The 115,356-nt window shown below is 36.1% G+C and overlaps 5 protein-coding genes across 9 annotated transcripts; 1 reads left to right on the top strand and 4 right to left on the bottom strand.

The window, feature by feature from the left end:
* The first annotated feature begins 10,390 nt into the window (after positions 1 to 10,390).
* mapk8ip3 (mitogen-activated protein kinase 8 interacting protein 3) lies at positions 10,391 to 65,512 on the top strand. Of its 3 annotated transcripts, XM_059348253.1 has the most exons (33): positions 10,391 to 11,383; positions 23,560 to 23,680; positions 24,892 to 24,962; positions 25,784 to 25,875; positions 30,274 to 30,421; positions 33,020 to 33,251; positions 33,741 to 33,843; positions 34,672 to 34,790; positions 36,285 to 36,296; positions 37,546 to 37,563; positions 42,364 to 42,421; positions 42,643 to 42,795; positions 43,924 to 43,981; positions 44,220 to 44,371; positions 46,562 to 46,618; positions 47,048 to 47,218; positions 47,876 to 48,035; positions 48,704 to 48,772; positions 49,441 to 49,533; positions 49,920 to 50,075; positions 51,033 to 51,198; positions 52,393 to 52,593; positions 53,603 to 53,786; positions 54,580 to 54,699; positions 55,628 to 55,708; positions 55,825 to 55,892; positions 56,013 to 56,161; positions 57,076 to 57,247; positions 57,971 to 58,084; positions 59,595 to 59,633; positions 60,614 to 60,778; positions 61,646 to 61,792; positions 63,652 to 65,512. In XM_059348253.1, exons 1-33 carry the CDS (start codon positions 11,078 to 11,080, stop codon positions 63,813 to 63,815), a joined length of 4,119 nt encoding a protein of 1,372 aa, XP_059204236.1. In that variant the 5' UTR covers positions 10,391 to 11,077; the 3' UTR covers positions 63,816 to 65,512. The 3 variants fall into 3 exon arrangements, with proteins under 3 accessions (XP_059204236.1, XP_059204234.1, XP_059204235.1); XM_059348251.1 differs by lacking the exon at positions 48,704 to 48,772 and having other exon boundaries at positions 30,274 to 30,433; positions 33,023 to 33,251; positions 47,909 to 48,035; XM_059348252.1 differs by lacking the exons at positions 37,546 to 37,563; positions 48,704 to 48,772 and having other exon boundaries at positions 30,274 to 30,433; positions 33,023 to 33,251; positions 47,909 to 48,035.
* A 1,237-nt stretch (positions 65,513 to 66,749) lies between these two features.
* Positions 66,750 to 75,923, bottom strand: nme3 (NME/NM23 nucleoside diphosphate kinase 3). Its single transcript, XM_059348247.1, has 5 exons — positions 75,798 to 75,923; positions 72,787 to 72,917; positions 71,988 to 72,089; positions 71,649 to 71,761; positions 66,750 to 67,828 (listed from the first exon to the last, which is right to left on the bottom strand). Exons 1-5 carry the CDS (start codon positions 75,841 to 75,843, stop codon positions 67,711 to 67,713), a joined length of 510 nt encoding a protein of 169 aa, XP_059204230.1. The 5' UTR covers positions 75,844 to 75,923; the 3' UTR covers positions 66,750 to 67,710.
* A 1,264-nt stretch (positions 75,924 to 77,187) lies between these two features.
* mrps34 (mitochondrial ribosomal protein S34) lies at positions 77,188 to 85,300 on the bottom strand. The gene is made up of 4 exons (XM_059348244.1): positions 85,117 to 85,300; positions 80,287 to 80,667; positions 78,912 to 78,954; positions 77,188 to 77,639 (listed from the first exon to the last, which is right to left on the bottom strand). Exons 2-4 carry the CDS (start codon positions 80,602 to 80,604, stop codon positions 77,341 to 77,343), a joined length of 660 nt encoding a protein of 219 aa, XP_059204227.1. The 5' UTR covers positions 80,605 to 80,667; positions 85,117 to 85,300; the 3' UTR covers positions 77,188 to 77,340.
* A 3,943-nt stretch (positions 85,301 to 89,243) lies between these two features.
* Positions 89,244 to 100,174, bottom strand: spsb3a (splA/ryanodine receptor domain and SOCS box containing 3a). 3 transcript variants are annotated; one of them, XM_059348239.1, is made up of 7 exons: positions 99,992 to 100,174; positions 97,731 to 97,922; positions 96,658 to 96,838; positions 95,343 to 95,530; positions 94,106 to 94,208; positions 93,889 to 94,014; positions 89,244 to 90,041 (listed from the first exon to the last, which is right to left on the bottom strand). In XM_059348239.1, exons 2-7 carry the CDS (start codon positions 97,836 to 97,838, stop codon positions 89,650 to 89,652), a joined length of 1,098 nt encoding a protein of 365 aa, XP_059204222.1. In that variant the 5' UTR covers positions 97,839 to 97,922; positions 99,992 to 100,174; the 3' UTR covers positions 89,244 to 89,649. The 3 variants fall into 3 exon arrangements, with proteins under 3 accessions (XP_059204222.1, XP_059204221.1, XP_059204220.1); XM_059348238.1 differs by having other exon boundaries at positions 99,988 to 100,174; XM_059348237.1 differs by having other exon boundaries at positions 97,731 to 97,925; positions 99,988 to 100,174.
* Positions 100,175 to 102,541: 2,367 nt separating this feature from the next.
* atp6v0ca (ATPase H+ transporting V0 subunit ca) lies at positions 102,542 to 111,388 on the bottom strand. The gene is made up of 3 exons (XM_059348248.1): positions 111,155 to 111,388; positions 106,090 to 106,273; positions 102,542 to 103,719 (listed from the first exon to the last, which is right to left on the bottom strand). The coding sequence occupies exons 1-3, from the start codon at positions 111,219 to 111,221 to the stop codon at positions 103,515 to 103,517; spliced, it is 456 nt and encodes a 151-aa protein (XP_059204231.1). The 5' UTR covers positions 111,222 to 111,388; the 3' UTR covers positions 102,542 to 103,514.
* Between the last annotated feature and the right edge of the window lie 3,968 nt (positions 111,389 to 115,356).

A 115,356-nucleotide genomic window follows, 5' to 3' on the forward strand; every position in this document is an offset into this window, starting at 1 on the left:
TCTCCAACATGGCTGTGTTAATGAAGTATGTTTGTTCCTAATTTTGGGTGTTATAAAGAATCTAATTAAGTTTTTCCAGCAATATAATCTCCAAACCCGTGATGATGTCGTTGACTGCTGTGTTTTCCAGATATGTAACCATTCGTCGTCAGAGATATTCACATCCCTCTCTCTGCCACTTCAGTTTAATATATAATGTTGTGTTCCCCCTGGCCTCCATTAAATGTCTGTATATTATAGAGATTATTCTGAATTTCTTTGGATTGTAGGTTTCAGTTACAGTTCCGATTATTGATATTTTACAGTTTTTAATTTATTTGCAAGCATTTCATCGTTTTGTAGCTTAGAAGTATGATACTTTTAGCATGCATTTCCTAAAAAGGGCCAGAGACAGCAGAAGGGCTGCAACTAACGAGTATTTTCTTGATTAATTGGTTAGGTTTTTGCTCTTTAATATGTCAGAAAATGGAGGGGAAAAAGATTGATCAACTTTCCTAAAAGCTTAAGATGACATCCTCACAGCTTTTTATTTTGTCCACAACTCAAATGTATTTAGTGTTTTGTCATAGAGGAGTAAAGAAATCAGAAAATATTTATATTTAGGAAGCTGGAAAGGGAGAATTTGGACCTTTTTCCCCCCTAAATTACTCAAAGTGATTTACTGATTATCAACATAGATGACAACTAATCGATTAGTCTTTGCTGCTAGCTAGTTAGCTGGCAGGACGAGTTCTGTACAAACTATTTAACCAGTTCAGAACAAGGTTATTATAGTTAACGAAAACTAACGAAATAACGAAAACTAGAATTGAAAAAACATTTTCGTTAACTGAAATAAAAATAAAAACTAGAGTTTTTAAAAAAACGATAACTAACTGAAACTGTATCTCGTGGTTACAAAACTAACTAAAACTAACTAAAATTATAGTGAAAATGTCCTTAGTTTTCGTTTTTGTCAACTTTTTTCATTCATATTTCAGTATTTCTATTTGAACATGCAACACATGGTGAATATGTTTACTGAGACTGGGATGTTTACACTAGAACCAAAATTCAAAACAGTTAATAACCTTATTGGGGCTGAGATGGATAAACCAAAGGAAATAAAGGCAAAATGTATTATTACCTCTTTGAATCAACACATAGCCCATTACAAAAAAACTAAAACTAATAAAAACTAAACTAAAACTAAGCATTTTCAAAAACTAAAAACTAAACTAAAACTAGCAAACTCACTCTAAAAACTAACTAAAACTAACTGAATTTGAAAACAAAAATTCACAACGAAATTAAAACTAAAACTAATGAAAAATCCCAAACTATTCTAACCTTGGTTCAGAAAGGGCTGTCACTTGTACATGTCGGCCATGAAATTAAAATTTTTCACTCGGCATCCTGTTGTGCACAAAACTGAGGAGAAGAATGACTTGTCATTGGTGAAGAATGAGCTCTGGACGATTACAACCAGCTTCTTGAGTCACCAAAATCTCCTTCACATGCAACTGTAAGAGAGTGTTTAAATTACAGTAGCGGTAACTTTTGCTTCTTCTTCCACTGGTTAAAAAAAGGTTGTGTAGTTGCTTTATAAATAAAAAGAAACGCAGGAAGAAGCAGATCCTGTAAGATAATAATTCATACATTCTAAGACCACTGGCTGTTTTATTTATGTTTCACAACACAAATAACACGGGTTTAATCAAGTTCATGTAAGTTTACATCTGCTTTTTCCATTTTTGGTGCAATACCAAGCAGTCATGGGCCTAAAACCTCAAACCGCTGGTTGGTTTCAAAGAGACCACCCACCTTCTGCTGTGAAGAAAACTGATGAATGGTGTGAATTGAAATGTACATATTGTCAGTATTTCACTGCCACCTGCTGAGTGAAATAAGAACAGCTGGACTTTATGTTTCTCTGACTATTAGATGTTGAACTTTAATGCTACTGGGCGGCAATTTAAAGAGAACCACATGTGAGTGTTGTCAAGAACTTTTTCATTTTATTAGTGCTGCTGGAAATACTGTTAAATTCTGAGGTTTGGTTTGTTTGGCTTTGGAGCTGCGGTTCCTTTATCTACAGTTTTATGCTCCATTGAACTGTTTTTGTCTCCATTGTTAATCTTTTCTACAGTGAACAATAACCCAAGCTACACTTGTCTGACTGAAAGAAGGTTCAAGTGAAAGATGTTTGCGCTCAGCCCCTTTTTTTTTTTGTCACTGTCTGGAAGTGATTTAGATATACACTACTGGTCAAAAGTTTTAGAACACACCAACTTTTCCAGAATTTAATTGAAAATGATGCAGTTTAATGTCTCAGTGTACTCTGAAATTAATGCACATTTGCAACATTTAAAATTCTTTATTGAGCATGATAGTGTTTTGAAAGTAAAAAAAAACATTTTATGTTGGACTAAAGGACAAAAAAAGACACAAAATGACCAAAAAAAGACACAAAATGACATAAAAGACACCAAAAGACACAAAATGACTAAAAAAAGACACAAAATGACTTACAAAGACATGAAAATAATTTAAAAATGGACAAAATAGCCCAAGACTCCATAGAGTTAAGTTGTTAACCCACTCCTTTTTTTTTTTTTTTTCCTACCGTACTTGCATAATTCTGAAATGTACATTATTTTCCAGTTTTGGTTAAGCTTACCTTTTTTTATTTACCTCTGGCAGTTCACCACTTACCTTTGGACCCTTTCAAGCTGTTCATTTGACTTGAACTGCTTGAATTTCAATAAAAAACTGGAAAAATTGGGATGTTCTAAAACTTTTGACCGGTAGTGTATATGGTATGGTGCCCTCTCTGTAGGGTCTCTCTTATGTTATTAAAGCATTGGTCTTGAAGAGTGTAAATTCTTACAAGATGATATTATTAATCTTGTACAAAGAACTTACATCTACATTGGGCAAGGAATAAATGCAACACAATCCCATGGGCAGACAAAAGAAAAATCCTTTTTCGGGATTACATGTGTATGCTTGTATATTAAAAAGCATCCAGTCATGTCTTTTGGTTTGTTTTAACATGAAAATTGTTTTAAAAAAAACAACAAAAAAATCAAATGCCAGCTGGTCATGGTTCTCCCTCCTTATGCTACTCTTAATTATGTCCGTAAGAAATTCAATTCAATTCAATTCAAACAACTTAATTTATCCCAAATAGGGCAATTCAGTTTGCAGTCTCCAGTCAGACAGCGCACGAGACAAAGCAAAAACAAAACAACAAACAAAACAAACAAACAATTAGAAGACAGAATAACCAAAAAAAAAACCCACAGAAGACGTATAAATGACCAAAAAAGACACAAAATGACCAAAAAAAGACACAAAATAACTAAAACAGACATAAAAAAGACACATAAATGATACAAATGACAAAAAAAGACACAAAATGACAAAAAAAAGACACAAAATAACTAAAAAAGACATAACAACATACACAAAATTACCTAAAAAGACACAAAAAAGACACAAATGACCAAAAAAGACACGTAAAGACATGAAAAGGATTCAAAAACAAACAAACAAAACAAAAGCAGGACAGCACATAAACCAAACAATTCCCTCTATCAGTGGCAACAAATCAGTGTGAGGGTAGCAGCAATATCCAGTCCCCAATGGACCACAGAGCAAACAATCTCAGGACAAAATGAGGGGAAGAGTAATAAATAAATAAATAAATGACTAATTACTGCTATCGGTAGCATTTAGCAGCTTGATAGCTGAGGGAATAAAAGAACTGGCGTATCTATTTTGTCACTTTGTTCATCTCTTTTGCAGATTCAAGTGCATTTACAGGAAGTACGTGATAAAAGTCTGACTGGAAATCTGAATTCTCATCTTTCCTTGTCATGTGAAGAAAATGTAGAGCTAAGTTTCTTTTTTGATCATATTTTAAATTGACTCCAAGTGGCAAAATTTAGAGATTTTAAAGGGAGACACGACAGGTGAATAGAGTTTTTTTTAGATTTATAGATGTCACCATGAGATTTCCCCAATTTATCATAAGATAAGACAATATTCTTTTGGGTTACAAGTTTTCTGAAATGTTATTTTTGTCTTTTAGACATGACAATGAGGTGTTATCTCATTAAATATGAGCTAATTTGCATATATTTCCAGGACATACACCTGAACATTGGAGAAAGCAAATGTCAATGCTATTTTTTTTATATTGTTTTTTTACAGAAGAAAATTGGGATATCTCATTACATAAATCAAAAGCAATACAAAATACATTTTCTTCATGTTTTCAGGAACAAAATGGTACACATACAGGGTATGAATGATAAATAGCCAAACCCCTCTGGAAAAACCTTCAGAATATAGTGTATAGTTTGGTGTAAGTGAAGCTGAAGTTGTGATTTGTGAGCAGCCTTTAAAGATTGCATACATCATTTTTTTTTTTAACTTTGTTTATTAAGTTTTTTCACAATAAAACACAGACAGACAGGAACACTCAGAACAGAATCCCCACCCCAGAAAGCGAAAACAAATAAACAAATATATAGATAGATAAACAACAATAATAATAATGATTAATAGATGACTCAATCTAAGACAATATAAGTTCAGTATGTTGTAAAAGAGGACATCTATAAGCATAAAAAGGAGAGAATTTTACAGAAAAACAAAACAAAAAAAAACAAGCAAAAAACATTAGAGAAGTACAGTACATACTGAAGAGTATTTAAGCGGGTTGTCATCTTAGCACAATGAAATCTGTGGTTGTCCCAATTAACTTGAGTCATGCAGCTCTGATTTCTTTTCTGAGTTTTAGAACACCCCAATTTTTCCAGTTTTTTATTGAAATTCAAGCAGTTCAAGTCAAATGAACAGCTAGAAAGGGTACAAAGGTAAGTGGTGAACTGCCAGAGGTAAATAAAAAAAGGTAAGCTTAACCAAAACTGAAAAATAATGTACATTTCAGAATTATACAAGTAGGCCTTTTTCAGGGAACAAGAAATGGGTTAACAACTTAACTCTATGGAGTCTTGGGCTATTTTGTCCATTTTTGAATTCTTTTCATGTCTTTGTAAGTCATTTTGTGTCTTTTTTGGTAATTTTGTGAATTTTTTAAGTCATTTTGTGTCTTTTGTGTCTGTTTTTTGTCATTTTGTGTCTTTTTTTTGGTCATTTTGTGTCTTTTTTTTGGTCATTTTGTGTCTTTTTTTTTGTCCTTTAGTCCAACATAAAATGTGATTTTGAATCTTTTTTTTACTTTCAAAACACTATCATGCTCAATAAAGAATGTTAAATGTTGCAAATGTGCATTAATTTCAGAGTACACTGAGACATTAAACTGCATCATTTTCAATTAAATTCTGGAAAAGTTGGTGTGTTCTAAAACTTTTGACCAGTAGTGTATTTCAGAAAAGGTTGCCAAATCTAATTAGAATTTGCCAGCTGAACCTCTAAGTGTGTGTTTTATTTTTTCCAATTTCATATAATATAAAGTACTTCTGATCCAAAGTGTGTGGCATGGAGGGATGGCATCTTTCTATTTCAGAAGGATTAGGCGGCGGGCTAAGATTGCATACATTCTTAATGGAATTTTCATATTTTGAAGACAAAATATTGAATAATTCATAGCAACACCAATATAGAACATGTAGCGCTTTATTCATGGTACTATACGTTGCAATAGAACACTAACTTTTAGTGAATTTAGAAGAAATCTACAAAATATAGTAGAATATATGGTAACACTTTACAATAACCATCTAAGTGATGTTTATAGATGGTTTATAAACCAATTATTATTAACCATTTACAAAATTCTATACATATTTAATCTTTAAATGTTTTCAAGCAATTTCTTAAAGGCATAAGAATAACTTTGAAATCATTTACATACTTAATATGGTGTTAAAAATGTTATAACGAGTGTAAAGCTATTAATAAACTAATAATTATGTTTGTTTATGGTAAAGTAATCTATTTGGCATTTATAAATTATAGTTCAACATTATTACATTTTCTATTCACCATTCTAAATGGCCTATATACGGTTTATAAATGATGATTAAACATTAATAAACTATCTGTTTACCATTTATAAATGGTCTATTTACCATCTATAAATGATGGTTATTGTAAAGTGTTACCGAATATATACCTAAATGTTTGTTTGCGATGTTTTCTTTATACTATTATGAAAGAATACATGTTGTGGGAGAAAAATAGCCCAAAACCACAAAATTGACCAGTGCATGAAAAAAAGCACCTCACCATACCTCTCACCTTAATTTGGCCGAACTGTTTTTCTATTTCTTCATGCATTAATTTTTCTGTGTGGAGCTGCTGGTTTGCTTAATATTGATCCAAGCTACCCTTTATTTTAATGGTCACTCACTAAGGAAGGCACTTAATGCTGATTTGGAAATGTAAACATAACCTATTGAAAAAGTATTTACGTAAGTAAACGTTTAAGTATTTTATTTTCTATTTATTTATTTTATTATGCAGATCATAATTCACAATATTCCTGATAGCTTTATTGTAGTTAGGAAAAGATAATATCAGTAAGTTAAATAATCATTTAACTTACTTAAATCAATAATCATTGTGTAATGATTATTATTATTTATTTATTTATGTTTCACAACACAAATCGGGTTTAATCAAGTTCATGACTGCTTGGTATTGCACCAAAAATGAAAAAAGCAGATGTAAACTTACATGAACTTGATTAAATCCGATTTGTGTTGTGAAACATAAATAAATAAATAATAATCATCATTTATTTATTTATTTTATTATGCAGATCATAATTCACAATATTCCTGATAACTTTATTGTAGTTAGGAAAAGATAATATCAGTAAGTTAAATAATCATTTTAAGGCACTTGGCACGTTTTTTCAACCTAATGATGGTTGCTTTCTTATTGCATCACCAAACTGAGTAATTTTCCAAGAAAAGAGCTTTTTCCTTTGTGGTACAAACCAACATGTGTTCATACAAATCAAATCAAATCAAACTTTATTTATATAGCGCTTTTCATACATATAAATGCAACTCAAAGTGCTTTACAACCCTGATTTAAACAAGGTTGGGACACATCTAAAATATAATAAAAACAGAATGCAAATATTTGCAAATCATTTTTGACCTAAATTCAGTCAAATACTGTACCATGCCAGATATATAATGTCAAAATTGATCTTTTTCATGCATAGGGAACACAACTTTATATATATATATCTATATCTATATATATCTATCTATCTATATATATATATATATATATATATATTATATGTAGTATGTAGTATATAATATGCATATTACATACTACATATTATATTATAATTCTGTAACTTATACTAAGATACTCCTTTTTGCACTGCTCAGACAATTTGAAGTTAAAATGGTTTAAATAAAGATACGTTTATTCTGTTAATTCATTCTGTTCTTTTTAAATGCCCAGCAAATTTTCAATGGAAAAATATATAGTAATAAGGTTTTATATGACCCAAACTCCAAAAATGCTTTCTCTTTCCTGGATCGTCAAAACATTTGTATTTCATTGTTAGAGAGTGCATTGTCATTATTATTAAATTCTAGCAGCAGGTAATTCTGCGGATGTTGGTCAAGTAGGTTATGAAGGTTGACACAACTTCCTGTTTCAACTTTCAAAATAAAACTAGTGCCAAGCGTGACTAGCGAAGTACAGAAGACTGCTGTTAAAGGCTTTAATGTCACATTCTCAGTAGTGTTAATTAGAGTTAATTAGTTAATTAGGCCTTAGAATGACAATCAATGTAAGTAAATCAATTAATGTGAAAAGTAAGTTAAAATGTAATACATTTCTTGGTGTCTAAACAAGCATTTCTTAGATTGCACCAGGGGGGATTTTTAAATCCTAAGTACGTCTGTGACATTGGAGATGTTAACGTCCATTATGATTTGAGAGACACTTTGCACAATTATGCAGGAAGCACAGTAGCTGACCCGCATTAATTATTCAAATCTCCAGACACAGTAACAGGATAAGTCAGGCTCTAATGTTAATGTTCAAAAGATCACACATACACAGTCCAGGTTCATATAGTCAGTGGTGGAATGTTACTCAGTACATTTACTCAAGTACTGTACTTGAATATGTACATATGTAACTTTATTCTTCACTTCATTTTAGAGGTAAATATTGAACTTTTTACTCCACTACATTCAGCTGCTTGCTTTAGTTACTTTTCAGGTCCAGATTTAACATGAAAAATACAAATATCAGTTTAAAATGGTCGTGTATGTTTATAAATTAAACCCCATAAATTGATATTAAGTGTAAAGGTGTGTGTGTGTGTGTGTGTGTGTGTGTATGTAAATATATATATATATATATATATATATATATATATATATATATATATATATATATATGGGATATTTTGTCCATTTTTGAATTCTTTTCATGTCTTTGTAAGTCATTTTGTGTCTTTTTGTGTCTTTTTTAGTCATTTTGTGTCTTTTGGTGTCTTTTTTGTCATTTTGTGTCTTTTTTTTAGTCCTTTAGTCCAACATAAAATGTGATTTTGAATCTTTTTTTTACTTTCAAAACACTATCATGCTCAGTAAAGAATTTTAAATGTTGCAAATGTGCATTAATTTCAGTACAGTGAGACATTAAACTGCATCATTTTCAATTAAATTCTGGGAAAGTTGGTGTGTTCTAAAACTTTTGATCAGTAGTGTATGTATATATATATATATATATATATATATATATATATATATATATATATATATATATACATATATATATATAACTAAATATCTGAGTGGTGGTAACTCTGCAGTTTGGTATTAGTGCTTTTACTTAAGTAAGGGATCTGAATACTTCTTCCACCACTGCAATATATGTGTGTTTGTGTGTGTACATATGGGGTAAAAGAGAGATATTGCATCACAGAGCTCTGGTGAAAGAAATTAAGTCAGACCAGAGCTCAAGTTTTTGGCCTGTGCTGAGGATCCTTTTGTGGCAGTAGCAGTGCAAGGTATGGTGCCTTTAAATGTGCCAATGTGTGGCCAAATTCTTGTCAATGTGGCCACTCTTGGCCTGCTTCACAAGTTTGTAACACAGGCCTTCTTTTAAATGTATAGACCCCAAACCCAAACTGGGATGAACCATAGGGATGGATGGGATGAAAACGTCAGTGTTTAAAAAGTTTCAGCCAGTTAGAATTATACAACTTTTAAAATAGGACATGTAGCTCTCCTGTTGACGAGTCAACTGACCTTTTGATGTGTAAAATTGGTGTAGTGGCGCTTTTAACTGTGGGTTTGACATCAATTAAAAAGCACTCATCATTATTTAACATGATTATAATTAGGAATTTGAAAAAGTGTGGAGACCCTTATTGAACTTTCTTGCAAATCAGGGTGCGCATTCACCTTGACTCGGTTGTGAGGTGCTGAGTTGTTGCTGAGTTTGTTTTGTTTGTTTGTTTGGTTGTTGTTGTTGTTTTTCTCTCTTTTGTTTTGTTTTGTCTGGTTTTGTTTGTCAATTTACTTGTGTTATGTGGAATATGTGAAATGTGATGTATCTTTTTCTATGAGAAATGTAACTTGGTGATCATGTTCCACTGCTGTCTATAAATGTGTAAAATTCAATAAAAATATTGTGGGGGAAAAAAAAACATGATTATAATTGAAGGCAGTGGCGGTTCTACACAGGGGCCTCCAGGGGCCACTGCCCCTGTGTAGAAGCCCTTGGCCCCTGCTGTGGCCCCTGTGTTAAATTAATAATAAAATGATCAATTTATAAAAATGAACAATGGATAAATTCTAACCTTTTTTTTTTGTTCAAATAATATCTTATTGTACACAAAAGGAACCCAGAATGTGAACATTGTAAAATAGTTTAATTCTATGGAGTCTTATAGTCTATTTTGTCCATTTTTGAATCCTTTTCATGTCTTTACATGTCTTTGTAAGTCATTTTGTGTCTTTTTTGGTCATTTGTGTCTTTTTTGTGTCTTTTTTTGGTAATTTTGTGTCTGTTGTTGTGTCTTTTTTGGTCATTTTGTGTCTTTTTTGTCATTTTTATATCTTCTGTGGGTTTTTTGGGGGTTATTCTGTCTTCTCATTTGTGTCTTTTTTGGTCATTTTGTGTCTTTTTCAAGACATTCAAAGATTTTGAATGCTTAAATATCATCTTTGCCATTTTTTCATGTGCTAATGTGCCCCTCTGATTAAACACTGGCCCCTCCTTGGCCCCCACAGTAACATTGGTCTAGAACCGCCACTGATTGAAGGGTCAGAATTTGGAGCTTTATTTTGAAACCGTGACGCGTGTTTCCGGTACAGGCTTGCCTGCCTTGACGCAGTCAGTCCACTTGCTCAATGCAGACGGTGTGACGTCAGCCAGAGTCGGTCAGCTGGCTCCTCCATCTGAACAGCAGGGAGAGAGAGCCTCTCCCACAGGGAGACATCACCAGCACCGCCCGAGCGTCGGCCGCCCGCTGGAAGGGGGAACAAAACATGGAGGAAACGACGTTATAGAGGCGGATCGGGCGTCGGCGGGGAGATTATTTATTTACCTATTTATTAATTAATTTATTTCCCCTGCCAGCAATGGCCGGGGTCCATGTCTGCGGCTGCTGAGAGGCAGGTGCAATATCATCGACGAAGGCATTTATTTATCTCCCCGGCATGGGCTCAACCAGGGCCGATCCACAGGCTGGCCCACTCCGCACCCACGGCTCCCCGGATCAGATGCTCTCTGCGGGGGGAGAGCTGTAGCTGGGCCGCGTCCGGAGGCGATACAACGGGTTGGTGGTGGAGAAGGAGGGGGCCCGCTTTACATCAAAATATTACAGGCAGTAATTTCAAGGTTATGTGCAACAATCAGTCGTGGCTCAGCGAATCAGCTGCTGCAACATGAGTGTTTAGTGTTTTATTTGAGGAAAGACTGTGATTGAATGTTCCCCTTTTTCTGCTGCTGAGCGGATCCAAACCTTGTGACAGGCTCGCCTTAAAAAGAGGCCTGGGAAAAAAAAAAAAACAGTTTGAGCGCAGCAGCCTCCTCATCTGGATCCAAACAGAGGCCGGGTCCAGCTGCCAAGATGATGGAGCTGCAGATAGACGAGGTGGTCTACCAGGACGACTACGGCTCCGGATCCGTGATGTCGGAGCGGGTGTCGGGCTTGGCCAACAGCATCTACCGGGAGTTCGAGCGGCTGATCCGCAGCTATGACGAGGAGGTGGTGAAGGAGCTGATGCCTCTGGTGGTCAACGTCCTGGAGAACCTGGACGCGGTGCTGACGGAGAACCAGGAGCACGAGGTGGAGCTGGAGCTGCTGAAGGAGGACAACGAGCAGCTCATCACTCAGTACGAGCGGGAGAAAGCGCTCCGCAAGCAGGCAGAGGAGGTGAGTCACCTCCTCCTCACATATGAAGAAGGGCCTCCACCCGCAGTGGTGGAAAGTAACTAAGTACATTTACTCAAGTACTGTCCTTAAGTACAATTTTGAGGTACTTGTACTTTACTTGAGTATTTCCATTTTATGTAACTTTATACTTTTACTGCACTACATTTAGCTGAGAGCTTTAGTTACTTTTCAGATTCAACATGAAAAAAAGATTTAATATGATTGCAAATTTATAAAACATAACAGTGTGTTCAGTAGTTAACATTAGTCCTATCTGGACAACATTAAAATGCTACTTATATAAATGCATCAATACAAATAATCTTATAATATATTTAGAACATATAAAACAATCTGAGTGTGTCCACTCTGCATAACAAGTACTTTTACTTTTGATACTTTAAGTACATTTTGGTGCTGATACTTTTGTACTTTTACTTCAGTATGTTTTGAATGCAGGACTTTTACTTGTAGTGGAGTAAATTCACAGTGTTTTATTAATTTTGTTTTATCTATTTTCTCTAAATGTATACTTCTACTTCACTACATTTTGAGGCAAATATTGTACTTTTTACTCCACTACATTTAGCTGAGAGCTTTAGTTACTTTTCAGGTCAAGATTCAACCTAAAACATATTATCAATTTAAGGTGATTAGACTTTTTTTATTTTATTAAATCTTATAACAGTATATTAAGTACTTAAACGAGTCATATCGTTACAAAATTAAAACCCTGCTTGCATAAAATCATCAATACAAATAATGTAATAATATATTTAGAATATATAAAACAATCTGAGTGGGTCCATTCTGCACAACAAGTACTTTTACTTTTGATACTTTAAGTACACTTTGATGCTGATACTTTTGTACTTTTACTTAAGTAAGTTTTGAATGCAGGACTTTTACTTGTAGTGGAGTAATGTCATAGTGTTGTATTAGTACTTTTACTTAAGTACGGGATCTGAATACTTCTTCCACCACTGCCTACCCGCAGCATCACATCCAGTTTCACGCTGCTTCCTCCACAGTCACGGTGGTCTGATCTGAGAGCTTTCACCAGACATGTGACTCATGTTTAGGCCTGTGACATGAGCTTATTTATAGTATCAATGCACTGCACACACACAGCTCACATCATTTATTTATTTATTGTTGTTTGCACTTAAAAAAAACATACAATCGTTAGGAAATAACAGTACAAGAAACAGTAAAAGAAAATGCAGGAAAGATCAAAAAGCCCAAAGGGCTTATACACTGTAAACATGTTTGTAGAAATAACAGTAAAACACTGTCAAATACATCAGAAATAGGGCGTAAATAGACACTACACACTTTTAATTACCGTAAATCAAAGAATAGCACAAAACTTTTACTTTTTTCTGTCATCGACTGGAAGAAACACAGTTTTGCTGTAAAAATATAACATTTTCATGCAAAATGTATGGAGAAATACCATGATGTGTAAATGAATGACACATTAACCCTAAAAATAACAGGACAATTCAGTCTAAATTACAGTTTTTGCTGATATTTACATTTAAATTTACAGTAGAAAATCCACCCACTGTAATTTTTACGGTGAAGTTCTGGCAACCACAGCTGCCGGTATTTTACTGTAAATTAAAGAGATTATTTTTTACAGTGTACGCGACCCTCCCTCTTAAACCTATAAGTAACTATACTTTACTTAAATTACATAGCTAGATGAAAAAGAAAAAGCTTGGTCTTAAAAGTATTTAAAGAGGAACATGATTCTGTTAGATGTTTTATGTCATTCCACTGCACCTTGATAAACAAATGAGAATTTGGCAACAGAGGTCCTACAGAAAGGAATATGTCAATCATTCTTTCTTCTTGTAAGATGTGCATGATAATGAGAATTAAACTCAAAGTAACTATGAAAAAAGTTAGGTAAAGATGCAGGAAGGCAAATTACTTTAATTTTCATTAATTCATTTAAACCCTGTCCTCTGACAAGATGGTCAGAACATCTGTAACCCTATAATAATTAAACTTAAGGGAAACTTCTTATATAGTACTACACTAAAGATGCACCCAAATCAAAATTTTACTCAAGTACAAAAACAAACAAAGGATCTGAAAAAATTGAAGTTCTTTATAAAATACCCTTTTAATATAAATCTGCTTTTCAGGAACACTGCAGTGATACCATACATGTCCAGCCAAGATAGTGAGCTCAATATACAGTCAATACAATGCAGACAAAATCGTTCTTTGCAAGTTCAAGCAAATTAAGCATTAAACAGATAATTTAATTTGTAATAGTTAGTTCAAACTGTCATATACATGTATATATGTGCAGAAAAAAAGCATTTTTATTCACTATAACAACCATGCTACAATACGTCTTTTAGGGGTGTAAGGAGTTTTGCGATAATGTGTCAATTCTCAAAGATTTTTAATACGAATATAAAAACTTTATTATCCACTGAGTGGAAATTCCTCTTTGGTTTCACCATAGACATGTCTCAAAACAAACAGAATAAATAGTAAAACAATAAACGGATAATTTAATTTATAATAGTTAGTTCAAACTGTCATATAAATGTATATATGTACAGATAAAAGCATTTTTATTCACTATAACAACCATACTACCATAAGTATGTTAGGGGTGTAAGGACTTTTGTGATAATGTATCAATTCTCAAAAACACTATAGATTTTTAATTAATAGTTTATATGGTGGAATAGATATCTGTATTTATGTCTTGAACAAAGTGTAATGGCATGCTGCCGTAATATTTTCTCATGGAGATGATGCCAGCTGCTATTAACAGTTTACATGCAACAATTCGTAGTAGACAGATTGTACAAAAAGTAGTGCTACTGTTGTGAAAAATGCAAATCCAGATCCCACTGGTTGCATAAAATAAGTCCTCAGATTTTATGCATATGGTGGTGTGTACTTTCAAACTGAATCATAACCCCTCTATCATTATACATAGTGTATCACCATTATTATGCCCTAAATACCATTATTTATTTTCTTTGCACTTACCTCAGTTTTTGCTGTTACTTTCACAACTTCTTCTGCTACTAATTACTGTTATTACTACAACTATTACTACTGACAGTGCAAATACACCTCTACTTTACTTATACTAACAACAGTGGTGGTTCTACACAGGGGCCTCCAGGGGCCACTGCCCCTGTGAAGAAGCCTTTGGCCCCTGCTGTGGCCCCTGTGTCAAATTAATAATAAAATGATCAATTTATAACAATGAACAAAGGAACAATTCTAACCTTTTTTTGTTCAAACAATATCTCATTGTACACAAAAGGAACCCAGAATGTGTACATTGTATAATAGTTTAACTCTATGGAGTCTTATAGGGATATTTTGTCCATTTTTTAATCCTTTTCATGTCTTTACGTGTCTTTGTAAGTCATTTTGTGTCTTTTTTGGTCATTTGTGTCTTTTTTGTGTCTTTATTGGTCATTTTGTGTCTGTTGTTGTGTCTTTTTTTAGTTATGTTGTGTCTTTTTTTGTCATTTTGTGTCTGTTTTAGTTATTTTGTGTCTTTTTTTGGGTCATTTTGTGTGTCTTTTTTTTAATCATTTTTATGTCTTCTGTGGGTTTTTTTGGTCATTTGTGTCTTTTTTGTGTCTTTTTTGTGTCTTTATTGGTCATTTTGTGTCTGTTGTTGTGTCTTTTTTTTTGTCATTTTGTGCCTGTTTTAGTTATTTTGTCTCTTTTTTTTGGGTCATTTTGTGTCTTTTTTTATCATTTTTATGTCTTCTGTGGGGTTTTTGGGGTAATTTTGTGTCTTTTTTTATCATTTTTATGTCTTCTGTGGGTTTTTTTTGGTTATTCTGTCTTCTCATTGTGTGTCTTTTTTGGTCATTTTGTATCTTTTTTGGTCATTTTGTGTCTTTTTCAAGACATTCAAAGATTTTGAATGCTTAAATATCATCTTTGCCATTTTTTCATGTGCTAATGTGGCCCTCTGATTCTACACTGGCCCCTCCTTGGCCCCCACAGTAAAATTGGTCTAGAACCGCCACTGACTAACAATTAACAACAATTACAAATACAAGACAAATGTCAATAAGTAAGAGAAAATAATTTAGTTTCAGCGTTTTTCTATCATACCTATCATAAGTGTCCATGCAGCACAGTTGCAGTCTGTATGTATGCAAATCCCTATGCAAACACCCAATGAGCATGGTAGCATAGCCGCAGTACATTGTAAAAAATGACCGTAAAATGATAAATAGTTTAATTCAGTTTCAGTAACAATGAAACACTGTAAATGTATATATCAGCCCAAACAGTATTTTTACAGTTAAAATAAATACATAAATACATTACTCCACTGTAAAATACACTGGCAATATACTGTAGGCTAATATATAAGCCATCACTGTAATTTTTGCTTTTATTTTTTGTAAAAAATACTTGTTCTTACTGTTGTTTTAAACGCCATATATCTAACAAAAATATACTGTAATAAATCTTTAATTTATGCGGCATTAATAAAGTATTTTCTTGTCAATTGTGTGGCAAAACAGCATTTCTTTTAATGGAAAAACGTTTTATTTATACGGTAAAATATGGAATAAAATGGCAATCTTAAACATGAAATCAACAGTGCTAATATCATTTTACCGTAATATTAGAACAAGTTGCACCGCATTTATTACGGTAAAGTTCTGGCAACCACAGCTGCCGTTTTTTTACCGTAAAAACTACATTTTTTTTTACAGTATATGGTGATAAAGGGACAGTCAGCACATCTTTGACAGAAGAAGCATGTGAGCAGGACTCTCGGTGGGCGTTTACACTTGAAAACAGAGCAAGAACAGGGACACAAACAATAAAAGTGGACATCAATATGGAGCTATTACATTACCGGCCAAGCTCCGCCTCCAGCAGATCTCCCCCCTCTCTCTGACCAGTGTAACAGCAGCCGTGGGATCCAGCAGGCGTCATAAAGCAACTTTAATCCTCCTCCCATCCAAAGAGGCCTCAGCATATCACTGGCAGCCCTGCTAGTATCAGCTTAGCTCAGCTTTTAGTCTTTTATCATCTACTCTTCCTGCTCATTTCCTCCCTGTGGTGGAGATCTAGTTTGTTTTCACTTAAAGCTGTTAATTGAGAGTATTTACTGTTACATTAACATGTCAGTGTCAGCATATTTAAGCTTCTTTATAGTAAAAGATGTGGTTGTTTTGTAAGGATTAACACTTAAAAACAGGTAACAGTAGCAGCTGAGCCCACTGAGACTATTGTTTTAATTAATAGAAGCCGACAGGTTCAAACATGTCTTTTGTTTTTTTAACATTGATACCAAAACCGAAACCAAAAGTGTCTGTATTAGGGGTTTTCTGATATAAGATAAGATATTCCTTTATTCATCCCCATGTGGGAAATTTGAGGGAAATCCTGCATTAAATGAAAACATCCTAAAGCATTGATATTTATTGAAAAAATTGACCTAAACAAGTTCAAACGAACTGGTCATTTTGTGTCTTTTTTGACCATTTTGTGGTCAATTTGTGTCTTATTTGGTCATTTTGTTTCTTTTTTGGGTGATCTGAACTGTGCTTGTGAGATTCTGTTCAGTGAGCGAGGGTCGCGGACAACATGCATGGGGGTTGAGAACTACTGCTTTAACGTATAGCACTCCTGTATTGATTACAGTTGGCTCTTAAAAGTTATGTACTTACTTGGTTCCTGTGGTCTAAGGCTAGTATCACCAGGTTGAATGCACTAAGTGTAAGTCGCTTTGGACAAAAGCATCAGCTAAATCAGCTATTCTCAACCTTGGGGTTGGGACCCCAATTGGGGTCGCAAGATCATTTCTGGGGGTCGCCAAATCATTTTGGAAGTCAGCTCTGTCTCCACTGTGTTAAAGTGTTCATGTGTTTTAGTCTTTTTGGTCACTGAATGTATTTTTTTTTGGTCATTTTGTGTGTTTTTTGGTCATTTTGTGTCTTTTTTGTGCCTTTTTTTGATCATTTTGTGGTCAATTTGTGACTTTTTTGGTCATTTTGTTTCTTTTTTTGGTCATTTGTGTCTTTTTTTTTTGTCATTTTGTGTCTTTTTTTGGTCATTTTGTGTATTTTTTGGTCATTTTGTGTCTTTTTTTGATCACTTTGTGTCTTTTTTGGTCATTTTGTTTCCTTTTTTAGGTCATTTTGTTTCTTTTTTTGGGTAATCTGAACTGTGCGTGTGAGATTCTGTTCAGTGAGCGGGGGTCGAGGACAACATGCATGTTAAATTTGGGGTCGCGACTCAAAAAGGTTGAGAACTACTGAGCTAAATGACATGTAATGTAATGTAATGTAATGTAATGCAACCAACACTCAGGTACTAAGAGAGGCAGTGGACCATATCATCAGAAACAGGCCTCTAACTTGAGTCTGACAGTTATCGAATAATGTTCAGCAAGATGCAGAACAACTTAGCTTGAGTCTGTAGATCTCTACAGTGAGAGACAGCACGACGGGCAGTTCTTCTGCCATTACTGTTTTGAATTCACTCACTGCTGCCGTTGCTCATCGTACACAGACTGCTGCTGCTCTGTTACACGGTACGACCGTCTGAATGGACGCCAATGTTATGATGCTGCAGAATCAGTCTGAATGTCCTACGGCGAAATGCCGGCAAAGCTTGATGCAGCACTTTTGTGTAAACGCAGTATGACAAGAGCTTTAGTCTCTTTGGGTCTGCGTGTTGTACAATGTTTCCTCTGATTTTGCAGAGAATCTGACCAGACACCCAAGGACAGACATTAAGATTAAATATATATAGAAAAAGCCAATGTTCTTGCTGATGGTTTTGATTGCTTATGTAGGTCTTATAGAGGCATCAGTTTAAACTGAGACACTGAAACGTTTCATAACTAGTTCAATTCAATTCAGTTCAACTTTATTTATAGAGCGCATTTCATGCACAAGGCAGACTCAACGTGCTTCACAATGGATATACATAATTACAGTTAAAAAACAAAACAAAACAGAAAACAAGCAAATACAAACAATTAGAAAAAATCAATTACAAATTAATTGAAGAGTGCAGGTAGACAAGCTATGCCATATTCACCACATACACACTTACTTACTCACACATGTGCACCCACTCCCACAACCACACGTACACATTTCAACCGAATGCTGTTGAAAAAAGATTGGTTTTTAATCTGTTTTTAAAAATGGCTGCTGATTTGGCATGTTTTAGTTAAAAAACTATTTGCAGTTGCTTTAACATAAAGTGTCTTTGGCTGTCTCTGTTTTCTCTGTCTCATGTTTGCAGCAAGTGAGAGAAGTCAATTTACATCTTCAGCTCAAATTATGTGATAAAAATTGTGAGTGGAACAAATAAACAGCCAGTGTCTGGCTATAATGGGGGATGGGACGGCGTGCGAGGGGCGGGGAGTTATAGGAAATCAATAGAACACAGAGCTCAGTGAGGCAGCCTGGCACTGTAACCTGATTTGTGCTTATGAGGAACAGAGACAGAACAACAAATGCAGAGAGAGAAAGAGAGAAAGAGAAAGAGACGGAGGTTTAGAAAAAGCTGCAGCATGATCGAGTAAACGCTCAGGCCGGATCGGACGGAGGCGAAGGCTGATACAAAGAACGGGCCGTGAGAGAGAAAACAATAACACACCCTCTCGCAAGACACTGGGAGCAACGAGCAAAAAGCGGCTCAGATTACAAGGTTATTAGGCTCAAGCTAATGGTAAACAAAGCCACAGCTCCCTGTCTGCTCGTGTAGCCGCCGCCAAGATATCCAGGATTACAGTTTCTGAAGTGAGGTTAACAAACTCGGCCATTTTGTAGCATCTCTGTTGCTTTCTGTCTTGTTGTGAGGCTGCTGGGACTCATCCATCACTTTGTTTCACCAACACTCCTCAAAGAATGACGACAGCAAAACATTGATCATTTCCGCCTCTGACCGTGCTTAACATTGATACCAAAACCGAAACCAAAAGTGTCTGTATTAGGGGTTTTCTGATATAAGATAAGATATTCCTTTATTCTTTCCCATGTGAGAAATTCGAGGGAAATCCTGCATTGAATGAAAACATCCTAAAGCATTGATATTTATTGAAAAAATTGATCTAAACAAGTTCAAACGAAATGGAACAAGCAAAGCTTGATATAACTTAATATTGCAAACATGCAAAATCGAATATCAAATAAAACAAACAAACACATCAATGGCATTCATTTCTTAAATAAAATTCAAATAAAAATCGTATGTTCCTTTATTTTATATGCGGCCTTCTTTCAATTTAAATTTAACAGTAATCTTTTTCCACAGACTAAAAATAAATGTGAGAATAATAATGGTAAACAAAGCCACAGCTCCCTGTCTGCTCGTGTAGCCGTCGCCAAGATATCCAGGATTACAGTTTCTGGAGTGAGGTTAACTAACTCGGCCATTTTGTAGCATCTCTGTTGCTTTCTGTCTTGTTGTGAGGCTGCTGGCGGGACTCATCCATCACTTTGTTTCACCAACACTCCTTAAAGAGTGACGACAGCAAAACATTGATCATCTCCGCCTCTGACCGTGCTTTTTTCACCTTCTCGCTTCATGTAATTTGCTTAAGTACATTGATCGTTGATTATTAAAGGATTGATTCAATGATTGATTTAAAGCACGTAAGGCGGATACTTAGCAAGACAATATAAATAGTAACAGCATTGGGCAAAATAGCTTATCAAGTTCTAGTTTTAATTATAACAAGCAAATAAATTTGACTTAACCAATTACAATGTTAAATACAACTCATTAGTTTCAAGACATAAAGTAATTAAGGTGTAACAAAAAGTCTCATGCAAACAAATAAAAGTAAAAATATGAACCTAAATAATCATAATAGAATAAACACATAATTAAGACTTAATTAATATACTGACGGACGGACCTGGGAGCTGATTAACTAAAATTGACTGATACGGGTTATAATCAGAGGAATATAAAGATGACTGTATTTTCTGATCTGGTAAGAGTGAAGATCCGAGCTGAAATAGAAATATTTCCTGAAATAAGAGAAACTTTAAATCTTTTTGAAATGCTTTGTCTGTAAATTCACTTATGTACAAACTGATAAAAAAACTTTAATTTGCAAAAAAAGTAAGTCAGATGGCTGTCTGAAGCTAAAAGATGTAGCAGTCTTTTATATCTGAACTAATCCATCGGACTGTCTTCTTGGCTGGCATTCTCGCAAATAAAATTTTCTAAAACTGCTATCTTGACATGTGATCCGAGAACTTTTTTCCCCAAGATTTTCTACTCATCATCATCAATCATCAAACAAACAGAGATGTGCTATGTTCAGGTGGTGCATGGTGTAAATTGTCGGAAGTGTGACCACGTTGCAGTCAAACGCACTTAGCCACGGTTTACCAGGAAACACATTAGCTTCACTCAGTCACCACGACGACCAGAGGTGTCAAGTAACGAAGTACAAATACTTTGTTACCTTACTTAAGTATACATTTTGGGTATTCATACTTTATTTGAGTAATTATTTTTCAGCTGACTTTTTACTTCTACTCCTTCCATTTTCACACAGTTATCTGTACTTTCTACTCCTCACATTTTAAAAATAGCCTTGTTACTCCTATTTCATTTCGGCTTGTTTTTCATTACGGATTTTCATCCTTTAAATCAGTAGTTCTCAACCTTTTTGAGTCGGGACCCCCAATTTAACATGCATGTTGTCCCGACCCCCGCTCACTGAACAGAATCTCACACGCACAGTTCAGATCATACAAAAAGACATGAAATGACCAAAAAAAGACACAAAATGACCAAAAAAAGACAAAATGAGCTCCTTAAAGCTCTGGAGATTAGAGAGTGGAGCATTTTTTTTTTTTTTTTTTTACATTACATGTCATTTAGCAGACGCTTTTGTCCCAAGCAACTTACAATAAGTGCATTCAACCTGATGGTACTAGACATAGACCATAGGAATCAAGTAAGTAGATAACTTTAAGAGCTAACTGTCATCGCTAAAGGAGTGCTATATGTTAAAGAAGAAAAGAAGAGAAAAGAAGAAGAGCATTTTTTTTGCAGTCTGCTGCAGGTGAAAGTGTGGGCTAGAGGAGTGCATCTGAAGGATTTTACTGCAGGATGTGTCTCTAGTCCGTAAGGGACGAGGTGCAGGATATTATGTCATGAAGCTACGCTCTGCTGCTCTGAAGGTAGAACAGCTGTGCAGCATAAAGCCATTTCAGTCAGGCCATTATAATTTAACAAGTTATCCAATATGAGCAGAAAACACCCCTGCTTCAATCTATTTAGAGAGGAGTTGTTCTTTTTGTGTGAAATTAGAGCTGCAATGATGAGCCTACTAATCATCACTATTTGGATTATCGTTTAAGTAACTAAGTAGTAAGTAATTTTTTCATGCAAAAATGGCAAAAAAAATGGAAATTGTAATTATCATCTATTTTCTGGTATTTTACATAATAGATAATAAAAAATAATCAATAGCTCTAGCCCTGTGTACTAAAATACTTACTACTAAACACTATACTAAACACAATATAAATGTATGTAGGCAGAATCTTTGATATATAAACTTGGTTTCCCATGGTTGCAAAATTACAAAAACAAAACACTATGAAGGTTATTTATTCAGCTTGATAATAGGAAGCGAAGTCACGTTTAATTGAGTGACCTTTTTTATCATTAAGTTGATTTGATGAGCCAAACAAGAAGAGTAATATTTCAGCGAGTAATATTTCAGAGACAGTAGCTGAAAGGACTAATTGGTTCATTTTGCTGCTAAAATCCACTCTTCATACGACAACAAAGTAGGAAGTGTTGATTTCTGCAATGCTGGATAAACAAAACATTGGTTGTATCATAACTGAAGGTCAACATATTGTAGCAGAATGTCTGCTGCATGTTCAGAGGATTACAGTATTAAGACTTTGTGGACTTGCTGCACTGAAAAAAGAACGTCATTGTGAACAGCTTTATATTTAAAACACACACACACACACACACACACACACACACACACACACACACACACACACACACACAGGCAGTGTGAAGGGGAAGCTCTGTGTTTGCCTGTTCCTCGGTTACTGAGTTTATGTGTGCATGGGTATTTTATAGAGCTGTTGAGAAACTCAAACCAATCTGTAAGAGGCAAAGGCTTTAAAAAATAGAGTATAAATAAATGTTTGTCATGAAAAAACTATAAGTCGATCTTTGATGCAGGGCAGAACTTGTTGAATGCATTTTGAGGAGTTTTCAGCAGGTTGTGGCAGTGCACTACAATGAATTTGATCCAATTTATTAAAGGTTGTGCACTAATGTTACAACATGGTTGATCTTAACCCTCTGTGGTACGCATTATGATGCCAGTTAGGGGAAAAAATGTTTGGAGTGGGGTTTGTTGCCTGGCAGCGCTGCACAAGTGAAAAAGAGAGGGTTTTTTTTTTCAATTTGAAAATTATTTATTTAATAGACATGTGTAAAAGATTCAGTAGCTTCAACAGGGTACAATACAAAACATTTAAAATTTAAAAACTTCCTAAAAGCAACTTTTTTAACCGGTTTCTTGTCTGGAGTAGCAATTTTTTTTTTCCAGATGGAAAAGGGCCAGGAATGACGTTTTGAGTGCTTTTTTGTGGCGTAAAATGGCAACGTTTTTTCCTTTGGAAAAGTCTGCAAAATAGGTTTTCAATATGGCCTCCTGGAGATCATGTGACAAATTAAAGCATTGCTATTGGTTCCCTATACTCTTCCCTCTTTTTTTAAAGTATTGCATCACTCAAAAAGATGCATTGTAGAAATTTGACAGGCCAAAAATGGTTAAGGTTAATTATTTTCATCTAATTTATTATTTTTATGTGATTTATTTAAATGTATATAATATTTATTGTTTTACGTATTTATCTAATTTTTTAAAGTTATGAATCTCTGATGTTAAAATCAATAGTAATTGTAATTGTTTTAAATTATCAATATTGACTATCAAAATTATTTTTGCCATAACTGAGCAGCCCCTAACCACAAGCATATTCATTTTAGTGTGCACTGTTTCCATATTACTGCAAAAATTCAATCCATATACAACAATTACAATGAAATCTAACTTGTCACTTTAAATGCAGTTTGTGAATGTATTTTCAGCTTTATTAAGGCCTAATTTTTGTTCATGTCTCTCCCTTCAGAAATTCATTGAATTTGAGGATGCGTTGGAAGCTGAGAAGAAGGACCTGCAGGTGCAGGTGGAGTTTCTGGAGCTGCAGGGGAAACAGCAGGAGCTCAAGTCAAAGAACTACTCCGACCAGAGTGAGTCTTTACTACAGGGGTGTCAAACTCAAATACACAGTGGGCCAAAATTTAAAACTTGGACAAAGTCGCGGGCCAACATTGATATTTATTGAAAAAATTGACCTAAACAAGTTCAAACGAAATGGAACAAGCAAAGCTTGATATAACTTAATATTGCAAACATGCAAAATCATATATCAAATAAAACAAAAAAACACATCAATGGCATTCATTTCTTAAATAAAATTTAAATAAAAATCGTATGTCCCTTTATTTTATATGCGGCCTTCTTTAAATTTAAATTTAACAGTAATCTTTTTCCACAGGCTAAAAATAAATGTAAGAATAAAATAACAATAATAAACCAAATGACTAATAATAATATCCTTCAATGAATGTGCAACCATTCAAGCCTTGGACTAGCAAGAAAAAGTGCATAAAGACAACTTTAATTGTTGCTCAGTTTGCTCCACACTGATCTACTGTGTTCAAGCCGAAACACCAGCAGAGCATTCTGGGATTTGTAGTATTATTTGCGCTGTATAATACCGGCGGGCCAGCTCTGGTTGTCATTTGGTATTTCCTTGCGGGCCAAATTTGGCCCACGGGCCAGAGTTTGACACCTCTGGTTTACTACAAACTCATGTTATTTGATATACTACACGTGCAGCTCGTGTGGCTGCTCTTGATGCCGTACTCAGGTCCAACTTAATTCCAACACACACCACTACGAGAAAACAAACAACATCCATTAAAAGTAATTGACATAATTGACATTCATTTGTGAACAAGAAGTCCATAACATGCCCAGTCTCATTACCTGGACACTTGTCAAAGGGAATGGATGCATTTCAGTTAATAACTCTGCAGCTCTTCAATCAAGTTTTCCTTCAGATACAGAAATATAACAAAACGTGACACTAAAGCTAAAATGGGAAGACAGAATGGGAAGTAAACACACTATTGGAGGATGTTCTATTTTTATATTGAAGTGCTTTTGTTCACTTATCAGTTCTGTAGGAATACTGGTGAACATGTTTTATTGGCCGTAATGTTTTTTCTTGATGTTCTTCTGAGATAGATGTTCTTCTCTTTAGATTATAGATAAATATTTGCATGCAAGATTGAACATTAGTTAACAAAATGACATCAGGATTGCCTCTTTGCTACAACTATCGGGGCCTCCCGGTGTCTTTGTGCTGTTAAACTCTTCTCTTTCTGTCTCCCAGTCACTCGGTTGGAGGAGCGAGAATCAGACATGAAGAAAGAGTACAACGCTCTGCACCAGCGCCACACTGAGGTATGAGCAAACCAAAGTCCCTAGACCTATATAGATAGATATATAGATATATATCTATATATATATCTATATATATATATAGATATATATATATATATATACACACTACCGGTCAAAAGTTTTAGAACACCCCAATTTTTCCATTTTTTTATTGAAATTCAAGCAGTTCAAGTCAAATGAACAGCTTGAAAGGGTACAAAGGTAAGTGGTGAACTGCCAGAGGTAAATAAAAAAGGTAAGCTTAACCAAAACTGAAAAATAATGTACATTTCAGAATTATACAAGTAGGCCTTTTTCAGGGAACAAGAAATGGGTTAACAACTTAAAGCAGTTCTGCAGCAACGGAGGTTGATCAAGCCTTGAAAGTTGCTAAGTTGCTACCAATTCCTACAGGTGTCCCAACTTTTCTTGATCACTTACAACCTACAAGTTGCTCCACATTTAAGGGAACTTCTGCAACAGAGTTGGGAAGAACTTTCTGAAGAATATTTGATTTCCATTGAGTGTGTTCAGCTGTTCTATCTGTTAAGGTGCTACTTCCATGAGTCAACAGTTTAGAATACATTTTCCTTTCTAAATTGATTCTATGATTTATTTTATAACTTCAATTGTTTATTTGTTATATGCATTAATTTCAGAGTACACTGAGACATTAAACTGCATCATTTTCAATAAAATTCTGGAAAAGTTGGAGTGTTCTAAAACTTTTGACCGGTAGTATATATATATGTATATATATATAACTTAATGTGCCGACCTCGTATGTTTCCTCGCTCTTGTTTTTTCACATCTTTTCTTTTTCTTGCCTTCGTGTGTCACAGATGATCCAGATGTATGTTGAGCACATAGAGCGGTCCAAAATGCAGCAGGCAGGAAGCAACAGCCAATCAGAAGGCCCCGGCTGTGGACGAACGTGAGTTTTAATGTTTCTGTGTGTAAAGGTTGTGCATATAGCTCATGTTTTGTTGTCTTGTTGCTGATGTTTTGTCCTTCGTGTATTTTTAAGTTTCAACATGTTTCATTGTGTTGGTGCTGGCCAACAGCTGCTACTTTTTACCCACAAAACAACGTTTGGACTTTATTTTTTAGCGTGCGGTGTTGAGCAATCTGCCAAACCATGAATCCTGAATATGTATAAGCACAAAGCAAGACAAGGATCCGGACATCTGGTGCAGCTTCTGTCGCCTCCTGCAACATGATTATATACACAGTTTCTTGAATATCTATTCAGCTACACTGACTAATCCCACAAATCTTCATCAGCTGTTAGAAACAGAGCCCTGAATCAGGCCGCTGTTTGTTCATGATGATTTTTGTTTTGTTTTAGGATAGCTGTCATCATGGTTTGCGTCATAAACTCTGATTAGGATTACAAGATGAATTAATTCTGAACAAAAACAGCAGATTATCCGGAGTGGTTTTAATAAGAATAATCTTCAGAAAGTTGCAGAATTTATTAAAAAAAAAGTTAATAATTACTGTAAAGGTATAATTTGTAACTTTGAAATGAAATGTCCAAAAACGACTAGACCTATGTCATATAAATGTTTTCAGTTGTGTACTTTCATTATCCCAAATGTTTCTAATAAACCTAGAGAAATACATAATTTTAATCGAGGTAATGCTCTGTTTCATTTGGTCTAATAGTTGTCTGTCAGAAACGGTCATAAATTGACATTTTTTCCAGTTTTAGGCCATTTTTGGTAACACTTTACAATAACCATCATTTATAGATGTAAATAGACCATTTATAAATGGTAAACAGATAGTTTATTAATGTTTAACCATCATTTATAAACCGTATATAGGCCATTTAGAATGGTGAATAGAAAATGTAATAATGTTGAACTATAATTTATAAATGCCAAATAGATTACTTTACCATAATTAAACATAATTATTAGTTTATTAATAGCTTTACACTCATAACATTTTTAACACCATATTAAGTATGTAAATGATTTCAAAATGATTCTTACGCCTTTAAGAAATTGCTTGAAAACATTTAAAGATTAAATATGTATAGAATTTTGTAAATGGTTAATAATAATTGGTTTATAAACCATCTATAAACATCACTTAGATGGTTATTGTAAAGTGTTACCGATTTTTTAAAATGCACCTCTTGGATTATGGCCATTTTTAACTATATATCTTAACTGGTGAAGGTTTTTAGTCATTGGAAGTCTCGATCTTTAGACTGAGTAAAATGTTAGCAGCAGTTCGGCCCTGAGACGTCCTGTGAGAAACAATGTTTTGAACACTGAAAGAAAAAAAAGAATCCTTACGGGGAGAATCTGACAGCAGTGTTGCTTTAACCCATTGAAGCCTGGAAAGCGGATACGTCGTTTTGTAGTATTTGTATAAGCTCTCAAATACTTTTTGAATTTCATTTCTATCTGCTACAGAGGCTGAAAAATCTATTATTTAGTAGAAGCGTTGACACTTCTGTTGAATTTCCAGAAAAACTTCAGGTTTTAGGGGCTGATTTTAAAATCGCCCAGAGGTTTTACAGGCAGTTTTAGGCCTCAATGGGTTAATGGTGGTGAAGACAACAACTCCCATGATGCCACACTCCATCTTTTGTCATCACTTTGATTGAGAGAACCCTCGCAGCAGAAAATGACATATCGTGCATTTAGTCGACTAAAAAAAGTGTGTGTGTGTTTGTGTGTCATGGCATGTTCCTGTCTCCTGTCTCTCTCTAATCATTGTCCGTCTGTCTGTCTGTCCTGCTGGCTTGCTCTCTGTTGCTGCTGTTTGCACAGTCAACGCCACACATGGAGGAAAAGGTAAATCAAACATGGTCCCACAACAACTCTCACCTCCTCCCTCTCTCGGCTCCTCCGTCTATAAACCAAGAAGTTATGATGCCCCTCCTCATATTTTTGCTCGTATAACGATAGTATTCTGTTACGCGTTTGCTTTGTTGGTCATTAATGCTTGTGAATTTATGACCATGACTGTATAATGCTGCATCCTAATAACAAATTATGAAATAAGGAATGGTTCAGAGGTCATATAAAGCAATGTAATCCATTTTTCTCCTTTTTTCTGTCTGTCCGTGTGTCTGTCTGCCTGCTTTGCTCGTCTTGTCTTGTCTTGTCTGTCTGTCTGTCTTCCAAAATGTGAAACAATAGTATTAAGTAAAGATCAAGCAGTTAATATGGAAACACATTATTATTATTAAGCAAAGGAAGAAATAGGTTTCTTTTGCACCTTTTTTTTCTGAAAAGGAAAAAACATGGTGTATTTTACATTTTGCATTACACATACAGTAGCAGTTTGAGCTGTTAGGGCTGGGCGACATGGACCAAAAGTCATATCCCGATATATTTAGGCTGAATATCGATATGCGATATATATCCTGATATTTTTATCGCAAAGTGAAAGCAAATGTTCAGTTAAAGTCAAAGCCAAATATGACATGTCACAGGTATTTTTATTGAAACCGTTTATTTAAGTGAACATAAATACTGTATAACAACAGAAGTACCTTTAAAAAAAATCAAAGCTCCATAAAGTGCACAATTAACTAGAAAAATATCTTAAATAAAAATAGCCTATCAAATTAAATTGGCCAATCTTTTTCTGAAATGAACAGATATTCATATGAGAAAAGAATAACGAACATTACAAAAGAAGTAAATATGACAAACCCTAGTAGGGGCAGCATTTATATATAAAGAAAGAAAATAAATTGAACTACAGCTATTTATGCCATATAGTCTAATTTCATATCACATTAAAAAATATATCGAGACGTATTTTTTATATCGCCCAGCCCTAGATGTGGATAAACTGATCTGCAGGCTGCACACACAGTTTCAGTTAGTTTTGTTCAGGCATCATGCAACCAAAAGACTGCATGTAGTAAATCAGCCATATAAGGAACTACTTCCTGTTATTTAGGAATATGCAACCAAAAGACTGCATGTAGTAAATCAGCCATATAAGGAACTACTTCCTGTTATTTAGGAATATCTTTCTAAAAGATTTCCACAAACTACCTGTGGTTGCCTGTATTGATGCTCCTTCTGTTTGAATGTCTTGCATCTTCAAATAAGAAAGCTTGTGAGGAAAATGCATTTGGCCTGGTGGACTGGACTGCATGCCCTCAGAGCCCTTGTTGCTTCTCATTGAGGGGCTTGTCAATTTTGCCTTTCCCCTAAAATCTCTTCCCCTGTTGTGTTCTACTTCCATATTGCTATTTTTAACATAATGAGGACAGGGGTTGGTTGCAGGCATTTGCTGTTTCAAAGTGGAGTTCCTCATGTTTTATATGTTTTTTTCTGGGTGTTCAGAAATCAGTAAAACTGTTTAATATCTGTTAACATTCTTACCAAGAGTTAAATGATGAGATTAATGCCACTCATGTCTGTACAGTAAATATGAAGCTACAACCACCAGCTGCTTAGCTTAGCTTAGCTTAGCTTAGCATGAACGCTGGAAACAGCTAGCTTGGCTTTGTCTGAAGGTTACAACCTGCCAGCACTTCTAAAGCTCAGTAATTAACACAATATCTTACATACTTTTTATATTTTCTGTGTGTAAAAGTGTAAAAGCAACAATTCTATTTTTAAGGGAGGGTTGTGTCCCAGACTTTAGGTTAGTATAAGCTAGGGCAACTTCAACCTACTGAAAACTCCTTGACATGTATTCAGCATTTTTGGTAAACCGTATTCAACATGATCCAGTCAATAACACAGCCCTTTAGAGCAGTAGTTCTCAACCTTTTTGAGTCGCGACCCCCAATTTAACATGCATGTTGCCCGCGACCCCCGCTCACTGAACACAATCTCACACGCACAGTTCAGATCACCCAAAAAAGAAACAAAATGACCAAAAAAGACACGAAATGACTAAAAAATGACTAAAAAAAGACAGAAGATGACCAAAGACAGAAGATGACCAAAATAAGACACAAATCGACCAGAAAATGATCAAAAAAAGACACAAAATGACCAAAAAAATAAACAAAATTACCAAAAAGACCGAAAATGACTAAAAAAAGACAGAAGATGACCAAAATAAGACACAAATCGACCAGAAAATGATCAAAAAAAGACACAAAATGACCAAAAAAAAGACAGTAAGACGGTAGTTATATCTTCTTATATCTTCTAAGTTGGCAAAAAAGAAAATAAGCATATTTTGGAACTCATGTTCAGGTTCTTTTTTTCCGCCTTGTATCAATGCATGCCAGGAAAAACTCCAGCCCTGGGGAAGAAAAACAGATTAAATATAATGAACGAGTACAATAATGAGTCTCACCTTCGTCCTCTCCTCTCTGTGTCTCTTCTGCCAGCAGCAAAGCGGAGCGCCCGCCGTCATTGAGCCTGTACCCCAGCGGCGAGGGCATGGTACGTGGGGGTCTCGGGGGAGTTAGGATGATGCCCGGGAAAGACATCTGGCAGGTCAACGAGCTCGGCCAGTCTACCTTCTGCTCCGCCTATCAGGTGGGACAGACAGCGGCCCTGTCCTCCTCCACGGGGGAGTGGAAGGGGGAGGGGCCGGCCTTAGCGCTGCCCGTCCTGCTAGCCACGCCCACACGGACCACACCCCCTCCCTGGCCTGCTTGTGTCACTTTTTGAGGAAACTATTTTTTTGTTTAAATCACTTAGAACTCTGCCTTTTAAAGTCAGTATTTTTTATTTTATTTAACCTTTATTTAACCAGGGAATATCCCATTGAGATTAAGAACCTCTTTTTCTTTAAGGGAGCCCTGGCCAAGAGGCAGCAAACACAGAATACAGTTACATATTTACATAACATACTGACCTTAAACACATCATGAGAAACAAGTGCATGTTATGGAATTGGCCTCAATAACTCTTAGTTTGGATTAAAAAGTGCTCAAAGAAACAAATTCAGTTAATTTCCATTCTTTCCGGCGCATATTCCAGCATAAGGTGCAGAGTAAACAAATGCCCTTTTACCCAACTCTGTAGAGCAGAAGGGATAGAAAGCAACAATTGATCTTGTGAACGAAGAGAATAAGATCCTGCATTTCTCACAGTAATTAAGCTGCAAATGTACGAAGGCAGCAGTCCCAATATTGCCTTATAAATGAAAGTATACCAATGACTCTGAGCCCTTCGAGTGGCCAGAGCAGGCCATGCTACCCGAGAGTATAATTCACAATGGTGAGTGGACATCTGACAGCTAGTAATGAACATAAAGAAGCATGATAAACGGACATTTAGCAGCAGCATTCATGTACAAAAGATCTCCGTAATCCAACACAGATAAAAATGTTGCAGTGACAAGACGTTTTTTTACATTAAAAGAAAAACACAACTTATTTCGAAAATAAAAACCCAATTTTAACCTCAGCTTCTTCACAAGATTTTCTATGTGTGGCTTGAAGCTGAGTGAATCATCAATTAAGACTCCTAAGTATTTATACATATGAACCAACTCTATTTCGCTGCCCTCAAGAGTGGACACTGGGGGAACCATTTGAGGCCATTTTTTACTGTTAGAAAATAACATAAGCTTTGTTTTATCGGCATTGAGAACCAGTTTCAAGTGAATTAATGAGTTTTGTACAGCTACAAAAGCTTTCTGCAAAGATTCAATAGCCTGAACAAGAGTTGATCCATAGCAGTAAATAACTGTGTCGTCAGCATAGAAATGCACATTTGCATCGGACACATTTAGACCCAGTATATATGTTGACTCAAGCAAGCAGGGGTCCATATTTTTCTTTTCCCATTTTCTTTATAACTGTGCAGTCGTGGAGCTTCTACCATGCGTGCTTGTGTTTTAATTTACACATGCGCATTGAGCTTAACTGTCCAAATGTCCCTTGTTTTTTTTGGTTTTGTTTTTTTAACTAGTGCTTTATTTGTGGGAGAAACAGCCCAGGTAAGAAAAAAAGGGGACAGTGTTGCTTTCTTCTGTGACTTCTCCTGGTGTTTCACTACAAAAACATGCTGAGAGTACATGCAGAGTTTAAAGGGATAGTTCAAGTAAAGATATATAAGGTCCAAAATGTGTTTTAGCCACCTAAATATATGGATATTAGTTTAAGTGTTTGTTTAAATGTTCCCCGCTTCACTTAAAAAAAACCCTAATCCTTAAAACTATCCCTTTAAAGTTTTAGGAGTTAGTCAAGTTTTGATTAGTTGTATGTAGCACATATACTGTGACAGTGACTTAAACATACTGGACAAGCTGTCCCCAAGTCCCACACTGAATTAACCCATTTAAGCCTAAAATGCCTGGAAAATATGCCTGCAAAACCTGAAGTTTTTTTAGTAATTTTTTTTGGGTGATTCTGTGTCTTTTTTGATAATTTTGTGTCTTTTTTTGGGGTAATTTTGTGTCTTTTTTTTAATAATTTTGAGTCTTTTTTTGGGTAATTCTGTGTCTTTTCTTAAATAATTTGTCTTTTTTTGGTAATTCTGTGTCTTTTTTGGTAATTTTGTGTCTTTTTTTTGTGGTAATTTTGTGTCTTTTTTTTAATAATTTTGTGTCTTTTTTTAAATAATTTTGTGTCTTTTTTTGGGTAATTTTGTGTATTTTTGGGGTAATTTTGTGTCTTTTTTGGTAATTTTGTGTCTTTTTTTGGTAATTTTGTGTCTTTTTTAATAATTTTGAGTCTTTTTTGGGGTAATTCTGTGTCTTTTCTTAAATAATTTGTCTTTTTTGGGTAATTTTGTGTCCTTTTTGGTCATTTTGTGTCTTTTTTTGGTGATGATTTCAAAGTTCTAGAAAAGTCCCATGTTGCATTGCGACACTCCCACATGTATTCTGATGCATTTCATTGGCCAAGAGACTGAAAATAGGTGGAAAAAAAACTACAAATACTACAAAACGACATATCCGCTTTCCAGGCTTTAATGGGTTAAATCAGAATTCCAAGACTTTAGCTACTATATGAAGCCTAGAAAACTAAAGGGAACTATACTACAACATATGGAGCTGTGGATTAAGTCAAAATGAGTGTATCTGGTGTCATTCTGTCAGTCACACCACCTGGCCTTCACTATGTGATGCTCATATAAAGCTGTTTGTCTCCTGCTCCCATGTCGTCGTCTGTACCCACTAAGGAGGACGGATCAGAGTCCGACTCAGTGGCGGCCACACCCAGCAGCACAGGAAGCAAGTCCAACACACCCACCTCCTCCGTCCCCTCCGCCACCGTCACCCCCATCAACGAGGGCTTCCACCCGCAATCTGAGTTTGAAGGGATGCGGGCGGGGAACCGCAGGAAAAGTGCCAAGCGGCTCAGCCGGAATATGGAGGTGCAGGTTTCTCAGGAAACCAGGAATGTCAGCATTGGTAAGAGAGAGTCACCGAATACATCCTCAGTTTGTGGTGTCTGAGTTCATGACTTTCAAACTTTCAATCAGTCAATCAATATCCTTTATTTAACCAGGTAAAATTAATTGAGATTAAAATCTCTTTTTCAAGAATGACCTGGCCAAGAAGGCAGCACCATGATAAAATAAGAACAATCAACCACAATTCTCATACACCACATTCAACATCAATTAAAGTACACACAAGATCAGGGACAAGACTATATGAAGATTGAAATGAGTACAGTTAAAAATGAAATAAATAAACTGGTGACAGATGAAAGAATAAACCCGGTCGTTATCAGAAAATAGTTTTACAAACAATTGCATTGACCAAGAGAACTATCTTCTCTGTCCTTCAGGATTCCTTTGAATTCTCCCAAGGTGACGCAGCATTTAGCTTTGTTCCCTCCTCTCAAATATTGAATGCCGGAAAGTTATTCTGTTGTGTTTGCGTCATGTTTTACAGGTATGGGAAGCAGCGACGAGTGGTCTGAGTTTCAGGAGATCATTGATTCTACCCCTGAGCTGGACATGTGTGTAGACCCCCGTGTGTACGGAGGAGGAAACAGGTACAAATACACTGTGGCTGCATTACATGTGCAGCACATAATGACAGTCCAAAGCAAAAATCATTAATTTAAATGCAAACAGTTTACATTTACATTTAGTCATTTAGCAGGTGCTTTTTTCCAAAGTGACTTACAGGAAGAAAAAAGCAAACAATCAAGGTATAGTGCAGTAACAGCCATTAGTGCAGCAATAAGTGCTAGTGACAATTCTTTAAGGAGTAGAATTATCGTGGTGCTGAAGAGCTGGGTCTTCAGGAGGTTTTTAAAGGTAGAGAGGGACGTTAGAACGTGTTTTGTTGTGTGCAGATATGTAATCAGTTGGCTCAAAAACGAAGTTTTTAATCCAAAAAACCCCCCAAATTTAAAATAAGTTGTCACTCAAACTGGCCTTTAATACTTACTATGTTTTCCCTGATTTTCTGTCCTACATATAATGTTACAATGTTCATATTAAATGTGACCCAAGTGTCAAAAATGCTGTTAACATATGTAAAAGAAATCCCTGTGAGAGAAAACTTCAGGTTTCCGAGCATTGAGAATGCTCCATTTCAATCGTTTTTTTCTGCTGCAATGTTTGTATTTGGTCATCTGCTCCAGGCACTTTGCTGCAGTGTTTACATGACATACACTAACATCAGGGAAACCTGTGATCTTGGCTGTCAATGTTCTTCATTTCTGTCAGATTTCGTATCACACTCCTGCTGAAACTGATTGTGTAGTTTTTGGTTTAGAAGCTTTTTTAGAACATACTGCTGCTGTAATTTAAGAGAATACAAGTGATTTTTCTTTTAATTGCTATTGTCTTATGATGTCTAATGTGTGTTTCAGCCCCTCCCAGGGCATCGTGAATGAGGCCTTCGGCATCAACACCGACTCTCTCTACCACGAGATCAAAGACGCCAAGTCGGACATCATTGGAGATGTAGATGCAGGCGCTGAGCTGCTAGGTATGAACAGGACTCTGACTGACAGCTCAATTAGTTTAAACACTTTCCCTCAAGGAACCGTTCACCCCAAAGTCCAAAATAAATACACAAGACAGCCGATATCTCAAACACTCTGGGACTCACACCAAAACTAAATGAATAAACAAAAGTGCATCAAGTGCAATTTGATTTTAGGGTGAACTGTCCCTTAAAAGCTTGGCAGTAAAGTACATTTTGCCACTGTCTCTTTTGGTCTATGGTAAGTATTTACTTCAAAGAAAAATGGCAGAACAGTGCTGCGTCCTTCACCTCCTCCTGAGGTGTTCATTGTTGCTCTGGAAGTGAAGCTAGACACTTCCACTCTGTGCTTACAGGCCAGTATGTGATATTACTCAGTGAAGATCCAAAGGGAGGCGGATGCATGCACTGCAAAAAAGCCAACTTGTATTTTTTGACCTAAAACAGTGATTTAATTTGGTAAAACTTGGAAATATAAATTATTGACATTTAGGGCAATAATGTAAGTTAGCACAACAAATGAAGCCAGTTGTCTGCTCAAAAACAAGTTGGTGAGTTGTTGTTACTTATATCTTTAAGTTGGGGTTCACAACAAGGGACAATAGTTCTGATAACTCTTATTTCTTTGTTGGGAAATTCGGTCATTAGCGAAAGCTAGCGGCTAACTGATGCTAGCGGCTAACTGATACTAGCGGCTAACTGACGCTAGCGGCGCTGCTTGTTACAGCTACAAGAGTAGCCATTAGCGTATCAATGCTAACTCAAAATTGTGGTCGCAACATTAGCTGAAATTTCATAGCGGTGTTACAATCGTGCCAGAGAAATTCAGAGTTGAGCAAACTCTAAAAGATATTTAGTTTAATTGTCCAACTTAAAATTTTATAGAAGTTTGTTGCCTTGAAATTTTGAGTTCACCCAACTTTTCTTTTTCTTTGCAGTGTGCGCGCGTTACACAAAGTCAGCATTTGTTTTTGCTTTGCGTTAACTGCAGGGCAGGAGCTCCATGTGTGAATGACTCTTTTTTCCTTGCATGGCTGGAAAACACCAGCAGCTCATCACTTCCTGATAAATCATGCTCTGCCTCTGCTGCTGCACCCAACCCCAGCTGCTCATTCATGCAGTGTTACATTTATTCTTCCTTTCTACTTTATTCGTTTTCTCGCTCTTTTTTTTTTTTTTTTTACAGGGCAGACGCATGTTTAATGCAGCCCATTTCAAAGACAGACCTTATTTTTTTTATTGCACTTCATGGTTATGTTTATCAGTTATCTTAGAGTCCGTCTCTGTTTTTGGGCCAACACACTTTTTCAGGGATTCTGGTGGATTTTGTTTCTCTTATTTTCTGGGTTGTTTGGGGTTTTGATTATTGTCCCTAGATTTTTATACGGCAGAAATAGTATGGGGAATTTAATCCATTTTCTTGTCCATCTGATAACTTCTCACCCGTTTCCTTTTTTTCCTCTTTTTTTTATGTGCTTCTGCTGGTGACACCCATAGGCGAGTTCTCAGGTGTGTATCTGAACGTGCATTGGTTGGTATATTTTTCTTTTACTCTCGACTTCTTCTTTACTTTCTAAACACCACATCTAAGACTAGATATTATCCAGTGTATACCCAATAAGAAAAATCAACATCACCACAATTTTTATTATTAATATATTGGTATTATTTTGCTGCTTGACGAAGCAATTGGAAATTTTGATGATACAGTAGAAGCCCAATATTCACACACATGCAGTGAAACAGTTTTTTCCTGTTTGTCCCTTTAAAGTCACAGTGAAATTACTTTTATTTTTAGCGATCGCTACAAGCTATATCAGTCAGCATACTCTAAGCTTCCAGGCAATTGTATTAAATTATAATAAATTATAATAAATTATACCTCCCAGACTTACATTTGGTTGAGAATGACCCCCTACCCAGCCTCATCTTCAAATAAGAAAAACATCATTTCACAACAGCAATATTCTCTAAAAAAAAAAAGTCTGTTTCACTGGGACTTTAAAATATACATGATGATATTTGATTATCTCGTCTCGGGTCAAAGAAACAACATGATCTCACAGGAATCCGTGAAATAGCCACGGATTTCGCTTAACTCAAAATCCGTGGAATAGCCACGGAATCGCTCAAATTTCCGTGAAACTGACACGGATTTTGCTACAATGCAGGTTAATGACAGTCATATCCCGTGGCTATTCCAACATACAAAGTGATTATGTACATTCACTGAGTGAATATTTAGAAAATAAAACATATATTTCTCGCTAGAAATGTGATCAAAATCCATTTTTATGCAGAAACAAAGTCAAAATATTAATTTTTTCACTAAAAATGAGAGAACTGTCCGCCATGTTTTTTATTCTGACCGCCGGGACCTTGAAAGTCACGAGACTTGGAACAAACCAATAGGAACAAATATCCATGGAATAGCCACGGGATATGACTGTCATTAACTTGCATTGTAGCGAAATCCGTGTCAGTTTCACGGAAATTTGAGTGATTCCGTGGCTATTTCACGGATTTCTGTGAGACCAGGCTCCAAAGAAATATTCTCTTGTTTCAGTTCGAGGGCCAAATCGCAGCTTTTGTGTTCTTTAGTCCTGCTGCTTTTCTTCAAGTCCAGATTAATAAATGCTTATCAGCATCCTCTCTTCTCTCTTCCATCCCTGTCCGTCTCTTTTTCCTCTCTGATCTGTGGCCTTTCCTCCTCCTCTCCCCTCCCTTCTTCTTCTTCTTCTTCTTCTTTTGCCTCCAGTCCGTGATGATTTCTTCGGTAAGGCGCACCTTGCCTTCGCCCATGGTCACATTTGCTTGTTATGTCATCTCCCTGGCCTCTTAGCTTTCACATCTTCTGGTTCCCTTTTTGTGTCTGTTTTTTCTGTGTGGCTTAATATTTACATTTTGTGCCACCTTTGCATATCACATATCTACTTTTTTAGATATTTGTCAATAAATTGCACCTAATTTATAGGGCATTAACCTCCTGTGACCCTGCGTCCTCATATGTGGACATTTCATTTTAGGTTTTCTGGACCTTATATTTCATTCTTCTTAACTATAACTGTGCACTCTAGAATGAGAACAACACATCAATCAGTGTAAAAATCAGATGGCAGAATCTTGGTAAAGTCAATTAACAGCTTTTACCCAGACAAAAGTGTCCAGGTACCAAAGCTGATCAGATTTTATAGCTAAAACTTTTTTAGTAGTATTTGTGCTTTAATAATGTTTGTAGTTTGATGTTCTGTGCAAGTTTGACTATTTTTAGCATTAGCAACAAGTTCCGACTCTGCTAATCAGGAAGTATTCATTTGAAAACGAATAGACTTTTACTATCATTCTTCAAATGAGAGGGTGTAAATGTAAGGAAATAAAAAGTTTTATTCACTGGTGAATTAATTGCGTTATACAGTAAAATGAACCCATTATTTTTTTTCAAAAACTAATTCCTGTTCAAAGACAATGCTTGGTTTTTGTATTTATCAGGTCCTACAAATCCAAAATATCTAGGAGAAACTAACAATACATACCAAACAAAAGCTTGGGTCTCAGGAGGTTAAAATAAAAATATGGACATTATCCCATAAGAACCCAGACCCAGTTATCCTGAAAGGAAAATTTTGGGGGATATACAACAGAAAAGTGGACCACATAAAACACATTTATGTTTTTAAAAATATACTACCCCTAAATGTCTGAAGATCTGTGATGTGACATAAATGTTACATTGAACGTTTATGGTATTTATTTTTATGATATTTCTTATTTTAAAATCATTTAAAAAACTAACATTTTCTGCTTACAGAAACACAAATTTCCCTTTTTCTATGGATCTCCACATTTATCAAAATTAATTAAAAATTAATAGTGCTGTTTAACAACAAATGATCTTTCAGATTTGTTTTTAAGTAAAAAAATAATAATACATTAATATTAATTTAAAAAAATAACCTTTCATCTCCATAACATATATCAAAATTGTGACTTTAATTTGTTCAGGAAATATGGTCAGAGCAAGTTAAATGCAATACCCTATTAATTAGTATATTAATTAACATATTATTAATAGTCACAGTAATAGTAATAAAACTGAGTGAAATGGAACTAGATTAAATAACTAGATGGATTAAAAAAGATAAAAAACAACAATAAAATAGATTTTAAAGCTATACTAATTATAATAATACCAATAATAATAATAAAATAGTTAAATAAAAGCTCGACTTAACACTAGGTAAATTACATGGTCGCCCATAAAGTTGGAATAAAATATTTTTTAGCTTTTTCCATGACTTGATTGTGACAATGTGATTTATTCTTGACAGATAAAGTATGTAGCAGTGTATATATCTTCTCAAAACTTGATTAATCAATCTCTTCCAAACATATCACAATGAAAATGAAACCACAATTAACAGAAAATTGTGTCTGAAAACAAATTTATTCCAACTCTATGGGCGACCATGTGGATTAAAAAGGCAAAAAACACAAAGACAAATACAATTGACAAGGGGAAAAAATATTCTACACATGTTCTATAGGACAGAAATATAAAATATAAAAATAAATTGATGCCTTTTATGCTAGAAACTTAAAATTGTGTACCATGAGGATCTTAGATTTCAAAGGCAGGTGCAATCGTGTGATAAGGAAATGTAAAAATTGGAAATGTAAAAATACTTACAGAATGTGAAAGTTGATTAAATATAAAGATTTTTTTAATATCACTTTGTCTATTAAAAGAACGCCCAGGACTGTATCCAATAAATGGCTGAAACTAAAAGGTTTATTCGCATCAAACTTCATATAGGGTGGGTCGGGCCCCCCCGGTTGGGAATCACTGCTTTAGAGCAGTAGTTCTCAACCTTTTTGAGTCGCGACCCCCAATTTAACATGCATGTTGTCCGCGACCCCCACTCACTGAACACAATCTCACACGCACAGTTCAGATCATACAAAAAAGAAACAAAATGACCACAAAAAGACACAAATTGACCAAAAAAGACACAAAATGACAAAAAAAAGACACAGAATGACCAAAAAAAAAAAAACACAAAATGACAAAAAAAGACACAAAGTGATCAAAAAAAGACACAAATGACCAAAAAAGACACAAAATGACCAAAAAAAGACACAAAATGACAAAAAAGACACAAAATGACAAAAAAAGGCACAAATTGACCACAAAAAGATTTTAAAAAAGACACAAAATGACCAAAAAAAGACACAAAATGACTAAAAAATGACAAAAAAAGACACAAAATGACAAAAAAAGGCACAAATTGACCACAAAAAGATAAAAAAAGACACAAAATGACCAAAAAAAGACACAAAATGACTAAAAAAAGACACAAAATGACCAAAAAAGGCACAAATTGACCACAAAATGATTTAAAAAAGACACAAAATGACAAAAAAAGACACAAAATGACCAATAAAGGCACAAATTGACCACAAAAAGATTTAAAAAAGACACAAAATGACAAAAAAGACACAAAATGACCAAAAAAGACACAAAATGACTTAAAAAAGACACAAAATGACCAAAAAAGGCACAAATTGACCACAAAATGATTTAAAAAAAGACACAAAATGACCAAAAAATGACAAAGAAAGACACTAAATGACCAATAAAGGCACAAATTGACCACAAAAAGATTTAAAAAAGACACAAAATGACCAAAAAAAAGACACAAAATGACCAAAAAAGACACAAAATGACTTAAAAAAGACACAAAATGACTAAAAAAAGACACAAAATGACAAAAAAATGACCAAAAAAGGCACAAATTGACCACAAAATGATTTAAAAAAGACACAAAATGACAAAAAAAAGACACAAAATGACCAATAAAGGCACAAATTGACCACAAAAAGATTTAAAAAAGACACAAAATGACAAAAAAAAGACACAAAATGACAAAAAAAGACACAAAATGACTTAAAAAAGACACAAAATGACCAAAAAAGGCACAAATTGACCACAAAATGACCAAAAAAAGACACAAAATGACTATAAAAAGACACAAAATGACCAAAAAAGACACAAATTGACCAAAAAAAGGAAACAAGTCCCTAAGGTTGAGAATAGCTGCTTTAGAGGACCAAATTAAGAGATTCATTTTAAGAAGTGGTGATTGGCTTAGTTTGTTATCTCGAGCATTGTAGCTGCAAATCTGCCAGTCTGAGCTGCTTTAAGCTGACACAAGTTGAACCCAGAAAGATGTGCACTTATTTTTCTGCTTCTATAAAGTTCATGTTGTGATAAGTGACAGCAGAGTTTTTAATCCAGTGTCAGACCAACACAAACCATCCCTAGTGTTTGTTACTGACCCCTGCTGGTACATAAGAACCTCCTGGCTTTTGTTCTTGGTTTGTTTGTTATCATGTCCAAATTTTTCCTCTGTGTTGAAATTCCTGCTTAAAGTCTGTGTGCTTGGCTTCTGTTGCACAGTGCTTGCTGCTTGCACGTATGATTTTCAGTTTATGTCTGGCAATAATTAAGATAATTAAGATTTTATAACTGTTATAGTTACAGGACCAACCCTGGATTGTGAATTTGTGTGCACTCATGGAGCTGGATACAGTTTTGATCAAATGACATGTTATATTTTGAGGAGGAGAATTGTTGTGGTTATACTTCCAAAATGTTCCCACAAGTTGGTGACTAACTAAAAGTTAAAATGTTGGTAAAAATAATGCTCCGACTTCTCGAGTCAACTATCGTTTAATCAACTTGAGTTTCATGAGTGCTTCCTCATTGTTTTCCCTATATTTAACATCGAACCCTTCTTTTCAAACTGATTTAGCTTCTTTATTAAGTTGAGTGCTAAAATGCGATAATCTGTGCATTACATTTTTGTTTCATTTCATTATTAAACTTTCATTTACCCTGGCTATTTTGAAAGGCTGTGTTGCCTCAGAAACTTACTCAACCCTCTATGGTACGCATTATGATGGAGTTAGGAAAAAAAATGCTTGGAGTGTTTTTTTTGTCTTAAAATAGACTAAATAAACATAATTTGATGTGTAAAAGATTCAGTAGCTTCAACAGGGTACAATACATAACATTTCAAATTTAAAAACATTATAAAAGCCAGTTTCTTGTCTGAATGTTGCCTGTGGGAAACATTGTAACATTGAACCAAAGACCCATTGAAATTTCTTGAACAGTCTAGGTGTATGAAACTATCAAAAATGAAGGTTTACTCACTTATCAGTAGGAATGTATTTTTTCTAGCTGGAAAAGGGCCAGGAAATGACGTTTTGAGTGATTTTTTTGTGGCGCGAAATGGGAAAGCTGTTTCCTTGGGAAAAATCTGCAAAATAGGGTTTCAATATGGCCTCCTGGAGGTCATGTGACAAATTAAAGCATTGCTATTGGTTCCCTATACTCTTCCCTCTTTTTTAAAGTATTGCATCACTCAAAAAGATGCATTGTAGAAATTTGACAGGCCAAAAATGGGAATGTTGCCTGAGGGCAACACCGTACCATAGAGGGTTAACAATTTTATAAATCAATCAATGGTTTTTCTGATGATTTATAACGGAGATGTGAATGTGACTGTTTCAGGAATGGGTAAGGAGGTGGAGAACCTGCTGACAGAGAACAAACAGCTCCTCGAGACCAAGTAAGAGACACGGAGAAGATTTTTATGTGTCTTTCATCTTTATACACCTTCCATCCTTTCTCATGTATCTTTTACCGACTGAAAGATTTGTTTCATGGTCTAAAAATATCGTTAAATGTGACATTTTTAACAATCAAGTTCACTATTGTTCTTTGTGTGCGTGTGTAAACATGAAAGCCCTGAGCTGTTTGATATCTTATTTTCTGCTCTTAACTCGACAGAAATGCTCTCAACATTGTGAAAAATGACCTAATTGCCAAAGTGGACGAGCTGTCGGGGGAGCAGGAGGTGCTGCGGGAGGAGCTGGAGGCCTTGAGGCAGTCCAAGAACAAGGTGGACGCCAGAGTCAAAGAGCTGGAGGAAGAACTCAGGAGGTGAAAATAACACGTGGGATGAGTTCAGGAAGAAAACAATAGAGCTTCTTCAAAAATCTGTAATGTAATGAGAAATACATTAGCAAACCCGACAGACAAACATAAACAGATCAGATGCAAAAACAGCATCAGTTAGAAGACAATAACATCTATCCATCAACATAACGGCTTTAACCTTAGTGACCCTACATTAGTCACTTAAACGTCCTGGCAACAGACACAGAGGAAGAGTAACGTAATAGTATTAATATGTATATAATATACATATGTATATTAATATGTATATAGTATATATATATATAAGTATATAAAAGTATATATATGATATTCTAATTTATTGAGATGCACCTGTACAGTGCTTAACTTCTGTACCAGTTCCTGACTGCCACCTACTGCAGGTACTACATTGACTATGGAGAAGTACTTCATACAGCCCCACTTAAAAAAACCTGAACTATCCTTTAAGGCAGTAGTTCTCAACCTTTTTGAGTCGCGACCCCCAATTTAACATGCATGTTGTCCGCAACCCCCGCTCACTGAACACAATCTCACACGCACAGTTAAGATCACCCAAAATAGAAACAAAATGACCACAAAAAGACACAAAATGACTAAAAAAAGACACAAAATGACCAAAAAAAGACATTAAATGACAAAAAAAGACACAAAATGACCAAAAAAGACACAAAATGACCAAAAAAAGACACAAATTGACCAAAAAAGACACAAAATGAACAAAAAAAGAAAGAAATTACCAAAAAAGACACAAAATGACCAAAAAAAGACACAAAATGACACAAAATGACAAAAAAAAGACAAAAAAAGGCACAAATTGACCACAAAATGATTAAAAAAAGACACAAAATGACCAAAAAAAGACTTTTCACTTTAACACAGTGGAGACAGAGCTGACTTCCAAAATGATTTGGCGACCCCCAGAAATCATCTCGCGACTCCAACTGGGGTCCCGACCCCAAGGTTGAGAATAGTTGCTTTAAGTCACCAACTTCACATACAAAAGGGTCCCTCAGTGACTCCCAGTCTTAGTGGACTTTTGGCTGTCCAGAAGTTCACAGAAGCAGTTAGAAATAAAGTTTGTGTAACGCTGTTTTTGCTTTTGTGCTGCAGGTTAAGAGCAGAGGCTCTCGGCGCGTCTCGGGACTCGAAGGATGAAGGAGGTGATGATGTAAGTAGGATGGAGACATCACTGTTGTCTTCTTTATTATATGAGAATGTCACTGTAGAAAAGAGTTCACTGCTCATATTTAAGCAGCTGTTGACAGATTTACATATTTTGGGTTGTTTGGTTTTGTGGAAACAGATAAAATAAAATAGAATTACATTTTACAGCATGAATACAAAGAAGTAAGTAGATAAAAGTTGAACTGGATTAATAAATGGGACTACCTGGCTTGTGTGCCCAGTTTTCATCACCCATGCAGGACGGCGACATGACGATGACGCAGCGGCGGCGGTTCACCCGGGTGGAGATGGCGCGGGTGCTGATGGAGAGGAATCAGTACAAAGAGAGACTGATGGAGCTGCAGGAGGCCGTACGGTGGACGGAGATGATCAGGTAGACCAAAGGAAGCTTTAAACTACAGATTAAGATTCATAATGTTGCCGGTTTGCAGCCGAGTGCGAAGCGGTTGGGATGAGAGTCAGCACCTCCAAGTCTGAGGACATGGTTCTCTGCCGGAAAACGGTGGACTGCTAGTCTAGACGGATTTCATAAAAAAGGCCTTCTATAAGAAGTGAGGAGCATTTATGGGTACAAGTCAGGAACCGGCCTACCTTACAGATCTCAAGGGTGCTGAGTCCAAAAAAAAAAGGTTCCCACGCGAAATTTTGAGTTTTTGACCTTCTAATTTGTATCAAATGGCCACCAAATTGCCCATCTTGCTCAGTCATTGGACCATTTCCCCTTAGTTTTTTTGTAAGTAGACAATCAAAGATGAGGAAATTAAGTTTCTGGATCTATAGTCTAGGGTCAGAGCAAGAATATAGTGGAGGCTCAGTGTCTTTTTTATGTATATACTGTGATATTGATTGAATATTTATGTCGGCCTTAAAAAATGACACAAATAATGCTTAATTTCACCTTAAAAGTTGATATTATGCATATATATATATATATATATATATGCATAAAAAAAGACACTGAGCCTCCACTATATCCTTGCTCTGACCCTAGACTATAGATCCAGAAACTTAATTTCCTCATCTTTGATTTTCTACTTACAAAAACTTGGGGGAAATGGTCCAACGACTGTGCAAGATGGGTAATTTGGCCGCCAATTTGATATGCAAATTAGAAGGTCAAAAACTCAAAATTTCACTTGGGAACCATTTTTTTTTTGGATTCAGCACCCTTGAAATAAGTAAAGTAGGCCGGTTCCCGACTTGTACCCATAAATGCTCCTCACTTTCACTTTTTGGACAATTCCGTCTAGACTATGCCCCCTCTGGGTGGAGAGAGGTGCTGCCTCAAGCGAAGGAGTTCCAGTATCTCTATCTTGTTTACGAGTGAGGGTAGAACGGAGCGTGAGATGGACAGGCGGTTTGGTGCAGCGTCAGCAGTGATGCGGGCGTTGTACCGGACCGTCGTGGTGAAGAAGGAGCTGAGCCTGAAGGCAAAGCTCTCGATTTACCGCTCCATCTACGTTCCAACCCTCACCTACGGTCATGAGCTTTGGGTAGTGACCGAAAGAACAAGATCGCGGATACAAGCGGCTGAAATGAGCTTCCTCCGTAGGGTGGGGTCGCAAGATGATTTCTGGGGGTGGCCAAATCATTTTGGAAGTCAGCTCTGTCTCCACTGTGTTAAAGTGTTCATGTGTTAATGTGTTTTAGTCTTTTTGGTCACTTAATGTCTTTTTTTGGTCATTTTGTGGGGGGTTTTTTAGTCATTTTGTCTTTTTTTGATCATTTTGTGGTCAATTTGTGTCTTTTTTTGGTCAATTTGTTACCTTTTTTGGTAATTTTGTTTCTTTTTTTAGTCATTTTGTCTTTTTTTGATCATTTTGTGGTCAATTTGTGTCTTTTTTTGGTCAATTTGTTACCTTTTTTGGTAATTTTGTTTCTTTTTTTAGTCATTTTGTGTCTTTTTTGGTAATTTTGTTTCTTTTTTTAGTCATTTTGTGTCTTTTTTGGTAATTTTGTTTCTTTTTTTAGTCATTTTGTGTCTTTTTTGGTAATTTTGTTTCTTTTTGGGATCATTTTGTGTCTTTTTTTTGGTCATTTGTGTCTTTTGGTCATTTTGTTTCCTTTTTTTGGAATTTTGTTTCTTTTTTGGGTGATCTGAACTGTGCGTGTGAGATTGTGTTCAGTGAGTGGGGGTCGCGGACAACATGCATGTTAAATTGGGGGTCGCGACTCAAAAAGGTTGAGAACTACTGCTCTAAAGGAGCCAGTTGAGGTGGTTTGGGCATCTGGTAAGGATCCTCCCGGGCGCCTCCTGTTAGAGGAGTTCTGGGCACGTCCAACTGGTAGGAGGCCCCGGGGAAGACCCAGAACACGGTGGAGGGATTATATCTCTCTCCTGGCCTGGGAACGCCTCGGGGTCCCCCAGGAGGAGCTGGACGTTGTGGCTGGGGAGAGGGACGTCTGGAATGCCCTGCTTAGCCTGCTGCCCCCGCGACCCGGCCCCGGATAAGCGGAGGAAAATGGATGGATGGATGGATGGATGTTGCCTTTAGTCACACAGTGTCCTCATTTTTTTGTTTCTGTTTCTTTTCCTTTGACTCTCACCTCTGTTTCCTCTCAGGGCGTCCAGGGAGAGTCCGCAAATCCAAGAGAAAAAGAAGTCCACCATCTGGCAATTGTGAGATTCTGCATTTCACAACATGATTTACAATAAGAATGATTAAATGATGATCAAAAACATTAGAAATTATGTTTCGAGTGGTAAACATGTCAATTCCTGTTTGTATTCAAAAAATGTTTAAATTAAGGCAGGAGATTTATAACTTAAGGGGGTTAATGCTAATGTTTGAAACTCAGAAAGTCAGAACTAATCTCAAATACAGATGTGTGTCAGTTTTGGGTGTAAAATTATGGATTAATGGACTAAATGATGAAATAAAGTTAGTTTTCAAGAAGACTAAAAATAATCTAAAATTATCAAGGGTTACAATGAAATTTGATTGAATTTGATTTTTCAGTTTAAGCTATTTTTGTTGTTTTTTGTAACCGAAATAAAGCATTCATTCATTCATTCATTCATGTAAAACCTCTCCTTCTCTTTCTCCAGCTTCGCTCGTCTCTTCAGCACGTCGTCCAGCCCGCCGCCCGTCAAGCGGCCGTACTACAGCGTCAACATCCACTACAAGTCGCCCTCGCCGGCTGGTTTCTCTCAGCGACGCAGCCACACCATGTGCCAGATCTCCACCTCCAACCGCACGCTGGAGTTCTTCCCCGAAGAGTGAGCAGCCACCAGCTACAAACCGCCACTAAACCTCCATCTTTGATCGCTTCTCACTCTGCTTTTGGTCTGAACGCCTGGTTGCTTGCTCGCTTTGTGGCAGCTTGGAGAGTAGAAAGCTTCCAGCACGTTCTCCAGTATTTAACCTGGAGATGTGAAGTGTGTTTGAATAACACACACTTCACATTTGGGATTAGTTGGTAATTCCATTCATGCGTGATTAAATAGATCAATAATCCACTTAAGGCCGTGGTTTATGGTCATTTTAGTATCACAGTTAATTATTGAATTACTAACATAAATAAACTTTCTATGATATTCTAATTTATTGAGATGCTCCCGTAAGCACATCAGGCCACAGACACGTCTCTCACACAAATTCATACTCAGCATATTTTAAATCTTTTCAGAATCTCCAGTTGGGTTTGATGAGCACATTGCTTGGCTTAGTTTAACTTGTGATGGCAACAGCTGCTGTTGCTTCATTTTCTTCCTCTCCTCTTCCTCTTCCTCTTCCTCTCTCTCCTCTCTGTTCTGCTGCTGGCTGGCCAGGCTGCTAACGCTTCGCTCTTTTCTCTTCTCTTCTCTTCTCTTCTCTTCTCTTCTCTTCTCTTCTCTTCTCTTCTCTTCTCTTCTCTTCCCTCCTGTTGCTTTCAGACTGGCCAGTAACGGTGTTGCGTCTCTCCTCAGTGACTCGGCACTGTTGGCCCGCCGAGAGCAGCGGCGTGAACAGTACCGGCAGGTCCGTGAGCACATGCGCCGCGATGACGGCATCATGCAGGCGTGCGGCTGGAGCGTGCCGTCTCGCTTCAAACAGGTACACACACAGCCCCGCCCTCACATGGTCACGAATCACAAGTATACATTTATCACACAAATAATAATAAGTGCTGCAGGACAATAAGTGCACATTATTGTCTATCTATTGTCTTACCTTTTCAGTGGATTGTTCATATACAGTGTGTGTATTTATTCACATACAGTGTGTGTATTTATTAATTTATTAATCCTGCTGTATGTCACACAAAATGTGACATACAGCAGGATTATTTTTTGGATATAATTTCCCAAGCTCTAACTTGTTGACTCCTGAGTCCATTAACAGTTTGATAACTTCACTGTTTTGGTCTTTATATGGCATTTATTGACAATAGGAATATTAACACCGGTAAGAATATCCCGGCACTTTCTCCAAAGTCAAGTTGACATACTTTTCTAATTGAGTTGGACCTGGATTTTCAATTTAGCATTTTGTAGTTGAGAGTTATTATAAAAACCTCAGTAATCATTTGTCCTACTGACATAGGATAATATGTTAAAATAACAAACAAGCAAAATCACATTTTACAGTGTAGTAGATCGTCTCAGTCTTGGATTCAAACATGATTTCATAGCATGGAAGTGTGCTTTAAATTGTCTGTCAGACCCTGTGCAGCTCAAAGAGTGTGTTGGTAGGCAGGTGGCTCTAACTCTGGTCTCCCACAGCCCGGAGGTCCGGCGGACACGGCTCAGGACAGCCCACTGAAGAGACAACAGGCAAGTGAGACCCTCAGAGTCCTTCTAACCTTCCTCAGTACATTTACAGATAATCAAGATAATCAATCTTCTGTACACTGTAAACAATTGATATGACACACACACACACACACACACAAACAAAAACACAAACCTTATGATTGCTCTTCCTTAAAGGAAATCTCCACTATGAATACGTAAATAAGTGATATCATATGTGGAAAAATTATATAGTTCCAGTGAAAACTGTTGCAGACTATCACTATATGGTGCTGCAGCAAAGAATTATCAAATCTTAGTGGCTCATAGTGGTTTTAACATTGAGTACAAATAAACATATATATATATAACAGTGGTGACTACTTTGTATTCCTGCCATCCAATCAGGACGCTTCCAGTGCAGCGACAGTGGGATTTAATAGCAGAATATTCCGTTTTAAAGATCATATTTTGGTGCCACAATCAAAGAGTGGGTTCTAGCAATCAGCAGAAAGAAATCCTTCATAGATAAGGCACAGATACAGATATACCCTGTGACAGCACTCCCTATAGAGGTGTTATGTTTTGAGTAAGTGGTGTGTGACATTTGGAAAGCTACTGTTCATTTTTAAAGCACAAACACATTCTCATCAGTAGTCAGGAACATTTGATGTGCTTTGTTAGAACCAGATCATTTACCAGTCTGTCCTCTCACCTCCTGATTTTAGACCACCACTAACGACAAAGAGGACAACCGCATGAAGAATGTGCCCGTCCCGGTGTACTGTCGTCCTTTGGTAGAAAAGGACCCCAACAGGAAGGTGAGGAGTCCAGTAGAAGATAGTTTTCTGGGATATGAACCACCATGACGCTACTCAAAAATGTGTTTAACTTGTTGTTAGTTCTCTTGAATCTTTGAACTTAACTGTGCGGAGTAATATATATGCAGAGTGTGACGCTAAAAGGTTTTCACATCCTTCTGGGGAATTTTATTCTGGTGCTCACCAGAAAAAATAAAATCTGAATCTAGTGCGTTTGAAAGGAATGTTTTCTTTTAAAAAATCACCAGAATACAACACTTATAATAGCCAAAAACTGTAAAAAACAGCATTAGTCATTCAAATTCATTCATCGGGAATTAAGTGAAAAAATGGCACGAGTCACGAGTCAGTTTTTTAATTATGCGTGTGTGTGTGCATGTTTGTAGCTGTGGTGTGCAGCTGGCGTGGACCTGACGGGATGGAGGGCCAGCAGCCAGGAGTCGCTACCGGCCAAAGCGCCATCAGGCGGCAGCGACCCTCTGCACGCTGAAGAGAACGGAGGAGGCAAGAAGAGCAGCCACAGCTCCCCAGAGAAGAGGAAGGTAGACTGAAACGTTCACCTTTTGGAGATATTTTGCTTCTCTAGGGCAGTAGCTCTCAACCTTTTTGAGTCGTGACCCCAAATTTAACATGCATGTTGTCTGTCTCACACGCACAGTTCAGATCACCCAAAAAAGAAACAAAATTACCTAAAAAGGAAACAAAATGACCAAAAAAGACACAAAATGACAAAAAAAGACAAAATGACCAAAAAGTCACAAATTGACCACAAAATGATAAAAAAAAAAAGGCCAAATTGACCACAAAATGAACAAAAAAAGACACAAGATTACCAAAAAAAGACACAAAATGACAAAAAAAGACACAAAATGACCAAAGAAAAGACACAAATTGACCGAAAAAGACACAAAATGACAAAAAAAGACAAAATGACCCAAAAATGATCAAAAAAAGAGCCAAAAAAGGCCAAAAAAGACACAAATTGACCACAAAATGAACAAAAAAAGACAAGATTACCAAAAAAGACACAAAATGACAAAAAAAGACACAAAATGACCAAAGAAAAGACACAAAATGACTAAAAAAAGAAACAAAATTACCAAAAAAGACACAAATTGACCACAAAATGATCAAAAAAAGACACAAAATGACCTAAAAAGACACAAAATTACCAAAAAAGACACAAAATTACCAAAAAGACTAAACACATGAACACTTTAACACAGTGGAGACAGAGCTGACTTCCAAAATGACCCCCAGAAATCATCTTGCGACCCCAATTGGGGTCCCGACCCCAAGGTTGAGAATAGCTGGTCTAGGGTAGTTCAAAACATGCATCTATGACAGACGACATCACAAACACAACTAGAACTCAATCATAGACGTGTAAGAATCATATTCACAAGGGATAGGTTGAATAAGTTTGCATGGAGATAAAACACCTGAACCACACCTGCTCCTCTCTCCCTCCTCCCTCCTCCCTCCTCCCCTCCTCCCAGTCGAAGGAGCTCCAGGAAACCGACACCATGAGCAGCCGGGTGTGGATCCTCACCAGCACCCACTCTGCCAGCAAGGTGGTCATCATCGACGCCAACCAGCCGGGCTCACTGGTCGACCAGTTCAACGTCTGCAACGCCCACGTGCTCTGCATATCCAGTGTGCCAGGTGGGACAGGAAATCTTTTGTTCTTTTGGTATTTTTGCTTTATTTAAAGTGATAGATAGAAAGGGGGAGACAGAGGGGAGGACATGCGGCCGGATTCGAACCCGGGTCCGCTGCAGGAAGGACTCAGTCTTAATGGTACGCGCTCTACCAGTGTGAGCCACCAGGACGCCCCAGGAAATCGTTCTTATCCCCCCACACTCACATTTTTGTATGAGGACTTTGTAAAGTAAATTGCAACAGTTGTATCTGGGTAAACTCATCTGATTTTGTTTTTTAATTCAAAAAAGTGTTTGTACCAGCATCTTTTTTTCTGCTGAGGACAGACACTGCCAAGATTTTGTTACTTGTAGCGGCCACTTAACTGTATAAATTCATTGCATGAATTATAATGAAATTATCATCATTCATTTTTTACTGTTTTTAACTTAAATTATTATTGCCGAACTGGCCCTAATTGGCCGTTACATTACTGTTGAATCAAAAAGGAAAGTCATATTAACCCATAACACACCCATGGTGACACCTGTGTAACAAACACTTTAAATCTTCTAGAATCTTCCATATTCAGCTTTATGCTTCACATTAACTCATTAAAACCCTAAGCGACACATACTCAACACCCTGGTGTGGTGGTCATGTGACTTTGACAAGAAGTGACTTCTCCAAAATGTGGCTGTGACTGGAAACAGAAATGTGAAAAAGTAGCTTATTTCAAAAAGCGTATTTTTTGTTACGAGGCTAAGTTTAAACTCATTTAACATTTTTAATCCATTAATAGGATGTCCTGTATTGCATTTAACTTGATCTCACCATATTTCCTGAACAAATTAAAGTCACAATTTTGGCATATGTTATGGCAAATGGTTATTTGTTTTTATTTATTATTGATTAATAATTTTTTTTTTTTATGTTGTGGAGATGCAAAGAAAAAGGCAAATGTGTGTCTCTGTAAGCAGAAAATGTGTCTAGTTTTTTATTTTAAATAAGAAATAGTATACCATAAATGCCCATTGTATCATATGGAGTCGTATGTCACATCACAGATCTTTGATATTTACGGGTACTTTTTTTTTTTTTATACATCATAAATGTGTTCTATGTGGTCCACTTGGTCTGTGGTATATCCCTCATAATTGTCCTTCAACGATAAATAGGTCTGGGTTCTTATGGGTTAATTAGTGTGTTTGTGTGCAGCTGCCAGCGAGAGCGACTACCCAGCAGGAGAGATCGTGTTGGATCCAGGTGACGGAGGAGCGGGGGGCGGCGGCGAGGACACTGGCAGCGTGGAGGGCATGTTGGCAGGTATCACTCTTGTTGGCTGCGCCACCAACTGCAGCGTTGCACAAAGCAACTGCTCCTCACGCACTGACACGCCCATAATGGACAAAGGACAAGGTGGGCTCATCCTCAACACTTTCTTTTTTTTTTTTTTTTATCACATAAAGTAGCGAGGAGATTTCAGTGGCAGTGCGCTGCAACATATTTAATTTAGTTTATTTTTATCTCATTTTTTTTCTTTAATAGTGGTAATAGTTATTTATTTTTAACATATATTTTTATTTGATATTTTTTGTATAATTTATTTAAATGCATACATTTAGACATTTTTTTATTTATCTTTTTTTTCATTTTTTTTTTTATATTTAATATTTTATTTATACACAGTCGCCCATAAAGTTTCTTTCCATTAAATGGTTTTGACAATGTGATTTATTATTGACAGATAAAGTAAAGTATATCTGCTCGAAAGTTTATTTATCAATCTCTGTTTATAAAACATGAAAATAAAATTAACATTAACAGAGGATTGTGTCTGAAAACAAAATTATTCCAACTTTATGGGCGACCATGTATTTGGTATTTTTATATAATTAATTTAAATGCACACATTTACTATTATTATTATTATTATTATTATTGCTTTTTGTACTTTTTTCCAATTTGTTTTTTGTTGAATTATTATAATATATATATATATATATATATATAATTATTCTTATTATTTATTTATATAATTATTCTTATTATTTTATATATATGTAATTATTCTTATTATTTTAAATATATATATATATATATAAAATTTAAAATAATGAGAATAATTATACATATATATATAATTATTCTTATTATTTTAAATATATATATATATATATATATATAATTATTCTTATTATTTTAAATATATATATATATATATATATATATATATATATATATATTATATATATATAATAGTATATATAATAGTAATATATATAGTGCATGTTTCCAAATTTAGTGAGTAATTGTGGTAAATAATCGTTATTTCAATACTGACCAAAATAATCAGCTCTAAAGCAGCCCTATCAGAAAAATCTCCAGCTCATCTTTGTGTATATATTTTAATGGTGTTGTGCTTCAGCCCCCACTGCTCCCCCCATGAACGGGAGGATCCACCCCGCCCAGTCGGCCGAGGAGGCCACCGAGGCCACTGAGGTCACCGAGTCAGCAGCCAGCCAGGCGGGGCTGAGGTCTGGACCTCCAGGACCCTTTACTGAGCACGTGTTCACCGACCCCCAGCCCCGCCCAGCGGACACCTCCGACAGGTAGAAAACCATAAAAAACTATCAGGAATGTCATGAAAAAATGTATTCATACATCTGAGAACTTTAGTTCATTTTTTTCATTCATTCATTTTTCATTTTTCATTTTATTAATTCTTCTTTTCGAACCGAAAAAAAAAAAAAAACATAAACTACAACAGCGTAAGCTAGATGCATATACATATTCATACACATACTCACATAGACACCATTAAACAGATGTACATAAACATATAAACATTTACACACATACAGTATATATAACCCTATACATATACATGCATCTGCCCCGTTTAAGTAATAAGATAGAAATAAGAACCAGTTAACTTAATATTCAATATGCATTTCCTTATATCATTTTGGTTCGAAAAAAAAGGGAGTAGGCTGAAGTATAAAATACTTATCTAGGCCTCTCCCCTGATACTCAACACTTCAAAAATAAGAAATTGTATCTCTATATATAGCCACTTAATGTCAAATAAATATGTATTATTATTATTATTATTATTATAATTATTTTCTTATTAGTTAACCATAGTATATCAAACAACTTAGATCTGAGAATTTCTGTTACTCCCGCAAAGAAAACAAACGAACAAAAAAAACAACAACAAACAAATCACTGAAGGCAATTACAAGAATGTCCTCATCCAGCTTGCGAGCTGTACTTTTTTAGCATATCATTTTTCATTTCATCGCTGCAGTTATTCCATATAGTTAAACTCCACAAGGCTGCAGTGAAACATGTTTCCTCTTTGAACTGGAAAAGATGTGTGAATGTTGTGTGTCCACACAGGAGCGCAGGTCAATCCAAAGAGGAAACTTCTCAGCCTGCAGAGTCGGAGGACGGAGGTGAAGAGACCAAGAACTACACCAGCGTGGCCCCCACTATGTGGCTCGGGGCCCAGAACGGCTGGTAAGTCAACACACAGTATCCAAAAACACATATTACAATCAATTCTTTATAGTCAGGCGGCTTAGGACCAGATTTGAGAAGAAAGGGGACACGTCGGACAAAAGCACCACATTTTTTCCACATGCTCTCTATCACTATAGGTTTCAATTTTTGGTAGGAGCCACTTCATCAAGATGGCCGATCGGAGATGGCAGCCATATAAAATCTATGAGAACCAGTATATCTTCTAAGCCACTTAGAAGGTCAATCTTAGTGTCAAAATCTACATTTTCTGGGTCAAAGAATAATTTAAAGCTACTGAGAATATCACTAGATGATCAAATAGATATGTTCATTTTGGCCATGTATTTATATAATTATTAGATTCCAAACATTTTCAGCTCAGGATTCTCTGCTGCAGCACTTGAAGCGAGTTGCCTACCAGTCTGGGTGAAAATTAACATATCTATTTGATCAAATAATCATCTAGTGATATTCTCAACAGCTTTAAATAATTCCTTGACCCAGAAAATGTAGATTTTGACACCAAGATTGACCTTCTGAATGGCTTGGAAGATGTATTGGTTCTCATAGACTTTATATGGGTGCCATCGCGGATCGGCCATCTTGATGAAGTGGCTCCTACCAAAAATTGAAACCTATGGTGATAGAGAGCACGTGGAAAAAAATTGGTGCTTTTGTCCAGCGTGTCCCCTTTATTTAGCTAAGCCGCCGGACTAATACCCTTAAGCTTGTATTTTTACTGTTACCACCATACTTTTGGAAGAAAAGATCAGTCATGCTGGATAGGAAGATTCTCTTTGGTTCTTTCCTCAAAAGAGCAAAAAGAGAGAGCTCTATCTTCCATCCACATGTAAATATCATGACATGCTTCTTCTATGCAGTTTGGTTTTTGCTCTGGAGTATCTTGCCTCTGTTCTTCCTCAAGGCTTTATGTCCACTCGGCTGTTGGAAACTGGAAGAAGTGCCTCCACTCCATCAAACTCAAAGACTCTGTGCTCAGTCTGGTGTAAGTGCTGCTGGCAGCTACACGCTCTTATTGTTTGTCTAGAAATGTTTGCAGCAGACTTCTAGTTCTGTGAGTTTCCGTCACTGCAGCAGTCTCTGTCTCTTCTCTAATTGCAGACACGTGAAAGGTCGTGTGCTGGTTGCCCTCGCCGACGGGACCCTCGCTATATTCCATAGATCAGAGGGTAAGATTTTAAATATTACACCAATCAGACACCAATCCTAGTTTGTTCCAGGAGCTAAGGAGCTCAGTTCAGGCTGAAATCAGTAAAACTCAAACTTTTTGTGTGTGTTTTTGTCAACAGATGGTCAGTGGGATCTGTCCAACTACCACCTGATGGACCTCGGTCGGCCCCATCACTCCATCCGCTGCATGGCCGTGGTCCATGATAAGGTCTGGTGCGGCTACAAGAACAAGATCCACGTCATCCAGCCCAAAAGCATGCAGATCGAGGTGAGTCATGGATCCACCGGTGCACCATGCTGCTGCAAAACCAGTCCAACGACAATAGTCTAGACGGAATTGTCCAAAAAGTGAAAGTGAGGAGCATTTATGGGTACAAGTCGGGAACCGGCCTACTTTACTTATTTCAAGGGTGCTGAATCAAAAAAAAATGGTTCCCAAGTGAAATTTTGAGTTTTTGACCTTCTTATTTGCATATCAAAATGGCGGCCGTTGGTCGTTGGACCATTTTCCCCAAGTTTTTTTGTAAGTAGGCAATCAAAGATGAGGAAATAATGTTTCTGGATCTATAGTCTAGGGTCAAAGCAAGGATATAGTGGAGGCTCAGTGCCTTTTTTATGTATATATATATATATATATATATATATATATATATATATATATATATGCAAAATACCAACTTTAAGGTGAAATTAAGCATTATTTGTGTCACTTTTTAAGGCTGACATAAAAATTCAATCAATATCACTTTTAAATGTTCCAGTTGGTATTTTGCATATATATATATATATACATAAAGACACTGAGCCTCCACTATATCCTTGCTCTGACCCTAGACTATAGATCCAGAAACTTAATTTCCTCATCTTGATTGCCTACTTACAAAAAAACTAAGGGGAAATGGTCCAATGACTGAGCAAGATGGGCAATTTGGTGGCCATTTGATACAAATTAGAAGGTCAAAAACTCACAATTTCGTTTGGGAACCATTTTTTTTGGACTCAGCACCCTTGAGATCTGTAAGGTAGGCCGGTTCCCGACTTGTACCCATAAATGCTCCTCACTTCTTATAGAAGGCCTTTTTTCTGAAATCCGTCTAGACTACAAGCTTCTGTCTCTCTGACGCCTTGGTCGGTGTAATAAAACTGTGACTCATTCCTCCACTCTCTCACTCCGCTCTGTAGAAGTCCTTTGACGCCCACCCTCGCAGGGAGAGTCAGGTGCGGCAGCTAGCGTGGATCGGTGATGGTGTTTGGGTGTCGATCCGGCTCGACTCCACCCTGCGGCTCTACCACGCGCACACACACCAACACCTCCAGGACGTGGACATCGAGCCCTACGTCAGCAAGATGCTGGGTGAGAAACAAGGATATCATAGTTTTGGATTTTTCATTAGTTTTAGTTTTAATTTCGTTGTGAATTTTTGTCTTCAAATTCAGTTAGTTTCAGTTAGTTTTTAGAGTGAATTTTCTAGTTTTAGTTTAGTTTTTAGTTTTTGAAAATGCTTAGTTTTAGTTTAGTTTTTATTAGTTTTAGTTTTTCTTGTAATGGGCTATGTGTTGGGTGGCAGATTCAAAGAGGTCATAATAAATTTGCCTTTATTTCCTTTGGTTTATCATCTCAGCCCCAATAAGGTTATTAACTCTTACAGTTCTGGGTGTTTTGAATTTTGGTTCTAGTGTAAACATCCCAGTCTCAGTAAACATATTCACCATGTGTTGCATGTTCCAATAGAAACACTGAATTATGAATGAAAAAAGTTGACAAAGACGAAAACTAAGGACATTTTCACTATAATTTTAGTTAGTTTTAGTTAGTTTTGTAACCACACAATACAGTTTCAGTTAGTTATGTTTTTTTTAAAAACTCTAGTTTTTATTTTTATTTCAGTTAACGAAAATGTTTTTTCAATTCTAGTTTTCGTTATTTCGTTAGTTTTCGTTAACTACAATAACCTTGGTGAGAAATAATGGCTTGGGACATGAATGATGCTGGTGTTTCTACTTATATTCCCTCTGACTTGCAGCCTGTTGAGCCTCAAGTTGTTTTACAGTTGTTGACTCTGTTTAATATCTACAGGTACTGGCAAGCTGGGCTTCTCTTTTGTGCGAATCACAGCACTTCTGATTGGTGGGAATCGTCTCTGGGTAGGAACTGGAAACGGCGTGATCATCTCGATCCCTCTGACAGAGAGTGAGTTTCATTTATACAGCAGAACAACGAGTGACTAACAACTAAACGCCTGTTTCAGATAAAAATCCAAATACTCCAAACATTGCCTGTCTGATTGATTGATTGATTGATTGATTGATTGATTGATTGATTGATTGATTGATTGATTGATTGATTGATTGATTGATTGATTGATTGATTGTCTTTATTTCGAACATGCAAGCAATAAAGGAAAGGAAAAAAAATAAAAATAAAAAACAGACACTTTCTACATGCTCGAAAGGGGGTAGGAGGAAGTAAAAAAACAGATCAATTTGACTTGGATAGTTAGTATTATGTTATTAACATGTCAGTATGATAAAAAGCTATATTAATGCATATATATATATGAAATAATGAACAATTGTGTGTATATAGATATATATATCGAAATACATATATATATGAATAATCAATATAGTCACGACTCACATACAAATATTATAAACAATTATATATGTATATTATAACATTATAAATACCTATACATGTATATTGTAAATTACTGTATATATAAATATGTCTAATAGTAGAAGCAAAGAGAAAACATTTTCCTGTCTGATAAAACCACAAAATTTCAATCCACATTTGAGAAAGTTTTCCAATCCTGAAAGTCATAACAATTTGGAACTTTCTTGAAATAAATATATTTTGAGCAAGTTTCTCAATATTTGTAGATACTAAGTCATTCATAATTTTTATGACTTACAGGGTCTTTACAGGAAATGTTTACCTTTTTTACTGATGGAAAAGGGTTTCCATACAAGACACATAAGCCATAACTGTACATTTTCAAATATATACAGTACAGGCCGAAAGTTTGGACACACACCTTCTCATTCAATGTTTTTCCTTTATTTTCATGACTATTTACATTGTAGATTCATCAAAACTATGAATGAACACATATGGAATTATGTACTTAACAAAAAAGTGTGAAATAACTGAGAACATGTCTTATATTTTAGATTCCTCAAAGTAACCACCCTTTGCTTACTAGAATATAAGACATGTTTTCAGTTATTTCACACTTTTTTGTTAAGTACATAATTCCACATGTGTTCATTAATAGTTTTGATGAATCTACAATGTAAATAGTCATGAAAATAAAGGAAACACATTGAATGAGAAGGTGTGTCCAAACTTTTGGCCTGTACTGTATATATTATGGTAGGTATGAAACAGTAGTTTCACAATCAAATGTTATCAAATTGTGTCATTGGGTAACCTGAACTGACCTAAAAAGTGTCTTTTTACAGCATTTATACTTATATTATACAGCAGATCTGTTTATCTGTGTTCTTCTATAGCGTTCTCCTCTTTGCCCCATGAATTCCTTCATCTTTCTTTCCACCGTCTTTGATTTCCTGCCTCCCCTCAGTGCTTTCAGACAGTTTTGGTCATAACTGTTACTGTTACTGTCCTCTTTCTCCTCTCCTATCCTCCTCCCTTCTCCTCCTTCCTCCTCCTCCTCCTCCTCCGCCTCCTGTAGCGGTGGTCCTTCACCGGGGACAGCTCCTTGGTTTGAGGGGTAAGTGGGAGCGCTCCCTCCCTCCTGCTGTTATGATCTTCCTTTTCTTGCCTTCACCTGGTCAAACCTCCATGTCCCCTGAAACAGAGTCATGTCTGCAGAGTAAAGCTGTGTCTTTATGCTTACTGAGGACCTGAACGTCCCTGAATATTAGTCACTCAGCTAGTCTTTTATCTGCCAGCATTTGTTTATTGTTTGTTTATTGTTTATTGTTTATTGAATGGATCCCCATTAGCTGACGCCTTGGCGACTGCTAGTCTTCCTGGGGTCCCTAAAAAGACATAGAAAATGACAAACAACATAAACAAAAACAGTACATACAAGAAAAACAATAACAAACTCAATTAATACATACATGCAATACTGTTAAAAAATTCTACATTCGTATTTACCCGACAAATGTTGCAAAAATCATTAATTCAGATGTCTATAGTGTCCATATCAGCTGTATACACTTATAATTTATCATTTCATTAGAGAACATTTAAAAGGAAGAATCATCCGGCTACAGATATAGCAGAGAAAAATAAATAAAATAAGAAAACAAAATAAATCGCAACATATTAGTAATCATTCATTTGGTGGGCGGCATCAAGTGTGTCTTAAGTAATTTTTTAGTTTAGTTTTTTAGTTGAAGTATTCTGTGTGCAATGTTCACTTTTTACTGTTTATCAGTGCTTTCACTCATTGGTTGCTTTGCATGTTATTTATCATTGGGCTTTACTGCATCAATGACTAAAAGATGTTTGTGTGCACCAGATCCATTGCATGCAAGGGATGTGTTTCTAGCAGTCTCAAGTATATGTTTTTTTTTTAAATAGTCTAAAATCATCATTTTCAGTTGATCTGAGGAAATGGGTGGATTTTGTGGGTGTTTTTTTCTTTCTTTTTTTTGCCCGTGTCATGCTGTCTACCACTTGATTTGCCAGAAAATGTTCCTCGTTGGTTAGTTTCTCACTTCCTGGTTCTTCATTCTGCAGCCAATAAGGTGTCACCCACGTCGTCGGGCGGAGTGATCCACGTGTACGGTGACGACGGCTCTGAGAAGAGCACCGGCAGCTTCATCCCCTACTGCTCCATGGCACAGGCCCAGCTCTGTTTCCATGGACACCGCGACGCTGTCAAGTTCTTCGTCTCTGTACCCGGTAGGAACCAAGCCCGTCTCTACCCATCTGTGTCTGTACCTGACTACATTCCCTAATACAGCTATTCTCAACCTTGGGGTCGGGAACCCAATTGGGGTTGCGAGATGATTTCTGGGGGTCGCCAAATCATTTTGGAAGTCAGCTCTGTCTCCACTGTGTTAAAGTGTTCATGTGTTTTAGTGTTTTTGGTAATTTTGTGTCTTTTTTGGTAATATTGTGTCTTTTTTTGGTCAATTTGTGTCTTTTTTTGTCATTTTGTGTCTTTTTTTAGTCATTTTGGTGTCTTTTTTTGGTCATTTTGTGTCTTTTTTTATCATTTTGTGGTCAATTTGTGCCTTTTTTGGTCATTTTGTGTCTTTTTTTAGTCATTTTGTGTCTTTTTTAATCATTTTGTGGTCAATTTGTGCATTTTTTGTTCATTTTTTGTTCATTTTGTGTCTTTTTTTGGTCATTTTGTGTCTTTTTTGGTCATTTTGTGTCTTTTTTTTGGTCATTTTGTGTCTTTTTTTGTCATTTTGTGTCTTTTTTTGGTCATTTTGTGTCTTTTTTGGTTAACTTGTGTCTTTTCTTGGCCATTTTGTGTCTTTTTTTGGTCATTTTGTGTCTTTTTTGGTCATTTTGTGTCTTTTTTGCTCATTTTGTGGTCAATTTCTGTCTTTTTTGCTCAATTTGTTTCCTTTTTTTGTTCATTTTGTTTCTTTTTTTGGGTGATCTGAACTGGGTGTGTGAGATTCTGTTGAGTGAGCGGGGGTCGCGGACAACATGCATGTTAAATTGAGGGTCGCGACTCAAAAAGGTTGAGAACTACTGCCCTAGTCTTTAACCTGTGTCTGTCTGTCTGTCTGTGTGTCTGTGTGTGTGTGACAGGCAACGTCCTGGCCACCCTAAACGGTAGCGTGCTGGACAGCCCATCAGAGGGTCAGGGGTCAACAGCGCCCCAAGAGACGGAGGCCCAGAGTGTTCACAACGTGTTGGTGCTGAGTGGAGGAGAAGGATACATCGACTTCCGTATCGGTGAGCAGTCACACCTGACGCCATACCTGTGCTCATTTTGTCAGCTTTTCTTTCTTTTTTTAAGTCCTGTGTTAAATGTACTTGTTAGTTTTGATTGTGTCAACCTCATCCTGTTTTAGGTTATAGTTGAGTAAAAGTAATCGATGAAAACTATTGACACTTGAGTCTTTTGTAGCCCTCAGATTATATTGACCATTCCAGGAAATGTTGTCTAGCCATGTAATCTATAATATTTAATATCTTTTGTCAACAAAAATAAATAGGGAAGTTTTTTATCAAGCTACATTTTACTCATCTTTCCCGTCACAGTGTTTAATGCCATTGGTACGACAACAATCATCATTTCGTCTTAATCATGGAAAAAAAGGTTGTTGAGTAACATTTTTAGTCTTAATCTTATTTTAATGAAATTAACACTGTGCCAACACACAAACAAATATTAGCTGTTATAGATAATATTTTCCACAATTGTTTGTAATTTCTTCCTTTTTTATACCACATTATAGGTGTGAATGTTCACTGACCTCCAGTGTTTACAGTTTATTATATTTATTTACAGTTCTCCACTGTGACCACTAGAGGGCAGTGAACACTCGAATTAAATACAGTCAGGCCAATTATAATATCCATAGCCAAAACACCAAAACAGAACTTCCAGTAAAATTTGCTGATGTTGTTAATGACTTGAATACTAAACAGTTAGTAATCTACAGGAGCATCTCAACACATTAGAATATGATGGAAAAGTCTATTTCCAGTAGTTCAAGTCAAATAGCCCCAACCAAGTATTGAGTCATATAGATGGATATACTATTCAGAGGCCAACATTTCCATATTAAACATACTTTTTAAAATTGGTCTTTGTAATATTCTTTTTTTTTGACACACAGAATTTAAGGTCTTAATTAAATGTAAGCCATTATCATTATAATTAGAATAAATTAAATTAATTTAGACATGAAATGTTTCATTCTCTGTGTAATTAATCTATATAATGTGTTATTTCCACTTTTTGAATTGAATTACTGACATAAATGAACTTTTCTATGATATTCTAATTCAGAGGTGTCAAACTCTGGCCCGTGGGCCAAATTTGGCCCGCAGTATAATTATATTTGGCCCTCGAGGAAATACCAAAATATAATACTACAAATCCCAGAATGCTCTGCTGGTGTTCTGGCTTGAACACAGTAGATCAGTGTGGAGCAAACTGAGCAACAATTAAAGTTGTCTTTATGCACTTTTTCTTGCTAGTCCAAGGCTTGAATGGTTGCACATTCATTGAAGGATATTATTATTAGTCATTTGGTTTATTATTGTTATTTTATTCTTACATTTATTTTTAGCCTGTGGAAAAAGATTACCGTTAAATATAAATTTAAAGAAGGCCGCATATAAAATAAAGGGACATACGATTTTTATTTAAATTTTATTTAAGAAATGAATGCCATTGATGTGTTTTTTTGTTTTATTTGATATTCGATTTTGCATGTTTGCAATATTAAGTTATATCAAGCTTTGCTTGTTCCATTTCGTTTGAACTTGTTTAGGTCAATTTTTACAATAAATATCAATGTTGGCCCGCGTCTTTGTCCAAGTTTTAAATTTATTTATTTATTATAGTGTATTTGAGTTTGACACCCCTGCTTTAATTTATTGAGATGCAGCTGTAAGTCTCATTCTTGTAACATTAGCCAAATTCTATGCAAATGTAATCAACCCTTTTCAGCTGATGTTTAATACAAATGCAGTGCCTGTATGTTGAAATGTCAGTTTAGAAAAAAAACTAAATAGACTTCCATAGTGTGTGTATGTGTTCATTTGATTCTTAAAGTTCTCTGTTGACGTGTGTTCCTCAGGAGACGGAGAGGATGATGAGACGGAGGAAGGGGACAGCAGCGGTGGAGGTGTTGGTGGTGGTGTTGTTGGTGTTGCTGGTGGAACTTCGCAGATAAAACCTGCTTTGTGCAAAGCCGAGCGGAGTCACATCATCGTCTGGCAGGTGTCTTACATACCTGAGTGACACCTGGATCTGCTTTAACACCCACCCCCACCTCACCTCCTGAAAGAAACCTCCTCCTGCCCCCAGAAAGCTTCCAGCCACCCGAACCGTGTAATTACCCCCGGTCATGTAAAAGTCCCCCCCTTTGGCTCTAAAAACGACCCTCCAAGCCGTGTATTGTACCTTGTAACTATTATATTCCCTCCTGCCCCGTCACCTTGTAACTTTAATGCCTTGTAAGTACCTCCTCTGATCTAGTAATCTGCCTGCCACCCTGTTTCTGCCCCACCAGGGCATTGTAACTATCTTCATGAGCCTTGTAACCCAGCATCATAACTACCTCCCTCCTCTGTATCGATCTTATATTCACCCTGTAAGCACACTGTATCTTCTCCTATATTTACCTCAATTGTCCTGCATCTGCCCCAGAGTTACTCCTCCTCCTCCTCTTCTTCCTCCACTTAGTTTGTCATCTGTAAAGCCTCCACCTCATCTTAAAGCAGAGCCCCAACATGCATTATTAATTGTACCGACAACAAAAAAGAACAGCAGGTACAGAAATGTGAATGGCAGCACTGACTTGCACTTCCACCAACAGAAATCTGTCTGATTTTTCAAACAGCAAAAACAGAAATCATTAATGCCATGATGTGTTTAAATGGAGTTAATGGATGCAGGTGTTTACAGAGCGACACAGTCTCAGTTGACAGTGTGTGTGAGTGGAAACAAACCCGGTGAGACGGCATTCAGAAGTCTTGTTTTGGCTTTAAAGGGATAGTTTGGGTTTTTAAAGTGTTGTTGTATTAAGTGCTTATCCATAAGAATATGTATGCTTTATATCAGTAGTTCTCAACCTTTTTGAGTGGCGACCCCCAATTTAACATGCATGTTGTCTGCTCATTGAACAGAATCTCACAGGTCAGATCAGACAAACTCAGTTGACACGACGAATTTTGGACAAATAATGAAGCAGACAACAATTAAAACATCTCTCTGTCTGTGCATTTACTTATATTTTTATATATTTGATTGTTACCTTTAATCTAAGTCCTTTGCTATCAGTTAAAAGGTCCATTCTGACCTCCTGAGTGTGTAACAGTCAGCGTCAAGCCAGAGACTCCTTGGAAAGTAATAACTTGATACTTTGGGATTTGTCAGAAAAAAAGACACAAAATTACCCAAAAAAGAATCAAATTGACCACAAAATGACCAAAAAATTACATAAAATTAAGCAAAAACGGACTCAAATTGACCACAAAATGACAAAAAAATTACCACAGAAAGAATGACACACAAATGACTGAAAAAGATTCAAAATTACCAAAAAAACACACAGTGGAGACAGAGCTGACTTCCAAAATGATTCGGCGACCCCCAGAAATCATCTCGAGACCCCAATCGGGGTCGGGACCCCAAGGTTGAGAACAGCTGCTTTATACAACCCCACTTAAAAAAAAAATCTGGACTATCACTTTAAGATTGTAGTGGACAGCAAATGAGTTAGGGTCACATTTTATGACAACAAATGGAAAGTCAAAGTTACGGCATGTCAAATTCAGCACAGGAAGTCTGGGCTTTTTTTCTAGCTGTTACCTAAAATATTTTGCATCCAATCTTGCAGTTACGTTCGTTCAAAGAGTCTCGATTAACGATGTTTGCTCAGTTTCTATCCTGTGCGATAACAGACCCCCAACTGACAGGAAATATATATATATATATATAATAAGAGTCATGTTAGAGTCGCGTGAACAAGGTTATCCCACCAGTGGAAGGGGGTTGTGCTTAATGTGTCGAGGGTTCAGTCCGAGACTCATTTGTGTCATCTGACTGGCTGTTGATCAGACGGTTCGTTGTAAAGCAGGTGAACAGTGGTGTGATGTCATTACGTGTACAGGGATTATTGTAAATCTCCAGACACACTGAAGCCCATCCTCTTTGTTCAGTATGGAAATTCATGCATTGATCTCTCTGTGTGGATTAAATATTAAACATATTTGTGTGCTGAAAAAACATAGTTGATGCTTGTCTTATTTTGCAAAAAAACAGAAACAAAAGTCCACGCGTGTCGGGGCATGCTGCTGTCAGGGTTTGTGCGTTACAGGGACCAGTCTATACCACCCCTATGAATTTCATTGCTTTAAGTCTTATGGTCTGGGCACAGTGGCACTTATTAAATTAAACTGCCGCCAGAGCGCCACCTAGGGGCCGATCAATAATATCTTCAAGGGTTATCCTCAGGAGGGCATTGACAATAAGTATACCAAGTTTGGTGTTAATCCGACCAACCAATTTGGAGATATAAAATACTTTAATTTAAAGAGCGCCACCTAGTGGTAATCGGCCAAAATTTTGCACAGAGCCTCAGGGGCTCATGGGGAAGTAGTAACCTGAGTTTCATGTCATTCAGACACACCAATGTGGAGATATGCAACACTTTGTGTTTTGTGTTGATAATAGCGCCACCTGCAGGAAGTTGTTATTTAATAACTTGAGTATTCTTTGGGTAATCAAAATTCTTTTAATAACCTTTTGTCATGAGGGTCCATAGATGCTGTGTGCAAAGTTTGGTGCAAAACGATGAAATTGCCTAGGAGGAGTTCGAAAAAGTAGGTTTGCGACATTTCGCGAATTTGCGGAAAAAAAACTCTAGGCGAAAATGTTTTTGAATGTGCGATAAAGTATGTGAGAGTTATTAACCAAAACGCACTTTCCTTTATTATAGCGCCACCTAGTGGTGAAAATTCAGGATGACAATAGATTATAAAATTTTTCCCCAGGTGTGACTTATATTGAAAGTTTCATGAGTTTTGGAGTATGTTCAGGCAGTGAAAAATGCAATCAGTTGGGTACGAGAAAAATAAAAATAATAATAAAAAGAAAAAGAATAATCATTCGAAATACAATAGGGACCTCGCAGGTTGTTGCCTGCTCGGGCCCTAATAACCGAATAAGCACTTAAAAAGGATTTCCTGATTACATTTATTTGTTTTAAGACGATTCCAATACAATTCATTCAGCATCGTGGGATTTTAGAAAAGCACAAACGTGACAAAAGCAGCTGTTGGAGAAACTGTAGTGTTATAGAACAAAATATATTTGCGTACCTCATTCAGTTAGTTTCTCTTATATTTGGAAGCTTGACATGTTAAGATTACAAAATATGAGCTCCTTAAAGCGTTAAGCATCTTATTTTGAAACTTTTACCCTTTACATTCAAGTAGTCTCAAGATAAATGCCACTGGTTTACACCCTTACAGAATTTCAATTTAACAAGTTCAGGAAACTGAAAATCACATGTAAAAAGGCAATAAATGTGTTGGTTTGTTGCTGTTAATTGCTGCAATGTTCTGGGGTTTTCTTTGAAAGTACTATTACAGGAGAAACCTGTACATGTTGGCTGATTATTCACCATGAAAATAGCAAGGAGTTTATTCCCACGAGAAAAAGTACAAAAATATTTATGTGCAAAATAAACTGAACTGGTCAGCAATTTAGCTTTTTGTGTAACTTTGAGTACAAAGCACATGCATTTTTCCTGCATGTTCAATAGAAGTTAACTTTTAGGATGGATTTAAATGCAGCCATTTACTTTTTTATTCCCTGATTCATTATCCATGATAAACATGAATCAACCTGGTCAGTCGAGCTTATTGCTTAAAAGCTGTAAACATGAGTTATGGACTAAATAACACATAGTGTAACAGAAGCAGACTTTTTCATGTTACTGATCAAATTATTGCTCACTTAGTGCATGTTTGTTCTGTAGATTTCACCTCAGAAACCTAGTTCAAATAAAATTTAAAAAATAGACGAAAAAAATGACACCTCGTCTCCCGTGTGGCTACAAGCTACTAAAGCCAGAATAATATTAATGTGAGGTATGATGGTCTCCAGCTGGTCGCAGCACATTAGACCATTAGTTGTAGATCCAGTGGCTGCTGCTGTCCTCCCAGCACTGGAGCTCATTCTGCCGAAACCACAGAGAGATTTCCTTCTGGGCGCTCTCCACAGAGTCGCTGCCGTGGATCACGTTCCTGCAACGCACAAACAGGTTCAGGACACAGTCAGTTATTTTTTTAAATCTAGGGCAGGCAGTGGCGGTTCTACACAGGGGCCTCACAGGAGTGTTATTGGGCTATTTTGTCAATTTTTGAATCCTTTTCATGTCATTTTGTGTCTTTTTTGGGTAATTTTTTGTCTGTTGTTGTGTCTTTTTTATTTATTTTGTGTCTTTTTTGTCATTGGTGTCATTTATGTGTCTTTTTTGTGTCTGTTTTAGTTATTTTGTGTCTTTTTTTGGCCATTTTTATGTCTTCTGTGGGTTTTTTTGTTATTCTGTCTTCTCATTTTGTGTCTTTTTTTGGAAATTTTTTGTCTGTTGTGTCTTTTTTATTTATTTTGTGTCTTTTTTGTCATTGGTGTCATTTATGTGTCTTTTTTGTGTCCGTTTTAGTTATTTTGTGTCTTTTTTTGGTCATTTTTATGTCTTCTGTGGTTTTTTTTTGTTATTCTGTCTTCTCATTTTGTGTCTTTTTTTGGAAATTTTTTGTCTGTTGTTGTGTCTTTTTTATTTATTTTGTGTCTTTTTTGTCATTGGTGTCATTTATGTGTCTTTTTTGTGTATGTTTTAGTTATTTTGTGTCTTTTTTTGGCCATTTTGTGTCTTTTTTTTTGTCATTTTTATGTCTTCTGTGGGTTTTTTTTGTTATTCTGTCTTCTCATTTTGTGTCTTTTTTGGTCATTTTGTGTCTTTTTCAAGACATTCAAAGATTTTGAATGCTTAAATATCATCTTTGCCATTTTTTCATGTGCTAATGTGCCCCTCTGATTAAACACTGGCCCCTCCTTGGCCCCCACAGTAAAATTAGTCTAGAACCGCCACTGAGGGCAGGGATTCCCAAAGTGTGGTGCGTGGACCCCCAGGGGTGCATGAGCTGCCACTAGGGGGTGAGCGAGAAGAAAAATGTAATGGCAGTCTGATAATTACACAATTAAATTTTTTTCCCCCCACACACAATAAAGACATGTAAATAAACATTTCCTTTGTAAAATGTCAAATCAAAAACTGTAATATTAATTGGTAGATAAATGCAGGCTATTCAAAATGCACTTCATCTTAAAATAAAGCGTAGAAGAAGTTATTTTTGTTCAATGCAGCTCAAGATATGATTACATTTTCCCCAACTTATGTGCTTTCTGCCTCTGATCCTGAGCCTGTCATCATCCTCTTTGCTCTTAAAAGTGGAAGCTTGTGCATAACTTTGTTGCATTATATTGAAACCGTGTTTCAGATTAATTCAAATGCGAGAGCTCATTGTTGTGATCGTGATTATTTTATTATATGTGTGTTCTGTTTGAGCAGCCTTTAACCCATTAAGGCCTAAAGCGCCTGGAAAAAAATGCCTTGAAAACCTCTGGGCGATTTTCAAATGACCCCCTAAAACCTGAAGTTTTTCTGGAAATTCAACACCTACTAAATAATAGATTTTTCAGCCTCTGGAGCAGATAAAAATGAAATTCAAAAAGTATTTGAGAGCTTATACCCGTGGCTTTCATACGAAGTTGAGTTTATTTGTCCAAACCTTCAATAAAGTTTTTTTTAAAAATCAACAAACTCAGCAAATGTTACATTTGACTGAATAAAAAATCCTATGCATAATACTAATACATGCCCATTAGCAAGATGCCTACTGTAATAAAAACTTTTTTTTATCATAATAATAATAATAATAAATAATATGATGATATATGGCATGATTCTGATGCATTTCATTGGCCAAGAGACCGAAAATAGGTGGAAAAAAATACAAATACTACAAAATGACATATCCGCTGTCCCGGCCTTAATGGTAGAGTGACGCAACAGCGCTCCCGGTTTTAATGGTAGAAATGTGGTAAGGCTTTCCCGGCGTCAATGGGTTAATATGGCGATTAAGCTTATTGCATGTTGTTTTTTTGGAATATGTGGGGGATCGGGGGTGCATCAACCCGGTTGGGACATAGAAGGGGGTGCACGGCTAAAAAAGTTTGGGAACCGCTGATCTAGGGCATTAAAGAACATCCGGACCAGAAGCAGATTAGCAACTGTTAGCAGCACCTTAATCAGATGATTAGATCAGCCATATATATATATAAGCCATATTATAACACAAAATGTTATAGACTATGTTTACATGGACAAAATATTCAGTTTTTTGCACTTATTCTAAAAACAAGTATAGTTTAGTTTATTAGTTTAGTTTAGCTTATTATTAAGATCCCCATTAGCTGCAGCAAAGCCACAGCTATTCTTCCTGGGGTCCAACAGTATCAAATATACAGTTAAAAACACAAAACATAATAAAAAATAAAAAATAAAACAAAACTAAAAATGATCCACATATTAATCCATATTACACACATTTCTACATATCATATATGTATACATCATTACAAAATCTACTAACACATAATACATATGTTGTATATACACATTCGTTCTACAGCACATACATTATAATAACACATATCATATATCTATAGAAATATACTACATACATATAAATATACCATGTTTTCTTATTTTGATAAATACTGTTTTATTAATATTTTGAATTGCTTTATGTTAGTGGTGAGTTTGATATTTTTAGGCAGTGAATTCCATTCTTTCATACCTCTACACAGAAATGTGCGCTTGATGGCGTTAGATCTTGCTTTAGCTAATGTAAAGTTAAATTCTAAAAACAACAAGCTAATGAAAAACAAAACAGTCTAGTAATATTCCTGTTTCCTCAAAAATTTGGAAGTTTTCCAGACTGGTGTTGGGTGTTGTAACATTCCTGCATTTCCAAAAAGCCTGCACACCCATGGAGGGTTGAAATAATTTGGCTGCTTATCAAGAGTGTGAAGGTGTGTGCAGACTGCGTTTACCTCTCTAACCTGCTGGGTTTGTTGCACCTGTTTAAGTAGGTCAAATTATCCCACACTTACAAAATAAAGAATCTAGATTTGTGGATATGTGTATATTACAAGCTAAACGTATCATTTCTCTTAATTGGAAAAATGTTGATGGACCAAGAATTGGAAGATGGATCAAAGAGATGGCATCAAACATGACTATGGAAAAAATAACATACATTATTAGACGGAAACAACATGTTTTTGATAACATCTGGAGACCTTTTATGAGTTTTATAAGACATGATGCTAATGTTGGTAACTTGCTTCAGCAGGAGGCTCTGAGGGAGTAGAATGTTTATTTGGTGATGATGCTTTGAGAGACACCCTTGAAATCTGTCAGTGTTATAACTATTTTCAGTATTTGTCTATATAACTAAATTTAAATGTGTATATATATATATATATATATATATATATATATATATATATATATATGTTTTGTTGTTGTTTTTTCTTTATTGTTATGTATGTATGTTTTTTATTTTTTATTTACCTTTATTTATTGTTTTTATTTATTTATTTATTTGTATTTCATTTTTGCTTTATTTACATCCTTTTTTCTTTATTTTTATTTTTTTTTATAGGTTTACTGTGTTTTTCTTATACTTATTTGGCGAGGGGAAGAGGGGATGGGAGGGAGAATAGGGAGAAAAAGTTTGCTTTGTTGCATGTAATAATGTCTTGTTTGACTAGCTGTAATCTGCAAACAAAAATCTAATAAACACGTTTAAAAAAAAAAAAAAAAAAAGTAGGTCAAATTACACCAAAATGTTATTTATATGGAGGCTAGAGCACAACCATCGCTAATGTTATTAGTAACACCTGTGCATTTCTTACTATGATAGCTCTGCTGTTAAAAAAAAGGTGAAAAAGGATCAGTTTTCCCCAAAATTTTGCTTCATCGGGGGACCTTACCTGCCAACTTCCACAGAGAAATCTCCTCTGATGGTTCCAGGCAGTGAGTCAGCAGGGTGGGTCTCTCCCATCATCTTCCGTGCAGTGTTGACAACGTCCAAACCCTCCCACACCTGAAAGAATGCAAAAGGAAAATTGCTATGGACTTTCCAAATGGCTCAAAATGAGTGGCTTTGTTTCTATCTTTTCATCCATAAATCCCCAACACACCTTTTTCCACTCAACGGCTGCTTATTTCCTGTTTTTAACTGCAGTCTATGATTCATTATATGAGTAACTAGCCCAACAAGCCTCTGAAGTTATGAAAGGACACGTGTACAATATGTGGGAGAATTTTACCATGGCTACGATTGGTCCAGAGCTCATGTAGTTAACCAGTCCTCTGAAGAAAGGCCTGCTCCTCAGGTCCCAGTAGTGTTCCCTCAGAAGATCCTCCGTCGCCTGACACACACAAGCAATTATTTAGACTATGAATAAAATATCTATATATACACTACTGGTCAAAAGTTTTAGAACACACCAACTTTTCCAGAATTTAATTGAAAATGATGCAGTTTAATGTCTCAGTGTTCTCTGAAAGTAATGCACATTTACAACATTTAAAATTCTTTATTGAGCATGATAGTGTTTTGAAAGTAAAAAAAAAAGATTAAAAATCACATATTATGTTGGACTAAAGGTCTAAAAAAAAGACACAAAATGACAAAAAAGACACCAAAAGACACAAAATTACTAAAAAAAGACACAAAACGACAAAAAAAAGACACAAAATGACCAAAAAAAGACACAAAATGACCAAAAAAAGACACAAAATGACTTACAAAGACATGAAAAGAATTCAAAAATGGACAAAATAGCCCAAGACTCCATAGAGTTAAGTTGTTAACCCACTTCTTGTTCCCTGAAAAAGGCCTACTTGTATAATTCTGAAATGTACATTATTTTCCAGTTTTGGTTAAGCTTACCTTTTTTTATTTACCTCTGGCAGTTCACCACTTACCTTTGGACCCTTTCAAGCTGTTCATTTGACTTGAACTGCTTGAATTTCAATTAAAAAATGGAAAAATTGGGGTGTTCTAAAACTTTTGACCGGTAGTGTATATATGAATCTAAAGGGAGAATAAAAGACCCTAAATACCTGCACAAGTTTGAGGCCCACCAGTTTGAATCCTCTCTTCTCAAAGCGACGGATAATTTCTCCCACCAGTCTCCGCTGCACGCCATCTGGTTTCACGGCAATGAAGGTGCGCTCATTCACACCAGTCCAGCCTAGGGTCAGAAACAAGACAGGGTAAAAAAATGAAGGTAAAACCAGGAAGTGTTTAAAGTGAATCGCAACGACAATCACACAACACAGCATCTTGCATGCACCTAGTGGAGAAAACAACAACATTTGTTCAAGACAACTCAGACACTAGTAGGGGTGTGCCATATTTTATCGTTCACGATAATATCGGTATATTTTTTTCATGGTTAAAAAAATGCATATCATGATATTGGCAACATTCCTACTTCTTGATGTAGTGGCGTAAGGTTAACAATAGCTAACAATTCAATTTTAATCACAAAAAGCTATTTACTCTCTGTCGCTAAACACATGCAGCTTTCAAAATAAGAGCACAGTGTGTTAACAGAATCTATCGCAGAACTTACAAGAAGACTGTCAAAATAAGATGCCTTAAATAAAACATACAAGAACCTTTATTCTCCTTTACAAGATGTCATTAAAATATGCCCCCGGAACCCCTAAATGGTTATTTTTATTATTTTCTCATACATTTGTTTTTTTATTTGGCAACTGTTGAGATTTTCACTTCACACTACATTTTAGATTTTTATTTATTTATACAGACTAAAAAAACCCATCATTTCTATATCTTTTTTAAGTATTTCGTAACATCGTGAAGAATACCGTTATCGCAAAAATAGCCTGAAATATCGTGATATTCTTTTAGGGCCATATTGCCCAACCCTAGACACTAGTGACAGCTGTGTTTACTTTCACAGAGTACATTAATAAGTGCCTAATCCAAGATGGTGTCATACACAGTATACTCTGTTTGCAGACACCAAAACCCTCCCATGCAACAGTGCACACACAGATTCGAACATGCATATTCACAAATGTTTATTTGTTAGTTTACAGCCACTGTTGGATCGTCCCCTCACCCTGGTTGTATAACAGGGTATATGCCTGAACTAGGGGTGTGCCATATCGTATCGTTCACGATAATATCGGTATATTTTTTTTATGGTTAAAAAAAATGCATATCATGATATTGGCAACATTCCTTCTTTTTGATGTAGTGGTTAAAGTTGTTTTAATCACAAAAAGCTACTTACTCTCTGTCGCTAAACACATGCAACTTTCAAAATAAGAGCACGGTGTGTTAACAGAATCCACCACAGAACTTACAAGAAGACTGTCAAAATAAGATGCCTTAAATAAAACATACAAGAACCTTTATTCTCCTTTACAAAATGTCATTAAAATATGCCCCCGAAACCCCTAAATGGTTATTTTTATTATTTTCTCATACTTTTTTTTTTTTTATTTGGCAACTGTTGAGATTTGCACTTCACACTACATTTTAGATTTTTATTTATTTATACAGACTAAAAAAAACCCATCATTTCTATATCTTTTTTAAGTATTTCGTAATATCGTCAAGAATATCGTTATCGCAAAAATAGCCTGAAATATCGTGATATTCTTTTAGGGCCATATCGCCCAGCCCTAGACACTAGTGACAGCTGTGTTTACTTTCACATAGTACATTAATAAGTGCCTAATCCAAGATGGTGTCATACACAGTATACTCTGCTTGCAGACACCAAAACCCTCCCATGCAACAGTGCACACACAGATTCGAACATGCATCTTCACAAATTGTTGTTTATTTGTTAGTTTACAGCCACTGTTGGATCGTCCCCTCACCCTGGTTGTATAACAGGGTATATGCCTGAACTAGGGGTGTGCCATATCGCATCGTTCACGATAATATCGGTATATTTTTTTTATGGTTAAAAAAAATGCATATCATGATATTGGCAACATTCCTTCTTCTTGATGCACTGGTTAAAGTCGTTTTAATCACAAAAAGCTACTTACTCTCTGTCGCTAAACACATGCAACTTTCAAAATAAGAGCACGGTGTGTTAACAGAATCCACCACAGAACTTACAAGAAGACTGTCAAAATAAGATGCCTTAAATAAAACATACAAGAACCTTTATTCTCCTTTACAAAATTTCATTAAAATATGCCCCCGAAACCCCTGAATGGTTATTTTTATTATTTTCTCATACTCAAGAGTCAAGAGTAAATTTTTTTGCATTTGGCAAATGTTGAGATTTGCACTTCACACTACATTTTAGATTTTTATTTATTTATACAGACTAAAAAAAACCCAACATATTTTCTATATATTTTTAAGTATCTTTTAATATCGTCAAGAATATCGTTATCGCAAAAATAGCCTGAAATATCGTGATATTCTTTTAAGGCCATATCGCCCAGCCCTAGCCTGAACCCTGCACTTTAACAACAGTTTATACAACAACAACAACAACAACAACAACAACCTCTCAACCACAGCAAGGCTCAATCTAATGCATTTTAGTCCCACCTCTCTCACCAGATTCTTCAATCCGTGCATGTTTAACCACCAAATCTCCAAGTTCTTGAAGGTCTCTCTGTGACCTTTTTCTCGGCCCCATTGCATGTGTGTTTCTCCTGCAGCAGCCAATCAGCTCTCACACGCGCCACAGGAAGCCCAGCGCAGCCAATGGCAGCAGAGTTATTAATAGGACGCTGAATCAACTTATTACTCAGAGAGGTGGACACATGGACTGTATGCTAGTAGTACACTAAGTAGCCACACGGTTAGTAGACTAGGAAACTGTAGTTTTAACAGTTATTGCCACTGCATTGCTTTTGTATAGCACACACTTTGTTAGAAAAGTCACTGACGGCTTTAAGTCACCATAGTTTCACCGGTTAATGCCGCTTCCTGTGGTCGCGAGCCGACCTGAGGCGTCTGTCCGTTAGCATCTCCTGCTCACACGTGGTACAAACTGTGAGCATTATAACCGCTGTGAAAGTCAAACTGACTGATACATTAAAGTATAAACAGGTGAAGCACCAACCTGACTGTAGGAAGTAAGAAAATAGGGTCAAAAACAGGCAGATCATTGTTGCCGGTGGACGGAGTTCACTGATGTGGAGAAAAAGGGCTACTGATGACGTAGGCACGCACGACGCACGCAGGCACGTTGATTAGGAACCAAAGCGCGGGCACGTGGTGTCCCGAGAGACTCACGAGGAGCAAATTTTTTTAGCAAATATGTGCAAATCCATTTCCGGCCAGGATAAACAAAATAAAGAGAAAAGGTACAATTTAAATAATTATGAAGAGCCTAAATTATGTGACGTCACTTACTGAGTAACTTTACTTCAGTCATTGTAATGAGAAACTTTCTCAAAATAATGACTTAGAAATTCAAAATAATGAGTTAGTATCCGGGCGTAATGACACAGAATATCCAAATAATAACGTTATACCTGAAAATAATGACTTAGTATCTCAAAAGTATATCCACAAGTCATTACTTCATTACTACTTCTACTTATTATTTCAAGAAATCTATTTATTAATCTATTCAAATATTAACTCATTAATTTGGGAATGCTTCTTAATATTTAGCAATATCAAGTTATTAAATTGAGATATTGACTTATATTGAGATGTTTTTTGTTAATTTAGGGTACTATGTCATTATTTAGAGAAAGTTTTTTCATTAAAGATTTACAGGATTTTCCATCGCACTGGCAGACATGGGCTTCCATACGATAGAGCCATCAAAATTGAAATATATATATATATATATATATATATGTATTTTTTATAATTATTATATCATAGAATCGAAACACATTTACAGGCTGTGTTTTTATCAGGTTGGATTTGGGTGGAGCTTTGCTGGGAATCAATGTCAAGTAAAAATAACCATAAGAATTTGATTGTCCTGCCAAAATTGATGCTACTAATTAAGCAGGAAAGTAAAGCTGTCAATCAAACTCAGCACAAGCAGACAGTGCTGACGTGGCATTCACATCATATAATTATGATGTTAGCAATGTGTGAGCGTTTACATCATCAACAATTAAACTGTTGACTGCATGGCCAATGGTGCTTTCCCTTTTCTCTGACAGAATTTGCATTCACATCATATAATTATGATGTTAGCAATGTGTGAGCGTTTACATCAACAATTAAACTGTTGACTGCATGGCCAATGGTGCTTTCCCTTTTCTCTGACAGAATGTACATTTTCAGTCATATAATTATGATGTTAGCAATGTGTGAGCGTTTACATCATCAACAATTAAACTGTTGACTGCGTGGCCAATGGTGCATTCTGCCGTTATTCCCTTTTCTCTGACAGAGAATTTGCATTTTCAGTGATATAATCACCTTAACAAGGTACTAAGGTATAAAGTAGTTTATGACCTCGGCACAAAAACATCAAAAACCACTATTTGTTCAGTCATTTAATATTTACGACATTACACAGATGCATATAACACACAGAGAGGCCTGCTGCACGTGAAAATAGCAGAGAACTCCTTTGAGTCCAGAATTGATTGAGTCCAAAATGTCCAAGATTTTTATCTTCAGACCCACAAGGATCACACCGGCGTCCCCTCCGTCCTCTGCTTCTTGAGTTCCTGCTCCCGGAAGTAGTCTTTGTTGAGCAGGACGTCCCTCTTTAAAGGCAAGACTGGCTCCTCAGCCAGTACGCTGCCTACTGCTTTCTTGTGCTGGGCCAGCATCATGGCGCGGAGCAGGGGAGGGAAGGGGACGTAGCGCACCGGCGGCTCAGGAGGCGGGACAAAGTCCTTCAGCTGCAGCTCCATGTGTTTGGGAACCAGGCGCCAGTCGTGGTACATCACCTTGTCCATCTCCTTCACCTCGCTCTCCTGTTTTCCTGCCAAGCACGATATGAACAAAGTCACAACATGCGGTTTGTTTAGAGCAGTAGTTCTCAACCGACCCCCAATTTAACATGCATGTTGTCCGCGACCCCCAACCCACTGAACAGAATCTCACACACACACACAGTTCAGTTGAAAAAAAAAAAACTCAGTTGATACAACAAATTTTGGACAAATAATGAAGCACAAAATGACCCAAAAAAGAAACAAAATGAACAAAAAAAGACACAAAATGTCTAAAAAAAACCTACAAAATGACCAAAAAAGACACAAATTGACCACAAAATGATCCAAAAAGATACAAAATGTCCAAAAAGACACAAAATGACCAAAAAAAACACACAAAATGACCAAAAAAGACACAAATTGACCACAAAATGATCAAAAAAAGACACAAAATGACCAAAAAAGACATAAAATGACAAAAAAAAGACACAAAATGACCAAAAAAAGACACAAAATGACCAAAAAACCCCATAAAATGACCAAAAAAAGACACAAAATGACCAAAGGACTAAAACACATTAACACATGAACACTTTAACACAGTGGAGACAGAGCTGACTTCCAAAATGTTTTGGCGACCCCCAGAAATCATCTCGCGACCTCAATTGGGGTCGGGACCCCAAGGTTGAGAACAGCTGGTTTAGAGAATGTTAACACCATTATTCTACTGTACAATTAAAGATATTCCAGTGATATTCCAATGCCGTGGTCTAGCTCAGGATCAAGATTTTTTTCTAAACTTGATTGTGCCTACTGTAGTTTCCGAGACACCATTTTTGGACTATATTTAGCGGCTGGGCAAATACTGATTTTTCCCGATAAAATAAAATAGGAGTCTACTGCAAAAACACTAGTCGCATGTTCCCAAAGACCACATACACTATAAGAAAACCTGATTTTTTTAGCCAAACAGTTTGACCGATTTTGAAGTTTCTTCCAATTTGTGCTTAGGAAACCCCACAAAACACTTCCAAAGACAATAAAAAAATTCCATTAGGGGCAAAAATAAAAAGAAAATTTCTTTCAGCCTTGCCCACACTGCTATGTGGAGGATGACGAAACACTTAATTTATTTTTGTTGGCCTTAAAATACCTTAAATTAATTATTAAGTCTAGAAATACTGGAATCAACCTATTAAATATCCACTGTGTGTTCCTAAATCTTTAAACAACTTGATCATCAGTGTCATAGTTACAGTAACAGATAGGTGAGATAAATGTTGAATGTCTTAAATCAAGTAAACAGCCTACAGTCTTACCTTTGTAGGTGAGGATCCCCCACGCTTTGCCATGATCCATGTTCTAGAAAACACAGGTGTCATTTTTATCACAGGTTCGGCAAGGCAGTTTTATTTATACAGCACATTCATACACAGAGGCAGGTTCAAGGTGCTCTATGGAGAATATAAAACTATGTCATTTTAAAACGATACTACTGAAAAAGAAAATAACTATATAGAAAGTAAAACAAAGATATAAGACTAAAAATTATTTCAAATAATGATATCAAGAACAACAATAATAATAAGCTTTCAGGTTTTGGAAATATTTAGTTAAAAGTCCTTGAGGACAATATAATAAAAGGTTCCAGAGACAGCATACCAAACCAAACTGTTTTGTTTTTTTTACTCAATTTTCAGCTTAAAAAGAGAATACGCAGACCAAGGTTATAATAGTTTTGGATTTTTCATTAGTTTTAATTTTGTTGTGAATTTTTGTTTTCAAATTCAGTTAGTTTTAGTTAGTTTTTAGAGTGAGTTTTCTAGTTTTAGTTTAGTTTTTGAAAATGCTTAGTTTTAGTTTAGTTTTTATTAGTTTTAGTGTTAGTTTTAGTTTTTTTTGTAATGGGCTATGTGTTGGGTGCCAGATTCAAAGAGGTCATAATAAATGTTTCCTTTATTTCCTTTGGTTTATCCATCTCAGCCCCAATAAGGTTATTAACTCTTACAGTTCTGGGTGTTTTGAATTTTGGTTCCAGTCTCAGTAAACATATTCACCATGTGTTCAAATAGAAACACTGAATTATGAATGAAAAAAGTTGACAAAAACCAAAACTAAGGACATTTTCACTATAATTTTAGTTAGTTTTAGTTAGTTTTGTAACCACACGATACAGTTTCAGTTAGTTATCGTTCTTTTAAAACCTCTAGTTTTTATTTTTATTTCAGTTAAAAATGTTTTTTCTTTTTTTTTTGTTATTATCTTTTTATTAGGAAATTTCACAACAATTGACAAGTACAAATGGATTTACAGTTGTTAGTATCAAAATTGTACAGAGCCAAAGGTTTTGTATCAATAGCTTCTTGTTCCAAATGTTCATTCCCTTTTTAATAATATGAATATGTAAAGAAAAAACAAAACCAAAGACATACAATTTAACTATCTACATCCAGAGGAGTATGGAGGCAAAAAATAATTATATAATATGAATAAATAAATATAAATGTCTGTAGCAGTTGGGCATCATTCAGTTGTATTCATGTCACTGATATACAGTGGGAGACCCCCAAAGGAAATCAAATTATACGTTTCTTCAGCTTGTTACCTTTACAAAATCCGGTGAAAATGTTTTTTCAATTCTAGTTTTCGTTACTTCGTTAGTTTTGTGGGTTTTCTATTGTGTGTGGCTCTCACCTCGGCTGTGTAGTCCACCTTGACCTTGGTGATCTGCCAGTAGCTGGGCTCCGTGTGCTCCTCCAGCCAGGACTTGCGGGTGAAGAGGCGTCCCACTCCGAACATCCTCATCCCCGTCAGCAGGGAGAAGAGGCGGCTCTCCCTGCGGACGTCCTGCCAGGCCAGCACGGGTAACATCTTCCCTGTGAGAGGCCGCTTCATGGTCTCGTAGTCCAGGTCGTACATCTGGGACTCCCGAGGCCGGGACTTACGCTCTCGGTACGCCCGGATCTTCCGAGCCATCTCTGCAATGGGCCGAAGCTGCTTTTTCTTCACCATGGCTGTCTGTTGTTCAGCAGCTACTCCACAGAACTCACTGACACACAGCGGGCAGCCTTTATCCTGGAAGAGGTGAAAATTATTATTTTTTTTTTTTTTAAACATTTGTTTATTGATTTTTCAGTGACATAACAAAATCGAGAGATGACATTACAAGAGTCTAAACCAGGGGTCTCAAACTCGCGGCCCGCGGGCCAATTGTGGCCCTCGTGACGATATATTGTGGCCCCCACCTTGATATGAAAGTTTAATGTGAGTTTTATATGAATGGCACTTTACCGTGTTGTGTGTGGAAGGTCACTTTAATTAGTTTTTTTTGTCATTTTGTGTCTTTTTTTTTGTCATTTTGTGTCTTTTTAAAATAATTTTGTGTCTTTTTTGGTCATTATGTTTCTTTTTTGGGTAATTTAGTTTTTTTTCTGTCATTTTGTGTCTTTTTTTAAATAATTTTGTGTCTTTTTTAAGTAATTTACTGTTTTTTTCAGTCATTTTGTGTCTTTTTTGGTCATTTTGATACTGCCTCCAGCGGCCCCTAGGTAATTTGAGTTTGAGACCCTTGGTCTAAACAGTGTCAAGTGTAACAAGTAAAAAAATAATAATAATTATAAAAATAATACATAAAATAAAATTAAAATCAGATAAGGAATAACTAATAGTAAGAAGAATCACCAAAAAAAATAAAAAATAAAAATAAATAATTAAATAAATAAAAATGGAAGCGAACAACAAATACACAGAACAAAACAAAAACAAAAATAGGTCACCCACTGCTAAAGAAAAGTCTAATAATATGTTCACTTAAGCAGAGATAAATAAAAAACATTCCCAGCATGCTACAAAATCACACAAGAAAAACTCACAACTAGTAGACAATCAGGGTGGTTACTCAGGAATAGCCGTAAAAATCAATCCCTCAACATGTGCAAAAAATGGACACCAAGTTTTATCAAACTTTGCCAGAGAACCATGTATGGAGCACCTAACCTTCTCCAATTTGAAAATGATTTATTAACCCTCTGAACTTTAGCAGCTCTTTAGTTACAGACGTAACTAATTCAAAGACAACCTGTCTGTATATATATATGAGCACTTTGTTTAGATTTTATCTAGCATTATTTATGAGAATATGAATAACAAGAATAGCAAAAAAACATTGTGTACTCGTATTATCATTATATTATTGTTGTATCAGTGACTAGAGCCCGGCAGATATAACAGTTGACAGATATTATCGGCCTAACAAAGGCCTATCTTTATCGGTGTATATGCTGTCTGATATGTGCCGTTATAAAAAATGTTTTAACTCAATATATAATGCAGAAAATGTTGCTTGGCTTGATTTAGAATAATGTTCGCTATTCATTTTTTACAATCTTTTTTTTTTTTTTTACCAAAACTGAACAGTAATGATGTGTATTTAGCCATTTGTTTTATTCCCATTTATTCTTTATTATCTCAGTTATTATTTGTAGAATTGGCTGACAATGTAATACACTGTTTGTATAATAAAGTTAAATATTTAATTAAGTTTTAGGTTTTAGAAAGAAGCTCTCACAGTGCATTCACAGAGTGGTGGGGAAAAATGTTCAAAAAAAAAAGTTCAATTAACTGGTTTGGTTTTCTGGAACATATCCATGCTTCTTAAAAGAAATGTTGAGCAATGACAACAAAGACGGTTTGGGTTTCAAGCTCATTTATGGTCAGAGCAATTTATGTTATGACACATTTAAATGCCTCCCATTCCTGGCAGGTGGAGATGCTATTTGTGGGTGTGTGTGTGTGTGTGTGGCGTTGACAGTTTATTTCCTAGTTTAGTAACTAGTTTGGAGGAAATTCCTAGAAAAACAGGTTTTGATCTCCACCAGCTGTATAAGAAGGCCACCTTCAATGCTGACTGCTAGAGCTTTCTGCAGCTAAGAGGTCTTCATCCTACACAAGAACAGCCAGGTAGGTCTGAGGAAATTACTCCGTTTTATCCTTTTATTTTCTGCTTATCATGAAGCATTACATTGCATAAGGATACAATGTAATTTGGTACTAATATGACGGGTAAAAACATGAATCATATGCTATATATATATATATATATATATATATATAGCACTTTACTTTGCTTTGTTGTTTTATTGTAATTTTTCTGTCTTTCACTATGTTTTTATTTCTTGCCTGTAAAGCACTTTGTAACTTTGTTAAGAAAAGTGCTATACAAATAAAGTTTATTATTATTATATATATTATGTTAAAAAAGCTAGCCAGTAAACAATTTTATGCTTTTATTATTGACAAAATTTCTACATGTACAGCTGACCTGTTGGTTTTTCAGGGCAAAACTAGAAATGATTAATTAAATATCCATGTTCCACTTTAACACTGTTTTGTTTGCTGTTCACTATAAAGCGTCTTTGAGTATATAAAAACGAATGTATTACTATTATCATTTAATATTGTCCACACTCAAAGATACATTCATTTACATTTTTTTTTTTTTTTAAATTAATTTGATCATGCTTCCGTCTCAGCGGGTGGACACACTGCAGATATGGCCAAGGTCCTTGAGAGTATCAGCGATGCATTTGGAGTTGCAGATTCAGGAGTATCACTTGGATCAAAATTTGCTAAATTATTACCAACGCATCGCGAGTGCACCGTCCATCTGCAAAATGACTGCTCCAACTACAGTCTTCGTAACCCCAGGTAACTGGAATCTTCTTCTCAGAATACTCTCTTATTTTGAAATCTCTCCTCATATCATTAAGAGTTGATTAAGTTTGTACTATTCCTGTTTCCAGAGTGTACATCCATAGTGGACGCTGCACCAATCCTCTGCCCCCCAACATTGGTCCGTCCTCATCTGGAGAGGGGGTGTTCACCAAGAAACCAAACACAACACAGGGAGCCACCGGCCTCATCACCTGCGATCTCCTCCATATGTCTTCACAACTCTCCTCTAAGAAGATAGCTCTGCTCTTCCAGGTGCCATTTGACCTGAAGGCCAAGTCGAGAATGTACGCAGTGGGAATCTTTGACATCAACCAAGAGTGTAATCGTGAGCTTTTCCTTGAGATGTCCAAAAATACAAGCGCATCGTTTGTCAGCGGCAAAGCTAAAGGCCCCAGCCTGAGTCACAGATGTGAAAATGTTACCATCATGGCCACAATGTCCAGCTGCAACAGCTCTATTGTAAGGGTGCAAGTGATCGACCAATGAGAAAAACATCTCGTGTTCCTGCAATAACTCTGCTTTCTGTTAGATAGAGTTTGTGGGTGATGTTGTGCTTACAGTCTGAGCTAATATTATATGTTAAATCACAGTTCATCAGCTTTAGTATTCTCATATCAGAGCTCATTCAAAAAGATTTTCACTTTGAATAATTGCAGTTCAGAACCTCCACGGCTTCCCTTAGTTCCTGTCAATATGAGATTTCGTTTTTTAGGCCAAATGTCCCAGCTGTAAGTCACATGTTACTGTATTTTTCATTATGTCATTCTTGCTTCTGTCTTCATCTATAATATTACTTTTAATGTTATGTATGAAGCTGTGCAACTCAATTAGTGTAAATGGCTGTGCCTTCTAAATTAATGTTCTGCCCAGTATGATATTAGATTCTTATCAAAACAACCCCAGTTTGGCTGATATTATCTGGCATGCACAAATAATACATTATTTATAATGTTTTAATATACTAATATTTTGAATTTAATTTGTGAATGTATAACTGTGTTTATTTTACATCCTCTGCATTCTATGTTCTGTCATCCCATCTTATTTTTTATTTTTTTACAATTATTATTATTATTATTATTATTATTATCAAGTGTGTTTTGTTACTTATTTTTTCATCATTTATGGTATATTGTCTACGTTTTTTTTGTTTATGTCATGGTATTTCCTCAGAGGAAAGCATTTGGAGCTGCAGTTCTTGTATGAAAGCCCCTATACAAATAAAGTGTATTGTATGTTTTACGTTACAAATAAACGCTTCAAATTTCAAGATTTATTTTAACTCTGGTGACCACATCTATTTTCCTCTTGCATCCTCATCAGGTAGAAATATATTAGCAGGAGGAGGTGAGGCAAGTTCATAGACTGTATATAAAGATAGACGACTATTCAATGTGCATCTAAAATACCATAATACAAAAACAACAACAAAAAACACCATTTCCCAACTATTAATGTGACTGGAGCAGCTGAAATATCAGCGTTGCTGGTTATAGCTGTACAAACAATTAAAGGCTGTTTTAAATAAAGTTTAAATTTTTTTTTTGGCATGCTGAGTCGCCATTAAAATCCGCACATAATCGTATGAAGTTTGGCGAATATTATTGAATAGCAGCCTGGTGTTACATATATATACGGTCTATGGTAACACCGCTAACCGAGCCTGTTAGCTAACGTTAAACACCGTGTTTAATAGTTTCGTACACTTAAACCGACTGGTGGGTTTTAATAAGCTATTGCCCAATTATCGACACTAATTACATTAAAAAAAATAACTGCTGCTAGACGTACCTGTAGTAATTGACGTGCAGGACCGACTTAACTTGACCTCCGCAAGCAAGGCACACAACTTCCGCTCACTTGGTCCGACCGCTTATTGTTCCCCGTAGTGAACTGACTGCGCATTTTTTGTTCCGGAGGTAAATTAAGTAGAATCCTTCAGATAGCACATTAATCATTTCACTGTAGGAATAATTAAATAATAGCATTTAATTGGGATTGTCTACAATATGTTAAAATACCCATTAAAACGATTTTAATGGAATTTGCATTTATTTATTTAATCATATCAACTCGTTTATATTTTACCATTCACATTTATATATTCATTGTCTCGTTTATTATTTAATTTATATTTTAGGTTTATTTCCCAGTTGTTTCTAAATGTATTTCTGTAAGTATGTTTACATTTATATTCAATATCAACTTACAATAAAGATTTAAAATGATATATTTACACCAGTTGCTAAATTTAATAATTTTCATTTTGTTTTATTTTGTCCACAGAATACATAAAATAATGTTATTTTTAATAACTTTTTTTATTTAACATGTGAAATGTTATATTAATTGTCCTGAATTGAAGCGTTACTACAATACATTGTGTGAAATAAACTGCAGAAAATCCAAACATAAAGCATTTTAGTTGATCATAAGGATTAGGCATCTTTTTGTCACTGTTTAATTTAAATATCCTTGTTAATGAATAAACACAGCCATTCCTTTGTGCATATTTAGCATTCATTTTATTTCCAGCTGAAAATCATGCTGATAAGTTATACAGAAAAAGGCAAGTAAAGGCCTTCACATACAGTATTATTAATATGACGTGGTATAGAAGGAAACACTTAGAATTTTCCTATTTACAGTACAACAGTAAGAAAAAGTGCTTGGATGCATTAATGTGAAGACATACTGTGAAATAAGACAAAATACACCTGCTGGACTACAGCTAACCTCTTGGTGGTTACATTACAAGATCTAAAAGGGATCAATCTGATTAATCATTACACAACTGGACAGGATTTAGTGTGTCATGTCACACTACTCATGGCTAGTGATCATGGTCGTCTGGTACTGTTGTGTCAGTTCCTCCATCATAACATTTTAAAATCCACATTGCCTCTGAAAACCATTATCACAAAAGCTGCTTGTATTGCATAGTACCTTAAATCTTTGTCTACATCTATTTAAACCAAGACCCTCGAGGAGTGAACATGATCAAAGACGTGGTGACTGAGGCAACAGTTAGTTGGCAGACTGTGTAGCTTTAAACACTATTTTAATACTTATATTGTTAAGGTATGATACTCTAAAGAAACTAAAAATAACAATTATTTACATACCTGACCCAGGGGTAACATTCTGAAGCCCTGAGAGGGAAGTGAGGACAAAAAAAATCTGGTGATTCATTTTTTAAAGCCTGAGGGATGCACTAGAAGTGGGCTAACAAGGTATATTTTCCTCTGTGTTTGACTTAAGAATAGGTGACCACAAAACAATACTTAATTATTAAATAAAGCTTCTTTGTTTCGTTTTTATCTGAGGGGAAAAGAGTTTTGCTGAGTGTTTCGTGCTGAAGTGCACCAATACCCCATAGTTTTAAATAACAAAGTAGAACTCATCTCTCGTGGCAGAAATGAGTGATTAAACACTTTTTTTTTTTTTTAAAAAGAAAGATTTTCTTGCCAATACCTCAAGTCCTCAAGTCAAGAGACAAAAAACAATTTCGATCAGATTTAGACAGATCACCAGAAGTTTTTTTTTTTTGCTTGCCTCTCAGGGCTTTTGTAGTAAAAGTCCCCTCATCAGTCATCCATAATCAAATAATACTTGAATTGATTTGAACAACCCTCAGCTGCTGCAGACTTGAAACATTGTTTTAAAATGTAATTATTGGAATCTAATTTGTACTGACAGTTCCCCTTTAAAGGAGAAACAAGGATCTTTTTACAGTCTGACAGAGGCTGAGTGTGTGATGCTAAAGGGATTTTCAATGGGAGTTGGTAAAGGAGGTGATGGGACAAGGCCTTGGAAAAAAACAAAATAACAAACTTGCATAAACAGATCAGTAAAAAAAAAAACATTAAAATTGCTCATAATCTCATATTTTGTCAAAGAAAACTAACTTTTAACATTCTATAAAACGATAAGGAGTAACAGCGATGAAAAGTTGCTTTTAATGTGCGGCAGTTTCTTCTGAGTGGCAGACTTGTCTTGTGATCAGATTTAAAAGAGCTACACTCAATAATGTATTCTGCTTACATCTTTTAGAAAAGAGGAAGTCCATAGTTTCTACAAACAAGTAGCATAAGATTGTAACAGGAGACTTTCAAGAGCTGGTGACAGATGAATGTTGCCATAAATGTAACAAATAATTGACTTGTAACTTTTTTTTTTCCTTCTTCAGTTTCTCAGGACACAAGAATTATCTAAGAGTCTGTAGATGATGGCTCCATTAAAGACAAAAAGGAATATTTTCATTTTTTGAGGAAGTACATTCAGGTTCTATTTCCTTCTATATTCCTTAAAGATGGGGTGGGCAGTTTTTTGTTTTGTCCTGGGGTTGGGTTTTTTTTTTTTGGCTTAATAAGGCAAAAATAAAATAAAATTCAATTTCTATAGGGTGATTTTCCAGAAAACTTCCCACCCCATCTTTAAGGTTTGGATCTGTCTTATTATTTTCGACAGTTTGAAGTTTTGCTTTAGAGCTGTAACCTCCAGCACATCGCTTCCTTTCAGCGTGCAACTTATTCTCACTTTGGCAACCTGACCGAATTGCCAACAAAACAGGTAACAGATTACTCTTACAATGTGTTGGTAGCACTGAGGTTGAAATCGGTACACATTATTTGCATTCAGGTTGAAAACACAGAAAATTTACAGTCTGATGTTTTTTTTAAACCTAAGTTTTTGCAACCATGCCGTGATGACCACTAAAATTTGGCCAAACTTGACTTCAGTGTTCCACTGTAGAGGCCATTCCTGCAGCGTTTTACTAACCACCTTACGGTGTGTTCAGACCGGACGCGTAGCGAATATTTCGCGCGACAAGATTACATACAAAGTCAATGCAAACACGCGAATAGACGCAAATTTTTGCCGGCGGCGCGAATCGCGGGTTTCGCGCGGCGCGAATGAAACAACGCGAATTTGCGTGAGTTCAATAAATTCAACTTTGGCGAAATATTCGCGTGACGCTGTGTCGGGACAGCCTATCAGCATTGAGATTCTGGACGACAGTGACGTCATGCATCCCGGGAACCCACCTATTCTGGAAAAATGGAGGAGAAACTTATTGTTGCGGTCTGTGGGCTTCCCGAGCTTTTTGACACATTATCACCCTCCTACCGCAACCGGAACCATAAAGATCTTGCCTGGAGGAGGGTGAGTGAGGTCACTGGTCTGCCTGGTAAGTTGTGACAATGTGATTTCAGCTATCTGTTGTGTCATGGTTGATGACAGAATAAAATGGAGGGAATTATTTGGCGCTAAATAGTCTCTTGGGCGAAAATTCGCGTTATTTACTCGCACGAGTGACGCGAGTAAATTCAACTACTCGTGCGAGTAACGCGACGCGAAAATTCGCTACGCGTCCGGTCTTAACACATGGTTACTTGTATGGCAACAAATGATGCTAGCTGACAAAATAACGCCACATCTTTTTCACTTGTTACTGAAGCTGGTTTGGATACTGAACATATGATGAGCATGAAGACATCTGAATGGCAAGAGAGAAGATCACAGTAAAAGCAGGCAGAAATACCGCCGTCACAGTTTTCCACCTACGTACATACGTTCCCATCCTGGTTATTTTCTTCACTATTGTACATCAGTGATGTTGAGGAGAGTTTGAGGCAGGTAGGAAACATCAGCGTCCATGCCAGAGGACATTAACGTCTGCCAGTGTTTAAAGGAACACTCCACCATTTTTTCATATTAAAACATGTTATTCGGTCAAGTAAGACGAGTTGATACAGACCTCTTGCGTCTCAATGCGTGCACTCAATCGCCCTGGCGCGCGGCGCCACTTGGCTAGCACTTAGCTTAGCCCAGTTCATTCATTAGGACCCAAACAGATGGACGGAATAGCACTTGGGAGCACTTCGACTCGGCGCAGTAATATCATCACTCCTGAAAAATCTTCTCCCCTCAGGAGTGATGATATTACTGCGCCGAGTCGAAGTGCTCCCAAGTGCTATTCCGCCATACATTATAGTTATCCTTTTTATCCGCTTAGAAAAGCGCCACGTTTTATTTTGTGTCGCCACACTTGGTCGTTTAACTACTCGTGTAGCTGTATTTAAATAGGGAAAACGTGGAGGAGTTTGGTCGCTTCTAACTGTCCATCTGTTTGGGTCCTAATGAATGAACTGGGCTAAGCTAAGTGCTAGCCAAGTGGCGCCGCGCGCCAGGGCGATTGAGTGCACGCATTGAGACGCAAGAGGTCTGTATCAACTCGTCTTACTTGACCGAATAACATGTTTTAATATGAAAAAATGGTGGAGTGTTCCTTTAAGAGGAGGTAGGAGTGGAGCTGTCCAGTCATGTCCAGCGGCATCTCTTCCTCTGACAGGCTTCCAGGTCGGACGTACAACCCTCAGAGTCACTCTCAGAGGACGGCGCTCCGGCCAACGGGGGGACAGGCGACCGCGAGGGACGCTCAGCTCCATCTGAGGTTTCTTCTGTGGTGCCGCCGTTGAGACTAAGCACCCAACCCAGTTTGTTGTGGAGCAACTGGCGAAGGCCTGGTGGCAGTGGCAACACATCCAGGGTGTCCATACAGTCCGGCAGCAGCTGGCGAAGGCGAGCGCAGCAAAGGTAGAGCAGAGAGGTCGGCGCCGAGCACGACCTGATCACCTTCATGCTGCTCTTCGCGGCTGTGGAGCACGCCATCGGATAGAATCTCTTATTTTGCAGCTCTGTGGCAGCAACACCTGGATCAAGGGTCAGAAAACTTTTGATGATCATGTGTCATATCTTGTTAGAATACAACACTGTTTTACAGCTGCCCTTGAATCCTTGGCTTTCTTTTTTACTTTTTTACCCTTTTATTTTTCTTTTGTATCTCTAACTCTGTTTTGGATTGAGTTTTTATTACTATTTTATTCTATTTTATTCTATTGTTTTTACTGTTTTTAGTATTTTATTCTTTTTATTGTTTTTATTTATACCCAGTTGTGTATGATTTATTCTATTTTAATAACTGTACAGCACTTTGGTCAACTGAGGTTGTTTTTAAATGTGCTCTATAAATAAACTTTGACTTGACTTGTCTTGACTTGAACAATCCTGTAACATGAAGTATTAGGTGCACTTGTTGTTTCGTTTTGTTTTTGTTTGTTTTTGTTTTTCTCCTCTTGTCTTTTCCTGTCTGTTGTCTATTACGAGTTTGTCACGCTGATTTTGAGCTTGATCTGTCTCTGTTTGTTTTCAGGATTGTTTTTTTGGGTGATTATTTGTGAAACAGAGAATATGATTGTTCTGTATGAAAATTGAAAAATCACAAATAAAGTGTTAAAAAAAGAAAAAAGAATACAACACTGTTGGCCATGTGTATTAAGTTAACAAAGAATCCACACTAAACATACGAGTACATAGCTATGTTTTATAGATATGGCCATATGTAACGGACAAGAACTACTGCCTCGTGGTTGAATGCTTCCTCCAGTCAGTCAAGTTACAGTTTTTAATTATAACTGACCAGACTCACAATATACACTACTGGTCAAAAGTTTTAGACTTTTTCTAGTTTTAAAGTATAAATCAAACGGGTTCCATATCAAGATTGTTTGATTCACATCCTTACTTGCAAGACGTTTATTATTGTTATACTGGAAATCTGCTAAATCTCCTTCTATTTCCCGTTGGCTTAAAGACACCATGTTTTTTTTAAAGCTTGAAAAAATTAAAATATACATTAAGAGGAAGTACAGTCAAATTTTTTCACAAATGGCAACCTTTTATTTCCTATTTCACTAATTTAGAGGTACTACCTGATTGAATTTCTGCCTATTACTGTTGTTGTCCATTTTATATTGCATAATTGATAAATAGTATGTTTGTTGGTTGTGATTTGCCGAGGTGGGGCGTGGGTGGGGGTTTACACAGCACTCTGTAATCTAATTTAATTATTTTTCTTCTACAATTCTATCAGTGTTTTTGTTTATTTTCGTTTGTGTATGTGTATATGTGACTGTTTACATGTACATATATGGGTCAATGACGTATAAGGATTTTCAACAGGCCAAATTTTAAAAACAAAAAAATAGCATATCTATTGCAATTGTTCAAACACTCTGAATGTTGTGCACACAGAAATTAAAATAAAAAATGAAATGAAGCGTTTTTAGTGTTTTTTTCACCTATTTGAATCGGCCATGGCCTTAAAAAACGTCATGTGGTGCGACCGTGATTTATCTTAAAATTAGTTATTTTCCATAATGTGCTTAACTTTTTTTTACAAGTTCTCAGTTATTTAAAGTGTTTAGAAACAAAGTATTTAAATTTCTTTTGATATTTTGTCAATAATGATTTCATATTTTTGTTCCATAATGTTACAGTCCCGTTCTTCATTGTGCTGACACCACTATAGTTCTTCTAAATTTCATTATACTGATTTAAAAAAATAAAATCTACCAGTCACCTAAGTATACTGTATCAGTGATTAATATTCCAGCTACAGAAACTAGATATTATATTTTGAATTCAACACAGTTACTGCTTTTATTGGTCGCACCACATGATGAGTGGTCGCACCAAATGACATGAAGATATTATATAATAAATATAGGTCAATAAACAGCTCAATAAACAATACTTTTAATACAAAACATACAATTACATCCGATAATAATGAAATTACAATAATAACAATACAAATAAAACATTTTAATTACATTTTCAGAAACATGAAAAATCTCAAACATAAACGCACTTTGTTTTGAACAAACATTTCATACTTTACAATAAAGATCTGAATGTGCACCACATTGCCTTGGTGTCCTGAAATGTTTTTTTAATTAACATATTTAAAAGTAAAACAATCTCAAACACAAGTGCACAAAAATTGGATTTGATTTAAACAAAGACTTCATAACCATTTTATTTTTTTTATAAATCCATCAAACATACAGTAACTGCAGTAACTTGACAAAAGAATGAATCAATTATGTTTATCATACTATTTTCATCAGAACCTTGTATTAGAGTAAATAATGTAATCATTCACAAAGCCACAAATGTGTGCTTCTATTAAAACAGTTTGTGATGATGCATAATGATTTCATCACACTTGAAAATCATAACATTACTTCTGGGTATTTTAATGCATATGTCAAAGTGGGGGATATATTGTTAACTGCAGGCAGTTTTTAGCCCAGGCATTCATTCCTTTCTCTGTAAGCACAAGATGCAGCCCTCCATTTCTCTCTTTGTTTAGTTTTCTCTCTCTGTGGCAGATCATCTGACTTGACATGTAGAATCTTTCCCTGTTGTTTTCTTCTCTGATAGCTTTCTTTTCTTCTAGCAAGGTACTCCTCTCTTGCCACTGGGTCAGTTTTTGTTTTGCTTGACAGTGGCATCTGGTAAAATAGATTAAAACAGTAAATAAATGACAAATGACTAATGCATACATAATTACCACAGTGAAATTGCATGCTCCATCTTTTTTTACATTCTTCTCATGATATTGTACAAAAAACTAAATGTTAAATTTCATTTCTGAAATACTGAGAAAACAATACTCAAATTGTACAAAAAACTATTCCAAAAAATGTTAATATAAAGTATTTTTTGTATGTTAGTCTTAAATTAAATATAAAAGCACAATAACTGCCTATCTAGGACATATATCTATTATCAAAAACACTCTACAATGGTCGCACCACATGATACCTGGTCGCACCAAATGATATTTTCATGTTCAGTCAACATTTACAGGCAAATAATTAGCATCCTTAACAAAACAAGCTAGCTTTACACAAAAGGCAAGTTTACATTTTCTAATCAAAATATATATTTGTAGAAATAGTTTAATATTCATAATTTTTTTGAGGTCATACCACATGACATCCAGATATGGCAACTACATACCAACCGTTAAAAGCGATATGTTTTATCAAATTTGAGAAAGATTAACAAACCTGCTTGCTGTCTCCAAGGGTTCTTGGCAAACTGTTGGATGATGCAACTTCCTGTCTTGGTCTGGATTTCAAAGTTAACGTCCCAAAGTGGTAATTTCTTGATGGTCGCACCACATGATATTTCATAAAATGGACATCCTCGGACAAAGTTTGCTTGTATGTTATAATGGAACTATAACTACAAATGCCTTGAAAATTTGTACAGGACGAAAAAACACTTTGAAAATCATGCCAAATGGGGAAGAAAATATATTTGAACAGATTTAGGGTCATTTTATAGACGTTTTCGAAACAAAAATTAAGGCCGGACAGTCGCACCACATGATATTTTGACACTTTAAAGAGCACAAAAATTGCCAACAACTAACTGTTTTTGAAAGGTTAAAGTAGGTTTATATGTGGGAGATATACTGCATACCTGTGGTTTCTTTTTACGAGTTTTAACCTTTTTTTAACTGTAAAAAATACAGTCGGACAAAAAATTTGGGCGTCACGTCATTGACCCATATGTATAAAAAATAAGAAAAGGATAATTGTATTCCTGTAATGGGAAATTTTTCTATTGTATTTTTCAATAAAAATATTTTGAAAAAAAAAAAAAGATTGTTTGATTGTGTTATGTGTTTATGTTGGTACTAACCTATACACTTGCGATTTTTGAAGAACGTGAGCGTGCCGTGCCATGTGTCCAGATGGATTCCAATGATGGAGCCCTGTCCGAATCGAGAGGAGAAGTTCATCTTGTCTCCTTTATGAAGCAACAAGCCTGACAAAAAGAAGATAAGCATTGATGTCCAACTGGTTCAGTAGCCACTGTGAGAAGTTACTGCTACATGGTAGCACGGTGTTAATCTCACCGGTGTATGAAAGACCCCAGCTGTCCGAATCTTTCCCCAACAGGCTGCAGAAAGTGTGTCTGTATTTGTCGAGGTTGACATCAGATGTCCCGATGCCGACCATCTGAACAAAGATCAAAAAAAAATATTAGGAGACAAATAAAGTAGTAATAAAGTAAATAGTGGGGCGGATTAGCTCAATATTTTACAACAATCGTTCACTTTGTGATAAAAGCATGAAATTTGGTAGATGTGTTGGTGAATATGTTTCAAACAAATCTGGATATTGGGCCACCTCAAAAGCGCATGCACATTTTTGGGGGCTGCTACCCACCAAGGTTATTATAGTTAACGAAAACTAACAAAATAACGAAAACTAAAATTGAAAAAACATTTTTGTTAACTGAAATAAAAATAAAAACAAGAGTTTTTTAAAAAACGATAACTAACTGAAACTGTATTGTGTGGTTACAAAACTAACGAAAACTAACTAAAATTATGGTGAAAATGTCCTTAGTTTTCGTCTTTGTCAACTTTTTTCATTCATTATTCAGTGTTTCTATTTCAACATGCAGGAACACATGGTAAATATGTTTACTGAGACTGGGATGTTTACACTTCAACCAAAATACAAAACACCCAGAACTGTAAGAGTTAATAACCTTATTGAGGCTGAGATGGATAAACCAAAGGAAATGAAGGCACATACCCATTACAAAAAACTAAAACTAACACTAAAACTAATAAAAACTAAACTAAAACTAAGCATTTTCTAAAACTAGCAAACTCACTCTAAAAACTAACTAAAACTAACTGAATTTGAAAACAAAAATTCACAACGAAATTAAAACTAAAACTAATGAAAAATCCAAAACTATTATAACCTTGCTACCCACACGTTTAGCCCCGTTGCTCATTCCATGAATGCACGATCCTTACAAGCTGTACCTCGTTGTAAAGGTGACTAATCAGGCTTTCCAACAATATACAATTCATCACCAGTTGGTATTATTAAAAGGGCAGTTTTTATTCATCATTGATTTATTCGTATAACAAATGCCTGCCACGGCCACTAGGGGGCGTTTTTGAGGTGGCCCAATATCCAGATTTGTTTGAAACATATTCACCAACACATCTACCAAATTTCATGCTTTTATCACAAAGTGAGCGATTGTTCAGCTAATCCGCCCCACTATTCATTTATTTTTATTGAGGAAAAGTTCATGCCAGCAGATGAGTGTTAGGAGTGGAGTTTTACCATGTCTGTTCCGTACACTGGGGACGTCATCTTGATCTCCCAGAAGTGCTGCCCTTCAGCCAGCTCTTTGGAGCCGCGTATTGCTGCTGTGCCACAGCTGTATTCAGAGTGGAAGTTCACTTTGCGATTGTCGCAGCTCAGTAGTGTGGCTGTTGATCGGCTGTTGGTGTCCCAAACCCAGTCAAACTCTGAAACATTACCACCATCAGTCATTAATGTCCAAATATGTAAGAAATAAAAAAAATAAAAAAAGGAATTGCACAAAAATATCAATGCTGTTAAGTGACATCACTTAACCCATTGACGACGGGAAAGCATTACTGCATTTCTACCATTAAAACTGGGAGCGCTGTTGCGTCACTCTACCATTAAGGCCGGGACAGCGGATATGTCATTTTGTAGTATTTGTATTTTTTTCCACCTATTTTCGGTCTCTTGGCCAATGAAATGCATCAGAATCATGATCAGAATACATGTGGGAGTGTCGCAATGCAACATCGGACTTTTCCAGAACTTATAAATCATGGAGGAAGACGACTATAGCGGAGGAGCTCAGCAGGAAGTGACGGAAGAGATCTGATGAAAACAGCGCCGATGATTTTATTGCTGATCTGGACTTTGCACCCTCGGAACCAATCGACCGGCATTTATGGATGAGGAATATGTTTTTAGACGACATATTTTCACCGAAGAACAGACAGATTTGTGGTCATCTGGAGATAATATTATTAATAATATATTAATATTAATAATAATAATAGGCTAATTGATTGTGATGATATAAGAAATCCTGACTGTTTATGTCTTATATTACTTTATGCGTCGTTGAGTACCCTGAAAAGTGCAATATATAAAATGTATTATTATTATTTATTATTATTATTGTTATGATAATTATTATTATTTTTATTACAGTAGGCTAATGAGAACTATGTCTTGTTCTTCCAGTGGTCATATCATGTTTGCATCTTGCTAATGGGCATGTATTAGTATTATGCATAGGATTTTTTATTCAGTCAAATGTAACATTTGCTGAGTTTGTTGATTTTTAAAAAAAACTTTATTGAAGGTTTGGACAAATAAACTCAACTTCGTATGAAAGCCACGGGTATAAGCTCTCAAATACTTTTTGAATTTCATTTTTTATCTGCTACAGAGGCTGAAAAATCTATTATTTAGTAGGTGTTGAATTTCCAGAAAAACTTCAGGTTCTAGGGGGTCATTTGAAAATCGCCCAGAGGTTTTCCAGGCATTTTTTTCCAGGCGCTTTAGGCCTTAATGGGTTAATCGACCTTGGAATGCAGCTGCCTTTTACCTTGGTCATCCTCTCCACAGTGGCAGTCTTTAACTTGGTGAAAACCTCGCAGACGAGGGTTGTAGTTGGTCTCAGCCTGGGAGTCGCAGCCACAGTAGGACTCTCCGGTGACTGGCACGGCACTGGGGACTGGAGGGACCATAACTGCTGAAAAGTCTGCCTCGGAGTCTGAATCACTGTACTGCAAGAAAGAATAAATTCAAATGACAGCAGCATTGCTTATGTAACAACACTGCACTGGTTGTGATGCTCCACTGCTACAACATTAAATTAAACGTTGCAATGGAAAATGTACACTTTAAAAAGATCTGGGGCCCTTTTATTGAAGACATTAGAAAAGATAGACCTCAAACTGGGACCTGAACGCACTGCTTTCTTATTTTTATTTTATTAAGTAATTTTTTTTTTTAATTATATTATATTGTATATAAATATATGTTATATATATTTTTTTTTTTTCTTGATATGTATCCGGGTTATGAGACTTCTCTGGCCCTTTTCATATGAGCGGACAATTTGGGGCATTTTGTTGGACCGACATGTTTTTGTGCACATTTTCTTTTTACGTTCATGATTAAGTGGTGGCTGGCTGTCTGTTTTGTTTTATCTGTTTGTTTACTTTTATTGTATTTATTTTTTTCTCTGTTGGATTTTTTCTATGTTTCTTGTACTGTATATGTCTGTATATATATATATGTGCCAAAACTTTGCATAAATAAAATTTACAAAAAAAGAAAAGAAAATGTACACATGTAACAGTGACATACAGATATTATGGTGCTTCCTTTCATTGGAAATAATTATTGGTTCCGATACAAAACAACCTAAAACTTTATCTTCAACAAATACACATTGTTTATAGTAGCCAAAGGCAAATTAGCAGCGATTAGTCTGACGGGGATCCCCGAAGTGGATTTGCCAATCATCTCTTGATGATGCATCCTATCTCCTGCCTCAAGTGTAAACAAGTTACAACATATGACACAGACAAAGGCTCCAGTGTCCACTAACACTAACACATCTGTTCAGAGCTTCAGGTCCGGAGGGTAAAACAGAAGCCCTTGTGTGCTTACCTCTAGGCGGTCATAGCTCCATTCTTCAAGGGCTCGGGCATCAGCATCGCGTCGTATCCCACCCCAAACATAACGCCATGCACGACTGTTCCTGCTCCGCCTGGACATGGCAGCGACAGAGACTCAGCAGTAGAAGAGCCTGACAGTCAGTTCAGGTTCAGTCCAGAGGCTCAAAGAACAGCATCAGCCCAGCTGCTGACAGATAAAAGGATAAAATATAAAATTACATGATAATCGTGAGAGAGGCTTAAGTCTCTATGGCAGTTCACCTGGAAACCTAAAAAAAGACACAAAATGACCAAAAGAAGACACAAAATGACAAAAAAAAGACACAAAATGACTTACAAAGACATGAAAATAATTAAAAAGTTGACAAAATAGCCCTGCTGACAGATAAAAGGATAAAATATAAAATTACATGATAATCTTGAGAGAGGCTTAAGTCTCTATGGCAGTTCACCTGGAAACCTAAAAAAAAAGACACAAAATGACCAAAAAAAACCTTTTTAAATTGCTACTTTTGTGCACTGCAAAGTCCTCTGAATCTGTTTAAAATACTTTAATTTCATTACGGTTCATTTTTACTCTCTTCAACCAAAAAATTTCAGTCCAGTCCAGAAAAAAACTAAATCAAAATATGTATAGAGATGATAAACCTGCTTGCTGGCCTCAACTTTTAGATAGTCAAATTTATTTTGTGAATGATATTTGGCATGCCAAGAGAGTTAATTTTGTGATTTCTTGATGTCATCCTGGTGTCTTATCTCACAACTTACATTTTAAAAATTTCTCCATGACGCTCATCAGCTTCATCATAACATCACCCTGTTAAAATAATCACCTAACTCCTTTTTTCAAGTTTTGCAGGAAACACAAAAAACTTCACAAAAAGTGTAACATACGACATTTATTGATCATTTCACTCACAAATGATGTAACAAAGGATGGCTATTGGCATAATAATAACACTGTGTGTAAATTATGTAACTTAAGAGAAATAAATGACTTAGGGAATTTTTTTAACATACCTTTGTGACTTAAGCAAGATATGGTAACACTTTATTTTGAAGGTGTCTACATAAGAGTGACACAAGCCTGCCAGAAACATGACATGACAAGTATCATGAGCATTAATGTTACTTCAAAGTGTCATTAATGTTCATGACACATCCCATGTCATGTGACATGACACACGCTCATGTAGACACCTTCAAAATAATTATTTTGACTTAGGCATAATAAATCCCCTTAAGTCACATACTTGACATAGGCCATTATCTTAAAAGGGTAAAATCACATGATCTGATCAACTGAGGATGTAGGCGATTTTACCATAGGTGACTATGAGGAGATGATTTAGGCAAAAAAAACAAAATCAATTTTGACAAAAAAATTGATTATTTTAACAGTGTGACTATATTCTAAGGCAATGTTATCACCACAGACTGTATAAGGTTATCACATGAAATTTAGCCCAGTGAGAGTTAGTGAAGCTACCGTTGACTATTTAACACACACCGTGCTAACTTACTACTTAATTTAACGCTCATTAATTGTTAATAGTATGCTCCGTGTCCACAGATTATTCTCACCATCATTAAAACTGTTATCATATTTGGACGTGCGATGTTTTCCCCCCCAACTAGCTTTAGTTAGCCACCTACCTAGCTAACAGCTAACTAGCGCTAGCCATATAGAGTCCAGCCCGTTGAATGCATCAACACGTTAGCTTTAGTTAGCCACCTACCTAGCTAACAGCTAACTAGCGCTAGTTAGCTGTTAGCCACCTACCTAGCTAACAGCTAACTAGCGCTAGTTAGCTAACAGCTAGCTAACAGCTAACTAGCTTTAGTTAGCCACCTACCTAGCTAACTAGCGCTAGTTAGCTAACAGCTAACTAGCGCTACCAAGCTAACAGCTAACTGCTAGCTAACAGCAATTAGCTAACAGCTAACTAGCGTTAGCCACATAGAGTCCATCCCGTTGAATGCATCAACACGTTAGCAGGCTATAACAAGGTCAGAGGCACCACGATTCAACTTAAAACTGCTGGTTCTGCTTCTGCACACATAGTTTAGTTTACTAGTAGATGCCGTTGACTAAGGTTTAGTAGCTGTGTATTAATTAAAGGGTGACCGCAGGAGGAATAGCTTGGCTGGTGATGCAAATTTAGCCTAGCGTAAACTAGCCAGTTAGCTAGCGTTCGGCTAGCTACGTGCTAGTTGCTATCAGCACTGGATAAAAGCGTCAACGTTACCTGCCTGTTGTTCACAACCAGCCCTGAAGGAAAACAACCTGACAGCCCCACAGAGACGTTGTTGCTTACAGCCACCTATTGCTGGATAATCAATAGACTTGAGCTAAATGAGTGGTAGCTACGCTTCCTCTCTCCATGACCTACTTTAGTAGTGTGACCGTAAACAATAACAGCAGCTCTCTGCAGGAGCTCTCTGTCTGCTCCACAGGAAGTTTTCACTAGACTCCTGTCATTATCAGCCTCATTACAGTTGTTTTTTTAGTGGTGGAAGAGGTATGTAGGTCATATTTGAGAAAAAGTACCAGTACAACACAAAATAATTAAATACATGTAAAAGTTCTGCATTACACATCTATCAGAAAAATAAAAGTTAAAGTATTATATAAAGAGGACCCCCTCATAGTTGTTTTTTTGTTGTTATTTTCATTGATCTTTGTGTTAATTTTGTGGTCTTTTGTCATTTTGTAGTTGTCTGTGGTGTCCACTTGTAGACATTATGTTGTTGTTTTAGATAGATAGATAGATAGACAGATAGACAGATATACTTTATTTATCCCAAGCTGGGAAATTACAGCGTAGCAGCAGCATTACACACAGAGACAATGACAACACAATTAAATAAAAAGAAGAACAACCTAGGCATACTTCAAGCAATAAAATATAAAAATACAATAAAATACAATAAAAAATAAAGTGTCTCAAGAAGAGTATGTATTAAGGAGTGGAATATAATTCCAGTGCAGAATAAATATGAATATACAGTATAAAAATGTTGGTGCTATGAAACAAATAAGGTGCAATGAACAGTGTGCATAAAAAACACATAAAGTGCAGAGACAGTATGTAATGAACCAGGTTATTATTTGTTATTGTACAGTGTGATGGCATGTTTTGTCTCTTTATGGTCATTTTGTGTCTCTTTGTGGTTGTTTTGACTTGCTTTGTATAGTTTATAGTACCTGTGGTCCCTTATGGTACATCTCTCTTTATTAAGTGTCATGTGGTTGGGGGCATGTGCCTGGAGGGGCTTTTGAGTAATCCATCCATGCCCATCCTGCATTCAAAGTGTTACTTAAGTAGAAGTACAGAATAGTTAGAAATAAAAATGTACCGGGAAATAATTGCAGTTTGAAATTTAAAAACACAAGAAGCAAGTAAAATGCAGAAATATTAAATATTTTGCACTATTTCTAAGCAAAGATGGGCTTTAAGTGTGAAATGGCTAGACTAAAGGCAGTAAGTACATTGTACTAAACGTTTTACAGAAACTGGATCAGTTATAGCCAAAGCATGATCAGGAAGACCAAAACTTACCACACAATCTGAAGATCAAAACAGCAAGCTTATTTACCCAAGAGATAGAAAAGAAGGAAAACGGGTCCAAAATATGGTAATAGAGAATGCAAGTCTCAATCAGCAGAAGTACTGTCAAAATAAAGGATGCCCTGTAGAGGACAATAAGCAGTTTCTAAACCACTTCTCAGGAGGGGAAACATCATTTCAGAGGCTGACAGGAAAAAGTCTTATTTTACTGATTAACGCAAGTTGGAAATTTATAGCAGTGACATAAGGGTGGATTTAAGGAGACAGGAGAGACAGTGACACCATTCCACTACTGAATATATTATAATAAATCATTGTTACTGACACAATAATGTGTAAGCTGTATTTTACTGATGTAGGTGCTGTTTATACATGTAGGAACATTTTTTTAAATGCCATTGAGCTTCATATATTCTCCTAGTGACAGCAGCAATTTGCTGCTTTGAGTATTTTATGTTTAAATGTAAAACTTGCTTTGTGCAAATTTTAAAAGTACTGCCACTTTATCTCACATTTAGTGCTTCCAGTTTTAATTTGTTCCAATAATTTGCTATATTGTAAGGTTATCACAAGGTGTCCATGCTGTGTGAGCTTAGTAACAATGTGTGTGAGCAGTTTGTAAGCCTTTTTCCTCAAAAGCCCTTTATCAGTAGCAGATTTTGTCCAGATTTTTCCATTTCTATGCTGATCAAGATTCCTGATGATTAGTAGAAGAATAACACTCTTCAGCCTCTCAAGCATGGAGACTTCTCTATTTTATATCTTATTAAACTGAATATTTGGTTTTGGACTTACATTTAAAGAAACATTGACATGTGGAAAACTGATTTTCTACATTTTTCCACATCCGATCTGCAGGATCTTTTGAAGTTTTTACATCCTCCTTAAAAACACACTTTTTCTCCCTGGCTTTTAATCAAGTTTAAGTGGACATCTTGCAAAAACAAAATTTTATTTACATTTTTTATTTATTTTATTTTTAATTTATTTTATTCTATTGTTGCACTGTGTTTATGTATTTTAGTATCTTAGTTTTTACCGTATTTCCTGCAACTGTGATATCTGTACAGCACTTTGGTCAACCCCGGTTGTTTTAAATGTGCTTTATAAATAAAGTTTGACTTGACTTGACCCAAGTAATTAGTCTACCAAATAATCAGTAGAAGGAAAAGTATTCTTAGTTGCAGCCTTATTAATATCAGACCCAAAAAAAACAGTCTTGACAGAGATGTTCTGGAGGAAGTTGAGTTTTATTTGGAAATCTGACAGGCATGGCTGAACAGTGAGCTCTCACCTTCAATAAAACAAACAAAAAAATCAAGACAGCAGCACTACAGGTAAACGATACTAGTGTTTGAGAATGTCATATTAAACATAAAGACTTGCACACACATTATGCACTCAGGTCATTCACACACACACACACACACACACGCACACACACACTGTCAATCCATGTCAACATGTGGACATCCTCCATTAATAATCACACTACATCCAGAGGAATTCCAAGCACTTAGAACAATTACCCACAGTGCAATTAATCTAACTATACACAGATAATTTATATATTTTTATGTATATAGGGTATTCAATAAACATTATTCCATTTAGACAGTTTCATTAAGTCAAAATCTTCATAACTTTCCATAAATAGTGAAAAAAAATATGTATTGACAGCTCCTCACCGCTGCGATTCAAAAAAATGGTCCCCGAACAGAACATGAAAAAATAAAATACTAGTGTGCATGATTTTTCAGCAGTCTCAAACAGAGAATGACAATCAAAACCACCAACATAAAACAAAACTCAAGGAGGGGAGTGGGCAGAGGGATAAACGTTGATACTCACACTCACAGCACAGACTGGTTACTACATTTACAGGGGGTGGAGGGACTCTGGATCACTGTACAGGTTAAGATCAGACAACAAATCAAGCAGACTGTCCACACATCATCCCACAACAACCAATACATCTTCATGCCCGTTCAGTACTCACAAGACCTGACACAACTGGATGGCTTTAAACAATATCGATAGATCACATCTACTGAGGACGCGGCTGTCAAAGACTGCCAACATGTTTCTGTTGCCATCCCATCCTGTCAGACCCACGGGGTGTAATGGAAGTAGGTGAAAATCTCCTATTTGTTCTTGCTGCTTTGATGTGGAATGAATGAGATGGTGTTTGATGCGCACACTTATTATTTTGTAGATAGGATGAGGGCCACGATGAGCCCGTAAAGCCCCAGCACCTCGGCGAAGATCAAGATAAGGATCATGCCCACGAAAAGCCGAGGCTGCTGGGCGGTGCCTCGCACGCCGGCGTCGCCCACGATGCCGATGGCGAACCCGGCCGCCAGACCGCTCAGGCCTACGCTCAGACCGGCACCAAGATGCAGAAAGCTCCTGTTGGAGAGAGAGAGAGACGGGGAAAAGAGAGGTGTCATAACGCTGTCTGAAACCAATGGTAAATTAATGTCAAAACAATTTTCTTTGTCATCCTGTATAAATAAATACACGCTACTGGTCAAAAGTTTTAGAACACACCAACTTTTCCAGAATTGAATTGAAAATGATGCAGTTTAATGTCTCAGTGTACTCTGAAATTAATGCACATTTGCAACATTTAAAATTCTTTATTGAGCATGATAGTGTTTTGGAAGTAAAAAAAAAGATTCAAAATCACATTTTATGTTGGACTAAAGGACTAAAAAAAAGACACAAAATTACAAAAAAAGACACCAAAAGACACAAAATGACTAAAAAAAGAAACAAAATGACTTACAAAGACATGAAAAGAATTCAAAAATGGACAAAATAGCCCAAGACTCCATAGAGTTAAGTTGTTAACCCACTTCTTGTTCCCTGAAAAATGCCTACTTGTATAATTCTGAAATGTACATTATTTTCCAGTTTTGGTTAAGCTTACCTTTTTTTATTTACCTCTGGCAGTTCACCACTTACCTTTGGACCCTTTCAAGCTGTTCATTTGACTTGAACTGCTTGAATTTCAATAAAAAACTGGAAAAATTGGGGTGTTCTAAAACTTTTGACCGGTAGTGTATATAAAAGGGAACTCCTGGATTTGCAACTAAGATACTGTAACAGCCATTTCACGACTTCAGTTTTATAAGCACTGTTAACCTATTCAGTTTTGTTAAAGATCAGAAACACTTTTCAATCGGCAGTAGTAGTTTTAATATTATCAATGAGGACCCAGAGCTGGCACCATGCAGTGGACTTTTGGCCGTTTGTACAAAAGTCCACCTACAGATTGTTCTTCTGCATTCTTGTGTGCTCTGAAATAAAACAGATGAGGATTTTAATAGTGTAATGCTGGATTTTGGACATTCTGGACTACTTATATGAGCCAAAATACAGTTCAGAGTAATTACTCAGCCAAGTAATTCTGGTTGTTGCCACTATATTTAATGTGTGCCAATGGAAACAGAGGTGGGGTTGCTGTGCTGCAGCTAATTTCACAGGGGGCGAAAAGCTAAAAAAACAACAACACCACCCTTTTTCTCTGTTCTCTTTCCAGCAGTGAAATACTTCTTTAATGCAAATGACATGTAACTGCATCACGCCTGGTTTTCATGTTTTAATGTCGCTATAAAATAAAGCAAAAAACTTAAAAAAAATTTTTAAAAAAAGAACACCAAAAACTACAAATGACACATCAAATGTGTGGTACAGATTGACTTAAATAACCTCCCAGAAGAAATTTGGCACATCAGGACTGCTACATGCATAATATAAAGGGGTAATTCACAGTACCAAACCCTCTTTGAATCAGGTTTTTCAGGACACACAGACTGTATGGTTCAGTCTCACTGCACTCAATAAACCCTGAATAAACATGAGCAGTAACCTGTTCACTCCTTGCCAAGCATAACACAGCAAAGACCCAGACATAGAAAATGTAGCATGAAGAAGGAAATCAAACAATCAAAAAAATCCCCAAAATTCTTTGGGAGAAAAAGCATCAATTGGTCAGAATAAGTAGTGGTCAAAAACTGTTGTGGGACTATTTCACTAAAGAATCTCTTTGAGGTTAGATGATTAACATAGATGTTTCTAATTGAGATAAATTGATAAAACTTTTAAATGGCCAGTAATTGTTTTTAGTATACTGATTTGGTGGTCAAACTCTAGGCACAATATATACAAATTGTTATAGCTATTTTTTGTTTGTTTTTTCCAAGCATTCTGTATATCTCCTCTAAATAATAATAATAAATAATAATAATAAATGTCCCTTTTTATTTTATTTATTTATTTAGTATTATTATTATTTGTTTGGTTTTATGTGTATATGTATACATGTGTGTGTGTGTGTGTGTATGTATGCGTGTGTGGATATATGTATATTTTTAATTTTAGTTTTTTATTATTGTTTATTTGGCTGCTGTTCACCCCTCCTGTTTTTCTTTGAGGAGGAGAGAGTTGTATTTTCTCATTATCATTGCTATTTATTGTTTTTTGCTTATTTTATGTGAATGTAACTCTCTGGTTCGGGGGGCGGGGGGTTGTTCTAAAAGAGGGAAAAATGGGTGAATTGTACCGTGTATTATGTCCTGACAACCCAATAAAGATATATATGAAGAATCTCTTTGAGTTACTTGATGCCTTTTTGACCACTGACTTCTTTTTTGTGTTTGTGAGTTAATTAAGTAAGTTGGGGGTGATGCATTATGTGCTTTATATGACATTTTATAAACTATAAATGTAAAAATGATGTTTCTAAAGGACTCCTGTATCAGAGGAGTATCTTACTTGTAAAGGGAGACGTTCTCAGAGATGTTGTTTGCTATCAGCACAGCCACCACCAGCCCGTAGATGGCGATGATACCAGCCATGACCACGGGGATGATGGACTTCATGATGAGCTCTGGCCGCATCACAGACATGGCAGCGATGCCTGTGCCGCTCTTCGCTGTCCCATATGCTGCTCCTAATGCTACGGAAGAAAGGAGAGAGTGCCTGTTACTATATCTGTTCAATTCGGTCACAAATGATTCCTCACAAAACAACACCAACCAGACAAGATGTGGATTCGGATGGAGCCGGGTGACAATAATTATTACAGTCGATCGATTTCAGACGCAGGTAACAGACAAAATGAAAGATTACAAGACATTCGGCTGCCAGTTTTCTCCCACCCAGCCATAAATAACGGAGAAATTAAAGAGATATAACATAAAAAACAGAGGCGTACTTGCAAATCACACAAGTGAATCTATTTTTAGAGCAACCCATCTCTGAAACACACTCAGCCTTGCTGTCTCATACAACCTCGCCCATTTTAATGTGAATATATGAAGCATGCCAGTTACAGCTTGTATACCTGAAACAATCTACAGTAATACACCAGCCCTGCAACATTTCATCATTGATTAAACTTTAGATTTTGAAAAACTAATCTGACGTGACATCCTTAAATTTTAATTTGTTTCGTCAACCCAAAACCAAAAAATAAGTTTAACAATACAAAACAGAAAAAGCAGGCCATCTTCTTTTCCAAAAGACTGAAAGCAGAATTTTAATTCAATAAAGCAATTGTAGAATAGTAACTAATCAAAATGTCCATTAACCACAGCAGCTCTGTATATAATTGAATTAATTTTTATTTGTTTAAGCCCCATGACTTTCTTCTTCCAAGGAGCTCTAACTTGATCTGTCTTTTATCATGTTTTAATTGTGTCAAACAGAAAAAAGACTTTAAGACTGAAGTTCAGGTTTTGTTGCCACTTTGTCAGAGAGGTGGTGATTAAATCAGGCAGCCAGTTAATCACTTATCATGCATTTGCCTTTCTTTCACCAGAAAGCAGCTCACATGACGTGTGGCGGTTAGTATCCTGTAGTGGCTCATCTACTACACATGACTGGACACAGGGCAGTCCTTCTCTACAGATAGATGACCAGCACTACTGATTAATAACAACAAAGAAATAAACTCAATCAACAGTGCTCAGCTCTAGTCTTGTTGTTACCTGAAGCGCTAACAATCAATCTGTGCAGGCCAGTTACTGGTTATCACACATGACTTTGATAACAACAAGCAGAGAGGAACTGTGAATACAGGATGTTACCTGATTATAATGAAGACCTGCTGGACGAATGAATAAATAAATCACATAACACTATTTCACCACTTCTCACTTGCTGACGTGGGTGTGTTGACACTTTCGAGGGCTATGTTCTTGTACAACTACAAGCAATTGTACAACAATTTTAACAGCGCTGTACCGAGAAATTATTTTCTTTATCCTCAGGGAGGAGAAGGTCATACAAAAACAGGAACCACACAATATTCAGTAATGGTTTTCTTACCCACTTATACTTTATGCAGTCTACATTTGCATAAAAGAAAAAAATAACTTTAGATTAGGGCTGGGCGATATGGCCCTAAAAGAATATCATGATATTTCAGGCTATTTTTGTGATAACGATATTCTTGACGATATTAGGAAATACTTTAAAAGACATAGAAAATATGATTTTTTTTTTAGTCTGTATAAATAATAAAAAATCTAAAATGTAGTTTGAAGTGCAAATCTCAACAGTTGCCAAATACAAAAAAAATTACTCTTGACTCCTGAGTATGAGCAAATAATAAAAATATCCATTTAGGGGTTCCGGGGGCATATTTTAATGAAATTTTGTAAAGGAGAATAAAGGTTCTTGTATGTTTTATTTAAGGCATCTTATTTTGACAGTCTTCTTGTAAATTCTGTGGTGGATTCTCTTAACACACTGTGCTCTTATTTTGAAAGCTGCATGTGTTTAGCGACAGGGAGTAAGTAGCTTTTTGTGATTAAAACAACTTTAACCACTACATCAAGAAGTAGGAACGTTGCCAATATCATGATATGCATTTTTTTAACCATAAAAAAAATATACCGATATTATCGTCAACGATACGATATGGCACACCCCTACTTTAGATCCTTCTCATTTTCAGTGCATCGTGGGCCTGGTTCCTCACTGTGCCTCCCATTAATAATGAATAAGCCTGGACATCACATGTCCACTAGGTCTTCAGCCTTTTACAGAAGTCACCCAACAGATGCTTGATTAATTGTTTATTCCGCAGCAGCTTTCCTATAACCTTTTCTAGATGTTACATTTCTGTTTCCGCCTCATGCAACGTCACCTCGAGAAATCCTGGACTGGTTCCACTGTGAACAATCAAACAACTTTCAAGACAATATGACAGCACCCATAGAGATTTTACAGAGGGATATGTTTCTAATTCAAAGCAGCAAAGCCCTGTGTGCCTTCTATAATGTGGTAAATAGTTCATAACAGTGCCTTATGTCTGTTCATGATTTAACCATCCTGCTATGTAATGTGTACACAACCTAAGTACATGAACCATGAGCTCAGACCAAGTGTGTGCTGTCCCAACATGTGCAGTATGTATGAGCTAAATAACAGACACCTCTGACACAGGTAGTAAGAAGTCTTTAGCCCTATATTAAATTAAACTAATTTAGATGTAATTACAGACGCGCTGATCTAATTGGGTGTCAGCCAGGATGTGACTGATCCACATTAAACTTTGTCAATGACATTAGAAAATCTAGTGTTTCAGTTACATTCACTTAGACACGATGGGCCACGCCGTTTTTAATGTCACAGCAGTCCGTCCTGAAAACTGAATCCACATTTTATGCAGTGTGGTACACAGATTTTAGACAAGGGGAAGCACTGGTACTGGACTGGTAGATGCTCTGGGTGATTGAGTCCAAAGATGATAGTTTGGATCTGTGCATCACCATTTTGATTATACTAAAGCTCTCACCAATGCCCTACATGTGCTTAAAATATAGGGCCTATTTTTAATTTTGTGGTCAAGTTAGCATTGATGTTTAATCGTAACAGCAAAATGTTTGTCTATTTAAAAAACTTATGGTGTATTATTATTGTAATGATCTCAATTTCAGTGTTATTTTACCAGTGAAAATTTCCTTTATGAACATGTGAATAGAAGATCAATAAACTATTCAGCCTAAAAATACGAGGCAACTCTTTCACTCATTCAGCACACCAAGTGTCTCCTTCCATCAGATCATCGATGACTTCCAATTACAGACACAGTTGTCTGTGTCTGCAGGAATTGGCATTACTTGATTAACAGTAAATCCCAAAATCAAAAACCATATTTCGCCCTTACCATCCTCTAGATTGTTGAGAATTCTGCCTTCTCCAGAATATATAAGAACTAGATGGCACTCAAAGCACAAAAGTATATATTTAAAGGACTTTTTCCAAAAGCCATGATGCAGTTACTCAAAATAATCAACTTATTGTGAGCAGTGTCATGTAGTAACTATTTTCTATGTAATATGATTCTTAAATTAAATTGCTCACAACAAGGTTTGTCTGATATCTTTAGTGTCATCACTCGAATAATAACAACAATAAACTGTTTTTTGGGGTTATAGTAGACCATGATTTCTTTAGTCAAAGATGTTTTGCATACTGAATGACTCAGCTCCATGAAACCTATTAGCACATTCATGTTAAAAAAATAATTTGACTTCACGTTTTCATGACATACATTTTCTTAATGTCACTATAAAATAAAGCAAAAACGTAAAAAAAAAAAAAAAAAAAGAACGCCAAAAACTACAAATGACACATCAAATGTGTGGTACAGATTGACTTAAATAACCTCCCAGAAGAAATTTGGCACATCAGGACTGCTACATGCATAATATAAAAGGGGTAATTCACAGTACCAAACCCTCTTTGAATCAGGTTTTTCAGGACACACAGACTGTATGGTTCAGTCTCACTGCACTCAATAAACCCTGAATAAACTGTTCTGAGCAGTAACCTGTTCACTCCTATACTAAACATAGTGGTTTTGTATATGATTCTTTGTGGAGAAATTCACTTTTTCAAATAAACTACTCGAATAGTAGACAAAATGTGTTAGTCGAGGTCAGCCCTAGATATCTCCAAAACTTGGCACCAAAATAATCTAAATTGTCAAATACACATAAACAAAAAAATGTAGTTTTTATTTGTGGGTGAACTGTCCCTTTAAGGGATCGGTTATTCTCTGACAGCCTGGACCCCGCCTCGAGTGCATGCTATATGTGAATGAATGGATGCATGTTCCCTTTAATTCCACACACTGATGTTTAGGCCTTGATGCTGGCCCTCCTGCACTACAACACACTACAACTAATGCGGAATGTGGCTGGATTAATCCCAACAAAAATCCCATTTATTTTATAATTCATGAAGATCTGGACCTTCCAGTGCTGTGAAATAACTTGATTATTATTAAAAGGCGGCCTGAGCGGGGAAGCTGCCACCTCAGTGAGGGTCTGCGTCACCAGGACACAGCATCACAGCTGGATATGATATAACCAGGCGGATCCATGAGGCAGCTAGCTACAGTATTAGCAGCTGGTGGTCAGCAGCTGGATGTCAGTGGAGACCTTCCCCGAGCATCCCCTGGCAGGTGTGTGTGTGTGTGTCGTGACCGACACAGCTAACACCCAACACCGCTTCTCTAAAACACAGCCTCCTCCTAATGTTGCCGTTTCTAATATCGTCACAAAATGTCAACATCTGGCTAAGCTAGCTTATTATTTTTTTTTTTTTTAAGATTATTTTTTTGGCATTTTGTTGCTTTATTGATAGTGAGAGATAGAAAAGGGGATCAGGCCGGATTCGAACCCGGCTCCGCCGCAGCACACGGCATACCTGGTTAGCGTTCTACCGGTGTGAGCTACCGGGACGCCCCGCTAAACTAGCTCATTGTCAGCTCTAAAAGGTTGAGATGTGAGCTGGAGAAGAAGAAGAAGAAGAAGCTAGTTACCGCTGAAGACCATGGCCGCAGAGGCTCCCATCACAGCGAAGAAAGGCGAGTACTCGGGGTTCTCCATTCTCCCACTTTTCTCGGGGCGATACAGCTACAAGGCAGACTATCTTCTTTTTTCTCAGGTTTTCCCCTTTTCACACCGTCAGCTCTGGACAGGTTAAAACGCGGAGAAGGGGGGCGAAAACGTAGCTGCCAGCAGGAGCACCGGTGTAGAAGAGGAAAATGGCGAAACGGAAAAAGTCACATGATCAGAAACCATTTCGGAAGAATCCATTTGTGGCGACGCGGGGGTGCTCGACACCAACGGCCTTGAAATATCTAACACTTAACGTTTAATGCGCAATAACATTTCTTGTAGAAATTATTTTTCACATCACAACAAAGTTCACTGTGATTATGTGTTACAGCAGTCTATAATACCGCGATATATGATTAGAGTAGTTTGTACAGTCAGTGTGTGTATAATGGTATGTCCCGCTGCTGCAAGTGTACTGACTGCAGTTGAAACGCTAGTAGTCACTACATGCTGGCGTATTAATTATTAGGTATCAAATAGATAGCAAAATCAACCACAAACACTGGGGTTTCCTCTGTAATTTAACAATATAACAACAAATAAATAAAATTAATATAGTGCCGATCAGAAAGCACAGTAACACAATGTCCATATCCAGCATCCATCCATACTCCCATGGCAGCAGTGTGTGCTGTATGATATTTTAAGCATGAAAGGTTAATTGAAATAAACATTAAATTCCCTTTCGGGTCATACAAACTAAAACAGCTTTGATTGAGTGATCAGGAGACACAACCTGGAGATGCCTTTGGTCAAGGTGACACTGTAAATGAATGTCAGCTAAAAGGTCATGGCACCTCACAATTCACCTCAGAGCCATTTATATGCTACTTTTGGGCAGGTTTTTCCCATACTTTTTTTTTTTTAACCTATACTTTAGCTTAAAATAAAACATCACAAGCAACTGAGTCAAAGTGCAAAAGCAAGACACCCGAGAAGGACGTTCAAATGCAGTTAAAACAGTCTGTGAAGATCTAAGGGAATAGAAAATAAAAACAAACTTAAATATAATGAGACAAGCATAAAACACAAGAATAAAAATAACAGTGTAGTGTAGGAAATTAATAATTATAATTAGGCAGCAGATTTATTTTATATATATTTTTATTATATTATTTATCCCCCCTCAGGGAAATATATGTTGTTTTCCTGAGGTTTGCATCTTGAGACCACCTTTGGTTTGAGAGATGTTTTCCTACAAGACCAACATGTGATGTCTTAGTCTTTAATAATCAATCTCCTTGAAAATAATAATGTACAGTTTGCATTTCCATGATAATAACATTATAATAAAATAAATGTCTTGTTGTGTCCTGAGTGATCCTCACCTGCTCAACCAGTGTGATCATCAGCTGAACAAACAAACATAAAACAAACAGATGCATTCTAAATCAGTATACCACAAAAGTAAGGATTAATTAAAGCTTTCTAGAAATGTAAATTGACTCTGATAGTCAATAAGCCATTTGGTGTATTGCAGGTATAGAGACTATACTGTGTACTAACTCCAAATAGACAATATTATGCACATTAATGCAGCACATTTATGCTCTTCTGACATTACAATCTTTATTTACATTCACTTGTGAATAGTTTTGAGTGCAGTCTTCAATCCAAAATCTTGATTTTTAGTCCACAGCTACAGCAGATTTATTCTTTGACAGTATTGACCCCCATTATAATTACACTTGACAGTATCAGATTGAATGAGAGGGATTTAATTGGTGAGTTGTGTCACTAAAACTAGCTTGAAAGGGAAAGCTAAGATTTAATGTCACTCCAGCTCCAACTGCTGCACACAGCTTATCAGGGATTTTATAAATTCTGTAAAATAGGGTCTTATCAACTCCTTCATTTAAGTTCTTAATGTTTTCTGGTTGATATTGTGGTCTACACTCAAATTCCCCAAAACAGGACACTGACATTCCCCTAATCATTTACACTACTGGTCAAAAGTTTTAGAACACACCAACTTTTCCAGAATTTAATTGAAAATTATGCAGTTTAATGTCTTAGTGTACTCTGAAATTAATGCACATTTGCAACATTTAAAATTCTTTATTGAGCATGATAGTGTTTTGAAAGTAAAAAGAAGATTCCAAATCACATTTTATGTTGGACTAAAGGACTAAAAAAAAACACAAAATGACCAAAAAAAGACACAAAATGACAACAAAAAAAAGACACCAAAAGACACAAAATGACTAAAAAAAGACACAAAATGACCAAAAAAAGACACAAAATGACAAAAAAAAAGACACCAAAAGACACAAAAGGACTAAAAAAGACACAAAATGACCAAAAAAAGACACAAAATGACAAAAAAAAGACACCAAAAGACACAAAATGACTAAAAAAAGACACAAAATGACCAAAAAAAGACACAAAATTCCTTACAAAGACATGAAAAGAATTCAAAAATGGACAAAATAGCCCAAGACTCTATAGAGTTAAGTTGTTAACCCATTTCTTGTTCCCTGAAAAAGGCCTACTTGTATAATTCTTAAATGTACATTATTTTTCAGTTTTGGTTAACCTTACCTTTTTTATTTACCTCTGGCAGTTCACCACTTACCTTTGTACCCTTTCAAGCTGTTCATTTGACTTGAACTGCTTGAATTTCAATAAAAAACTGGAAAAATTGGGGTGTTCTAAAACTTTTGACCGGTAGTGTATATTCTGTATACTTGGAGTGAAACACCTTTGCACTGAGGCAGACACTGCATGGTACAATAACACGCTATTTGAAGATTAGAGAGAGAGAAAAAATGCCCCAAGGCGACTTGTGCAAAGTTTCTCACTGCTTTTAACTAGTTCATGTGTCATGAGAATGTACTTAAATGTTATACAGGGATGAAAAGTGAAAGCAGAGCAGACAGCTGCACACACACATGACTGTCAGCAGCCTCTCCGCTGCATAGTGTAAAGAAAAGCTGCTGGTTGGGGTCAGAGCTCCATCATGTGACCTGTTCCTGCTGCAAGTACAACAATCACTTTCTTACAGTGAGAGGAGAAAAATGTATTGACCTTTTGGGGAAAATACATATGCCCTTATTTTGCTTTGCTGCCTGTGTTCTAAAAAACCTGAGACAAGCAGACTTATTTTACTGTTGCAATAATAAAACTGTTCTGTGTTTCATGTGTTGTGAACCCACTCAGAACCAGATGTTGTGAAATATTATGAGATCACTATTAGCCTACTGTACATTACTTTATTTTCTATCAGTCACACAACTGAGTGTCTTCTGTGACTGTACATACATTTTGTAGCATTTTATTTGAATGTTTTGCTTTTGTTTCCAGTATAACAGTCTCTCTCTCTCTCTCTCTCTCTCTCTCACACACACACACACACACACACACAACACATTGCTATGTTATTAATATTATTACTATTATTATTATTATTATTATTATTATTATTATTATTATATACTGTTGCTGCCATTACTATTATTACTATATACTGTAATATACTACTATTATTATAATACCGGCCTTACCATTCTTATTTATTATTATTATTACTATTATTATATATTACATATCATATTATTTTATTTTATAATTATTTTATTTTACTTATAATTAATTTATTTATATTTTTCATTTTATTCTATATTGTGTATTATTTATTATTACATATTATATTATATATATTATATATTATATTATTATTATTATTATATACCGTCTAGTCACTATAGCATTGTTGCCATCATATCATCAGTATAATTACCTTCATCTTGTCAACCATCCTACCAACTGATCTGCTTTTTTTTAACTTCTTATGTGTCCTTGTTCTGTTCTATTCTGTTTTTTTCTATTGTTGTTTTTATTTATGCTACCATTTTATTTTATTTTATTTTATTCTATTGTATTTTACTTTTATTGTACGTGAATACCGGACTGCTGTGACAACCGAATTTCCCTTCAGGGATGAATAAAAGTAAAGAAACAAAAACAAAAACTTCCATAAAAGAAACATTATGTTGTAGAATTCACACAGTACACTTCTTTTGTTCCTGTATTGCTTTTGTCAGGGGAATCTGATCTGACCAATTGTAAAATGCAAAAAAAATTATAAAAATTTTTTCTGAGATGTTTTAAGAGGAAAACAAGG

This window comes from Centropristis striata, chromosome 13 (genome assembly GCF_030273125.1).
Source record: "Centropristis striata isolate RG_2023a ecotype Rhode Island chromosome 13, C.striata_1.0, whole genome shotgun sequence".
Lineage (NCBI taxonomy): Eukaryota > Metazoa > Chordata > Actinopteri > Perciformes > Serranidae > Centropristis > Centropristis striata.

Bases quoted from the DNA above. Each gene is read 5' to 3' on its own strand.
- nme3 (XM_059348247.1), bottom strand. From the start codon at position 75,843: ATGATCTGCCTGTTTTTGACCCTATTTTCTTACTTCCTACAGTCAG. The intron at 72,918-75,797 runs GTTGGTGCTTCA...TTCTGACCCTAG, and splicing joins TTCTTACTTCCTACAGTCAG to GCTGGACTGGTGTGAATGAG. The intron at 71,762-71,987 runs GTAAAATTCTCC...GCATTCTTTCAG, and splicing joins CTGGACCAATCGTAGCCATG to GTGTGGGAGGGTTTGGACGT.
- mapk8ip3 (XM_059348253.1), top strand. From the start codon at position 11,078: ATGATGGAGCTGCAGATAGACGAGGTGGTCTACCAGGACGACTACGGC. The intron at 11,384-23,559 runs GTGAGTCACCTC...CTCTCCCTTCAG, and splicing joins TCCGCAAGCAGGCAGAGGAG to AAATTCATTGAATTTGAGGA. The intron at 42,796-43,923 runs GTGAAAATAACA...TTTGTGCTGCAG, and splicing joins CTGGAGGAAGAACTCAGGAG to GTTAAGAGCAGAGGCTCTCG.
- spsb3a (XM_059348239.1), bottom strand. From the start codon at position 97,838: ATGTCCAGGCGGAGCAGGAACAGTCGTGCATGGCGTTATGTTTGGGGT. The intron at 94,209-95,342 runs GTAAAACTCCAC...ATCTTTGTTCAG, and splicing joins CAGTGTACGGAACAGACATG to ATGGTCGGCATCGGGACATC. The intron at 90,042-93,888 runs GTTAGTACCAAC...CCCTTGATCCAG, and splicing joins CAAAAATCGCAAGTGTATAG to GTGTTGCTGCCACAGAGCTG.
- mrps34 (XM_059348244.1), bottom strand. From the start codon at position 80,604: ATGGTGAAGAAAAAGCAGCTTCGGCCCATTGCAGAGATGGCTCGGAAG. The intron at 78,955-80,286 runs GTGAGAGCCACA...TGTGTTTTCTAG, and splicing joins AGGTGGACTACACAGCCGAG to AACATGGATCATGGCAAAGC. The intron at 77,640-78,911 runs GTAAGACTGTAG...CGTGCTTGGCAG, and splicing joins GGGGATCCTCACCTACAAAG to GAAAACAGGAGAGCGAGGTG.
- atp6v0ca (XM_059348248.1), bottom strand. From the start codon at position 111,221: ATGGAGAACCCCGAGTACTCGCCTTTCTTCGCTGTGATGGGAGCCTCT. The intron at 106,274-111,154 runs GTAACTAGCTTC...TTTCTTCCGTAG, and splicing joins TGCGGCCATGGTCTTCAGCG to CATTAGGAGCAGCATATGGG. The intron at 103,720-106,089 runs GTAAGATACTCC...TCTCTCCAACAG, and splicing joins GAGAACGTCTCCCTTTACAA to GAGCTTTCTGCATCTTGGTG.